At 46.3% G+C, this 142,242-nt stretch overlaps 2 protein-coding genes across 7 annotated transcripts; one reads left to right on the forward strand and one right to left on the reverse strand.

Moving 5' to 3' along the window:
- The first annotated feature begins 625 nt into the window (after window positions 1-625).
- RIPOR2 (RHO family interacting cell polarization regulator 2) lies at window positions 626-108,996 on the forward strand. Of its 5 annotated transcripts, none has more exons than XM_052787162.1 (23): window positions 626-783; window positions 74,287-74,413; window positions 75,656-75,811; window positions 76,436-76,514; window positions 76,733-76,756; window positions 77,931-77,984; window positions 80,873-81,022; window positions 81,960-82,023; window positions 86,229-86,272; window positions 87,170-87,295; window positions 88,303-88,451; window positions 89,491-89,620; window positions 90,179-90,325; window positions 91,688-92,377; window positions 95,525-95,595; window positions 97,025-97,193; window positions 98,702-98,837; window positions 99,779-99,940; window positions 100,717-100,875; window positions 101,916-102,118; window positions 103,647-103,730; window positions 105,805-105,895; window positions 107,358-108,996. In XM_052787162.1, exons 1-23 carry the CDS (start codon window positions 708-710, stop codon window positions 107,456-107,458), a joined length of 3,192 nt encoding a protein of 1,063 aa, XP_052643122.1. In that variant the 5' UTR covers window positions 626-707; the 3' UTR covers window positions 107,459-108,996. The 5 variants fall into 5 exon arrangements, with proteins under 5 accessions (XP_052643122.1, XP_052643119.1, XP_052643123.1 ...); XM_052787159.1 differs by lacking the exon at window positions 95,525-95,595 and adding an exon at window positions 94,980-95,164 and having other exon boundaries at window positions 629-783; XM_052787160.1 differs by lacking the exons at window positions 626-783; window positions 95,525-95,595 and adding exons at window positions 39,884-40,095; window positions 94,980-95,164.
- Window positions 108,997-115,034: 6,038 nt separating this feature from the next.
- GMNN (geminin DNA replication inhibitor) lies at window positions 115,035-120,916 on the reverse strand. Of its 2 annotated transcripts, none has more exons than XM_052788473.1 (7): window positions 120,833-120,916; window positions 120,474-120,537; window positions 118,661-118,759; window positions 118,140-118,275; window positions 117,361-117,443; window positions 117,172-117,282; window positions 115,035-115,535 (listed from the first exon to the last, which is right to left on the reverse strand). In XM_052788473.1, the coding sequence occupies exons 2-7, from the start codon at window positions 120,528-120,530 to the stop codon at window positions 115,332-115,334; spliced, it is 690 nt and encodes a 229-aa protein (XP_052644433.1). In that variant the 5' UTR covers window positions 120,531-120,537; window positions 120,833-120,916; the 3' UTR covers window positions 115,035-115,331. The 2 variants fall into 2 exon arrangements, with proteins under 2 accessions (XP_052644433.1, XP_052644432.1); XM_052788472.1 differs by having other exon boundaries at window positions 118,140-118,278.
- Between the last annotated feature and the right edge of the window lie 21,326 nt (window positions 120,917-142,242).

Genomic DNA, 142,242 nt, shown 5'->3' on the forward strand with positions numbered 1-142,242 from the left:
CAAAAGTGAAATTAGAATATAGAAACATAGAAGAAAGATATGTATGTGTATATATACATATATATATCTCTCTATATATGTAAGAGAAAGTAAGAAGTGCTGACCACCCCTACCAGTGCAGTACTGACATGGACACGCTAAAGCTTTATGGAGCTCACTCTTGGCACCCCTGCTTCCTCACATTGCCAGGGATGTGCAGCAGCGGGGTTGGGGTTTCAGACACAGACCATGGTTTTGTGACCAGAGGGCACATGGGTTTCTGTAGGGCATCCGAAAATCCGTGAATCTCCTCCCGCTCTGGGGTCCATGCAGAGCGCAGCACCTGTAGACCTGCAGATGGATGAACTTCAGGGGATACTGCAGAGGCTGAAAAAGGCCCCGTTTCTCCGATGGGCACCTTCCCCCACCCCGGGATTGCTCCACGCTCCTTGCCTCCCTCCGAGCTCTCTCTCCCCAGGGACCGATGCCGTGGCTCCTCCACGTTGCGGGAGCCCACGTACACACCGGGCGCGGAGAATCAGGATGAAATTACGCACCGTCACCTTCATGCATAAAACATGGCATGGCGACAGAGGGACGGCAGGGCCTCGGCAGCCACCCGCCGCATCTTCCCGGCGGCCTGGGGCTTGGCCGGGGGTTGCCACGGATTTGCCCAGCAGGGAGCGGGCCATCCCGGGTGGCCCCGGGGACGGGCAGCCCCTCGAGCCATGGACCTGTCCCCGTGCCTGCACTGGGTGCGGACGCGGCTCTGGCGACGCGTGGCCAGGCGACGGCGGTTCTGCAGTAAGTGTCGCGTCTGATTCCTCCCCCCCCGGCCCCTATCCCCCTTTCCCACCCCTGTTCCCTCGCCGGCTAGCACCCATCCCGCCACGCGGATGGGGCCAGCACGGAGCGGAGCTCCACGGCTCCCCAGAGCCCACGGGCATCCCCAGGTCCAGGGCTCTTTGCTTGGTCACTGAGGGCACGGCGAGAGGGCAGGGGCACCGCCACGGCTGTCTGTCCATCCCCTACAGCCCCGAGATGGGGGGGTCCCTGCTGAGCAAAGCCCTGTGGCTGGTGGACCACCTTTGGGAGAGGCTGGTTTGAAAGGGTCCCTTCCTAAGATGGCTAGGAGCTTTTTTGCATTTCTAAGAGAGTTTTAAGAGAGGATGGTTTGTGTGTTGGAAGAGGAATGCAGAATAATACCTACCCCACTTTTTTTGACCAGCAGCACGAAGCAAAAAAAGTTTGATTGAGAAGAACATAACCAGATCGGTGGCTTGTAAAATGTCACAGTGCACTGTCCTGAGCCTTCCCGCTTCTTCGGCTGGTAGGAGCCGTGCACATCACTGAGCTAATGTATATATAGCCTTGCTGCAAGTTGCTGGGGTACATTATTCACCATTTCACCCTGGTTTTACTGGAGGCAGTTTTCTTGCCTTCCATGGCAGACCTTATATACTGCAGCAGGTACTGCTGTACGGAGATCCAGCCACTTCTAGCCGATTTATTCAGGCTCGCTTTCAGCTGGCACCTTGGAGAGATATGCTACCAATGGTTCTGCAGACACTCAGCAAGGGTAATGCATCCGTGACAAGCTGGGGAAACGGAAGGGATTTCTTTGGTTCAGGCAGCTGTAGCGTCTAATCACTTCTAAGAAGGTGCAACGTAGTGGCTCAGGACGGTGGGCTGAGTTGGCTGGCAAACTGAAGCATCCTCTCCCCTATCAAGGGGGTGATATATTGTAAAAGGGATTTTGAAATTAAAATGCCATTCAGACTACACTGCAAAAGGATAAATATGATAAAATGAGCATGTTGTCTCTCAACACCTCTGCCCAGAGCTCACGTCACTTCACTATCCTAGTTTATCCATGGAGATACCAAGGTCTGTTTGAATTTTTCTAACTCATAGTGTTGCAGCATAGACACCCAGCTCTCACATTTACTTTCTTAAATATTGTTTTGTTATGAGTTCAACTCCAGTTTGCCTTTCAGATTCAAAATATTACTGGTAGATATCAGAAAGTCTGCTTTTCCTAGTTGTTGGTTGGCTGTGCTCAGTTGCTCACTGGTTTTTGACGCTTGCAGCTTTGTGAGTATTTTGGTTTGCCACAGCTTTATGATCAATTTTCTAGTTGTTAATGAAGTAGAAAAAAAAGCAATTCTGTTTAATATTTACTTAGGATTACATTTACCTTTTCCATTTGTAGATCCTTACTCTTTACAAATACGCATTTGGCAGATAGTTTGGGAATGTATATGGAAAATTCTTACCACAACATGCACTTTAGACGTTAATTATCCTATGAATACATATGTTCCTTACTCGAGCTGTCCTCTGAGTTGATAAGAACTACTGCCAAATGCATGCAGCAGCACTTAGCTCAAGCTGTAAGAATGGGAAATTTGAGAACGGCAGATAGATACTCTGAATAATTGAAGGAGGTTTCTTTGGTTGACAATGGTGCTATCTTTGCACATCTCTCCCACCCTGTCTTTTTATCTTGCCTCTGGCTTAGGGAAACATTGCAGCACTGAACAAAGAGAAAATGAGGGATAGAGATTTTTATTTTTTTTTTTATAATGAGTCTGAAAAATACTAATCGGCTAGAAGAGTGTTTGTTGGCTTTGTTACTAGAAATAACTTCTGGCATCTTGAATTAGATTGCTTTAGCCTGCGTTGGTGAAGGAGCACGGCTTTCTGTGACGTGGCGTGGCCGGTACTGAGACCAGCAGTGAGGGTCTGCTCCTTGCAAGTTTCTCATGTCCAGACTCAGCTTGTCCTCCCTAGCTGCCTTCTGCTGAGGTGCTGCAGCAAAACTGCTGCTATTACAGGAGACGTGCTACTCTTCTGTTTGGAAATGTGCAGTTTAGAATTAAAGAAAAAAAAAAGTCTAGTAAGGAAACTACTGCTGGCTGGTTTCCGAAGTCCCCGTGAGCACAGGCTGTCACTGTACCTCCTTGTTAAAGCAGTCATTCAAAGGAACAGCCAGGCGACTCTGCCGCCTTTCTGCACCAGCCCCTGCGGCCCCATTTTCCAGCCGGGTCCCTGAAGGAAGCTCCCTGCAGGCACGTGTGTGCTCATGGCAAAAACTGCTGCTTTGAACAAAGGCATGTTTTCAAATGGAGAGCAACCCTGTCCTCGCTGCCTCGCTGGATGTGGCCGTCCCTCCAGCCAAGGGAAAGAAACCGCAGCTCGCGCCTGAGAAGCCCTCCGAGAGGCTTTTGACCTTCACAAAATTGACTCTCCGTTCTCACCTCGCAGAGGGGGCTGGTTCCAATCCTGTGGGAGACATTGGCCAGAGAGCATAAGTTCATGATACTGCTGTAAAAACCGATACTAGAACTAATGAAATCTGCTTTCCTGCTGGATGCTCCAGTGTCCACGCAGATGAAAAATGTTGCAAAGCTTTCCCGGAGCTGGGCATCTGGAGCATCCCCCTCTCCCTGGGCTCTCTGAGGTCTCATACAGGTTGACTTGCTTTTTCTTTCATTTCCCTTGGCCCAGCCACATGTGGTTCATGAACCCTGTAGGAACTTGGGGTCTCCAAGACTGCTGCCTGGCTGCGAGGTTTGATTGAAGCTGGCCAGTGGGTTAAGAAATATTATTGATGAGCGTGTCATCACATGTACAGCGTTTCCTTAGGAAAGCAGGCTAAAAGGTCCTGCTCATGCCAGGGTTGGAAGCTGAGTTTGAATCATGCTTGTAATAACTGCGTGGAGCAAGTCTTAAAACTGTGTTGGGAAGAGTCTGAAAAGCAGCTGTTTGCTGCTACTCCCTAAAGTGTACTTGGCTTCTGGCCACCAACACATGTTAAAGCCCTGGGAATGTGTGGGGAGGAGGTTTCTCCGGGTTTTCCTGAAATTTAACAGAAGGGGTTTGCACAAAACCAGTAAGACTTCACACAGAGAAAAAGGATTGTACGTCCGTGATGCAGGATGGCAAATCAGGAAATTTTGCTGGCTGTGTGGCTGAGGAGCATTTTGGATGGCTTTTGCTGGCTTGCCGTGCCAGCCGGGTGCTCAGAGGTTGCGAGGTCCCCGGTCTTGGGTGGTCTCTGCAGCTATTCTGCTGGGTTGGACCCGTCCATACCACTTTGCATATCACTGTAAGCATTTGGTGAAAGGGAAGAGGTGGGAAAGCTACAGCAGAAATGTTAAGTAACTCGTTTAGAACCATAATCCCAGCTGGGGCTGGGAGGCAAGGCATGGGGGGCCCATCCGCGTGTTCATCCCACGAGCCCCAGCCACCCGCGGCACCGTGCTGGGTCTGGTTCTGGGTCGGAGTCCGGGTCCCGGTTCGGGTCCAGGTCTGGGTCCAGCCCTTGGCAGCACTGCCTGTCACCACCACAAACCCATCCTGGGGCATTGCCAGGTATCAGGGGTCCAGCCGCAGTGTTTGCCCAGCAAGAGTGGGCCTAAAAAGCTGTATCTTTCTGGTGCTAATGCAGCTTTCACAACCTGTAACCTTTAGGGCAAAGAATCGATGGCGAGCCTTGATCAAATCTCATTAGGTGTTCATTGTTAGGCACGTTTTCACCTCACCAGCAAGGCCTACTACAGTAATGTTGTGAACAGCCTTTTATTATTTCTGCTCCAAACTGGTTGTGCAGTTCAGACAGCAAAACATCTGCTGTGTATTTTGATTTGCTTCCAAGTGGAAAAAAAAAAAAACCAAACCAAACCAATTGCCACCAAAACTAAGAGAAAAGCAAGAAGCTAGGAGCAAAAATGTCATCCAGAAAAGAAAAACGGCAAACGCTCAATTGTACATGAACTGCATAGCCTCACACAATATCAAAACTTACCATATTTCGTGGTACATGTAATTTGTTCCTAGGAAAAAAAAGTATTTATACAAGTCACTGGTGTTAGGGAAAGCAGTACCGAAATACTGTTCATATTTGTAAATGGAAATAATCTTCTATAAGGTAATAGATAAGCCTGGCTTTAAACTACCCTTAAATGGCAATAAAAATAAAGTGCACTGTTTGTCCTGCTCGTTCTTGGTAATAATGTAATTTTAAATGGTGTTTTTGTTTTGGGAAGGGAGAAGGAGATTGCTTTCCTGCAGAGGAGTAGACTTTATGCAATATTGGATACAAGAGCTATATTTTGCCTCTTACCTCAGGGAAATGTTCTTTGGAAAACATACTGTAACATACCCGGCGGCACGACACCCTGTGCAGCGCTGTGGTACTTGCGTGGGCAAAAAGCCTTTCCACTCGGAGGGGTCCATTCAGGAACGACAGAGATTGATGGATTTCAAAACTGTCCAGGGCACGGCTCTTTGTCTCCTCAGACCTTCAACGTGTGGAAAGCAGAATACGCAAGTATGAGTAATGTTCACCCATTGCTGTGCAAAACCTCTTCCCACCGAGGCTTTGTTAGGGCTGTACCCATGCGATGCTTAGACTCCAGCCTTCAGTGACTGGAAAATCATAATGGGTTTCTAGGTATGTTTTGTATACAAATTAAAATACTGAGAATTTCACATCAATAAGTACTTGAGAACAACCTCAAGAACATTTGCGTGGTTTGTTTTGTTTTTCTTAATGTGACCCCCCCAACCATTCATTTTCAGGTGTGTTTCAGAGAAGCTGGAACTGCTTTGTCATTACTCCTTACAACCAGGGAAGCTGACAGCTTAATGGTAAGGCTGCAGCAGACCCCTGGCAGGGCAGCTGGTGTTGGAAATGTAGTAGATAACGTTTGTATGAGAGCCAATAACTCACAGGTGCGAATATTAAGAATTCCTAGAAAACGGGTGATAATTGCAGTTGCCTGAGCAAGACAGACAAAAACTTTTGTAACTTAAACCAGTAGCAATAGTTATTTTGTTTGTTGTGTTTTTACCCTTCCTTCGGAGGGCTATACTCTGCTTTATAGTTATAGACTTAGCATATAAAGCCCCCTCCATTTCATCCTTTTGGATACAACAAAACTTCAGCAATTCTCAGCTGAATTATCAGCAAATCTGATAACTCTTACACAGAACGATAGCGGTCTCGCGTTCAGCATCAGTTAAAAAGTATGGTGCTGATGCAATAGCTCCTGTTGTGAGGGCACTACTGCTCCTCACTCTTATCCAACGCAAGCTTACGGATGTCCAGTGAAGCCTCATCAAAGATGCCTTGACCTTAGAAGACAACTGCTGAACGAAAGGAAGGTGTTCAGCCACTAAACTTCTCCCACCACTTGTGGGACTTACTTACTTACAACAAATTTCATTGGGTCATGAAACAATACTTGCCAAAAACTAGGGGCAGTGTAAGGAAATAACTCTGTCCAACAGCCAAATGTTTTCCCCCCTTTTTTTTGGCATTAAAACTGTTATGTTCCTAAAGCAAGGACTTCACTGTTCTGCTGAACAACTGGAAAACCCACAAGCCCTACGTCTTCAGAGCAGGCTACATTACCTAATGCCTTGCACTAAATAGCTTTGGTGACTGCTTACATAAAATCCAAAGGAATTAAATCCCGGAGTGGGCCTAGGGCCAATCTCCCTTAAACCCCACTTAGACTGTACTTTGAGGAGGTGCGTGAGCCTTGTGCTATGCAGGGGAGATGGGAACTGCCCCACAGCATCTTCTGCCCAGCGGAGGGCACAGCGTGGCCTCCGGGTCTGAGTGTAACACCCTCAGCTCCTGCTCTGAAGACAAAGGGAACGGAGCAATCTAGACATTTTGTATTGCTATCTCACTCTCTCCTGCTGAATTACCCCACTGACGATCCTCAATTCCTCCCCTCTCCTCCCTGAGAACAGTACGGGCTTAAGCTAGTCCCAAAACTTTTAGATGGATAAAATTAGTCAAGAGAAATCCCACTCATAGTGATCCTCTAAAGAGGGTTTCAACCCTAACTTTTTTCAAAATAGGTAAGGATTTAGCAGTCAGCTGAAAAAAAAATAATGAGCTGGTCCAAAGCTGGTTATTTAAACAGAATGGTTACAGTGTCCGCAGCATAGGCACTAGCAAACCTGTGCCAAATATAATGACTGCTTTACTTAAGCTTTTTAGCTCTGTTAATCCTTTTGATCTGAGTAAGGAGTGACATGTTGGAAAACTAAGCTGGAAAGCAAAGAGAAAGTGATGAAAAGGAACAACAGATTATGCCTGTGCAGAGTGGAGGGCACCAGGGCTAAAGAAATGCAAAAGACACGCCAGAGCCTTAAAAGCACTAGTACAGTCACCAGGCATGGAGTGGTCACTGCCCTGAGCATCTGGTTTGGGAAGTCCAGATAAAAGCTTGTAACCTTTATTTTAAAAGATGAGAAAGAACCACACTTCGGTCTTATCAGATGGAGATTTAAACCCAAGCGGGATAAGTATGTCATCGGGGTAGATGCTATGGCACGGCGTTTATGATGAAATGGTTTTTAATCCCTTGTGGATTATGATCCTGTGCCAGAGGCAGCTGTTGCATTTCCCAAAGCTTCTGAGTGCTGGTGGCATCAAAGCCACCGGATCCTGAAGTCCTCTTTGCAAGTCACCTTCAAAAGCCAGCGTGGGCTGTAGTCGCCCACGGCTGAGCTCTAGTAGCTCTGCAAGAGCTGGGTGTTTCTCTTGAGGAGAAACCAAATAACAGAAGTATTTGTAAAGCATCTGTATTAAATAATGGAAAGCAGCTACTTTCTAAGTGATGGACAGCTATAGGGAATATCAGTATGCATCATGCAAATTCTGGAGTGAAATATTACCATTGCGCTATTAAAATTGAAAAATGTTTTTTGTTTAACTTAGAGTTGCCAAATATTTTCAAGTGAGCTCTTCGCTTTTAATTTTCTTATCAGTTATTCTCCAACATACACACCAAAAGGTGCTTTCATGTTTGTGACGAGCAAAACTCTCCACTTTCAGAAACGTTACACCACTTGCTCTGATGCAGAAGTCAAATTGCTGGGGTAAATTCTCTGGGTGCAAACTGGCATATTCGAAAACAACAAAGAAATTAAGCTCAAGTTTCCAATTTTGTTTTTAACATCCAGATTTTAGACCACTGAGACAAAAATGAAAAAAGATTAACATATTCCAGGCATTAAGGAAACAGTGTGCAGTAAAATAACAGCAATAAGCTTGTCACCAAGTTTGCAAAACTGCTTAGCAGGAGTACCCATTATATACTTTTGCCTAAGATGAACATGCTTTCACACAACCACGCTTCAGTGAAACTAGGCCCTTTTATTTAATATAAAATCTGAGATAAAACTTGAACCCTTATATTAAAATAACATCTGTTGCATTCACCAAATCTTGGCACAGTAGTGGATAGACCCACAGTTATGAAGGAGAGCTCTGCAATGCAGAAGTGTCTCCGTTTCCCACTCCTGATCATCCACAGAGCGCGAGGAGATTGACATCTCCCAGTAGGAGAAAACACAGCCAGGGACCTGAGACCCCGGCCAGGTCAGAGGCATCGTCTGATGGAAAATATGGAAGGTAAAGTAGCTCCCACAACCAGCTTTACCCTACTTATCCGTTCTATTTAAAACCTGTGCTGAAGGGAGTTCAGGTTCTGAGAGGGTTTAGTTTTGGGGAAGGGGTGGGCTGATGCATAATTGAATCGTTTCTTGTTTGGAGCAGCAACACAAAACCAGGCTCCCGCACTGAGTTCCTAAAGTCTAACCCAAAAATGTCAAATCACCTTGAAGTGGAAAAAAAACTTCTAAGAAGAAGGTAGACAGAGCAATTCAGTTTGCCTGTAATTGCTTGTATTTCCTTTGCTTTCCTAGTGCAAGATAAACCCAGTATGGTTTAAAACTTAAGTAATTAATATTTTACCTACACATGCATATGGGGTCTTTTTAATACACCCAGGTGCTCTTTAGAAACACCGAAGTATTTCTGCAAGTTTTTCAGCAGGAATTGAGAAACTGCAACATCTTCTTAATGCTGAGATGAGCGCTAGCTGATGATATCTCTGTAATGAAAGTCGGCATTATATTAGAAACCCACTCCTTTTTAAGCAGATGAGGTAAGCCCACAGCTCGTGAGTGAACTAATTATTGCTCATTAGCACTCTGCTTGCAGATAAGCTTGGTTAAGCCATTTCTGATCGCCCTGTGTGCAATTTCATGAACGTGTCTGCCTGCTAACAGGGACTAACTTGAAAGCTTGACTCAGGCACATACTTTTGTGGTGCTTCCTATGCACCTGTAATGGGAAAAAAAAAGAAATTATTGCAATCCCAAGATGCTGAATAATGCTGCCATGGCCCTAGCTGGAGGGACCTAAAGGGGGAATTGCACAAAAATGCCATTTCTGTGCAATATACAGGTGGGATGCAGAGCTAATCAGTCCAGCCCAGCAAGCCTGGGCTCCCTCTGACATGCAGCTGAAAAGCTGTAAGCTGTCAGGGCTAGAGGATAAGGAGAAAAGCTTCACAGCATTTTGCCAGCTACGTGGACCCCCTGCACAGTGATCGACAGCCACAGGGAAAGGCAGCAGATGTGCAGGGAGAAGTCCCCACAAGAGATGCTTGGTTCCCAATCCAGAGTGGTCCAACGTGAGCCTGCCATGCTGCCCTTCCCTCCCGGCTGATGGGCCAGCTGGTGGAGGGGAGGATGGACTTCTCCAGGAGGTGCCACTCCTCGCTCCAGAGTGAAATGCTGTCTGCTTAGGTCATTTGCTAGGAAATGGTTTTAGGTGCATGCGAAGTGATCCTCTCCCCTTCTTCACTATGTATTTTTGCAGGCCGTGGGGCAGGGGAGAGAGAACCACTTCATGCTCGCTGGGAACGTCTGTACTGACACCTCCTCAAGCAGCTCATAGCTTGGGCAGATGTTCCTTGGTTACACTCTGTGAATAATTTTCATAGTTTACATTACAGTCACAAGGGTAAGAGATTTTCAATACTTATATAAATAAGCTGAGATTGCAGAGAACAAGTTGGTAAATTTTGAGACAAACGAATGCGTATAAAACTGAGTCCCAGACGGCCTGAATAAGCCCCAACCATGATATCTGAAGAAACACTTCTAACTTGTTTAGTGAAATTTTCTGCAGTTGCAGGGTCTGATGGCACAGGTTGGGTGTGACAGTACAGCTGAGCTGATCAAAGCCAGCCACCACTGGAAGTTGTGAAGAGAAACCGCATTAGCAGGTTTAGACTCTCAAAAGATGTCAAAGTACTAAAGTCCCTTTGCAAATACCAGCAGAAGATACCTAAATACTTTTGATGAGCACGAGTTTGCACGCTTCCCCTTCTTGCAGCACTTAGTAATCAAGGCAGGTCCCACCAAGCACAAGTAAACCATGTATTTAAACGTCGTATCGGGGATGCCGGGAAGGAGAAAGGCTGCCTTCCCTCTCAAAACGGGGGCTGGGTTGTGTCTTGCTTACCCTGCTGAGCCCTCAACTGCCTCTGCAGAAGTCCATGTGCAAAATCCACATCAACCCCACAGCCCTGGCTCAGGACAGGGGCCCAGGGAAGCCAAGGAGCTTTCAAAAAGCCATAAGTTCATCAAGAAGACATTTCCTTCAGGGCAGGAGACAGCGTGATCCTCCTCCCATGGAGCGAGGGGCTCCTTCACAGCCACTGCCTGCCTCCTCTGCCGTCAGCACGTCAGTATTTCACATGATTACTCTGGAAGCACAATGAAATGGTTATTTCTAAGATCACGAGCCATGTTCAAGTGTTATCCTGCCAAAGGAAGGGCAGTAAAACTACCTTTCTTTGCAGCAGGTCTGCACGGCTTCTGAAAGTGCGTCTGAGCTGCAGTGGGAGCTTGCCCGAGCCAAGCCCAGAGGATCAAGCACTGACAAATAGTCCTTCTCATTTCTCATTTTGGTATTTCGTAACTGTATGTCTTCAGTGCAGCTATGACCTGCCCCCTAAACTCCAGCTGAGCAGCAGAAATTTCAGCCCATGTCACTAACATTTTTTACTTTGATTGGCGAAGTAAGGGCAGCTTAAGTTTAAGTAAGCACTGGTAACGTACATGCCCTTAGTTTGGTTTGCAAAGGCTGTATCAAATCCAGCTAAAACAGGAAACTGACTTGATGACCTCAAGAAAATCTCCTATTGTGATTTTATCTACCCTTTCTAATAGTCCTTATCGCCGTGTTTGTTATGCCTCAGCATTCGTTGTCTAAGGAGAACACAGTCACCTATTATTTGTCAATCAATCAGATCAGTTATCTGAGACCAGTCATTACTACTGACCTTAATGTTGTCACTATTTAAAAGATACATTTTTTAAAAATGCTTTGGTCTTTGGGGCATCTTTAACCTGTTGCAGTCAATTTGATGATACATTAAAATGACAGGAAAACTTCGCTTTAAATAATTTGGGTGCTATTGTCATACTGCCGTTTGTATTCAATTGTCCATTCAAGTACCGATCCACAGTGTCTCTGAAAAGGCCAGAGGGAGGTCTGGTAGACTAAAATCAATCATTTCCACGGTGCTACCCTGCTGAATTAATCAATTAGAAGTGTTTTCAAGGATCTTTTATGCCACTTCCAACACTTGTGTATTGCTAGACTATATATTCAAAGAGTCATGCTGCATGAATTAGCTTTTGTGGAGGATGTGCCTTTCTTTTATTCTTACAAAAAGACTATTTAGTTGGTTGCAGGAAATCAGTCTTGTCCAGTGAGTGTTCCCCTGAGCAAATGGCCAAAGATGTGTCCATATGAAGGCACTAGGCAAAGAAAATCCATACCAACAGAATCACAGATTATATTTTAACACGCAAAGAAGATTTGAAAAACAAAGTGAGGAATGTGAGAACACTCGAAGTTGATTCTTTGGCTAATTGTGTTGCAACTCTAAGAAAAGGGACTGTTGTGATCTCTCTCTGCATCTTTATGTGACAGGGTGTCCTGCACCATACATCAAAAGCTACACAGTTCTTCTCTCTCATATGCACATTGAATTAAGCCCTGTAAAAGTATTAGTAAAGCATTATCTCTTCTGGAACTATGACTGGAGGTCATAATCTTATTTTTTTGGCACAGAGAAATATGTGCATTAGTTTTGTACTATGACACAATTATTTTGGTATTGCTTTAATTAGCAACCATAATTGCTAATCAAAAGGAAAACAAGGTACTTTGTGTCTCAGATATTTTCATTAAATGTAGGTTACTTTAAAAAAAAAAAACCCAAACAGTAGCAACAACAGATTTCGTGTATCTTCTAAGCTCAAGTTTTCCTCCAGCATGGGCTCGGTGTGTACGTATGACAGTGACGTGAGGGAGGTGGACGTGCTGGCTGCAGGTGCTGTGGGAGGGGATGCTCTTGGGAGGGTGCAGTACCCCCCCACAGGAGAGGAACGGGAGATCTGCACTTCTGCACAGCCCCAAAGACCCCCTCTCCTGAAATTGCTCTCTACTCTAAAATAGCCCATCCTGCAGCGCACTCACCCGTGGAAGGCTTTCGCTCTGATTTTCCTTCTTTTGCGGGTTTTTCTTTTGCTGTTGTGGAAAAGCAGAAGCTTAAAACCCTGTTGCTGCGGTGGCAGATGGCATTTGGGGGGCATTTCTTCCTTGAAGGCAAAAATGTGTGTCCATTTTATGATTTCATTTGTATGGTAACCTTACAATGTGGCTGGAGCAGAGATGCTGAGTTGATTATGCCAGCCTCCTCTAATCAAGTTCTCTATAGAAAGAAAGTGCCAAAAATAAGGGGCAATTTTTTTTTTCTTCATGACGACTGTTCAGTCACATAGAAACAAAGTATGTCTGAACACAACTATTCGGGTTGGTATTGCAAAAATCCAATTGGAGGCAGGATAAGGCTCAATAAATGCAAATAAATTGTGTGCCTGGTAAATCTATACATGCTGCTAAATCCACTTGCATTACTAACAAAATATAGGGCAAGTCCACTGGTCACAGCTCTTTGGTGGCACATTTTTGATACAGCAAACACTTAATCAGGGGTTTGAGTGGTCTGTGCCCCCTGCCCTGTGAGATAAACCTGCCTTATTTTCCTTCCACACCCCGTGGGTCCCACCAGAGACTGTAACTGCTTATTTTCCCCAGGAAGGGGTGCAGAGCAAATATCTGCAGCCTGTCCTGCCCACTCTGCAGCCATGCAACCCCCTTATACAGGGACCACGTCTCCTCTCCCAGGTGCTGGGAGTGAGGACCACTGATGGACTTGCAATCAGCTCATCAAATGCAGCACAAAGTCCTAAAATCTCCCAAGGGAAAGTTTTCCACTAGATCACCTGAAGAGAAGAAGGTACTCTGGAGGCTGTGGCTTTCAGCATGATACATCTGATGTTCAGCTGTCCCCAAATTATGCAGAATTAGGTACAATTTGTCAGGCATTTATGTCCTTGAAAGTGAAAAAAACCCAAACCAAACAAACTACCCAGGTAAAATGGAGGAAGAGAGGTGTAATTCTCCCATCCCTGGTTTAGGTGAGACCATAAAAGGACTAAGGACTAAACCATCCTGCTCTGTCTGCCGAAGGTTAAGCTTGCTGTGACCTCCTTACTAACAATCATCACAGTCATCCCCTTTGAGGGACCCTGCTCATCGAGCCCACCAACAGGAGAACCAGATCTTCACGCAGACGAAGTCAGGCCCTGCTATCCTGTCTGCAGTCTGTTATTGCCAAGGTCTCTGCACTCCATTGGGTGTGCCTCCTGTGCAGCCACCCAAAATAAGACTTACATAGACTCTTCTATCAGCCACGGGTCTCTAAGAGAGATCACAAAAGTGTGGCTCCTACAGAGAGCACTTTCATTACAGGCTCACCCCGTGTTGGGCTCAAAACACATGCCCACCTCCTCACAGATGGCTTGTCCTCCCACCCGCTAATTCATAGGGATGAGTTTGTCTCTGTGATGCTCTTCCCGAGCTGTTATGTCTGGTCTAGAGGAACAGGTTTGGGGAAAACAAGCAGACAAGTCACCAGCAGCCTTACCAACAACGAGCCTCCAAGCACCTCTGCCCAGGCAGACCGACTCCAGCTCTCTCCACCCAAGTTTCCTGATTCTGCGGAGAAAAAAGTCCTGTCACATTCCCAATGCCTTCGTAATTTCTTGCTACAAGAAAGGCAGCTGGCCACCATCACAAAAGGATTTCCTCATAGTATTTATTCAACATTTCTGTAATACACATCATAATGCAACTGCTTTTTGCTCCTAAGCATTGTGTGGCTTAATTTAGATGGAAAAATTACCACAATTATCAGCTGAAGCTGAAAAAGCCGTGCTGAGATGCTGCAGCTCATAATATTAAAATGCAAGATAAGATAAATGAATACATTTTTATTCAGATAATGGGGCAGCCTGTAAGGAAGGCATTTCTCATCGCGTGTGAGATGTTTTTCCGAGAGCTGTGATTTTTATAAGATAACAGCTCCCCGCCAGAGCAGAAGCACAGCTACTGCTGGTAGCTCCAGTGCAGGTGCTCTGTGCTGGCCCATACTGGTGCAGGCAGCCGGGCAGCTACCCACCACCCAGGGACTGCTCATGTCCGAGCAACGCCCATTTTGAGATGGCAGAAAAGGAGAAAAAACACGAGGGAAGCAGAACAGATTGGTTGGAGCAGTGAACAGTACCGGGAACTGGGGAAGGGTCACTGTTCTCCTGTTAGCACTGGCCTGATCCTGCACAGGGAAGAGCTTTCTGCAAAGGTGGAAAGTACGTGCACCGGGGTATGCAGCTGGAGGGTTATTCGCACTAATGCTCCTCCACATTTGTTCAATTTGTGCCTCCTTATTACTGTGGTCAAGTTTTGGCATGATCTGGAGGAAGCTGACTTTGGTCTCATGACCTTCAGTTCCTGATTTCATGCGAATTAGCCACAATAGTTTCACGCAAGATTTAAATGGTCTGAACACCTCCCTTCCCTGTCTTTTTCTGTTATTAACTTACCACTGTAGTTGCTTTGTTAAATACCCAGAGATTCTGTAAATAGAGATGTTGATAGAACTTAATTCTTTAGCTTGTTTGAGTGATGCTAAGGACCTATGACATTCATTAACAGCCAGCTACATTTCCCTTTACAGACAGGGCTGCCGGTACCATCCAGCATTGTCTGCAGGCACCTATAGCTGTCTAGAAGCACTGAAAGTATTTTGAACATGTTGCTAATCAAAGCCCAGAGCTACAAGAGGATTTAGGCATGGCCAGCATCCCTGACAATCGTAAATGTTGAATAATAAAGTGACACAGCTGCTTTGCGCTGTGCCAAACCACACACTGCTGCGTATGTTAGGAGTACCACCAGCACACCCAGGAGACCCAGCTGCTCGGGGGAATTTTTTTGTAGGTTAGGTTTTCCTGACTGAGCTCCATTAAAAGGCTCATGGTGGGAGTAAATGAGTGCTGGTGTCAACAGCAGGGTGGATGGGACCACCACAAGACCCGCATAAATGGCTTTATCCTGTGAAGGAGCCTCCTCCTGCTGCCTGGGGACACCAGGCTGCTGAGCTGAAAATAGCCTTAGGTCTAAGAGGTGCTCGGATATTTGGTACCCTCTCTGGGGGTCAGTAGTGAAACTTCAGGTATGCCTGCTTACTTGTGAAAATTTTGATGCCTACCTTTGAGGAGCTTTGGCTAGTTTGGGTCTCAATGCCACTGGTGGACTGAGGTGGCCAGGTTCTACCAAAGTTGCACTGTGGGTGCAAGCATGCTTTGCTCTTCTTTGTTTGGGTTTTTTCTTTTTCTTAGCCTGTCCATTGTTCATAAGCACACAGGACCACACAACAGAGTAGGTGGAATTCTTGTTTCATAACACTTTCTGAGATCTTTGTGATAGGTTTCCTCTGCGCTTCACTCACTGCCTTTTAATGTGTCTAAATTTATGCTTGTAACAACTCTTGTAATTCTGAAAAATATTGCCCTTTCCCTTCGTTCTCTCTGCAATTAGCATTGCACCAATAGTCATGAGGGATTCAGGATTGGTAAAATTCTTTGGACCCTCTTTCTCTTTGGAGAATGATATTAAGACAGTATAACTGGTAACCTGTGTATTTTCTAGTGACCTAGTACAAGTAGATTAGTTATTGTTAAAAGACATTTTTAAGGTGTCAAGAATAAGACCAAAGATTTGTTTTGGATTGGAAGGCATCCTGCTGGAATATCATTTATATGTGAGTGGTTTTACTTGCTAACTGCTGACATTTAATATTTAGCAATAGGAATACTTAGGGAGGAGAACCTGGAAAAGCTATGAAGCTGCAGTACACTACTAGAGCCTGTGGGAGGACCGGATGCCAGATACAAACCACTAACTTTGTCATTATGTCTAATTATATAAACTGTATAATGGAGGGGTCAGTAATATAACCAAGTTGTTCTGAATTTCAGCATCTTCTAAGTCTGTTCTCTCACTGTGAGGTAGTTGCTCTGTCTGAAATAAGACTGCTCACAGGAGATACGGACACACACTCACTCACTGGTTTCCACGTTAAAACTGCTCAGAATTTTTTTCACCTTTGACCATTGACCCCTTTAAGATAACGAGAACATTTGTGCACCAGAGTGCCCTTCTTCAGGTTTTATTCATTGCCTGAGAGGACCACTAGAAGCAGTGGCAAAAATAATGGAGAGAAAACCCTTTTACAGCAGTGTTTGCCTCATTTTAACAACAGCAACATTAAAAAGGGAGACCGGGTCATTATTTCAGACATTTGTATACCCTTTGGGCCAGGTGCCCATCCCTTTATTTCATTCAGATGAGCAGGCAGTAGGGCTGACTGTCTTCCTAGTCCTCTGCCATATACCCTTTCACTTCTTGGCACAGAGACTGTGTTTGTTTTGCATGTCTATGCCAGTCAACAGGTTCAAAAATCTCTGACATTAGTGAGACAGAGTAATAAATTAATAGTTGCAGTGAGACAAGACCGAAGGGGACCGTCTGTTGTTCAACCTACAGATATAACTGAAAATGCAAAGACATGCTTTTGGGCACAGAAGCTCTTCTTCGGGTTGGAAGCAGCAGAGTTTAACACCAAGTCCCATGTACTGGGAGTGAAGTAATAGTTTCAGAAAACTGCAGGGTTTATCCTAACCATGCTAATCATTTAGATATCTCTGAAGAGAAGAGGGTGGCTTGTAACTGTGGAGTAATGGGGAATGCTAGACAGAAAAGGGGTGATGAAATCATTAGCCCCTGTCATACAGACAGCAAGAGAGAGGTAGCTATCACATTAAGGTATTAGTTGGGATAAGACATGGGAGAATTATTATGTGCCATGAAATCAATTTCTCTGTTGCATTTATTGTTTTTTAATATTAGTAGAGTTATGAATTTCAGTTCTCAGTCTAGTCTTTAGAAATATTTTGTGTGCCTACCTTAGTTTTTTAGGTTTAGGGTATGTCACGACATGCAGCAAGAAAGTCCCTGCATGATGAAAGCAGAACTCAAATGCAGAGAGTGATGATATTGCAGTGTTGGAAAGAATAACACACCACCTTCCTTCTGTGCCCTGGGCAGACACAAGGCCTTTGGGACACTTCTCTATTTTAGGTGATGTTGTGGGCACTCACGAGGAACTGATAGTGCTACTTAACACCCAGCAATCTGGTTTCAAGAACAAGCCAGCCCACAAAGCAAGAACAGTTCCTACTATGGCTGCATCTTAAACCTCAGCCTCAAATGTCTTCAACCCCAAAACTGCCAGAAGTGGATCATTAAAACCAAGTGGTCCTCTCCAAAATGTAAGAAAGAGGCCACTGCATGTCACTGTCTGAGAGCGTAGAGCAGTGAAAGGTGTGTGCTAAGTTAATGAGATTGACCAGGAATGAAGAAGAAAGAATTTGTATAAAAGCAAGGGAGGAAAGCCTGCTAGACTACTTAGATCCCAAAGAAATTGTCACTGGCTGCAACGGTTTTGGAGAGAAGTTTTTCTACTTGGCTATAACTGGGTTTCTGTAAACACAGAAAATGTCATTTGATGGGTTCAGGGAGGAAAATGGTGGTAAGGGAAGGAGTGCCTGCAAATGCCTTCTCCAAGCATTGAATTCTACTCTATGTATCTTTAAGCAATGGGAAGATTTCCTTTTTTTCTCCCTTTTTTTCCCTTTTCTTTTTTCTTTTTCTTTAACAAGAGTGTTGCCAAGGGGTGTGCTATGGCAGCAGCATCCTGCAGTACGTTATTTGCTTCCTTCCTAATCAAAATATTATGGAGTTGTTATTGCATATCCCTGCTGTAATTTTGGAAATTTAATCCCCAGCATTTGGGGGATCACACTCCTCCCTGCCATGCAATTTTCTAAGCAAATTCTCTGCCAAGTTCTCAAGTGTTCCAATTTCAAGTTATTTTGATCTTATCTCCATTGTGTTTCCTTAACGTATCTTGTCTTTAAAGATTCTATATCACAGTCAAAAATTACATACAATTACACTCAGGCTCTGCGAACACAGTCCATGCAGTCCAGAGCTCCCGTGTTTAATGAAGATAGAGCAAAAAGTTACCTGGGCTGCTCCAGTAACTCAGTTTGAGAAGAGGCGCAGGCTTTCTAGCTTCCGTTTGAACTGCTGGAATTTGACTCACCTGACTTCAACAGACCATGTGTTATACATCTAGATGCCCCCTCTAACTTCAGCTAGTTTGGAGTATAAATCTTACTAAAGATTGCTAGACTTTTCTAGCCTAAAAGCTGCAAAGTTCTGCCAATAGAGCCATGCTAGCACAGGTATAAAAATGAAGAAGTTCTGAGTTGTGACTAGTATCCCTGGAACAGGCTGCCCAGAGAGGTGGTAGATGCCCCATCCCTGGAAACATTCAAGGTCAGGTTGGATGGGGCTCTGAGCAACGTGATCTAGTTGAAGATGTCCCTGCTCATTGCAGGGGGATCGGACTAGATGACCTTTAAAGGTCCCTTCCAATCTAAGCTATTCTATGATTCTATGAATAACAGAAATAGGAAATAAATGTCCCTTCCTGATTCCTAAAAGCCTTCTGTAGAGGTAGGGTCTCCTGAGGGAATTCCCCCGGCAGCTGCTTTTCGGCAGTTGTTGAAATGCCTGCCATGCGTAGCAAGGGCACTGATGGTTTGAGCTCCCTTCACACCAACTTGCCGGTCAGTTGTCAGCTGCACTGCTAAAGATGGCTCCCGTTGGTGCCTCCCAGCCGCACGGCTTGGAAAAACCAGCAGCAGCTCTGGCACAGCTGCGCTGCCTTTGCTCCTCGCACACAGATTAGTCTGGAGCCAGAGAACAGCACGTAACATCTCGAATCTTTATGCTGATCCTGGAGCTGTTCTTCCTTAATGGGAAAGAACTTTGTGTACTTTTGAATGATTTCATATTCGATTATTTATTTTTTTAAAACATCTTTCTTGCACTGCCTCTGTTCTGGTTTCTTTCTTGGACATCCAAGCTCTCCCAGCCTGGTAGTCCTGCAGCAGCACAGAGCGTTGCGTGGCACTGGGAGGCACATTCGTCCCGGCGAGACTCAGGCGATGTAACCCAGGGATTCATTTGCACTCACACACTCGGAGACTTATTTTCGCAGCCTGTGTTAAATTCAGGGATTGGCATACTTGATAGGAAGCATACCTTCTGGTATGGCTGTTTGGAAACATCCATAGCATCTCTTGGGTCAATGAAACATGTCACGCACCAAAATGATGTATTATGCACAAAGTGCACTTGTGTAGATATGTTGAGGTAGATGGAGGCAGAGACTATAACCAAGAAACCTATGGAATGTGAGGTGCTAAGGTCCCACATAAAAGCAGAGGGCTTAATTTATCTGCCTCGGAAGCATTTGAGCTTGCCGCTCCAGAGTGCTGATGACACTTGGCCATGGCAAGGTGAGCACTGCATGCTCAGCCAGTCACTGAACAAGAGGCTAAAGAAAATACTCATACACAGTAGGACATCAGTAGCTCCACCATACCACATGCTAGTGAGGAATAACTATTCACATCTCCCACAAAAACTGCGTGGGCATCACACCCTCGTGAAGCAAGCAGCAGCAGAAACATCCACAAAGTCATTCTGAGTCCTGCCTCTTATTGCCACCTAGGAATGGCTTTTAAAAAGTTTTAACAAATGTTTTTTATCAGCCACAATCTTGATAATGCACAGAAAGACCCTGTGTCAAAACCTCCCTGTGATACTGAGGAGGCAAGCAAAACATTCATTTAGGAGAGTTTTTCTTCCCTGGGTGCTGCTGGGGTTGCTGGACCATGCTTTGCAATCTTGGGTGAGCGTTCCCTTGTTTACACCCCATCCTCCCTGGGATTTCAAACCTTGTGCAAAACAGCGTTCTCCTGCTGGGACAGTCATACAAATGAGCAACTCACTGCTATTTTATGGCTTTCCTTGATTTACTCAGTGAGACTTTTCTAAGCAGCAATTAATGAAAGCAATACCACATAGCATCATCTCTTTGCGCTGTTAGTTGGAGTGCTCTAGCATTTGCAGCTGGGCACTGCACATTCCCAAATGTGGGCTGACAGATATGAACCTCTCTGTCCTCCATTTTCATTATTACTGGTTTTAATAAGCCTTTACTTACGTAAAGTATTTCCTTTGCTTATGAAAACTACCAGTGACAGATGATGTGTGATGCTATTTAGAAAACTACCAGCAACAGATGATGCTAGTCAGCTGAATCAACCCATTCATTCCCCACCACAAGCAACACAGCTTTTGCCCCTCTTTGTCATGTACAAAAAGCATTTTCCCACCAAGACCAACTCAAAACTGCTTCACCCGGACACGGCTGCTCTCCACCTCGCCCTGTACCTCCCAGCAACTTGTATCCCTGTTACACCTCATGTGCAGGGCGGTATCAGATGCTCGCTAGCACGAACGGCCAGCAACGAGCAGAGCTTGAACCAGTGCCAAGCACGAGGGCTGCGGCAACGCTTAAGCATCCGAAACCTCCCCTCCTGGCAACAACAAGTATCAGGTGTGGTTCGGTTTTCTCCTGCAAAAACGCAGCTGTGAGGTCAGGGCAGGACAGTGCGGGAGGAATCCCTGGCAGGGCACGGAGAGGCACTGGGGACAGGGAGAGGTGCTGGTGGGATGCCAGGCCACAGCGGGCTGGGGGACCGGGAGCAGCTCTGCCTTGGTTTCAGCAAGGGGTCCGCTCACCCACAGCAGTCATCTTGCTGCCCACCCGGTTGGGGTCCCAGAGCCAGCCACTCCGCAGCGAGCCCGGTCGGTCAGCCCATTGCATCCACCCCTCGGCACAAGCCCAGGTGTTTCGGCTCTGCAGCCCATGACTATTGTAAAGTCGAGGGTATGACATGAAACCGCAGCATTCATTTCACTTCAGAAAGGGGATGTTAGACTCAAAACCGTAAGTCTTTTTGACACGTGAATATTTTTGTTTCCTGAAACAATCTTTGCTCTTGTGTCATTCCTTTGGCAAGTGACTGTCAAGAAGGAATTCAGGGGAGAGGCTTGAGATTATTGTGAATAAAGGCTTCCTAAATATCTTGCTCAAGAAAAGTAAGGAAAAAATCCCTAATCAAGATATTTCCTTTAAAATGTACATAAATTCCACATATTTGCTAAAAGGTAAATGTTGCATCGATGTTTGGTCTTAAACTGTAGCAGGACAGAGCAAGGTTGGACTTAAGGCAACCTTTTTTAAGGGTGGAGACCATGGAGCAGTGGGACAGGCTGCTGGGAAAGGCTCAGATCCCCCATCACGTGAAGTCTCAGGGAACGATTTAGCCAATATCTGTCTAGAGTGGACTTGCCTTGGGGCAGGAGAATTAACTTCTGCGGGTCTCTTCCAGCTCTATTTTAATTTTCTACACTTCTAGATTTTTCTCTCTGTACCTCTGTCCTTAACTGATGTCCCCGGTCAGCGTTGGGTGGCAGCCACCAGCAGCTCCTGGCCGGGTGCCGAGGGGGAAGGTGGGTGCCCTGTGGGGTACGGGGGGGGACCGGGGGGACAGAGGTCTCAGGCACTCACCTTGTCCCCAAGCCACAGGGATGGCGATGGATGCAGGAACACCATCTCCCGCCCGGGAGACGCAGCTGCTCCACGTCACACATCGCAGGCCGGGAGCCCATCGCAGCCGGCACCGAGCCGTGTCTTCACCGCCTGGCTGGGCTGCTTTTATAATCAGGCATTTGTTGTGCTAAAAAATTAACACAATTACCAAAACGTTGTCCTTTTAAATTATCCCACGAATAAGATGGTCAGCCTTTAGTGGCACTTTATTTTCCTTGGCTGTCAAAAATCCGCTGACAAGGAAAAGAGCTGAGGGTTTATTTTGCGACAAGAGGGCACAAGGTATAGAACACACCCTGGGATTTGCATAAGGCAACTGAGCACATGCTGCAATAATTTGTAATTATTTTGTTGTGTCATTTTCAACATTTTTTTCCTGCTCTTTAAAGACCGTCTTACTGTCAGGAGGAGTAAAGTCTTTTCCATGAGGCAGAGGGCTCGTTGTCGGGCAATGACCTCCTGGCAATTGCACTGCTATGCTCAGGTTCTGCCCTGAAAGGACATTTTGCCAAGTGGCTTCAGCAAGAAATCATTCTTTTCTATTTGCTGCCACGGATTTGTCTGATGACTGCGGATAAACATTTTGTTGGTCTGTGCCTGAGTTTTCTCAACTCTCAAATGTTCACGAGTGTTACGTGGCTGCTGAGTGTTTGGTGGTAAAGTGGGCCCTAGCAACTCCACACATGACCACGATTTTCAGAATAAGTGGAAATCATAACTGATGGCCATTTCTGCCTCTACCAGAAGTTGCCTAACTTCACTGAGATGGTTTTACAAGGTACAAAATGTCCTATCAGAAAGTTATTGGGGATTTTCTCCAGGAAAAAATTTTCAACTTCAAGTTAACTTTAACTTTCATTTAGGGTTTCAGCATCTCTTTCTGTCAGGAAGTGGCTCTCTGAGGTCTCCTAGCTAGCTGCTGAGTCTCAGCTGGGCCAGGGGCTTTATATTTAGCTGATGCTATGTGATGATTTCTCCAAATTCCTTCCTTCCTTGTCCCTTTTCTCTCCCACTTTTCCTTCAGGGGAAAAATCTGGCACAGATGTACCCATAGTTTAGCCGGGGTACCCCTGTGTCTTTCCCCCTCTGCTTCTTATAAATCGTCTTCTTGACAGCCCTGTTTCCAGCCCATAACCAGATAAGTGATTGCATAGCCAGTACAAGCTGGTGTTTGGCTAACGTAAGAAGCTCTGCTCATGCTTCTCCTCTGCTGAAGTGCTCCCCTTGCCCACGAGCCTGCCAGTGGTTGTGGATGCTGCAGTCGAGGGTGCGATGCTGTGGCTTTCCACAAGCTGCACTGGAAGCAGCTGAGGTGGATGGAGCCATCATCCTTCCCCAACCCTCGGCAGCCTCGCCTGCTCCTCACCGCCGTGGGTCGTGAGGCTTCCCACGGCGGCTGTCTCAGCTGTCACCACTGCTGGACTGTCCTGAGGAATGTCACTGGGACCTCTTGGAAAGCCTCCAGCCAAGGGGTTTATCTGCTGGCTGCATTCTGCACAGCATCTGCAAGCTCCATGATGGGCTCGGGGCAAAAGCTGAGGGTAGGAGACCAGGACTGCTTCCTTGCCCTCAGAAAACCCCAGGAGGCCAGCCCAAAACCAAAATGCTGACAACTGTGTGCATGGTGCGTTACTCTTGGTGGGACTAGTGTCGGCTCAAGCCTCAGTTTTGGTCTGCAGTGCTTTGCGTCTGATGGTTCCTTGGCCTGTCCACAGCTTGTGAGCAGAGGAGAGCCCCTAAACCCAGCAGCCAGCGTTGATTTTTGGTGCATCTGGCCATTAAAAGCAGGTCTTTTGTGCAGCTTGGGATGCCCAGCTTGGAGGCTCGCTAGCCTCCAGGGGACAACTGAATACAGGACATGTTATACCCCTGGACCTTCCCGTACCAACCCTTTCCTCAGCACTCAAATGCTCAGCAAAATAGCTGTGCAAGTAGTATTTTGAGAAACAAAGTGCAACAATTCATTGACGAGAACATGATGAACAGGATCAGAAGTGAAACCACGCAAGCGAAGCAGAGGAAAGCTCTAGGCAAAACCAACTACCGCTGAGTCCTTGCCCCGGGGAGCGCGTTTCTGCCGGGGCCGGTGACGGCGGGGCTGTGGGGTCTGGGCAGAGAGGTGTGCGGAGCGGAGGGAGAGCCCAGGGCTGAGCACAGCAGGGGCGAGCAAGCGGCGGAGGCACTCCGGGCATTTTCTAGCCAAGCATCCAGCATGGTCTTGTGCCCCGGGACACTGGCGTGTAACACCTCCAGTGTCTCCAAGGGCCGCTGCGACTGACTAGGGAATCACCATGAATGCATCGACCATCGGGAGAAGGACTGTCTTCTGCCTGAGTGTTACCCTCTCTTGGCTCCTTGGGGTCATGCCCATCTGACCGTTCCTCCCACCTCTGCAGCTTTGAGATACTGTGCAGGTCCTGGTGGTGCTCTGAGCATCACCATCTTTTTCGGTCTCTATTCCACGTCCAGACAAAACTCTCAGTACTGGCTGCAGGTACCTACGTCCTCCTTGCTGAAGAATACCGGTCCTATTATTACGTGTCTGTCCCCCTGCAGTTCCTGAATGCCACCCACATGCTTGCCTTCAGTAAGGACTGGCTGTTTTTTCAAGTGGCTGGGGTTTGTGGGTTTTTGCTTTGGGGTCTTTTGTACTAAGGGAAAGGTGAAACTGGAGGACTATAAAGAAACCAAAAAGATGTGTCTTCATTTATCCCCTTTTAAACCTGCATGAAACCTCTGACCATCTCACCTGGTCATTAAGGTCTGTACTTCTGTCACAGACAGAAACAAAACCCTGAGTGACAACATTCCCAACCCAGGTGATTTGGAACTCTATATTGCCTGTACCCAAACGTAATGTCTTCTAACACTTCATTTGGATTTGGGCAGTAAATAGAAGACAGGAAAAGAAGCCCTGGTCTTTAAAGTAAGGCTCACATTGGATCTTTCATTTTACACTCTGCAGATTTTATCTCCTAAATATTTGATGTTATCCCTTAAATGCCTACTTCCTGGCTCTTCGTTTTGCAAGTGATGAGAACAGATCTAGTCTAGCAACTGTGTATCTTCTGAACATATCACACTGTATGCTTGTGCTGGCAGTCATTGCATCCTTGATGAAGGAAATGAAAGAAATCAAGTTTTTCACCATCTCGGTGATAAGAGAAATTCAATACCTTCATTGCCTACGCAAGCAGAGAGTTCCTTTTTAATCACATCGTACTAAAAGCAAATGAGTCTACCTCCACATCTCCTACCATGGATTCATAACACCTCCCACATTCATCACATAGAATAATGAATAAATAATGTATGAAGAATGCCTCCTAGCTATGAGTGGCATCCTTATTACAGGAACACATAGCATTGCAGACTGGGGAAATCTGAGGAAACTCGCTGAAATGAGTTCTAAAACAGCTGCCATAAAAATTCACAGAAGGCTGGTATGAAATAGAGATGGCTTTTTCCCACCAGAAACATGGCCGGGCTATTAGCAACATGGAAAAAACCCTATTATGACTATCACAGAAACATCAGGAGTAAGAGCCAGCCGGTACTGCGAGAGCACCTCGGCTGCCGCTTTGCTCCCAGTGCTGCTGGTGGGTTCACTGGGCGATGGGTACAGGTTCACCCTGTTCTCGCAGCTGCTTCAGTCCTTGCTGCCAGGCAGCAACCCGGCTGCTGGCCATCAGTCACACAGGCGTTAGGCCTTTATTACTGCATTTTAATTACTGCATTCTCAGCAAAGGAGAACCTCCCTGTCTCTAATTTCCACACCTTCTGGATAAACTGGTGAGCGGATGCCAACGTAACGTGAAATCTTCCTGGCTTTAACCTCAACGTTGGCACCTGGCTTTTATTGGTGTTTTTAGGTTGTGGCCTGGGGGCTATACAGCCGTTGCAGCTTTCTTTTGCCTCTCTCAGCCCCTTAGATGACAAGTGGGTCTCCCTCTTGAACACACCGCTGACGGCTGGTCTGGTGGAGCAGAGCTGAGGACGAGTGGTACAAGGAGATGCTGCCTGTGCAAGGCAGGGCTGCCCCGTGGGCTGCCCCTGTCAACCCGCTGCTGAGCTACCGCCTCGGCAGGGTTTGCTGGGGATGACAATCAAAGTAACAGAGTGGAAGTAGTATAAAACCCAGTCGCAAAAGAAAACTACATTAATGCACTGCATAGGGTTAGTCATTTATCCGCTGTTGGGTTTTGAGCAGTGAAATTAATAAAGAAAGACAATAAATGAAGAGTAAATTTTAGTATAGGTGGTTTGTAAGTCAGTCAGCAAGAATCCTATACGCCTTTGTATGCAGAAAAGTACTCATAGTAACTAGCTTTGTAGCATTTTCCTTGTTCATTAAGGTTTTTTATGTCTTCAGCAAATCTCTCATCTTTTGTTAGTTCTTCTCTTAAACTAGCTATGCCATATAGGCATCTTCCTGACACAAGCGTAGCTGCCTTGCTGCCGTCTGCCACCCAAAGTGCTCGTCAAAAGCGTTATTTGTCCCAAGACTGAGTCCTTCATGAGCTTCTATTTGTATTTTGGTAATTCATCAAGGAATTATTTAGCTGCTCACAATACATGCGAAGTAGCAACAATATAATATATCAACCCTTCCTGCCTTAATACCCTTTAAATACTCAATTTCTGAACTACCAGTTGGCTGTATGTGAGACGGGAGTGACACCACAAATGAGCAAAGACCTCACTGCTGGTGGAAACGAGTGGGCTGACCCTCTGGGCTGCTGCAATTGTGGCACTTCGGAAGATCATTTCTAATTGCAAAATAAGAGGAAAGGACTGAAAAGGAATGTGCTGCTTGGTGGAGCCTGTACTTCTATTACTGAGAAATAGCACAGAAAATTGCATTTGCTCCCGAATGGAGTCAGGATGTCACTGCGTGGGGATCAGATCATGTTGACTGACTCTCTTTCACAACAGCCTTTGGATTGACTGTGAGAATCCAAAAGGCTTTTTATGTCATTCTGGTTGAAATAAAATCTTTTCCTTGCTGAAAATTAATTATTGAGTGTTCTGCTGCTTTATAATATATTTATGCGCTCTTGGGAACCTCTCTCTTTTAGAGCCCAGAAAGCATCATCTTAAACACAGCTCAGGCAAGAGAAGTGCCCAGCTCTGCTTTGTGATCCCTTTCCTGCAAGTAGTTCAGGAGGTAAGGCACGGACAGTGCTAATATGCCTGTTGCCAGACCTTCTGAGCACTGGCTATGAAATGGAAGATAACCCTGATATACAGGATGGGTCGCTACTCTTATGCAAAGCGCTTTGCTCAAAGGGCTTTCCTCAAATGCAAGCTAAGTGAGCACTGTGCAAGCCTGCCAGGAGCTGTATTCCATTTTTTGCCAAGGTTCACGGTTGGGCTCGTGCCTTCAGCAAGTGCACCCTTCCAGGGGCGTGCCAGGCAGCGTGACTGGCATCGGCCATAGCTCCCTTATTCTCTTTCCCTGTCCCCAAAGGGACAAGCGTGTGCAGTGGAGTGTTTTGGTTTGGTCACCTGTTTGCTTCTGGCTTTTGAGGGTTTTTTTAATGAACGTAATTATACCGCGGCGCATGTATTATGAAAGGCCAGCTAATGAAGGGCAGTTTGGGCTGGTGACTGGGTCAAGGGAGCTCACCAGCTCTTGCAGTAGTCCTCTCCGCCAGCGTGGGCCAGCCACTGAGGAACACGTGTCTGTCTCAGACGGTTTTGCTCCGCTCATTGAGCTGTGGAGCAAGCAACGGAGGGGTGAGACCTCACCCGCAGTCAGCTCTAAAAGGCGGAGGCTGTCCTGTGCAGCACAGCTTTGCTCTGCCTTCCCTGTTCTCAGAAAAGAGGGCTTGAGCAAGCAAGAGTTGCTCACCCTCGCTTGCTCAAGCTCGCCAGGGCCAGGCGGAGTCACTTGGCTGTGGCTGAGGGTGAGACTGAGATGAAGGAACAGGAGAGCATGGGCTAAAAGCTTGGTGTGTTGCTGTTCTGGTAGCTCCCGAGAGAGAGGGAAAAGCAATTAAGAAGGTAAAACTCGCAAATTCACGGGGCTGGGTCAGTCCTTCTGTTGCTGTTATGCCGTTAACATATTTTGTGATCCTCCCACACTCAGTTACTTTCTTCTTATACTTAACCTTGACCACTAAAGAAAAAAAAAATCTGGCAACTTCAAATTTGGTGATTCATTCCACAAGTTATTGCATCTTCTAAAATGCAATCTACTCTAAAGGCTTAATTGCAGGCTTATTGCCTGCCTCAGAAGTTTAGTTTTGGCCTTGAAAATGGAAAAAGCCTTATTCAGGCACACTTACAGAGCTAGGCCTGGAAGCACAGCGGCGATGGATTGCTGACCTAACTGCTAAAGTAAGTAAGTGGCAACTAGTGGGGATTTCATTAAAACCTTCAAGAGAAGACTGTTTGCCTTGCTTTAATCGATGACAAGTCCACAGCCTCGGTGCAGGGATAAGTGGGCACTCTGGGAAGAGGTGTTCGGATGAGTTGGCATTAAGCAGCGTCCCAGCCTTGTGGAGCAAGGAGAGAAGACAAAGAGGCAGGCTGTCAGTCAGACAAGGCACTCGGAGGGCAAATCTCAACAAATGTGAAGAAATGAAGAGAAAAACTCGATGGAGATTTCAGTTTCCTAAGCCCTTGTGTGAAGAGGCTCACAGGTGTTTCCTTCCCACCTCCAGCTTCCCTGCCACCCCTGACAACATCCTCCCTGCACGGCGATGCCTCATTTTGTCTGCTCCGTTCATCAGCTGTGGGTTGGAACAGTAAAGTTTTGGGGTGGAAATAACATTGCTTGGATGCTAAGAGGAAAAAAAAAAAACATCATCCTTTGCTCTCAGGAAGGAAAACACAGCAAAAGCAAAGGGCTTGGATTCATTCAATTCTTTATTCAAGATGCAAGCCCTGAATCTCAGCTCGTGAGCATAACCAGGTTCGGTTCGTGGCCGGCTACCTAGGCCTGGCTGTGTTTCAGCCGGGGGTCTTTGCCTGCTCACCCTGCACACAGGAGGTGCGCAGCGCTGGCGGAGATCACCCCACGCTTCCCACGGCAGCCTCCGGTTTCGCCAACAGCTTCCCAGGCACCGCTGGCCACACCTGGAAACACTGACATAGATTTGTCTGCCTAGCATCTTTCTTTAGCCTCTTCTAAGTCTTAAATTTACCGGAAAAGTTGCCAGCAAGATTCAGAGACCAGATTGAGATTAATTTAAAATTTGGCCGATGAAAGAAGGCTCAGACAGAGCCAGCGCTGCACTGAATATGTCACCAGCTGCCTTTCTTCTCTGCTCTGCTGTGCTCCAAAAGACAGTCTATCTATCTACTTCAAACGGGCAGCCTTCATTTTCTACCTTTTTCAGATGTTTTTTGAGCAACCTAGTTTCACTGGAGAGCAGTCCATGGGGGCTGGGGTTTTCTTACTTTGAAAATGTGAGACCTTCTGGGCATCAGCTACCAGGAAAGTGCCAGTCACCAAAAGCAGGTGGTTTTGGACAGTTACCAAAGCTGCTGCGGAGGCAATTCTCCACGGGGAGGAGAAAGGTTCAGAAATTGTTCTCAGCCAGCTTGGTCCACATGGCGAAACCCTTGCGAAAAGGAAACGGTCTTCCTACGTGTCAGTTTTGACATCGCCATCCTGTTTCTTGCCTGTATTTCAGCATGCTAATTGCTTGGAAAGGTGTGGGGGATAAAAGATTATACTTAGATCTTCGTGTAGGTGCTGTTGCTAAGCTGCATGACGGAAAAAAAAAAATTAACCTTTTTTCTTTTGCCTTTGTATCCTGGCCAGCCTCTGCAGAGGAGCAGGGAGGAGGGGTCCCATCCCCGTCCTCCACCAGCCCGGGGTCCGGCGGGACAGCAGGGTGCTGTGGCAGGGGGCAACCACCCGGTGAGAGGTGGGGAGAGGGTCTCCCCAGGGCTCTGCCTCACACCGCGGCACCGGCAAAGGTGAGCTGCTGCGTGCTGGGCAGTGCCCACCGCTGCCCACCGAGCCAACCCGTGCCTGGGCTCCTCCATCCCTGCTGCCCTCCCCGAGCGGTAGCGTCTCTCTGCCTATTTCCAGAACTGGGTGGGCACCATGAAGTCAAATTGAGATAAAAGATACTCATCCCCCCTCCCTTAAAGCTTTTTCACAGGCTGCAGCACTCTCCTTGCAGAGAGCATGAAGTAGGGCATGCCGGTGTGTCTTCCACATTAGCTGCTTCGTCACTCACTGCAGGTCACTACTTTGCTATCACCAATTTCTTGCCTCTTCTGCAATAGTGAAGCCTGTACCAAGACTGTTACATCAACCACAGCACCGTTCTGTACTAGAACAAAGAGTCTGCCCTCGGGGACACGCTAGTTTCTGGTCTTCCTTTTGGCCAGCGTATGTTATTTTCTATCAGTCATGACTGTTATTTCTGAACTGCCTGTTGTGCAAAACAGTAAAACTTATTAACACGTGTTTTTCAGACTGAGCCATTTGTTGTTTACTTTGAGAATTTAAAGCCATGGTCTACTGCTGTTTAGGAGAGCCTCTCACTAGCCTCTATACGTGTGTGCGGGGGGTGGTCTCTGCACAAGAGTTAAGCTTGCTAGAAAAAGAAAATTCAGGAGATGAAAACAGGAAAAAAAGTAATTGCATGGAGTGCCACATTTTGCTGAAACTCTTGTTGCTATTTTTACTTTTCTGTGTTGTACAGTTCTCTCAGAAGTAGCGCTCTCAGCAAACAAGGCCAGGATGAAAGACAGGCTGATTAACAAAATCAAGGCTGCTGAAGAAAAACTGATGCAGTGGGTGCTGATCTTTTCCTGAGCCCACTAAGTATTAGTGCAGCAATGCAGCAGGAGGGAACCAAAATCCTCCCCATGTACAGTCAGTGGAAGGTTTTAGGTACATTTTATGAGTGAAATTTGTTCAGGATACCACGGTCAACAGCAGCCGGTTTATGTACATCCATCATTTGAAGGTGGAAAGGCTGCTCTTCCCTTCTTAAACTACTATACCTTTGTGGGGTAGGGAATTGCAGATGCATGTAAATGTTTGCAGGGATTTCCTCATTCTAGGATACTCTACAAATATTATCATTATTTGTCCACCCAGATGCCAGAATTTCTTCCTGGAAGATACAGATGTGGCTTTTCACTTCTTTCTTTTGATGGGCCCCAAATCCACGTCCCTTCTTTTGACCCTCCGTGCTTTGCAGGGGAAGGAGAACTGTTACTCTTCAGTTAAAAGCAAACAAACCCACAAAGGCCAAATCGGTCTGCTCTAGTCATTACACTGTTTCTGAGCTGCTAGTCACCTCAACAAACTGCAAAAAGTGAGACACTGTGCTAAAAAAAATTAAAAATTGAACCCCCCCCTCTTTTCTGCCCTACTTCATAGGAGTAAAAATGAGGCAATTCCTCCAGGAGAGCTATTACCAGCCCTGTGCACATCCAGTCCCCGCGCATGCCCTGTACCGCTTGCTCAAGGAGGAAGACAAGCAGGGTGGGGATCCCTTGCGGTGAGATTTCCTTTACCACAGGTTCCGTTCTCAGCTATGCTTTTATTCTAGGGCTTTAAAAAAAGGAGAAGTAAATCCTGCTGTTGCAATTATTCAGAGAACTCCATCCCAGAGCGGTACCAATGTACCAAGAGGTTGCAAATACAAAGCGGGGACATTTTTCAGAAAAACTTCTCGAAAAGCTGCCTGAAAGCCAGAACAGAATAGGCCTGTCTCAACTTTACAACCTTTTTGTCTTTAACAAAAAAGTTCTCCTCTGCTGCCACATGCAAAACAGGCAATATAGGAGAGCTTTTCCATCCTTTGGAGCCAACTGTTTGTTTCTCTGAAACTGAGGTGCTCCTGTTTTGATACAACCCCACTACTAACTGTGCCATGGTCGCCTGCAGTGCATGGGTTGGAACAGGTAACTGGGGAAGGATCAAAACCTTGAGTGCTGGCATTGCCACCAAGTTTGGGCTTAAATGCTCACATTCCCTGAGACCTTGGTACCAGGTGTGAGTGACACCTGGCCTGGAAGAGAGCACCTAAGTCAGGACCAGTATCAGCAAAGGTTTCACAGAAACCAGACTGGGCTAGAACCCAAGCTTCCTCACTGGTGTCCCCAGCCTGTGGTGACACTGGTATCACACTGGCTTTGCAGTTACCTGTGTGAGCTAGACTGAAGCGATGCCTTCCTACAAAACGGAGGAGGTTCAAGGTTTTAGGGCTGTTCCAGCTCTTGCAAATATAGAGTCTGGCAGAGAAAACCCTCCCAGAGAGGATCTGTGGTGTTTGAAACCTCTCTGTAACACAGCTTGGAAACAAAGGCATGGCCTGATTTTCATACTTCTGCCTGGAACATTATTTGCAGCAGCAATTCTTTATGTCCACCAGACCCTGCTAAGTGGTGCTCTGCCAGAGAGCCACAGAATCATGTTAAACAGTGATTTATAGCATTTTAGGGACTGATGAAAAAAGAATGCATTGTGGGTGAGGGGGAAATGCTGAGACTTGACAGTGTCCTGGTGATGGAAGCGGCTAAGTCAGACTGCCTTAGAGAAATGCATGCATGCTCTTTTTGTAGCTGCCCCAGGCAGGGTGTCAGCCATCTCCCAACCGCAGCTGCCCATTTTGCCCATAGTTTGCGGGAATGTGGGAGAATGTCTTCAAAAATTCCTTTGGCGGAGAAAAAACCCCACATTGTCTTACAAAACGCCTGGAGTCAGTGCTGTCGAGAACCATCTCACAGCAGCAGAACAAACACTGTGCTGGTTGGAGCTGGAAGCAGCAGAGAAGACTGGGGGAGAAGGCCAACTCCTGAACTTCTTCCAGCAGCTGGAGAAACTGGAAACACAGTGTACACAATGAGGAGCAGTAAAGGCCCCAAAATTGAATGGTCTACAAGCAGAATTAATTTCATGTGAAGGAGAGGCATTCATCTACAGGCACCATTGGTTTGACAGTGTGACCTGGGAGTCTAAAATAAATGACCCAGGGCTTTCACTCTATTTCTAATAGTCTACCTAAAGGGAAAGAAAGGGAACTCGTATGTTTACGGAAATATTACTGAAATATTGCTGTGAATCAACTTGCAATATACTTTGCCTGGGATGGAAGACATACAGCTGAACAATGAGATCAGTTTCTTCCCTGTGTTTCCGCCAACACCCAAGAAAATTACTATTGAGGAAAAAATGTTTTATTAACAAATGCTATAGTAGAGAAAATTGGGAAGGCCTTGTGGCTTTGGCATACGGATTAGAATATCATATAGACCTCTTTGGTCAATTTGTTCAAATTGGTAAAAAGATTATGTAATTGATGCGTAACCCTTAGTAAAACATAAGGTTTTGATGCTTAGCAGGATTGAGCATGTATGTTGGTTATGCTGGGGATAGCATCAGCTAGTTTGCATGTTATTATGGTATGCAGACTGCTTCTCTTTAACAATTTATGGAAACAATCTGAAATACTTCTGAGAGAAACCCATGGGATTTAATCATCAAAGGATGAAAAATATCCATCATCTATTCTTTGCTGATGACAATGACCTCACTTGATCACAGAGGAATAGGTGTGAAAATAACTAGGAAGAAAGAACGAAGGCAAAAGTAACCAGACATAAAGAGTTCTTGCAGAAGGAGAAAGATAGTAGGGATACTGAAATTGGTTGAAGCAGCAAAGATATTCCCATCCCAGCCAAGAGCCACTGGAATGTGCTGGACCCCTCAAGCAGTGGGACAACTTAGCACTCAGCTAAGTGTCACCGAGAAATAAATCTAACAAGTAGAAAACCAGCATTACTCAATAGCTGCTCTAGCAAAACAGCATTGAGCCTAACCTCAAGAGATCCCCTACTCCCACTGCCTTTCCCTAAGGCAGAATCAACTATTCTTATATTATTCCCAATAGCTACTTGTCTACTCTGTTCTTCAAAAGCTTTACGGATGCTTTGTAAGTTAAAGCAGCACTCTGATTCACTCAGCACTGACTCACCCAAGCACTGCTTTTTCTGCTTCACTGTCTTGACTGTTGTTTTTTTTCCTAACTTGCTTCTTCCTAGTTTCTGCTAGTTTGCTTCCTAATTTGCTTCCTCCATTCTGCAGTCTAAGTCCGTGACTCCATGGGCACCACAGAGGTGGAGAAGAGGGCTTGAGGACTGCTCTTATCTCCTGTATTCATCTTCTCTCCCTCAAATGAAGTGGTTCCAGTTCCTCTTATCTTTCCCTTAATTTCCTGTTTTCTAGCCCTCTGAGCAGTCGGGTCGCTCCCCTCAGGACTGTCACCAAATGGTCTCTATCCTCCTTGAACTGAGATGCCTGAAAGCCGTGTCCTGCCTTGGCAGAGGTCTTGCTAACCCCAACCACAGTGACCGAATTACTTTGTGTCTCCGCCTTTGATCGCACCTGATGGCAAGTTGTCTGCTGTTTCCAGGAGATATTGCTGAATCCCGTTTGGGTGCCTCCAGCCTCCTTTCTGAAAATGTGCTACTTAAGCAGCCTCAGCTTGCATTTATGAGGTTGATTATTCTTTCTTGAGCATATTACTTCACAGCTCGCTCTCTTGCATTTAATTTTTTCCAGACCACTTCTCCAGTTTGTCAATATTAGCTTGAATTTTGATTCTGTCCTCTAGTGTATGTACCCTCCTGGGCAGCCTGGTATCTGCAGTTGTAATGAGTGTGATCATAACCATTCTATCATCTAGGATATTAAAGGATATATTGAATAATACCAGATCCAAGGCTGAGCCTAAAAAATCACACTTGACCATTTTCTTCTCTTTTGATAATGAACCACTGGGAACTACTTACTGAGTACAATTTTCAAGATTGTATTCATTCTGTAGGGGTTTCATCGAGGATGGTTTTCTTCCTCCCTTTGAATTGAAATAGTATTTTGCTATGAGGAGGTAATGATTTACTTTCACGGGCCAAGTGATACTGGAATGAAAAATGGCTCTCTTAGCAGAAGAAGAAAGCCAAAGTCACCTTTGATGGGCCTGGTGGGAGGTGCTGGGTGTTGTGGATTGCAGTGACACGCCTGAATGGACACACACACACACACAACTCACCTCCAGGGCATGTGATGGGTTCACTGCTCACAACATCGCGGAGAACGTGAAATGAGACAGTAGGGCACCAACACCACGTGCGTCGTGGTTCCCGCTCACTGCGATGTGCGTGTCCGCTGGGGTATTGAGTACAAGGCTGTGCGCAGACCTCCCCCCAAGCCCCCAAACCGAGGCGTCCAAGATGGACATGGACACCAGCTGGGCCAGGGGAGCCAGCCTGCCGTTCTTCAGCCACCTTGGCTTTTGCATAGCTCAAGTGCATCGAGCTACATCCCAAACTGGCACCATAACCTCCCTGGTGCAAGAGTGCAGTTTTCCCAGAGGCCAGCTCATACACCCAGCTCGTCTCCAGCGTCTAATGCATTACAGGGGTCCTCAGGACCCACTGTCCTCTCTGTTGGGTGAACGGTTCCTGGAGCCTGCCCTTTTTTCAGCTCTCTGAAATACACAGTGTGTATTTTATAGCCTCACGAAGATTCGTGCACAGGTCTGCTAAGGTCTGTGAAGTTGTGTGGAGTGAGTCATGTCTTCTGCCGTCCTGGCCTGCTGACTCTGTTCCAGACAGTAAGGGGGAGAATTTCTCCCAAGTTTTCTCTGGAACTGAATATCCCTATTTAAAAAAAGAATGAGCTTAGTTTGGGGGGGAAAAAAGTGCAAGAAGTTTTAAGAGTTGGCAAAGAAAAAATTATACTAAGCTCAGTCAGTCACTGACACAGACTGTCTAAATATAATACAAGTCCCTGGTGTCCCTGTAACTTGCAAATGAGTTAACAACTAGACGAGTTATTGTAACTCCATCCTTCAGGTTTCTGCAGAGGATGTTTACCAGGAGAACTGAAACTGCAGCAACATCCAGAGCAAAACTTTTACAAGTACTCTAAATCTGTGTGAACACTCCCTTTCCCAAACTGACCAGTAACTGGTGTCAACCCCCTTTTCCTATGTCCTCCTTCATACTGTCTCCACTTTAGGGTCATCTGCCCTTCCTTTATCTCTTTTTTTTTCCTCCTTGTTTTCCATGTTATCCCCCCAAATGCAATCTTCACCCCCAAAATAGCCCCAGAACAAAGCAGGGCACTAGCTAACCTTCTGACACACAACTTTCCGTGTCTTGGGAATCCTCCTTGCGCTAGAGCAGGAGGAGATGTGAATAGGGCAGAAGCTGTTTAAGACACCTCCCTTCTGCACCAGCATACCAGGGCAGAAAATAGCGAACTTGTCTCTCCTGCTGCTTGTGGAGGTGTTGGTAATTTAAGGTAGGGATGAATTAAAACAACCCCACCCAAACCTGCTAAATGGCACAATTTTTTACACTTCTTTTTCATTAAGAATATCTTGGCTTTTAGTCCTGTACCTGAAGATAAAACATCAGAACACTTAATATTTCTTCTGGGTCAGAAATTCTAATAAAGTTACAGAGGAAGAAGAGTAAGGTTGGGGTGATTTAAAGGAGCTGTTCTAAAAGCTGCCTCCTCTTGCTTGATCCGCCCTTGTTTTTGACATTTCCCCAGTCTCCCCTGCTTTTTGTTGACAGGTTCTTAGAGAATGGGTGGTGGCTTTTTCTGAGAGCAGCATCAGATGTGGTTACATGAAAAACACGCATGTGAGAGCTTTGCAGTGACTGCAAAATTGATTCGAGGGTTTTTTTGGTGTGGAGTGGGGCTTCATTAGCCAACAGGTGAAAAGAAAAGTTACCATATTTTGGAACAGCTCAACAAGAACGAGATAAAAGTACTTCTTGTGGGTACAGAGGGCAAAACAAAAGGCTGATACGAAATAAAGCAGGGAGGAAGCCGCTTTGTTAGGCTGGATGGCTGAGATCGGTAAACAGCAAAGATACGGGCACGCAAACTGGCAGGGCAAAATTATGCTGCCCCAAATGCAAAGCTGCAGCAGGGAGAAGGGGGGGCCCGGGCATCCATGGGAAGCGGCCTGGTTTTGTCCGTGTTAACTTATCCTGTCTGGAGGGAAAGAACACGGCGTTCCCCTGGGGGACAGGTTTCCAGAGGAACGTGGCATGCTGCGAGCGATGTAGGTGAGGCTGCCGTCAAGGGACAATGTGGCAAACGGGAACGAATCAAAGCGACTCCTCTTTGTGCATCTGCAATGTTAGGCTGAGTCATTACCATTCATCACCAGCCCGGCTGGTGTGTTCACACTGGTGACAGTTGTTTTCGGGAGAGAGGACAGCTTTTGATGCCTTTTAATTCCTGAAAATAAAAGAAAAAAGGGCTGTCAAGGTAACCGGCATCCGGAGAGGCTGACTGAAAACAGTGGGTAAGGAAATAACTTTAAGTCCCAGGGAAATGCAGCACAAAAAGGAGCTGCCACAATAACCAGGACAGCGTGGCTTGCTCCTTCGTGTTTCTGAAGGAAGCGGTAAATGGCTAAAACTTCCCATGCTTGATTTACAAATGAGCTCCAATTGCAGGACAGCACAGAAAAGTTAGCATTGTTGTTGCAGGGTATTTTCTCTGCATTTCTTCCTGCTAGGCTGTCTGAGTCATTCACATCTGTATGTGTAGCATCGCTCATCTTGCAACTTACTCGAAACAAGCCCCCAAAACCTCCTCAGCAGGAATAGCGAAGCCTCTTCTGGCCCATGCTGGTTCTCATCGGAGACGGATGTGCTCCACAGCACCCTTGGGCAGTTTAGCCATTGACTTTACAGAGGCTCAAGATTTCTCCCATCCACCTCCTGCTGTTTCAAGGATAGGATGCTGGGAGCAGCTCTTGCCGGGAAGTTTTAAGGCAAGGTACACCCTGTGACTGCCTTTCCTTCAGCACTTCTCCTTTCCCTCACCCCGGTTGGCCCCACCAGGCTCTGCAAGCTCAGCAGTTTCCAGCTCTGACCCTGGGAGGCTGTGCCCAGAGAGGTGCCGTCGCCCTGCATCGGCGTCCCCTCCCTCAGATCCATGCTTTTCCTCTGCAGCTTTCCCGTCTCCATCTTGTTATTCCTCTTCTCACACCTCTCTCCTTTTTCTTACTGATCCCCTCTCCTGCTCTGCGTCCCCGCATCACCCTGTCATAGTGTTTCTCTCTTTATACCACTGTCTTCATCTACTCACCGCCACGGCAGGAGAGCCTTACTGAGGCAGAGGGATGCTCCTGTTGAGCGCAATAAGGTGTAGCTACCACCTAAACGGAGATGGTCCTTGCCTGAAGAAATCACTTCAAATAAGCAGGGCAGGAAAAAGGGTGAGGGAGAGGTCTAGAAAGGAGAAGTGACTTCCCCAAGCCTGTCCAGCGGGGCCAGAAACAAGTCCTCTGTCTTACCCATTGGGCCAAACTGCCATCTTTACTCCGCAGGGACTTAAACAAGTGTAATTTTAAAGCAAACCAAAGCACGAGAGGGGCCTCCTAGGAACAGAGCTCCTCAAGGAGTATTGCCACTGGGGCGGAGGAACAACCAGGCAGTCAAGCCACACCGCCCCGCCAACAACCAGTCCTAGGAGGCTCTTGGCTTCGGCCGCGTCCACCTAGGAAAACACCGCTTCCCAGCCCCGGCAAGGCAGCAGCCCCCAGGTTGTGCAGCCAAAAGACGCCCAACGTGACAGCGAGGGAGAGGCACGAGCTCCGCGGGATGCGGTGCCACTTTCCAGGGACCGGGAGCCACCTTACCCTGCGCCCAGGGGAAGGCTGTGCTAGAGCTGGGGAGGGGATTTTTCACTTTCCTACGATGACCAAAGTGCTGCCACGGGACTTGCTACAGGAGATAATGAAGACGGCTCTAAGGTCTGGGCTGGGGTTAGGTCAGGCACTCCAAAGGGACCTGTCCTGTCTTCTGTCTTGTCTTCTCCATCTGGGCTAGTTCAAGTTGTGCACTGCCTAGGAGACCAGCTGTCTCCCTCTTCAGCCCTGCAGAAACCCACTGCTAGACCTTTAAAAAACACAACATAATAATTAGAGACGAGCTCATTATATCGGCTCGTGACTCATCTACCGGAAGCTGTAGCGAACACCGCTGCTGTGCTGGGAGTCTCGCTTTCAAGGGTGTGGCGACACATGCAATTACTAGACTGAGTAATCAAAACTTGGTATGGGTTTACTGTCATTACACGCTAACTTCTGACAGCAGAGTTGTGAGGGACTACCGGTGTTAGGCCCCACACCTGTATGTGCACACACATGCCCGTGAATATCCCTGAGCGGTCCAATAAAGTCAGCAGGACTGTGCGAGGCTGAGACGCTACCTGAAGCCCAAACGTATTTTTGTGCAAGTTTAGAGTAAGTTAGTTTGTAGGCAAGGTCCCCTCCTAAACTGAGAGGCCTGGCAGGAAGGAGTCAACTTGCTTTATAAAGTTCAGGAAACACAGCAACTGAATGGACCGGTGTGATGCAGAATCAGTAGTGACGCAGATACTCAAATAATATGCCTATTATTGACAGACCGCAAGTTTGCTTTGATATTCTTCTGTTGTTCACCTCATCATCAGAAAGGTCCTTAGGTTTGGTAACGCATCAAAGACGGTGACTCGGGAAAGCCTAACTGCAAGAATCACGTCCCTGCTAGTGCATCTGCCCGTGGGACAACCGGCGTCACCTATGGCTTTCCTCCTTGTCAACATATCCATTGCTGTGGGTCACCCCAGCGTGGTTGAGAACGTGCTGTCACTGCTGCCGTGCTAAATAAAAAAATAAAATCCCGTGAACACATGGCACTGAGAGAGCCTGGGAGAGTTACTCTGGTCAAACTGTTCCTGGGGTGAAAGTGAGCTGCTCTGCAGCCCGAGCAGGGTGAGCTGTTCCCTGGCTCTACCTCTGCCACCAGAAAGGATTTACATTCATATGCAAAACCCCTACACCTGGGGCTGGCAGGGCTGCCGCTGCGCAGTGGCATTCACAGCGACGGGGCAGGGTGCATTTTGAACCCGTCCTGCCTGCCTCTGCTCTCAAAATCAACTTCTCTCTCAGCAGCGAGGACACCCCACCTCAAAACCCATCTCAAAGGCTGTCTGTAAAAACAAGAAGCGTTCTTCATATGAATGAGACTATTAATGTAAGTGCAGATGCGGAAGCTGTTACCACCAAAATGTTTAGGAAACTGGTGAAAGGAAATAGTTGAGCTGTAGCGTAGGAACCAGTTCAAGCACTCGGCTCTGGCTGCTCCCCGAGCCGCGTCCTCGCCACGATGCAGCACGCCCAAGAAGATCTGACTGCACCCGGAGAAGAAGATGATGCCTTTGGGGAAGGTAAAGTCATCTTTTATTAAACTAATCCCTCTCCTACTCAGACTAGAGACCGGTTTCTAGCTTGGGTGGTATTTCTTGGGTAAATCTGAAGTTGTCTATGGGATCCAAGGTCACAGGGTGACCAGGCTTTCTTTTTCTCCTAAGAGAATGGAGAACAAAAGCACCCCAGATACAATAAAAATAACTTTCACACTGGTTCGGCAGCTTGCTTCCTCAGCAAGGAGGTTGCTGCAGAAGAAGAAAGCTGGGGGGACACCAAGTGTGTTTTCTACAGTGGCTGCCCTATGCAAAGTAACGCGTTGTGCATTCAACACCGCAGGTGCAGCTGTCGTTAAAGTAGTAGGGGCTCTTTACAGGGGCTAAAGGCGACTCGCTACTTAAATCGTCTGAGCAGAATTAGCCCCCTCCTCTCCGACTGCCACAACCCAGGGCACAAAGCCAGTGCCATAGCTTCTTATCGCTAAAACTGCTTCTGCTGGAGCTCGATCCCTCGCTGCTTGCATCCTGTGCCGCCGTTTACGTGTGTACCGAGTGCTACCAGGTCAAAATAGCAGAGACGCAGATAACAGGACCCAGAGGAGGGGGAAGAATCTGGCCCACAGTGTCTAATTTCTGCCGCTGCTCGCTGCTTCCCTTTGCACTCGAGCGGGGGCCCGGGGGAGAACTTGCTCATGCAAATCTTCTCCCGGCCCCCGGCCCTCTGCAGTTTCCAAGGGAGTTGAAGGCACAAAGAGCTGCCTGGATCCGCTCCAAAGACTGTGAACCTTTAAACTCACTTTCAGCACAGCTTCGGCAAACTTCATTTAAACAAAGCTCAGCTGCGGTTGGTATGGAAAACTTAGCATTGAATAGGGCCAAATCAAGTTATCTGAGCCCCAGTGAAAGGCATCAACGCAGAAAAGAAAGGAGTTTCAATGATGTACTGTCTGTACTCAAATATATTTCTCACGTATATATGCCCCCACTCCTCACCCTGTGTCCCAGTTCGGGCTCAGAAGAGCAATGGATTTGCAGAAAGGAGAGGTCAGAGCATTTGCATTCAGAAAAAAATCCTGATAGTCCAGGGAAGACCTGATGCCACTGGGCAAATCAACTGGCATCGAAAGTATCCTGTTGCATTCCCTGCATCCTGCCCTCATGCAGGTGGATGCTGTTTCCCAGGATAACCAGCCACGTGCTCCCACTCTATACGGACATTTCCAAGTAAGTGCTCTGAAGAGCCAGTGGGATTTAGGCTTCATTGCTGTTTCTGAAACCTCTAGCCTATGTTCTTAATCAGAAACGTAGGAGAGGAGGAGAGGAATGTGTGGAGGTTATTCGACATTTATATTGTGTTATCTGAAGGGAAAGATACAGCGCTTAAGAAATCCTTTCCAGCCTCGCAGCTAAGTTGTTTCTGGCAGGGCTGATCCAGCAACAGCTAGAGGAGGCTGGCTTTTCAAAGGCAGGAACACTTTAAAAATCTCTCCATGACCTTGCTTGGAGCAGGAGGTTGGACTAGATGACCTCCTGAGGTCCATTCCCACCTGGGTTATCCTACGAGCCTATAAGTTGGTGACAGCCTCTTCAAGTCTTCTACGTGTAACTGGGAGCAAATCTACCCCAGCTGCTCTCTCGGCCAGAGGGTCTGTCGGCTCCCAAACCTGCCAGCTGGAAAGCCCAAATAACACAGGCGCAGGGCTAGCCTTCCCCTCCAGCCCCTTCTCCTCTCTCTCAAATGGGTTAGCAGAGAAACATTAACTTTTTCACCGCTATTTCTGGAGCGCCGTTGACCCTGGACAAGCCAGCACGCTCCCCTGGGCTGGGTGGGATCCGAGCGTGGAGGAGCCGTGCCTGTTTCGGTCACAGGGCAGCCCCCACCCCGCTCACGCTGCAGAGACCTAGGCACCAGCCAAAACTCAGTCGCAGATTTTCAGGCCAGATGGAAGCGTTTGTCAGGTGCTGAACTCCGACTCCCAGCTCAGCACAGACCACAGCTCTTAGGGCGTGGGCTATTTTTTTTATTTTCCACATCCGGCTTGATTTGGAAAGCGGTGATGGCAGGTCTCCCATCTACCTTTTTAACTTGTCCCAGTGCTCAGCTACTGTCACAGTTAAAGATAATCACAGCTTATTTCTTCTAGTCTTGATTTGTCGAGTTTTTTGGAGTTTGTTGCCCTTTTGTCCAGGAGAGCAAAGGACTTGCTATTGCTTGTACATATAAATGTCTCATATAGCTATCCACAGACTGTATTCAGACTGCTCTTACCCTTTGCCAAGCAGACTGTTATCAATGACTGTGTCTTTATAAAATGCAAGTTTTAACCTTTTAAGCAATTTCATGGTTCTTCTTGGGACCATCCCCTTGGAGACGTGGACACCAGCATGGAGCCCACAACTCCAAAACTGTTACATCAGGGACAAATCCAGAAGTTACATGATCTGTTCACTCATACTTTATAAATATGTATATATATATATACACACACATATTGGTATATGTATATATATGAGATAGATATATATAGAGAGAGAGATATATATATCAGGATCAGTGTGAGGATCAGCTAATATGTACAAGGACTGCTTCAGTCCTTTTGGGTCCCAGCATCACATGAGGGTCTCCTCTTCATCAGATTTTCTTTTATAATCCTCAAGTCTTTCAGCATCAAAATTTCTCAGGACAGGGTCAACACTATCCCATAATTATGGCTTATGCCCTTTGCTCCCAGCTATGCCCACACTAAAATCGGATGAATCAGCCCACTTTCTCAAGTAGCCTGGTCTCGGAATGATTTACCACTTCCTCACTGTGCCATCTGCATATTCAGTCAGTCACTGTTTAAAGTTCTCTTTCAGGTCACTGACATAAAAAGTGTTAAATCCCATAGGGATGGAACCAATCTGTGCAGGTCCTCGCTAGAAACTGGCATCCCCGATGATTCCTCAGCTGGGTTATATCTGTCATTTGGACTTGTTTTGGATCCATTCAGCATGTCCCAAATTGATCTACTCTATTTTAAGTTTCTTAGTCAAGATCTCATGCAGTACCAAGTCTTAATTCTTACAACAGTCTAAGTACACTATCAACAATTATTTTCTGTAAAACTACTCAGTGCCGCTGATTGTATTCCATTTCCTTTAATTTTGCTTATGTGACTCCTACATCAGCTATTCCGTAACGAGGCCAGGACCACTGCCAGGCTATCGCACCATTAGTGACACAACATTAACTCATAGCTCTCTGGAAATCCTCTGGTGTTTCATGTTTTTTGAAAAAATCAACAAAGAGCTCCTCGGATAGCTCTTATCAAAGCTACAGTTTAAAATCCTCCTTTGGCAAAGATAAAGGGAAAAAAATTTTCTCATTGATATAGACCGTAAGCTGTCACTGATATTTTCCCACATGCACACAAAAACATTTGTGAAAAACTTCTGCATTTTCTGCAGCATTATTGATAATTCTGCCATTTTCATCTACTTATGCTCCAATAGCATCGTTTTTCCTTATTGTACATTGAAAACCCAAGTCACAGAGCTGGGTGTGACAAGCTATAGTATATACATCTTCACAAAAAATCAGGCTGCTCTTGCAATAGGCATTCAAAGCTTGAAAATGTTCATCCTCAAAGAAAATCTGTTAGCTAATTTTCTTGTTTTCTAATAACAACCTTGCACTTACATTGTGCTATCTCCTTCAAAGGATTGGCGGAGACTTTGCGAATGACTGTGCTTAGGTTCAGTGAAGCGCAACTCCCTCTCCTCTGCAACACGGCCATCGTTTAACAGGGCACAGCTGTAGTATGCAAAAGTTTTGAGAAGGAGCTATTTTAGCCTCTTGAAAGTACAGGCAGTGATATGTTTCATTTCTTTTATGGCCCGACGCACTATATTAATTCAAGGCAAGTGACTTCAGTTAGTCCTACATACAGTCAAAACACCTACTTTGGGGAAAATGCTTTTTAATTTTTAGTGACTCTAAATGCCTGAGATTCCGAAGTTGTATTTCATTAAAAAGAAATCACTTCTACTAGCACAAGTCTTCCCCTCATCACTGCAGCCAAACAGGCATGGGTTTTCCTTGGGTCTGTCTAAGCTGAGGAGCCAGGAAGGCTCCCGCAGCTCCCAAGCCCAGGGAGGGAGGGAGATTTGGGCACGAGTCAGCTCTCTTGGCAGACCCTCGTTTTCCCGGGAGGTGAGCTGACGGCTCACACGGAGGCATGGTGTCACTGTGCCAGGACAGCCTCTGACCAGGGCCAGGGGCTTGGCACGGCAGGAGCTCCTAGATTAACGCAGACACATCCACCAACAGAGTTTGCAAGCACTCAGCAAACACGGCAAGCATATGGGTCTGGGCATTTCGCTAGCAGTGATCAACATATCCAGACTGAGAATGCACAGGAGAAATAGAAATTAGACTGCGATTTATTGCAGATCTTTTCATGCAGCTGCTCCACACCGATGTCTCCTCACGTCTCCACTTCCCACCTCCTGTACGTGCCCTCCGGTTGTACCCGCAGTAACCACGACCTGCCTCTCAGGCCAGAGCCGAGACAAAATCCCACCGTGTTTCCAAAGCATGGGGAAAAAACCCAAAGCTGTCTTTTTCGTAATGTTCAGTAAGTCAGTGTGTGCTCCAGTTCAGCAGACCAGAGCCCCAGTTAGACGGTGCACGGCACGGTGTCAGAGTCCCAGGGCCCTCTCCTCGCCCAGGACCGACGTGCTGCTACGGCACGCAGGCACGCTCCAGCACTGCCGCCCACCAAGGCTCCCAGCAGAACACTAACTGCATCAAACTTTCAAGGTATGCTTCAAAAATGTACCAGATGCCTTTACATCCTTGTAAAGCCTGCCTGCCCTTTTTAAGAGAGAAAAGAGTTTTAGCTCTGGGGTTTGGGATCAGCTTTGAAGCTTAGCTGAAATGAAAGGTAGCTGCTGTTCATGGTTATGTGCACCGCCTGGTGTATTGTAACGTCGCTGCTGATGTTAGAGAAAACGAGGATAAAGTCTTGGATGTTAACTTAAAGTTGAGACATGTTCTTGATTCAGCAACAATTCGGGTTAAGCAATCTTTCTCTTCCCCTAAAGCAATACAAGACACCATGCTTTCTGTGGACGTACAGCTGCAGTGACTTGTCTAAAAGTCACGCAGGCAGATCAATGTCACGGCTTGTCCGTGACCCACTGGGCCAGGCTTCCTTCCATGCCGTAGCTAGCCAGCCCCGCTTTGGTGAGAGCCAGCTCAGGTACATCCCCTCCCCACAGAGCGCATCAAACTGATGCAACTTTAAGCAAATTATATCTTTTAAGGATATTCATGTGTACGGTATTCCAGCAGATGTCTACCTCAGAGATAGACGGAGATACTGTTTTTCCTATGTTTTCACCCCAAACACAGTTTGTCTACTTTTTCCAGCATACGAGGGCCCAATATCTGAGAAGGCTGTAGTAAAGATGAGCAGCCTTGCAATGTATTAAGCATGGCAGCTTCTCCTCACTGACTGCTGGGAGACTACAGAGCATTGTTCTGAAAACGTTTACAGGTCCCACCAGCCCTACCTGTCCTTTCGGCTTATCTCGCATTCCCAGAGATGGAGAACCGTGTGCCGTACTCACCGCAGCCCAGAGGAAGAGAAGTCCCATCGCTTCATTGCCAAGGCAACAGTGTCTGCTTCAACCAGATAGATAGATGGTAGTAAGAGATGTTTGGCCTATAAACTCAGACTGAAGCACCTTTCTCCAGGAGCATGGGCAGACCTACTTAACGTGCAGGACAAGGATGGCGTGAGAAAGCGGGTGCTCTCTTAGGGAGCATTTTTATTTATTCCTGTTTACACTAAATGCTTTGCTCACCTGCTTCTCGCAGCTGCTTCTTTTTGGTTGTGGTCCATGGGCAGATACAGAGTTACGCAGATGGGTGAGAGAGCTTTTTGTGGTCGGAGGAATCGGTGCGAGGCGCCCGTCCCCACCCTGGGTGCCCCCGCACCGACCCACCCGCAGCGCTCCGGCCCCCCGGCGCTTCCAGCTGTCCTGGGCAGCTGGAGGGCTATTTTTAACAGGGCATCGCACTCCATATCTGAAGCAGAAACGCTTGAGTCCATGAGGCTCGAAGTTAAAAAAAGATTGAAATGAGAGACACTTTCTGCTTTGTTGTCTCCCTGTTTTTTAATTAAAGATCTTTGATCTTGTTATTTCCTTCTCCGTGTCTTGAAGGCAACTTGTTTGGTTCGTATTTGTCGACAATATTTCTAGATCACTAATAATAACAACGGTGAGGGGAAAAAACAGGTCAAATAAACAAGTGGCATTTAACCAGCTCTCAGAGAAAAGAGGAAGGTATGTACAAGTCAGAGAGAAACCACTTATTAGGTGTTCTCGGGGCACCCTCTAAGCTTTTAAAACAAGTGTCTCACCAAAGACTGAAGCAAAATTGCCTTCCTTTTCACCCATTTTTTCCCCTTCTGTTTTTAGATAGTGTCTTTACAAAGCTCCGTGCAACACAAGCTATTTGTCGCCCAGCCCCATCATTAAAGTCACAAAATAAATGTGGCTTGGCTAGCATGAGCTGGTGGTGTAAACAATTTCACCCCTTTAACAATTCGAGGCACAGCTCAGCTGCCTCTGAAATGAGTTCCGCCTGCCTGGATGCTAAAACCAAAGCCTTGTGGTTGGTGTACCGAGGGTGTGACAGTCAAAAAACAACCAGGTCAGGAAGTGCAGAGTTAAAAGGCGAGGAGTGAAAACAGTCTGAGAACATGAATTAGAGAGAGGACAGAGTAGTCAAGCACTTGACAATGTCACAGAGGCACTATAAAGTTGATGGTGGGATGATTTCCCGATGGTAGGATTTCTCATATATCTCAGCATTGCCTGGGGGGGTGAGGGGTGTTGTCAGGCCCCACAGAATTTTAAGCAATATTGTCTTGATCTGGCATCTAAGAGCAGGGAAATGACTTGACGAGGGGTCCCACTGTGGCTGCCTCCTAAGCAATCCTTCCTCGCTGCTCAAATTCACAGCTCAACCTACAGACCTTCTGCCAAGGGGGGTGGGTGTACCTGTGTGCATTTGCACACCCCAGAGAAGGTTGGGTAGGGATGGTGCAGGAAACATTTAGACCGTGAAGAGCCACTGATATCCCTCTGTCTTTGGCAACTGGAAAACAGGTGAAGAAAACCGCTATGGAAATCCTGAGCACAATAGGCTTAATGCTGCATAACTTATGGGGGCTGACATTGGCTTACTCCGGTTTAATTGCAGGTAATTTGGGAATTGGAAAGTTCAGAGACCCAGAGCTTGGAAATGATGCCTAGAGTTCAAATAGTTGGCAAAAAGATGGAAAGACAAAAAGTGAGGTGCAAAGAAAGGAAGCCACAGAGAGAGAAAGAGAGAGAGAGAAAATAAGGTGGGATTTGGGGGAAGGTCCCACTGCGACCCAGCCCCTGCCTGAACAAATGGCAGGGGATAAACACATCTGGCTGCACCCAAATTGGGGCAGTTCAAATCACCTCTATTCCAACCTTCTCAGACATTTAGGGTCCTAACTCCTCAGACTGGTTACCTTAAGTTCCCCTTATAGTCAATAGTGAGTGTGTGTTGTGTGTGGGAGGAGAAGGGAGGGCAGGGATGGAAACAAGAAGCCCCTCCAGGTGCCAATCCAGAGCATGGAGATGGGGATCCTTCACTGCTGGAAGACCCCGGCTCTTTCCCTGCCCGTGGCAGTCCCCTGCTGCCAGCCTGGCAGAGGTGGGCACAAGCGTGGCTGGTGCCCATAGGGCAGCGTGCATGTCCATCGGGGTGTCTGGTCCCCAGGCAGGGTGACGATGGGCAGATCCACTGCACGAACCAGGTAGACTCAGCTTTGTGATAGCGGGTCCCAGCTTGGAAGCCCTGCAGCAACCGCTTACCACTAAAGTGATATTCTACTTTTATTTTGCCTCTAAACGGGACTCAGTAGCTAACGTACTACCCACACAGGCCTGGGGTTAGGTTCCCCGGGTGCACAGCGGTGCTTTTAGTTATGCCCCACTGGGAAACCTGCCTGCCTTTGGTGCTGCCCTGTTGCACCGTGATGGGGGAGCTCAGCACCCGGGCGGCTCCTGCAGCATCACTCACCAGACCCGTGCCAGGACAACGCCTGGCCTTTACTGCCCAAGTCATCGCATTGCATGAGCCTGCCTATAATTAATAACGATCCACCCCGTAGAGAAGCAAAGACACTGAAAATAGCCCAGCCCCACAAATATTCAAGCCCATAATCCCAGGTGAAATGACCGCTCTGGGAAGCAAAACCCCAAACTGCCCCAAAAACTCAGACAGAACTGTCTGAGGTGCGTGTAGCATCGCACACAAGGGCTTGCAAGACCTCCCCTTTCATCATGCCAGGCTGCTCCCGGGGCCCTGCCCAAGGGGAAGTCACCCGCGGTGACAAACTTTTGTGCAAGTAATCCTCTCTTCACACTGTGCAATACCAGAGTGGAAAGCCCCCCAGGCTCCCCCGAGGAGTGTGCCTGTGGTTTGGGAACGGCAGCGGCCAAGCGGCGATCCGGGAGCTTCCCTGGAGGGGTGTCAGAGCCACCTGAGGCAGAAGAGAAAGGGACAGCCACTCTGAGGGGCTTGACGGGATGGCTAAAAGCTCTGTGAATATATTGTCATTACCATAGACATGCAGTTTTCAAGGACTCCTGCAGGACCCTCTTGGAGATGAGCTTATAAAATCTTACATCTTTGCCCTACGGCTCTCTGAAGTGTGAGATTAAGGTGCCGGTGGCTAACGAGGTTGGCCGACATTCAGGCTCCACGGCATAAATGGAGCTTCGTTCGCACTCTTCTCGCTTCATGGTAGCTCAGGGCAGTGGAAAAGCTCTGCTGTGAACATGGATGCGACCTACAAGGCACTGCGTTCATTTTAGTAGGGTGGTTGTGACTGTGTAGAAGTGCAGTTTGCCAACTGAGAGCTCCCTGTAAGTTTTGGAGTCCCGCTCGTTGCGTTTTCTCACTCGAGAAGGAAGAAGAAAGAGATAGGACAGGGCCCAGGTAATGTCACGGAGCTAACAGAGGTAGCACCGAGCAAATGAGATATTTTTCTGTCTCCAACATCACCAGCAGATCAGAGGTTGCTGCAGTTTCTTAATGGTGGTCATGTAAAGAGCAGAGCAAGCACAGCCTGCTTTCTCTAGGGAAGTTCTGGGGTGGCATCTGGAGAATCTGTGTGATTTATAAATTGAATGATTTGGGGAGTTTGGGTTACATCAGGACTGAAGGATTAGGTCATAACGTGCAGCCTTCACATTGAACTAACAGCTTTCCTTCTCTTGAGCGTCTTGGAGAAAAGAGAGATTTTATAGATGTAGATAGATTTGAAGCTAGATAGCATCTCTGAGATCCTCCTACAAACACATGGGAGGAGCGCTATACTAGCAATACTAGCACACATTTAACAATTGAGGCACTTTTTTTATTGAGAGGGGTGGGAATGTTGAAAAGGGTCCATATAAAAATATTCTCAAAGCGAAATGAAGCCACAGGAGGAGCAGTGCCCTCCAGCACTGCTGAGCTCAGCACCGGAGTTGGACGGCTATAGCTTTTTTTTAATGTTCCCGTGGAAAAGCAGGCAGCTCGGGAGGTCCTGATCTGCTCTGCCTCTTCTGTCGCTCTGGGGAGCTTCCTGCCCTTTCTATTCCTGATGCCTGTTGTGAGCCAAGGAAGAGTTAGCTTAATCAGCAACACCAGCCACTGATTAGTGCCAAGCTGTTGTCATTAATCACTTCAAAAATCACCGCGCTGAAAATAGTACTCAGGGTCAGATGTTCAAAAACTGGTGTGGTTTAACTGATGTCATTTAACCTCAGCCACAAAGCCAGACCACACCCCTAAAGAAACACCATTTCTTTGCTTTACATTACATATTATTTGTAATTTTTTAATTCAAATCCACTCACAGCCCCAGTGACATGGCACAAAAAGCTGCTCTTCACCTTTCCTAGAGGAAATGACTGCTGTGAGTGGTTAAACACCTCCAGGGGAAGGCAGGCTGGACCAACAAGCAACCTGTATCGCCCCAAAAGATGCATAGGGCTACTGGCCTGAGGGTTTGGTCGTGAGCTTCTCCGTGCTGTGGACCCCCCCTCTCCTTTAGAATCTCAGCCCAAATACTTGGCAGATGCACTTGGGGCTCATTACATTACAGAGGCAGCGTGTTCGTTGCGCTCCCCCGAATGGCATTTCATGTGCGCTGCACTTGTTTTGTATTTGCTATATTTAAGCCACAGAAATATGCGCTGATGAGGAAAAGAGGGCCGTGGTGGTATCTTGGAGGCTGGAAGGGAATGAAAATCATTTCTGAAACTTGCAATCCTCTGTGCAGAACTGTGGCCCAGGAGAAGGAAAGAGGAGCGCGGTCAGCTTGGGTCGCTGGCCGCACTGAGGACCCGGCTGGGTCACCCATACCACTGTCCATCTGGAAATGATTTCAGGGCAACTCTGGTTTTATACTAGCGTAACTGAGGATGGAAATTGCTCGGAGCCTTTGCCCCAGAGGACTCTTCCTGGGTTTCTATTATGAAACTGCCACGTTAGGAACATGCAGGAATACAGGTGTGCAGCTCTGCAGGATTTTTACATGGCACTTGATTTTGAAACTTGTCTGGCATTATTTGCTCCTTTGTCTCCAGCCTAGCTAGCCTTTGCATGCCTCTCCTACCTGACCATCGTTTTCCCCAGACCATGGTCTTCATCCCTGTAGCTCCTTCCCTTCTTGCCGTGACCTGTGGGACACGCTGAGCAGGAGGAAGGCAGAGGCTGTCTCGATGCTGCTGCTGGAGGGCACAGCAAGGCAGGCCAAAGCCCTGGGTTCTCCCGACCCGCTCTTTCAATCATGGACCTAGGATACCTTTGGTGGTTGCTAACACGTCCCACAGTCTCTCGCCCCATATAATAACTATCCTTTGTGATCCTTGGTCCTTCCAGGCCAATTGCCTGCTTCATAGAGTGGAGTGGATGAGGATGGGGCTGGCCCAGCCATGCCTGGGACTGCTAACCAGAGTGTGCTTTGGCACGTACAAAGAAAGGCTTTCTTCCTCTGTGCTTCAGAGCATGACCAAAATTTGCCTCTCAAGTGCAGGTGAGGCTGCAAGGGGAGTCTGGAGGCAAACGTGGGCTGGGTCCTCATTTTAACTGCAGTCCTGATGTAGCCAGCAGGTTTCAGCAGCAGGTATTACTGCCTGGTGACTTGGGTAGAGATGGCATCAATCCCTAAGACACCCCCAAACATAGTGGGGAGGTCGGCCTGCTGTTGTGATGGAAGATGAAGTTTGTGATAAGGAGCCAGGTCTGGGCACATGAGAGCCCAGAATCAGGAAAGAGCCAAGAGATTACCTAAAGATTGAAGAGGATCCCAACGAGGAAGCTGGGATCAGATCGACTTTCTGTCTACAAAGTCAAATCCTTTCCTGGACATGGTCTAGCAGGGCCTTCTTGATCTTATACATGGTGGTTGTACTGGGAAAGGCAGCCCCAAGCAGGTATCTATCTATCTCATGTACTGCAGACCTGTGGGAAGCACTGCGTCCCACCCTCCGCACTCTTCCAGGCAAGGTGGGAGAGAGGGTTTTGAGGCTGTCCAGCAGCGGGACTTCAAGCCAGCCCATCGCCAACAGAATGGAAGAGGTTGTCTGACAGCCACGCTCCCAAAAAGCAGGCCAACAGCACCATACCTGTCGCTTCGGATCTCTGATCACTACCATAGCTTTGATCATCGCATTGCGTAGCTGACTTCCAGCTGTCCAGGAAAGCAAAAATAAGTTTCCAGCAGTTTTTCATGTGCCTTAATTAGAAAACAAGGAATGCTTTTCAAAAACAAGAGAGGGGAAAAAAATAAGGCTAGAGCTGCAGTACTAGACATGCCATCCACACACTTGGCTTGCACTTAAGAGCCACTCAGCCGGCCCTGGTTGCTAAGCAGTCTGAGAAACGGGAATGTGCTGCTCCCTCCAACCCTCCATGAACATTGCCACTCAAAACCTGCCCAGAAGAGGCAGCGGGGCTGATTTTTAAATGGGGACACTTCTGGGGGAAAAATATGCAATCGGTGGCTCCTTCATCCTGCTCCCCCCGAGTTATATTTGTGAGGGCAGGTAGGGTGTATGCTTGTGCATCTGCCTCCCACAGTTAAGTTGCTATCTTCAAATGCTGCCAGAGGCACAGGCCGTCAGTGGGATGTGTTCTTGCTCTGAAGGCAACTATCTCAGACCACCACAAAGGCAGCAAGGTGGGACAAAGAAGAGATAAAAGAAGGATTACCTATGGAAAGCGTTATCTCTTGCGGTACTTTAAAAGCTAAAGGCAACTCCCCTTTCTGTCCCTAGCCCTCTGCCTCCGCACCCATAGCTGTTCCTTGCTATATCAAGTGTGTCCTGACCACCGTGCCACAGGCTACAACCACCGCATTATACTTTGGTCATTCCCAAAGATTCAGCCGTGCTGAGCATCTGGCCAGAAGTCCCAGAGAATTGAATCCGTGTCTGAATCACTGCAGAAGATCAGCTCAAGTAACTTTTTCCCACAAAGTGCCCCAAGAGCTTCAGGTGGAAAGCTTTGCAAAAGCAACATCAAAAGAAATGAGGAACTTGAGGGTGGAGCAGCAATGCAGCAATGGGAAGTAAAAGGGGGGAAATGGTTGCACAGTGGTTAGAGGATGTCAGCAGTGAAAAACAAGTGGGTATCAAACTCTTTTAGAAGGAGAGCAAAAAGTGTTATGGGATGACAGTGAGCGCAAGCCAAATGTACTGGGCAGGCTCAGCTGACAGAGAAGGTATAAATATGGCAACGGAGTCAACCCAAAGAGCAGCATGGGCAGGGTGTAGTACAGAGAGTAGGAGAGTTGTGGCAACACTCTAGTATGTTTAGCTGGAAAGGGTAGTGGTGAACTTGCGTATGGACAGCAAGTTAAAGCTTGCGTCTTGTCCAGATTGCTTATGGCAGGGGTCAGGCTCTTGTCTTTTACCCCTCCCCTAAAAGCCTTTTCGAGTGATGGTTCTGGCACCTGCCATGCTCCCCACTCTCAAATATGATCATTCACCTCTTTTCTGGACCAAGGTCCCCAGGTAAGAGCACTCAGGTTTGCTACCGATGTTCCCACAGAAGGCTTAGCCTGGGTGTGATACCTGCTGGACATGTCCTGTGGGGTGTCCGTCAGCCATATGAAGATGCCGTGTGCTTCCACAAACCCCCGTCTGAGCAAGGGAGTTACACAGAAACACAGCAAAGGGGAGTTAGAACAGAAAAAGCCCATGTACAAATTGTCTTCCTTAAAGGCTAGGGCAGGCCTGATCTACCTCAGATATCCAAAGCTCAAAGCCATGGTCTGCTCACCCGTCCCTCCGCCTCCTTTGGCCTCTCACTGATCCACACATGCTAACGAGAGACCTCCATGCAAATTGCTATCTGCATGGTCTGCTGAGCACTGCCACCCACCACCAACCCTGGCTTTCAGGTGAACGAAGTCACCCAGGACTGGGCTAAGTCTTTGTATCTGCATAACAGACATACATCCCCACAGTAAGCAGGGCAATTGCAGCAATACCCCACATTTTCACGAGGGTCCTCACAGAGTCTTCCTGCAGAACGTCTTATGGGGGAAAGAGGGTTTCCCCCAGACCTCTGTCCAGACTACCAGGTCCTGCTCCCCCTTTCCAGGTTTCTCTAGACACCTCTGCAATGGACCTAAAAGCCAGGGGGTCCTCCTGCTCTGCCGATTCAGGGGATTTAGTGGGTTGGAGCCTGTGGGGCAATGGGAAAAGTGGAGTACTTCTCATTATATCCACCCCCCAGAGTGATGTGTAACTGATGCTTATCAGCCAGAAAATCCTGCTCAGCCCTTGCGAGAAGCCTTCCAGGTGCCTGGGAGGAGGAGAGCATTTAGGTATTCTAAGACTATAATCTCTTCTCTGATAATCCTGATTTACTCTTTGGCCCGGGAGCAAAGGCTAATAGAAAGCAAAGTGCTCCGACAAAGCCTAGCAGGTCATTTAGGAACTCTGGCTTAGTTGTCTCAAGTATAAAGTGGGGTTACCATTGCTGGGAATTAGTGTTTGTGAAGGTGCACTGGAGCTGGCGGGGAGATGGAAGTGCAGCATAATTGTCAATTACTGGTTTGGAAAGGTCACTGTTTTCTGGAGACAAAGCTACAATCAGCTGTTGTCACTTAGAAATTTCTCTAGGGACATTCATGCTGACCTATTTTTAACATAACAGCAGATTACACTGCAATACAGTGAATAATTTATAGGAGTAGTAGCATGATCACAGTCACAATACAATGGCAACTTTGGTTCCTGCCTAATTATGGAGGGAGGCAGAGCTCTCTGGCATTTTCCACTGAATTAGCAAAACAAGGCACACGTGGAACAAGTGACCCGAGCCTTTCAAAAGCATGTGTGTCAGCATGAATACATGTCCAGAAGGACTAAGTGGGGCAAAGATTTTATCTAGAGCATCCGTAAACCTACTCAGTCTCCCAGCAGTTTCATCAAGCTACAGCACTGGGAGCAGGGAAGTGGGAATGTGTGTAGGGTTGGGGGTGATGGAGAGGAAGAAATTAGTTTTTTGCGTTTGCTATGCAAAACTATATTGAGGAATCAAGAGAAACAGCTCATACCTCCCTAGCACGTGTATTTGCATAGGATAGAGAATGTTTCCTTGAAAGAGGAGGCTGCAAATGAATGAGGTTATTTGCATCTGCAACCTTAAGTTGAAAAAATCTTCTGCAAGATAAGACCAAAAGGGCCAGAGGGAATTTGTAACATGGGTTACACATAGAGTCATTGCCAAGAACTACTGTGGGAGGCTCAAGGTTGAAGTAAGATGCTGCAATTAGTATATGGCACTGAAAACCTTTAACAAATTAACCAGGCTTCCACAGTGAGAGCTGCCACCCCCTAAAAGGCTGAAATGGACTCAAAAGCATATTAAGTATGCATGATGAGACATTTATAGCTTTCAGCATTGCCACAAATATTCCCTCTCCTCTTCCCCTGGCATTCCACAGCCTGAAGCGCACAGCTGCTTTTTCCAGAAAGCAAATTCTCCGCCTTGGCCTCAGAGTTGACGTCCTACGTGAAACGGGGGCATAGTCGATTCAGAGAGACAGAAAGGTCACCCCCAAAATTTCACCTTGGAGCTACAGCAGTAGCATGGCGTTGGCAGCAGCCCCTACACTTTTTCCAGTGGAGAAGTGGGTGCCTCTGGAAATGCCACCGCTGTAGAGCCCATCTGAACTCAGAAACCTTGGAAACAGCCGGTAGGCCCCAGAGGTCTACACACCAGTATGAAGAGCATCCTTTTCTGCTTTTACTGAATCTGGAGTCGCTTTCTCTCATCTCTACTTCTTAAGGCTACAGGGTGCTGTTTATTTTCAGCATACAATATAAATAACACATGTTCATTATTCCTGCTGAAAATTACTTAAGACGATAGGTCAGCTGGAATTGGCAGCCTGGATTTTTTATTCAGTGAAGTTTTTTTCCCATGCATAACGCTCTGTGAAACCCCAACTCTTCTTCTTTCTTGTAATTTCCTAAATTTCTCCATACAGTATCATCTTCTGTGTGACAGGTCTGTGTGCGCCACGAAAAACATTTGCATTTGAAAGGGTGAGTCTACCTATCCTGACCCAAATGGGGAAAGATACAGGCATATGGGGAGGGTATCAGTATTGCCTCCTCAAGCCACCTTCCAAATTGTGTCTATTTACCAACCCCACAGACTTGCCAGGTATTCCCTTTGCCCCCCCCCCCAAAAAAAAAACCCCAAACACTTCCAGCTGCCTAAGAGGCACAAGGGAGAGTTTGTTGAAGGACTCTGCAACAGCTTTAAATGTTGGAACAGCAAATCATATAGAAAATATGACATGGGTGTTTGGTACTGCTGTTGGGTGATGGCTGATGTAAAGTCCAGTATGAAAAAAAGCTGCAGAAGAGAAATGGAGAAGTCCTAAGAGCAGCAATAAATATATGCAGAATCCTTACCTCTCTAGAGAGATGCGTTTATAGAAAATAGGACCATACATTTTGGAAGGAAGACTGGATTTGAAGAAAATACCCCACAATACAGCATTCCTGCCTTTTTTTCTTTCTTGGGCTAATAGAGAAAAGATGCTCAAAGAAAGAAACGGAAGGTCCATTCATTGCAACGTTCTTTCCTTCATAGTCACCTTTCAACTGCTGTCTTCAGCCCTCCCAATACCCAAACGTAGAGCCTGCTCCCGCCGAAGGCAACGGCGAGGAGCCCACCGCCCACGGGGAAGGGGGCCGGCGGCGGCAGCCCGTTCCCAGCACCATTCCCCCGGGGAAGGACCGGAGGTCTTTTGCGGCTCTCCCATCTTTTGGCCGAACCGCCCGAGAGGCGACAAGCGTCGAAGGAAAAAATGGAAGAGTCGGGGCGAACCGGGGGGGGGGGGGGGGGGGTCCGCACCCCCCCACCCTCCCCGGGGGGGCGGGCCGCGGCCGCGCAGCAGCAGCACCGCCTCCTCCTCTTCCTCCTCCTCCTCCTCCTCCTCCTCCTCTTCCTCCTCTTTTTCCTCCTCCTCCTCCTCCTCCCTCTCCCTCCCGCAGCTCGGCAAGGAAAAGCCGGCAGCGGCTACGCTGGCTGCCAGAGCGGCGGTGCGCTGCGATCGGAGACGGGCTGCCCCCGCTCCTCCTCCTTTTTTTTTTTTTTATTTTTTTTTATTTTTTAAATTTTTCATTTTTAATTTTTTTGTTTTTATTTTAATTTTTTATTTTAATTTTATTATTATTTTTAATTATGGGGATGGGTCGCCGGCGTGCCCGAGGAGCGCTGGGCGGCGACGGGGGGCGAGCGGCGTCCCGGGGCGGGCTGTGAGCGGCCCCGCCGGCAGCAACAGGTACCCGGCCGGGCTCGGGGGGGGGGGGACACGGGGGGGGCCAGAAACCCGCGTGGGAAGGAAGCTGGAGGGGGGGACACACTTCTTGCTGCCGAGGCTGGACGTGAGCGAGCTGAGGTCGCGGGGGGTGAGGCGGCGACGGGGTTTTGAGGAGGGGAAAAGGGGCTTCTGGGGGGCTTCTTGAGTGTGGGTTTTAGGCTGGGAATGGGAGAAAAAAATCTTGGTTGTGGGTGTTCGGTGAGGGATGTGAAAAGCTGTGCGGGGGAACTGGTTTAATGTTTTCTCGCAGCGCGTGGAAGTGCTTAGCCTGGTTTCCATGAAAAAAAAAAAAAAAAAAAAGTCTCAGCGTTTCCTTAGGTCTTGTCTTTCTATTTCCAGTGAGCTTTTATGGTATTACTGGTTGGAGGAAAGCTTAGACCCTCTTAAGTTCTCCTTTCAGTCTCTGGCTCGTTCCCAAGAACTGATGCAAACATATTACACACTGGCATTGCACTTCAGTTTACCTTTGAATGCCCTGGTTACAAAAGGTCATCCTAATCCTATGACTGGTCTTTCTATTGCTGTGTTAACCGAGCATTTTGCTGTCTCTCATTCAAAGTTTCAAAAAGCTTTCTGGAAACTCTGTGCGTGCGTTTGCGTGCGTGTGGCCATTCTGCCTTTGCACCCTTTCGTACATCTCCCTGGGAAGAGCTGACTCTATTTTCAGCGTAATTTCTGTATTCATTAATCTGGCCGTGCATTCTGCCACGCTCATCTTAATTACCGTGTTTGAGGCTGCTGTCACGCAGCTGGAGCCCGGGGCAGGGAACACACTCCCCAACAGAAACATTATCTTCATCTTCCCCAGTGGCTAATTAGGTTTCACAAGCATCCTTCTCCTCTGAATAAACAAAAAAATGAGAGCGTACCCAAACAGGGGGCTTGAGGAAGGAGGCAAGGGGAAGGTGTCTTTCCTGGAAGATTCCTGTGCTCGCTGCCCAGCCGTCTCTGAGATCTTCACATTCTGGGAAGAGATTTAATGGGATCTGGTTTTATTGTGGCCAGACTCGAGGAAGGTATCCACTGGGACGGGTTAGAAACAGTGCTTTATAACCGTAACGGGCAAACATGACAAGAGTGCTCCACACTTAAGTGTGGGTGGGCATATATTACACGATGGCAGCAAAATCTCTCTTTTCTTCCGTAAATTCAGCATTTTCTCAGCCAGTAACTAAATCACTAGGACAATCACTTAAGATGGTGTCTGTGCTGCTTGCAAGGGCAGATAAGCGCTTGTGCAATGTGGACTTTTAAAATCCCAGCATCCATAACCTGCTGCTGGTTTAACTTTTGACATCCAAGCAGCATTTCCTGGACAAGGTGTGGGCTTTGGGTTTTTGTTTGTTTGTTTTGCTTTTTAAGGAGCAACAGGTTGAATTTCTTTCCAGGCTCCTGCCTAAGCAACAGAGCAATTAGCTTTTCTGTGTCTCTCTACTCCTCTCAAGAATGACAGTACAGTTACATCTTAGAGGCATTTCTGTAGCAGAATTAATATTTCTTAAACACTTGGGAATGTGTAAGGGGAGAAGTCTGGTTTGTGAAGGAGCATCTCTAAGTGAGAAGGTTGCTTTACCTCCTTGAGGTCTCAAGGCACATGACCATTTTATTCACCTGTATCACAGAGCAAATACTCAGGGTGACGGTGGTGCAAAACACGGCCTCAACACTCACAGCAGCGCGTTCACACACCACACAGCATTACCTTTTGCTGTTTGATATTTTTAAACCTGAGCAAGAAGAAAGGTAACTTCCAGACAAAGCAGGCGGCTGGAAAAGGTCCGGTTCCAGGGGGAAGGCGCTTTGCTTCCCTGCTAGGAAGAAGTGGGAGTGAGAACTAAAAGCAGCATTGGCTTTTTCCAAAAAAGGGATAGCTGGTCTGACTTTTTCTTTTTTTTTTTTTTTTTCTCGTGCTATACGTGTGGCAGTGACAAGCTGCTCGCGGACAACCCACTTACTGGGGTATTTTCATCAGTCAAGCTAAGCCGCAAGCGGTGGGGAGATAGGCAGCTTGTGTCTGTGGCCATTCAACCAGCACAGAGCATCAGCTGAAAGCAGACAGGGAAGGAAGCGAGGGGAGCGATGCCTGAACGCACGCTCCTGGCACGGGCTTGTTAAAGAGGACCGGGACATGAATTAGTATCGGATAGGGGCCTGTCGCATCACTTCCAAGCTATGTGGTTCCTGGATGACTCTATTAACAAAAGGGAAAGAGACCTGGTTATTTTCCTACTTAGCAGGAGCTTGGAGGTCCCTGTTTTGTTCGCTCAGCTTCCAGTGCTCGTTGCTCTTCTGGCAGGGAGGTTGTTAAAGAAGTTTCTCAGTAAAAGATTTTCAGAATTAATCAGCAAGAGCATGCACTGACTGTTTTTCTTCCCTGCCAGTTTTGCACAGATTGTGTCACAGACTGCAGGAAGTGCTTGCCCTTTTAGAAGGCAGAGAGAAAGAATTGGGCCCTCTGTGAATTTAAAATCAAATTTAAAGTCTTTTGACAGCAGAAGCAATTTTGCTCCGGGGGACTTCACAAACCGTGGTGGCTCCACTTTGGATGTGCACCAGTGTAAACGAGAATTTAATTTCCTCCCTGTAGCAGAGTTGCCAACATCTTTGTTTCCTTCGCTGTCCATCAGACAATTTAGTTTTACCAGAGCAAAGCAGGAGGGCAGTCTGGGCGGCTGGAGAAGGAACGGCAGGATGGGCTTTGCCAACTCGCCGTGAGAGGTCTAGAAAGAGAGCAGCAGCAGGAGCCAACCCTGGATGCAATAAACCGGATCATATTATGAGTCTCTGTCTAATGTCAGGAATGGCTTAGCTAAGGCTGGGCAGCCAGCTCACTTTGAGCAGACTGTCCTTCCCTGCATATCCCAAATCAAAGCAGAAACTGCATATTTTTCTGGCCACAGCTGCTCAGCAGCTGTATTTCTGCTCCTCAGTGCAAACGCTGCTCTTGCCCTCACTTACCTGCACCCAGGTGGGCTGCATGGCTGGGCTAGGGCTGGCTCACTCCAGTCCTGTCCCGTCCCGCAAAGCTGGTGCCTCTGGCTCCTGCTCCAGGCAGGTATTCCAAAGGGAAAGCAGCGGGTACCAGGTTAATACTCTCCGGGAGCTGGTTTTACCCCCATTTGGCAATCTAGAGACAGCTGCCATGACAAAACCTGGTCAAGCATCCTCCTGCGGGCGAGCACTGCTTGTTTGCTTCCCGGAGCACCTTGAGCTTTTGTTTTACTGCAAGTGGGCAGCAGTTTTGTCTCAACTTTCACAGAATCATAGAATGGTTTGGGTTGGAAGGGACCTTTAAAGGTGATCCAGTCCAACCCTCCAGCAATGAGCAGGGACATCTTCAACCAGATCAGGTTGCTCAGAGCCCCGTCCAACCTGACTCTGAATGTTTCCAGGGATGGGGCATCTACCACCTCTCTGGGCAACCTGCGCCAGTGTTTTACCACCCTCATCATAAAAAATTTCTTCCTTATATCTAGTCTGAATCTGCCCTCTTTTAGTTTAAAACCATTACCCCTTCTGCTTCGCTACACGTCTGCATTCAGGGGATTTGGATTCAATCCCCTGAGTTTTGGCTCTCCCACTCTAGCTTTGAAGTATTTTGCTGCTGGGTCTGGTGCTGTTGGGAAGAAAGAGGATTCCCCCCGCCCTGATGACATCCATGTTTATTAGGGAGCAGCAGAGAGGGTCCAGGAGCCGTCTGTATCCGAGCTGTGGTCCAAAAGCAGGTCCCAGTACGCGCTGCCCCACTCACTGGAAGGTGTGGAGAAGAGCAGGTTCCTTGGTGCTCTTGAATTGCTTTTTGGCAGCCGCAAGCACAGACCTTGCCTTGGTCTTTGCATCCAGGCTCTGCACCCAGTGACCTCCATAAGAAGCGAGTCCTCTAAGCGTGACGCAAGGACTAACTCATTTTGTTTCCTAAAGTTATCTTTTTCTGCCATGTTTTTTATGTTACAAGGGTATCCTGTAATTTTTATTCCCCAACCAGCACAAAAGAAATGACGGATTAGCACAGAAGTATGCGAGCATCTTTCTTCTTTTCAACGGGAGGAACAAATTGAAGCTGACAGTTCCCTGGAACCAGTGCAACACATGAAGTAGTCACAATAATACATTTTATCTTCCAGCCCTTTTAAAGCATGAGAAGCTCTCCGGTCTCTGGTGCCTCCAGTAAGCTGACCTTGGCTGGCAGAGCCAGCCACCTCATTACTGCTGTCCCACTGCTCGCAGCCTGCCCTCTCTCTTGGCCCTCAAACAGCCCGATTAGCTGCAGCAGCTAGAGCTTCCCAGGTCAGGCAGCCTGCTGGTAACCCTTCAGTGACACCAGATCTCTTTCAAATACTCCCTTCTGCAAGAAACCACTTTTCTGGATTAAAAAAAAAAAAAAAAAAAAACAAACCATTTAGCTGCAACACCCAGAGATTTGTCAGACTTGATTTTGTCCTGAAAACATCACCAACAGGAAAACTTCAAGCCACCCATCGACTCCAAAAAGCAGTTGCAGCAGAGAAAATCTATCTAGTCATCACTGAGGTTCTGGTTTTAGTTTGTGCCTTCACCTCTGCAAAAGACCAAGCTAGACAGACCCTATCTATTACTATTTAAATCTTTCTATTCGAGCTGACCAAAGGGAGGAACTAATTTACAGTGAAATCTGTTGGAGGTAGGCAAATAAGCACCCGCAAATAGCTGCAGGAGGTTTATGTTTCAACAGAAGGGGCAAGGTTGAGCACCGCAGCTTCCTTTCTCTTTCCCCAAATTACCATCACACTGTCTGAGCAGCCAAAACAGCTTGATTTGTCCCTCAGTGAGGCATCTGTCTTCTTTGTCGAATTTATCTTGCATCTGCTAGAAGACTGAGGCAAAACAGAGGAAAAAAAAATGTGGTTTGTAGTGAACGAACCCCTTGAAGATGCCTCAGAAGTCTTGGGGAGCAGGGCTTGTGCTTGGGGCTGAGATGGTGGCACTGGTCTGTGGTACTACCGCAGGCAGGCAAGTAGGTAGGGCAGTTCATGTAATTCTGTATTCAAAGTCTGACGGGCGTTTTCTAATCGTATAACATGAGGGAAAGGGCCTCTTCCATAATTAAGCAACTTGATGTCCTCTCTTGGAACTTAATTTAAAAATGTTTGGTTTTAAAACTTTGATTGTGGTACAGAAGTAGGGGCATATGTTACAGCTTTCTGCAATAACATCCCCACAAGTAGTCTTTGGCCAGGGATTCTCCCCGGGTATGGAGACACCTTTTTCTCTTCTCATCCTTGCAAGCATCGCTGGATCATAGTAGCAAGAGCTATCCCTGTGCACTTTCCCAACCAGACAGGCACGTCAGTGGGTGATGATGCTGTTGAAAAAATGCCACTGCTCAATTAAGTGTGTAATGTGTCAAGTCTTGCATGACTGACTGCACTTTCCTGGTCTTGTTCAGTACATCTGCAAAATACTGTTTTGTTAGTTCAAAGAAGGACTTGGATTTTGGCTAGAGATGATTGTGGGATAGGAAGCAATTGGCTGTGAGGTGCTCTTTGAACCATGAGGCTTTTTCCTGAATTCAGTGTAACACTTGCAGGCCGCATCTACTTAGATATACACAAAATCTTATGAATAAGAATAGACATCTGCTAAAGTAAACAGAGATGAATGTTTAGTTTATTAGATGTTCAGATTAATAAAGCCAAGAGCTGGAAGTGCTAAGTCATCTGTGCTACACAAAACCAAACCAAAGCCATATTAAAAATGCTAAGACTTCAACTGAGGCTGGAGAATAATCAGCTTAAAATTCTGCCTGCGTATACTAAGGTTTTGCTTTCTTTGAAATCAGAGGGAGACGTTGCCATCATCTCCCCAGATGGCAGCTGGACCACAAAGCCTTTTTTCCATGCATGCAGATGCTGGACTGGACGTGCTTGCAACATACTTGATTTCCATGCCCTACGCTGACAGCAGAAGCTCGCTGAAGGTTAGATGGCTTTTCATCTGCAGTTATCCAGCAAGAGGTTGCTTTTTCCCCATTCTTTCCTGGCTCTACCCTTAAAAAGAAAATAATCCTCCTTCTTCCTGGTAGAGAAGGTGGCACCGGTGGATCCAGCGTAACAGCTCCTATGTGAGCATAAACCGAACGCTGTTTGCGTGATTTCTCCAGCCACTATTTCTTGTGGGCATGTCGTGCTGCCACCAGGTGAAGGCAGCAATTGCTTCCATTGGCAAAAGGAGAGAATAGTTTTCCATCATCATATAAAACCATTATATCCTCCTTTTCCTATACCCAGAATGATGGTCCATTACTATGATATGAATTGGAAAATGCAGAAATCTCAACAGAGAAGGAAAGGAGAAAAGAGTGGGAGGGCACCGGAGGACAAGCTGTGGGGTCACTCCTATAAGCTTGTCATTAGCCTGCGATGGCCCCGGTGGGTTTTTCCTTTAAATGGCAGACTGTGGAAAAGCAGGGCTGTGCTGAGGTGCTGCTGCCTTAATTTGTGCAATGAAAAGTTACGCAAGATAATTACCTTGTAGTTCAGCGACAATAAACTCTGTCAGATCTGTTTAATCCACGCTCAGTTTATCCGTAATGTCTCTGTGTCTAAAAGACTCGAATGGTAACTAATCCTATAGCACAGCTGGAGCGTATGATGTTTTAAAATCAAGATTTCTTTTTTAAATGTTCACTACAGATTAAATTTACCAACTGAACCTGACTAGATCTACTTACCTTATATTTAAGGTTTTCATCAGGTTAGCATTGGCTGTGTCCGTGACAGTAAACTACGGGCATTTGGGATTGTTCTCAGGTACTAATGGGAACAGGAACAGACCAGCCTGTATCGATGGCATTGAACTCCCCTGTCCTCCAAAAGAGGGAAGCACCTGAAGACTGTTTTGGGAATGGTCCTTGGCCCACACGGCTTCCCAGACCATGCCTAGTAATTGTGTAGGGGAGTGCTAACCGGCCCAAGCCAAATCTGTGCCAGTGATCACTCAAACAGTGTAACCTCCTTTGCCCCAAGGAGCAGAAAGCCCTTGCAGATTCAAGAGGGAACAGCTTTTCTATACTGAGAAACTTGATAGCTACTGAAATGGAATGTGGTTTCAGAAAGCAGTGGCAAGGACAACAGTTCTCCATAAAATTCTATGTATTTTTTCAAGCTGTTTCTGTAAACACTTGTGTATCTATGAAGCTGTCCTGCTTTTTGCGCTGGTGGGCTGTGACTATTCCACGTAAAACAGTACCGTGGGGGCAGAGACCTGTCCCTCCAGCCATCTGCACATAGCAATGAGGTTCCTGGTTTTGCTCAGCTGCGTCCCGTTGGTCATCAGATCTCTTCTCCAGTACCAGCATCTTTAACACAAGCTTTTCCAGCAGGGACTCTTTACCTAGCACAGAGCCCCCTTACCCCTTTATCCTGCATCAAATCTCTTCCAGTTACTTTTTACAGCTCCATTAATGATCCTGACTAGAGAAGATGGTGGTGGTCTGAGGGAAGTTTAGGCTATTGGTGGTATTAGATGTGCACTGTTGTCTCCTATGCCCTTGGGAGTTTTTAAAATTGAAAAGATTTTAGCCAGAAGAATAATAACCTCTGCCATTAATTTTAAATAAAAGTTTTAGAGGTCATTTACATAAGATCTTCTCTAGCACAAGATTCAAGTTTTTAATTTAAATTAACTGAAGCCAAGAGACAGCCTCTCTCAGTTGTGCATGGACAGTGCTCAACCACTTGATGTACTAGAAGAAAGCTTCAGACACATGCTATAGCCAAATATAAATGAAGTTAACGCAGGACTTTTATGGCAATGCTCTTGAAATGGCCACACTTGTGAGGTGTCAAAAAGATTAAATAAATCCGTTGGTGCAATACACATATCTGGGACAAGAACGTCCAGCTTTAAAGATGTTCTGTCCTAAACATACAGCGACGCATCTTCAACAACATTTTAGTGAGCGATGTGCCATTAAGACACGCCTTGAAGTAGGACGATCATATAAACATCCAAGGCATTTTAAGTCACCCTAATCCCACGTATTTAAAGAGGAGAAGCAAAGTGTTTGTATCTCATTAGCGACTGAAAGGATTTGACAACAATGATGTTTTACTTTCCTTTCAGGGATGAAATGCCTGTCCTATTTGTTTAATTTAGCTCACTTATGCTTATATTAGGGCGTACCTGGAGTGGATACCGAGTACAGCTAGTGTTTGTCTGTCTTGGCTGAAGCAAAACAACTAATTTCTAGAGTAGCCCACTGGTTACCTAAACCATCCTACATGTGTTTACTTGATGCCTTTACTTTCCTGCAGATGCAAAGATGTAGTAGTCTCGGCTTGCTGTCCTTGCCCATGCTGCTGCCGTCTGCATTAAATGAGGGTTGTAAACAGCAGAAGTACTGGTGCAAAGTATTAAAAGAAAGCAGCACTCTTAAGGGTGATTTTATATTAAACACTGCTGGGTCATTGCTTTTCTCTCCTGCCAGCGAGGTTTTTATGTTCATTGCTTACACAGTCTGAGAAAGTGAAGCCACTCTGCTGCTTACACTTGACACACAAATTTAGGTCAGTGCTCACAGTCATCACGGATTTTGCCAAAAGTCTCCCACCAGAGTTGCATGTATGGACATCAGGGCTGACTTACCTCACTTATTCTCAGATCTTACTCATGGGCTCGTCCAAATGTTGGTCAGTAAGGGACACGGGAGACCACCAGCACCACTCATGGTTTCCCAGGCCTCCCCTACTGCTAATGCTTGCAAAAGTGCAGAATAGGTTGATTGCTTTTTATGACCTGAGAAATTGAAATTCCACCCAATGCGTGTCGTCAGTGGGGCAGTGTTCAGTGGCATATGCCAAAAGAGGTAGAGAAGTAGCCAGGCTGTTGCTGGAGTAATTCCCACAGCCTGTTTTCCATCCTGCTAGTCTAACTGCTTCTCACAAGATAGCTCTTCGTAGTTTATCTCCTAAAATAGGGATAGATGACAGAGCAGGACAAAGCCTTCCACCTTTACTATTGTGTAGTGCTGCCGAAATGACAGCGTGATTCATTACATGGACAGGTCACTCACGCTGAACCTCTTGTTACGGATTTGGTGCAAGGTGGGTTGAAAGCATGAGAAGATCATTTTCAGTTGATTTTCAGAAATGCTTTTTCTTTAGATTATTTGCTGGTACTTGAACAGCGGGGGGCTTTGTTTTTAATTAAATCTTTAATTGACATAAAGAATAATCAATGATGAGTAGAATTGGAGCTGACTTCTAATCAAAGATAATTCTGCATACCAGGGTGGGTTTGAAATGAATGAACATCAAATCTAATTAGACGGCCGGATTCTGATCCCTCAGCCACACTCATACGTACTGTTACAGACCAAATATCGCTTATCGACGCTAATGCCAGCTGAATATAATTGCTCTGTGTTTCTAGCGCTGTAAGGGAACGGCATTAGGGAGGGCACCGCATGGGCTCGTGCGCACGGTCACTCCAGCTGCCAGCGCAAAACAAATGTTGGAACTGAAAAAAAGGAGGTCAGCTACCACGAACCCATCTGTCGTGGGCGGGAGCCATTTAGGATCAAATTTATTTTCCTTGGGTTTATTACGGTGAAATAACTCATTTGCGTTTCCCTCGCCTTATGTTTTCGGTAGGTGCTATGCCAAGGGTAAGGAGCGGTGCTGTAGGTGTTTCTCTGAGGGGAAGTTAAGCAGAGGAAAGGGCAGTTTGTGGCTCGCCGGCGGGGGAAACGAGGCATGTACCGAGAGCTCTGGTGAAAGAGCAGCTACGAAAAGGGCAGGAAGAAAGCTAATCGTGGTACAAGACAGAAGAGGGGTGCTGCTTTTACCTTAGCCACTGCCAGTCATTATTTCTGTGCTAGTGAGGTGATGAGAGTTAGAGCCAAAGGCATGTTTTACAGTAAAAATAAAAGATGAAGTTAAAAGTCCCCACGCCAACTTTGGCACCTAGACTGGTGTGAAAAATGACCGATGCTTACAGAATTCATGGAGCTATGTTGCGGTGGGAGCATCAGGTATCAGGACCTATACATTATAGCCACATATACTTTACCATTTTGCTATTGACCTGGATTGTTAGCTTTTTTCTTACTATTACTATTGCTTTTTGGTTTATGTACTTCATCCAGTTTGGGTAGGAGGAGCAGAACAAACAGCATGAGCTATTCCAGATGGTAGACAATTTGTGTTTCTGCTCAGGGCGTCTAGTGATGAGCTAGCAAATACTGTAGCATTTGAGTTGAAAATGTCCTTACATACAACATAAAAAATGTTCTTAAGGAAATGAGACCATAAAGTACAAGTCTTGCGATTAGTATCAAGTCTTGGGAAAAATATTATTTGAAACAAAAGCTGAAATTTGGTACCGAAATACCCAAAGCTAACGTTTTCGTTTATTAGAAACAGGTAACGGCACCTTGTGCTCACTTGCAGGGATTTCTGCATGACAAAGTAAAGCTCCCAGCTATGGGCTTAAGTAGAGCTGTAAGAGATGCACGAGTTGCGTAAACACTTCTTTGTGCATTGTAAAAACGGAATCCGCCCAAACTGAAGATATTGAAATACAACTAATAAAAGAAAGAATCACTGCAGGCGTCACTGACGCAGATGAAAAGCTATCAGTGAAAAGTGAGCACAAGCCTTCAGAGAGATCCTGCTGGATAGTCAGTGGCGAGGCTTGGATGTCCATGGTGGGGGAAGAGACCCAGCTCAGGCTGCCAGCGAGGGCAGGACGAGCTGCGGTGGGTTAAACTAAGATTCTTGTTGCTGCAAGAGATGGGGCAGAAGTTTGCTTCCTTGCGCTGGGGCAGGAATACGTGGCTACCGACGGCTTTGATGCCCATCTAAGCGTGACCCTGGTGCTCCCACATCTCCCATTGGAAGGAGAGGGAGCCATCTCGGCTATAGCTCTCTCTCTGTGCAATGCTGCTCTCCACAGCCATGCTGGTAAGCTCACGTGGCTCTTTTTTCTGTATGCTAAAATTAACGTTTGAAGCTCACAGATCTGCTGGCCTTTCACCGGCTGATGTAGGCTTGGGAAGTGTGCTTGTCAGTATAGCCATATGCTGCTATTTAGGAATATCTCATAGCCTTGGACTTTGATGGAACAAATGCACGTGATTTTGTTCTGGCAACCAAGAATAGTTCTTCAGATGGAGCTCACATGTCTGTACAACCCTGGCAAATGCCACCCTGCACAAGGGAGGAGTAGCCCAATCACTGGGAGCATAAAATATGTTATGAAAGTTGTAATGCATGTAATCTAATGAGCAACAGAAGACACCCTTCTAAAGGTGCTTCCAGGAGATCCCATCCCACAGAAATGTTCCTGACACATCCAGGAATTATGAGCCTGTGCGCTAATGCCTAAAATTTTTTGTCCTAAAAGTGTAAAGGCACTTGTGCAAGAATTAAATTTCTTGTGAAAGTTTTTATAATGCTCCTGAGTGCTCTTACCCATATATTATTGTCAAATTTTTATATTAAAAAATCATCCACAAGAATGTCTACGTTCTCATCCAAGATGCATACCTCTGTGCCTTCTAGGAGTCTAGGGAACATGGAAACCATAAATTCCAGGTGCTTATTTGGGCTACTGGCCATGCTGGCCTCATATTGCCAGGGTGATTCAATTAAGTCAGAAGGAAGAAGTTGGAAAATAAATGCTAAAAATGACTAGACTTTAGGCTACAAAAGCAAGCGACACCAGCCGAAGGTGTACTGAATGAGCTCAGCATTGAACTGAGCCTGAGTAAGTTTAGAATTGAATTGTGCTCTTTGGGTTTATGAATGCAAAGCAGAAAGAATTGGCTGGCTGGGGGGAGGAGGACACAACTTCTAGGGTATAATCAGTTTCTTCCCTTATTGGATTTATTCTTTTGGAGATGCACACTTCTAAATGTGATCTTATTGCAATTAAAAGTTTTTACGTTTGTAAGCTAGTCTGATAAGCAGAACACAGACCTTGACATAAATGAGAGAGGAACATATTCTTTTCTTTCATTATTCAAGAAGATACCCGTTCATTTGTTAGACATACCCCAGGTTTGCAGGTAAGAAATGTTCCTGGCACGCAAAACAAAGTCAGTTGACTTCTGCAGCCATCCAGTTGCATCAGTTTAGTGGACCCCTTCAGCTTACCTTAACCTAAATAATTACCGCCAATTTTTAACGGGCAGCCTGCAGACCACAGATCAGCAGAAGGAACAACATACAAACCATCTCACTGTAGGGATTGCAGCTCCTTAGATCCAGAATGGGCCTTGAAACATGTGTCGCACAAAAAAATAAGATAGGAACAGGATTATCAAGGGTCCTTTCTGTCATTGAGTCCAACCCCACATTCCCATTTAATCAAGGATTATACATAACCCCAAAGTATCCTCGAAGCCTCTATTCCACAAACCCTCAGCTGCAGACAGCTGTCTAACACCCTACAGCAAACCCTAGACCCAGAGCCATAACCGTAGCTGCTACAAAGAGAGAGCAGGAGGAATCAAGGGCACCATCACCACTCGTGGATTTGTTGCAGCTTTACATGGCTGCTAGCACATGAGTAGCAAAACCAACTTCCACTCATCAATGTGGTGAACAAAAAATACCATCTCCGGATCGGTCATGGGGAAGAAGTGAACAAAAAGGGACTGTGTGAAAGTCAGTCTAGATTTAGCAAATGTGTTTCTGACTGAACTTCCCCGCTCTTAGCTTGGATCGAAGTCCACACTGTTTATCAAATATTTCAGCATTACGGGAGGTGGAGGTCCATGCTGAGGGTGATGAAGAGAGGGCAGCAGCCCTGTGGAAGTGATGGGCTCAATGGTCCCTTCCCTTCTCATTAGCTCAGGCTCAGCTGTTTCCCTGTTTCCAGACTGAAAGGAGAGCTGGGAGAGGGGACTTTTATTTCCCCAGGGACAGAGACATCGTCAATTATATGCCATTCCCTGCTGCAAGCTATTAGTGAATAGGGCAGAGAAAGAGTACTGATAGGATTTCACCTTATCCCTTGACTCACTGATGGGCTCATCGTTCAACTGCCGTGCACTTAGCATGGGCAGTACTAATTATATTAATTATGCTCCTACACAGTGCATGCTTATATTAGCAGTAAGCAGACTGGTGACTTTTTAAAATGAAACATCAGTGGTTCATTAGCTGTATAGATTTAAAAATGTAAGCATACTCATTGCATCCACTGCTGAGGTGGATCTCTTCAATCTCAAAAGCATTTAATACCATTTTAAATGTGCAATATGCTTTATATTGAGAGCAAAATGTATACTGTATCTAGGAGACAGTAGCATTATATCACATAACTACTAAATGCAGACTTAGAAACTTGATCACTACATTGGACTAGCACCAAAATCCCCCTAGTAGTGTTCATCTGTAGGGATACCGGTCAGGTCAGCCAGAGATCTGGGTAAGTCCTTGTGGGCTGAGCCTTACTGAAATTATACTAGTGACTACATCTATGAGTATAATCAGAGGACAACTGTATTATTACATTCAGAGGTAGGTTTATTTAGTTGATAGCACAGAGGCCTGTGAGTGGTTTAAGAGGCATAAAAATATAATCCTTCTCTACAAAGTATATTACAACAATGTGACAAATACTCATCACTCAAAGTGTCTTTGCTAGATGTAGGTATCATAAATAATCTATCCACGTGGTGCCCATATGCAGCCACTGTCTATGTGAATCTAGGCTAAGGGGCTGCTGCTGCTGCTAGGCAGAGTCAGTGCGATTTTGTGAGGTCAGTTGGAAGTATCTAAGATGTCAGCAATATAAGTTTAAATCTTAAAAACAGATTGTGTTTGTACAATAGAGTCAACCTCTAACCTGACAAACTGAAAAGTAACTGAACAGAACTGGGAGATTTCATCAGTTCTGACTCTGTTACCTCCTTTTATCACAGTTTTCTTCTGTACAGAAATTAAACATACATTAATCACCAAGATTATATATTATATAGAGAGAGAGCACAAGCCTATCTGGGCACTGAGTTCTGACCATTTTAAGCAAAAGCAAAGCAAAAGTAGCTCCAGGCAGGTCTTCAATTTGCATTTCAATTGCACTTTTTCCACACTTCCTTCTGCTATCTTGAGGAAAGTCTTAGCTACTAAAGCATTGCAAAGCCATCCGAGTGCTTGAGCAAAATAAAGAAAATAAATAAGTACATCCTTTTTCCAAAATTATTAATTTTTTAAGTTTCCCCAAAGGAAAAGAAAACCGAAACGCTTCCAGTGTATCTGGATATGGTCACACATGGACACAAAGATTTTGTTCAGAGCAAAACCCATTCATCTTTCATTCACGTTAATTCAGAAGATATTCATCATGTGGAAGATGTTAGCATTTTGACAAGAGTTTTGAATCTAAAGTAATTATATTTTTATAGCCAACGTGGTCATGATTAGCACCCAACTTCAAGTTTGGTTTTATTCCTGTTATTTTTTGAGGAATGGCTGATGTTTATGCAGTTAAATCACCTCTGACTGTCAGCATTGTTTAGCTTCTACCCTCAGAGGTCTCCAGATGCTGTCGGGGGGTGTGTTAATCATCCTGTCAAACGATGCAAGCGCTGAACACTTGCAAGGGATTTTCTGCTCCTTGGCACTCTGGACCCAACTTTTAATGCAAATCCTTGTACACAAATAGAAGCATAGATCATGCAGCCTAACTGTCTTAAGGTTATTTGCAAAACCAAAGGGAACTTGCTGCGCAGACCCCCAGAGTACTGTGATCGGGTGGTTTCTGCTTTGTCTCTCGGGAGCTGGTTCTCGGTGGGGTTTGAGCTGTTAGATGTCAGCTGGCGCGGGTAGACGCTGTACCGTCTACAGGGATGCAAGGTTTGACCTTGAAAGCTGCAAAGTAGCTTCTGCCAAGTGCCGGGTGTCAGCAAGCCGGAGCAGAGCTCAGCCCTGCAGAGGTGTGCTGAGAGCCTTAAGGAGCCAGGGGTGAGTGTAGGGCCAAATTTGGGCTCTCATTGACCAAAGACTCAAGTATCTCCGGCTGTGGCTGGAGCATGTTTATCCCTGTATGAGTAAGCCGAAGCTTGTGCTCACTGCGGTTTCTCCTGAGCCTACGAGGAGCAGCTGCTCCCAAGACCCTCCTGCTCCTACCCTCTCCCTTTCTTCCTTCTCTCCTGGCCGTGGGTTTATCCCCAGCGTGGGTGCTCACGGCCCTGGTCTGCCCGAGAGCGACTTCTCTATCCCAAGGGTTTATCCTCGCTGTGGTTAAACTGGCTCAGCGCTGCGTCCGGGCTCAGCCGGGGACACAAATGGTGGAGCAGCGTTATCTGCTGACCACGGCGGAGGAGAAAACTTGCCCTAAGTGCAGCCCAGGTGGTATCTCTGAGGGCCGTCAAGTCACAGGGGGCAACCCTTGCTTCCAAAGCATACAGATTTACGCTGGTTTGGTTGTGCAATAGAGAAAACTTTACGTTACCAGTAGCGCTGGCAGTGCTGGGACTGGAAGAAGTGTTTCTGGCAGAGCTCTTGCAGAAACATTCCTGACAAAGCAGCTCCTGGGGCAATGCGGTCCTCTCCACGGAGAAGCAGTAGCTTGCCACGGCGCCTACTGCCACCTCAAAGAGTATTTGGCCAGCTTAGCACTACAAATTAAACATAACTGGATGGCGCGCAACGTTTCCTCATGTATTTGCTTTCTCCAGTGAGTGTTTGCCGTGCAGGCACCACGTAGCTCTGGTGCTTATCTTTAATAAGTACGTTCAGCTGCGAAGGCTTATGTTGCAAATCTCTGGCCTTCACAAGTGGCTGCTTTTTTGGATGCTCGTGATCCTTGCTGGTGTGTGGGGATGAGAGGGTGGTTTAAACTCGGTCACCCCCTCAGCCCCGTAGGTCGTGGTTTCGCAGAGCATCAGCTCCATTGCCTGCAGGCAGCTCCAGCCCTTGCCATGCCATCCTGCCTCCGCACCAAACTCACCCCTCGGCCCAGCTGTTGGAGTGAAATGGACTGGGGGTGTGGGGCATACCGGGTCCAACTTTTAAAATAAATGAAAAAAAAAAATTTTAAAAATTTCTTTTTTCATTATTTGTCAGGTTATTTTTAAGCTGGCCTAGTTTCTCAATCCGTTTCACAGTGGAACGGCGTTAGCAGCCGTGCTGGTACCCCGGGAAAGGAGGAGGCAGTGAGAGGATGGATCCTGCGGGACAGAGGAGCTGGTCCCTGGCAGCACCTGAGGACCAGTTCCCTCTTCTCCAGCATTCCCCTTCCCCACACGCTCCCTGCTCTGCTGCCTGGCCTCAGCTGGCCGTAATGCTCCTCAGACGGCTCGGTGAGGCCATTCGTCTCACCAGAGCAGCACAAAACTAAGGCAGCGTAAAAGTCTGCTTTGTTGTCTGCCGAGGGCAGCGAGTGCCGGGGCCGGGACGTGGAAAACGGTGGAGCAAGGAGTAAAGGAAGAGGGAGATGTCTCTCTCTCCCCTTGTGGCAGCAGCAAGCTGATGGAGCTATTGTGAACCACGGCACTTGTTTGCTATTTCTTTACGGGTGGATTGAAACCACTTTAGTTTGGTGCAGATGCCGAGCTGGGCGTTGGAAATGAGCACACACAGAGCAAGTGTTTCCTCCCGGGGTGCTGAGCTCTCCTGAACGCATGAAACGCAGAGCATACGGTGCCTGGAGCTTGTTTACTTGCCTCTCGTCGTGGCGGAGAGCATCCATCTCTCATCACAGCACGCCGTGGCTGCGCGTACACCCACCGCGTCTTCCTTCTCAGCAGTCAGGCGGGAACAGCCACGGGGAAAACGAGCAAGGATCAAAGGGGAGCTGCAGGACTCGATTCATGCTAAATGAACCCTGGGTTTTTTGCTTTAATGTATGTAATAACACTTCACGGTGATGGCGAGAGCCCCCTAAGAGCTCTGCACACTCCCAAAATAATCTCCAGGGCGCCCTGATGTGGCAGATGGGGACACCAGGGCTGGGGGAGAAGCATGCCAGGCATGGAAGAAATTGGGGATGGCGTTGGGATTATCACACTGAAGCATCTGGTTTCTAGTCCCACATCCAGACCCTCTTTGTGCCTCTGGCACATTTTCAGTAGACCATGGGCCATAAGTCAGAAGTGAAAAGAGGACCATTTTGGTTTTGAGGCAGGACAATTTGGCAATGCAAACAGATTCGTGCCCTGGCTCGTGGCCCCTCATGGGGTTCAGTTGCCCCTTACCGTGACCGATGGACACCAGGCAGTCCCGGCCTCACTGCCTGCCTCCCACCCTCCATCGTCGCTGACCTGCTTTCTGTTGTTTTTCAGGAATATCTTCCAGGCTTCCCGAAATCATGTCAATAGGATCACATTCATTCTCTCCAGGAGGTCCTAATGGGATTATTAGAAGCCAGTCCTTCGCTGGCTTCAGCGGGCTTCAGGAGAGACGCTCCAGGCAAGTGCTGTGCTTTCTAAGGGGAATTTCCAAATCAGGCCCTAAGGAGCCCCTGGGGTTTAGGGGGTGAAGGTGGAAAAGAAGCGAGAGAGGACTGCCTTCTCTCTGACTTGCCAAAGAAAGCCTTCTAGGCTAAAATCTCTCTACGTATTGTTTGTATAACTAAGCTGTTACCCTCTGCCTTAGCTACCACGTGCCTGTTTGCCTCTCCCCCATTAACGCAGGGCTTCCTCACATGTCTCAGAGCTGTGAGAGAATTTCGGAGAATCATTTTAATTTACTAACTTGCACAATGATCTTTTCAGCATGCGAAATGTGCAGGAGCACGATATGCTTCCCACCGCCCCCGATTTAAGACCGTTGCTACCTAAGAGACAGTTTTCTCATTGCCATGCTGCTATGAATTAAAAAGAACTCTGTTTCCTTTGCGGGGCTGCCTTCATGTCCTGCTGGAAACAGGGCAGAGCTTGGCTGCAGAACCTTTTCTTGCACCGCCCTTTAGCTAGACAAGACTTTGAGTCAGGCGCTTACCAAGTCATCCAGTCCCCGATGCCCCCAGAGGCTACTTTACAATTAATTTTAACTTGTGTAAAGTCTCCGAGCGCCCGACCACCAGTTAGCAATTGAGGAGGAATGGCAGGCAAAGGGTCACTTCCCATCGTCAGCTCAAGTCAGGGATGGTGGGTAGATGCTGACCTACCCCCAGCAGACTCACCAGAGGCACCTATATGCAGCACAACCGTCCTCCCTTTGCCATACAGAACCACCTATGGTCCATGCTCCAGACCAGCAGCGTGATGCTGTCCTCCAGACACGCTCTTAACCAAGCCCCAATCTTCCTTAGGAGCCCCCAGGCTTTACACCTGAGATTATCTGGGCTCCCCTTTGTTTTTAGGACCTGGATGTAGCTCAGCCCTTTTACGGCTGTGGCTGAGCAACGTGAGGCAGGACAGGCATGGTATAAGACAGAGAAATGTCTGATGAGCCTCAGGCTCAGCCCGGTGTTTCCAGACCAGCATTCGTATCTCGGCAAGGCAACTGGCACATCAAAAGCTGACAGCGCATGTCCCAGGCTGCTCAGACCTCTTAACCTGTAAACAAATGCAGTCCTTTAACTGGCAGGCACAGAAGCAGATTCGTTTCTGCTAGCAAAGATAATATCAGAAGATTTCTTCAAGCTACGCTCCTTTGAGATCATTATGATTTATAGGGGTTTCCTCCTCTTTAATGTTCATTTTGCAGGTGTAACTCCTTTATTGAAAATTCCTCTGCACTCAAGAAGCCCCAAGCAAAGGTGAAGAAAACGCATAATTTGGGCCATAAGAACAGCACCACGCCCAAAGAGCCCCAGCCTAAAAGGATGGAAGAGGTCTACCGAGCCCTGAAGCATGGCCTGGAGTAAGAGCCTTTATTCTGCTTGCTGATTGAAGCTTTCTCTCACATTTTAGAGCCTAGAGAAACATATCACAGGAACAGGGATCCTTAATCAAAGGAGAGGAAAATATACCTCTTGGAGTCTGGATTGTAAGACTTAGGATCTGAAATATTTGTATGGGAAACGGGGCAGAATCCCACTTCCACTCCAGTTGCTGGGAAAGCTCCCAAAGGCTGGGATTTCAACATTTTTTTCCTCCAAATTTCCTAGATCCCTATCAGAGGCTTGTATTGCCCTTAAGATAACATCCCAGACGATAACGGGGCTTTTACCAGCCAGATACAAGAGCAGCGATTGGAAGGCACCAGCCCCTAAATTAAGCAGCAGATTAGCTTACTTGAAACTGGTTGTTCAGCGTAAGGAGAACACCGAGCTCTTATATACAGCTAAATAAGTGGCTCCTATTTATTCCCAAACAGGCAGCAGGGAGCTGCTTTTAGGACACATCAACGTAAATGAGTTTTTGTCTGAAAATACATCCAGTGAGGAAAGCCATTTGTTGGGCAGATTTTCTTTCAGGATGGTCAGCAGCCAGCTTGATATGTGCTGCAGAGCTCATGCATCCCTTCTCTGGTTTGTGTTTACAGTGAGTATCTGGAAGTTCACCAGACAGAGCTGGATAAGTTGACTACTCAGTTAAAAGACATGAAAAGAAACTCACGCCTGGTACGTGTCACGCTTTTTCATCGTGTGGATGCACAGGAACCTTCTCGAGGTGCTGGAGCAGCCAGGGGGTGGGAGCGGGATATAGGGAGTTTGCATTGATGCTCTTCTTCCCTTCCAGCCCTGGTCTCGTTTGTGATTTCTATTGACTGACAAACATTGCTTTCTCATGGTGCTGTTCTGTTGCAAAATTAATCACAGTTTCGTGTTTTCTGTTGCAGGGAGTCCTGTACGATTTAGATAAGGTACGTTATTCCCTTTGACACTGGTTTTGCAAGGAAGTGTTAGTATCCGTACAGTGTACGTAGCTGGCACGGGAAGCCTCTCACAGCCAGGTCTACTACCCAGGCCAACACCACTGAGGGAGAAGTTACCTGACAATTTGCATTTGCGAAGGAAGAAGTCCCGCTCCCTTCCTCTTCCCAAGGGCTCTGGTACTTGCCGGGCACCTCCGCCAGCCAGCTATGCTCACTAACCCGGCATCAAACTTACCCCACCAGCCCTTTCCCGGGGTCTGTCGAGTTAAACTGGCTCAGGGACAGGCACAGAGAAGGAGGCAGACCCCTGCCAGGGGAGGAGGGAGGTGGAGGAGCGAGACCTCCTATTTCCATCAGCTGCCAGCCATTAAATCCATCGCCTTATGCAACTTTGCCCTGCCACGGGTGACTGTGGGAGCCGGGTCAAGCCCCAGCTTATCCCTGCTCCCGCCAGTTCTGGGGAAGGAAAAATTGCAAATATTTTTCCCCACAGGAAAATTTGAGTGCAACAAAAGGAAAGCTTTCAAAAATGTTTCTTGAACCAGTCTGGCTTTTTTTCAGTCAGAATGCCAAGCTTGGTTTTGCTGTCAAAAACAGTTTGCTGAGGTAGAGAATGGATTTTGAAATGCAAACCCCAATCAATTTTAATACAGGTTTTCAAAGTACTGAAAATACCATATGTCGTGGTTTAACCCCAGCCAGCAACTAAGCACCACGCAGCCGCACGCTCACTTCCCCCTCACCCAGTGGGATGGGGGAGAGAATTGGGAAAAAAGGTAAAACTCATGTGTTGAGATAACTACATACTAGAAAGAAAATTAACTCTATCCCAGCGAAAACCAGGACACTATATTTTGAGCTACAAAACCTCTGATCTTTTTTTTTTCCTTTTTTAAGAGTTCAAAAAACTAGGGAAATCCCATCAAAGAAAAACTCATCTTTGTTCAAAAATATATTAGGTACAGACGTCAGTGAGCTCCATTTTCAGCAGCAGATTAATGGTAGTAAGGTGGGACAGCTAATTCCAGATTCATGGGCAACGAAACCCTGTGTGTTTTAAGGAGGAGTTTCTCAGATTCATGGGGACTAGCAGAGCTAGCGTGGCGGTGTCTTACTGATTTATTTAAATGTGCCTCACCCTCTGCCTCTTCCTTTCCTTCAGCAAATCAAAGCGGTCGAAAGATACATGAGAAGGCTGGAGTTCCACATTAGCAAGGTAATGAGCGCTCCTATCATCTTTCTTCTGCATCTGCTCCTGTGTTATTAGAAAAACAAACCCTTGGCCTCCTGCTACCCCTCTGCTCCGGGGAGGCTGCCTTGACGATGCCTCTCCCAGATTCAGTATTTTATGGGCTGGTGGTTGGAGCCAAAGAAAGGGTTTCCACGTGGTTTGTAGCCCCTGAGGTCCAGCCGTGCCCTGAGACACTCCCACCCGCTTTTAGGCACAGAGAGAACATAGGGTCAGGCACTTGCTGGGAAAAATCTATCTCATTGCATGCTTATTGTTAAACAATAGGTAGAAAGAGAGTTGCAACTGACAGTAATTTAATTCAGCAGTTGTCTCCACCGTATGCAGCAGCTAGATTGGATTTATTCCTGGATTTCACTGCTAATACTTTTGCTGCTTGGTTTGGGGCCCACATCCACTTGATTACATCGGTGACAATATTCAGTAGAGGTACTTGTGATTTGTACTAATACATTTTAGAGCTGGACAAAATCCACAGCGTGTGTTCTCTTAGTTTTAAACATATCTGCTAGCGATTAGTTGCTTTTCTGAGCCTGACAAAAGAATGAATTATTTTTGATGGATTAAATGTCTTTTGAGAGTCATTTGAAAAGTGTTCGCACAGCTTGAAGTGCTCCAATTATGACAACTCATCCAAACCTTTTAATTTCAGACTTCTCTTACTCTTGGAGCCAAAAAAAAAAACAAACCATAAGGCGATAGACTGAAATTTTGTTCCCCAAACCACCTTCTCTCTTGCTGGCAACATGAATGGCAAAATTAGTGCTTAAGGAACATTTCCATTCAAGTCCTTCCCACTCCAGCCTGCTCAGAGCTAATGGTTTCTGGGATTATAATAGGACTGAAAAGCACCAAAAGCAAGAGGTAACGCTGGTCAGTATTACTCAAGCTTGCCGAGTACATTAGTTCATTTTCTGTAACCCACAGCAACAGAAACAAAAGGAACCGAGCTGTGCTGCGTTAAAGCTTACAGGCTTGGGCAGGTAAAGAAACATCTTTGTTTCTAACGATAGAGAAGGTCTTTTTCAGCAGTACCGAATCAGGGCCGCAGCGATGCCTTCTGCCATCTACCCGCCGCTGCTCCGTGCGGGAAGCAGAGCGAGGAAAACGGGATGTGCAGCAGCAGACCCCACGGATTTAGGGGGGCGGATGAGCGTGCCCTAGCCGCACTCACATGGGCAGGGGCAGGACATCAACCCCGGCTTAACGCTCCACCCTGATGGCAGAAGTAAATACTAAGTGACAGCTATTTATAGTAGCTGTCTTTAGCTTGCTGACTTGCAAGAGAAATAGGAGTGGATATGACTCCAAGAAGCTTTTTTTGTAACTTTGAAATGGCAAAATGCTACCTGTGCCTCCATTTCTCTTCGCTGAACTCTTTCACTTTGCAAAGCAGTCCCTGTTTTGGTTAGAGATCCCTCAAGTCAGGGGCTTCGGCCATCGGGAGTCCAAGCTGGCCTTGTAAAAGTCGACCTAAGGCTTTGAAGCTGTCAGGAAGACCAGTCCCATTCCAAACAAATAAGCAACAGTGCTTTTTGTTAGAGGTTAAGCAGGCTTGGAAAATGGGATTTGGAACATGCCTGGATTGTCACATCAGGCTTATCTCTAATGCAGCAACACAAAGTCGTAGACTGAAGAAGCCAAGGTGCTGGATGCTTTCACAGAAGGAAATTCTGCTGTGAAAATCCACTACTGAGCAACAACAAACATAGGGCACAGGGTGATCGCTTGATGTCAGAGATAACAAAGGAAAAATGTTATTCTAGGTAAAAACCAAATATCATCCTATCTTAGCAGGGACATTAGAAGTAGAAAGAAAAGACAGCTTCCACTGTTCCTTTCCTTCTCCTCACCCTGACAAAGTCAGATTAGAAAACCTACATCTCCTGTATCTGCAGATTACATTTATATAAATATATACCACTATATATACCGCTATATATAGCTGATATATATGTATATACACACACCAGCTATACCACTCCCAGCGACTCCCAGCTAACAGCTCAGATGGAGTAAATGTATACATTCAGTGCAGGAATCAGAGGGAAAAGGGAAACCAAAGCATAAGACACATGCAAATCCATTGTACTCTGAAGCTAGATCCAGGTGAGACTTCAAACTGTGTGTGAGTAGGCTTTGCAAAACTGCCAGAGTGCTTACGAAATGTTGGGTGCTTAAGTCATGCCAAAGGAGTTTAAGAAGATGACTAGGAAATTATGTGAATGCCTGGGGGGCTGAAGTTCCAAATACTTTCTTAATTTGACATCAGCTGTTTCTAAGCCCTTCACTTGTGCTGATTCTGACTATGACTCCCAGTTTCTGGAGGATGGGCAGCAAGAATTCAAAAAATCACTGCCTGCTTCCAATACTACCTATTAGTCAAGTATTGCAACAGCCTCGATCCACGCCTGACGTTAGCGATACAGAAGACATTGCTGGCCCTGTTAATTGTGCCATTTAATGCATCCAGTCCCATTTGGCAGTGTAGACGTTGCAGTTGCCTTTGAAAGAGCTCTTCCACACCAATACATTGGAGAAGCCTGCTACATGCCTGCCTTACTGTTACGATTGTACGTAGCCCAGACGGGGGAAAGGGAGTAGCAATGGTTAAAGGCATGCAGGGTGAGCAGGTGAATTGCTGGCAGCACCTGGTGTTGCTCTAATGAGATTTTTACAGTGGAAGTTATTTTTATCTTGTGTTTCTTTTTCATAGACTGTGACAGTATCACGGCTTCATTTGCTCAGCCCCCATTGGATCTAAGAATTTGGCTGAGTTTCCTTGTAATGCAAATGACTTCATTGTTTGTTGGTTTTATTTTGTTGGGTCAATACACCCTCGTTGTTCCCTCTAGGTGGATGAGCTTTATGAAGCCTATTGTATCCAAAGACGTCTCTGTGATGGTGCCAGCAAAATGAAGCAAGCCTTTGCAATGTCTCCTGCCAGCAAAGCAGCTCGAGAGAGTTTAACCGAAATCAACAGGAGTTACAAGGAGTACACAGAGGTACATCCTCATCTGTTTAGTCTTTTGCTCTCACACTGTTTGAAGGCCGTGGGAACTTTGCCATTGATTTCATGGAGAATTTCATCCAGATAAAAGAATTACAAGCAAAATCAGCAAAGAGGAATTATTGTTTCTTTGTTCACCTTCAGGTGAATACCTGATGACTTACAGAGATGGGTGACATGGGCTCAAAGAGTTCCTTGAAATAATAATGTTTATGCTCTATGAGGGCAGGGTTATACCCAGGAACTGCTGCATAAGAAAAAACCGTAAATCTGCCCCAAACCTACATAAATGCTAACTCTGTCCTTCCCACCCTGCAGATTTTGGGATAGCAGGTTGGCTGGAACCCATGTGTATACAGATATCTGCTGCATCCTATCCTGTTTTACTTGCTGTGATCAGCAGCTGTTTTATTAAACAGGCAGTAGATGAAGAAGGGTCTAATAATGTCACAAACATCCCAGCGCACAAGCTGTGACAGCCTTCCAAAATCTGAAGGAAGAACTGGAGAGGGTCCGGTACCCATCTCCCACAGTCTGTTTTTTTCTTAAGGTAGTCCCCGTTTCTTGAGAGATTAAAACCATGCTGGGAGCCACTCTGGCATGGAGCTGCTGCCGCTGGCACATGTCCTGGCTGGAGAGGACTGGGGCAGTGACCAGGTTACGTTTCAAGGGCCACAACTGCCTTCTGCCCACGGGAGGATTAGAACACAACAGAAGAAGAGCACAGGGTTACATTCAGCTCCGGCACGAGCAGGCGTAGCTGCCATTTTTAGGGCCAGACCTTGGTAAACAGCAAGGATGGCTCTGGCAGATTAACTTTATTGCAAAGTATCTTTCAACTGTCTAGCAGCAGCTTCTCTTTCCAAATAGACCTTAAAAAAAAAGGCAGAAAGAGGGTTTGTCTGACCCCACTATTCTCTTTTCCAACACAGAACATGTGTACCATAGAAGCAGAGCTGGAAAACCTATTGGGGGAGTTTTGCATCAAGATGAAAGGTAATTGCCTTTTCACCTTTCCCTTCTTTCCCCCTGAACAGTAGTGGTCTCTGTGCACGTTAATGAGGGCATCGAGACATGCTAGCGTGACGTGTATTTATGATAGGTGTGGTTTTCCCCCACTGCACCCATTGCTGAGCCTTCAAACCCCCAACTTAGACCTCTGCCCAGCGGAAAGGATCACAGAGCTAGGAACATCAAAGCTTACAGAGAGATTTCCTGAGATGCTTCTTGTTTTCAAGGCTAATTACCTCCCACAAACACTCCTCCCAACAGCCAAAGCAATTCAATTTCTAAGGCTGCTGTACCTTTTGCCTCTATTTCCATAATCCTTTAAGAAGATGACTGGGAAATTACGTGAATGCCCGTGGAGCTGAAGTTTTAAATACTTTCTTAATTTGACATCAGCTGTTTCTAAGTCCCTTACTTTTGCTGATTCTGACTACTATTTTTGAACAAATGGAAAAAAGCAAAGACCTGGGCGTAGTTTATCATTTAAACACGTAGATAATTCAGTGGTGGCATTCACCTTTCAGTTTTATTCCTTGTCTTTATGACAGGGGACTTTATGGGTTTGAATACAATAGAATCGGTTTTACCTGAAGCCTCGATGAATCACTAGGTATTGTTCATGCTGTGATTGCTTTAAGACTAAATGTCTTGAAGAGATTGTGGAGGCATATCTGTTTTGGATCTTCAATCACTGGCATGAAAGTAGTTCTATAAAACAAAATCAGCATCTAAACATTTGTGCAGTCTTAATTCTTTACTTGAAATCTCACCCATTTAAAAAACCCACGGTGTTGCTGGTGGAGTTTTTAGAGTTCACAGATCTCATACAGGGTTTTGCTTTTGCCTGTTCTGTCACAGTTGCGAGTTAGTTGTGTCCAGGGGTTGCAGTGCATGAGACATGATCTAGCTTAGATCAAGTTAAAACAGTTACTCCAGGCTTCCATACTAGAGAAGACAAGTGGAGCAGCTATCAATCATAGTTCTAGCTCCACCCCACAACACCAAACCTCACGTTTTAAAGCCCCCACTCTTAGGTACTGGAAAGGCAGTCAAAGATGCATAGATGTAAAGTTACAAGATGGACACACAGAGCCTGAACCAGATATTTCTATACAAAAACCCACAGCAGAACTGCAGCGTGGACATGCTGAAAGAAACACGAGGTCACGCAGTGTGGAAAGGGAATTGCATCAGGCCAGGCCCCTCGGAGCGTTTCCTTACTTGCTGTAAAAGCAGGGCAACACACAGTTCCTGACAGCAGGACATGTTGCAGAAGGCGTCATGGCATCGCAAACGGCTGGGCTGAAAAGGTCTGGCCCCTTCCCTTTTGAATGCCCAAATCCTCCAGCAAAGCTCAAGGGTGCTCAAGGAGCCAGATGCTGCACTCACATGCAGGAGCAGAACACGAACCACAAACAACTGCTACTTCTGAACACAGTTCTCATAACATAAAGAAGCCCAAATTAGAAATGAACAAAGAGAAATGCCGTATCATTAAGTATGCTCTAATTAGGACATCTCAGATTTCTATCTAGATAGTTTTCCTTAGGAATAGGAATCCAATAGGACAATCCAGCCATTGCTATTGCTAAAGCTCACAACAGCTCTAGCACAAAAGCCTGCAGATCACGCAGCAAGCTTCCCCCTTAAGTTATACTGCATGCAGCGTATCCAGCTAACTTTAGGATCTAATTTAAAATCAAAGCATTCCTCTCCCCAACGCTTATCCGTTCCTAGCCATTCCAGTGAAAGTTATTTTTATTTTCTGCCCTCTGTCACTTACACGGAAAGCAAGCCAACCTACACAGTGCTGTCAGGAAGCAGGGGACCCACACTGTGTTTTTATGACTGATATTTAAAAAAAAAGCCTAACCATTTTTCAAAATAAAGATAATAAACTTGCCAGCAGGCTTAGATTAGTGCTCAGGATTAATCAGCTGTTGAAATTAAACAGGGAAACCCAGCAAGGAAATTTAGAAGTTCCTGTGTGGAATCTGCATGTCCTGTTATGATGTATAGGGAAGTGCCCCTATACCTGTTGGAAGTGCCAGGACAGCGGGAGATGAAATGCCCGGCCGTTTCACACAGGGAGAGCAATACTCTGGCCAGGGGCTTTGCAGCATGGAGCCCAGCACCAGCAACCACAGTCCACGTGTCCAGCATCCTGCACACGAGCGGGGCTGTACATGCTGCGTGAGCTTCAGGTGGCCCTGCCACCTTACCACAGCCACGTACTGACCCTATCCCCTAATTACTTACGTAATGACCCTATCCCCTAATTACTTATGCTGACACCCCAGGAGCAATCTCCAATTCCATCTGCATTACAAGCCCAGTGCTTTTACAAAGGCGTGACATTTGAAATGGTACGATAGAGCCATTGACTCTTGCCAGGCATTTAGTCCCCAAAAGCCACTCAGTTACCAAAAAGTTGTTTCCTATGAAAGTACTTATTCCCTGTGATCAAGCGCTTAGCCCCCTCTTCATCAGGCTGAAGAGACTCGGCCAGCCTGGTTGTGCCAGTCACCGCTCACAGACCTCGGCCTCGGACAATGTCCATGTGGAGTTTTAAGCTGTGTTTCCTCGCCCTCCCACCCCATCCACTGAGCAAAGAAAGGACCTTTTATTTTCCTCAGATACTTTCAGTGATGTGTCCCAGCAGAGATCAAATTCACTTATAAAAGCATGCCTGGGGAGAGAGAAGCAGCGGTGGAGTGCTAGTAAGCTTAAATTATTTATAAACAGTAAATAAATTAGAAAGGAATTGGTAATATGAGCTCTGTGCAAGGGCCTCTCTGTTCTGCTACACAGTAAGATGAGCGAAGAAAACTCTTTTCTCGTCAAAGAAATGGAAGAGGAGGATCAGCAGATCATGGGGACAGGCCATGACTGCGTGCAGGGATCTAGTTGCTCCTACAGTCCAGCTAGCAAGACTAATTCAGCCCGGTAGATAAAGCCAACACTAGGGTTCATCATCCTTGCCTTGATTTTAACACACCCATATATGTTCAGTCGTGGCGTTTTAGGATAAATGCAGCCCAAAGACCCCAGCGAGTTTGTTTTCATCCCTTTCTCTGCCACAGCCTTTGTGTGTGTCCTCAAGATGGTTTCTTTGGGCATTGCAATGCTAGAGGCATAGTTTTAGGCTTACCCAGGCAAAGATGGGTAAATTTTTATACCACAGCAAGTGCAATAGCTACCTACTGAGGAGATCTGTGACAAAGGAGAGGTTCCCTCTGTGGAGGGAGATGGTTAGGTTAATGAAAAACAACCAGCTGAATCCTCTAGAAGAGCAGGTCGCAAGGCCAGGAGAGGGACAGTAACTTCTCTGGGATTTCAGCATAGTCCCTCGGGAAACTTTCATTTCATATGCACAGTGCCAATATAGAAATAGCATCATCGTGTCCTACCTTTAAAAATAAAATAAAAAAAAAAAAAAATTAAGCAAACATATACCACAAGTGCTTTGCTGCGCTACTTCTGCCCCTCTGGGGAAAGATGGGATAAATCTTGTGTTACAGATGTCAGTCATGTTTTGTGATGTACTTACTATTGAAAGATACTCAGCTAGTATGGGAATGATAACGTTATGGAAATGCCAAGCAGAAGGAGCCCCTCACTTGCTGTGTCTCTATTAAGATGTACTAAAACGGAATGTGTTAAAATGTATAGCTCGCTCTGATTAGTGTTAAGCAGCAAGCACTACACGTTAAGCAGCTCGCCTACACTTCATGATAGTAAGGGTGTTAAGCTGAGTTTCTGAAGCCAGATGACATCAGGAAGCTGTTTCTTCTTTTTCTATAATTATTATAGAAAAGGAAACTTTGAGCTCTTGTAGGAAAACAAAAGTTGGAAAGCGCAAATCTTCCGTATGCAAGAAACCACAACCCAATGAATTTTCTACAAAAAAAAGAAAAAAGAAAGAAAATTAAGATGGGGGGGGTGGCTGCTGGGATTAGTGTTGGTTCGGAGGGTGCGGAGGCAGCAGTAAGAGGGGGGGTTACAAACACCTCCCGGCAGAGCGGCTGTGCGGGCTGAGGTGGGGGGGCTGCCATGCCACCCGCTCCTGTCCAAGCGCGCGGCCCCAGGCCCCCCACTGCACCCCACTGCATCCCACTGCATCCCACTGCCGGGAACCGCTGCGCTCGGCAGCCCATGCCCTCCCACAGCCCCTCTGTGTCTTTCCTTCTCAGGTCTGGCTGGCTTTGCTCGGCTCTGCCCGGGAGATCAGTACGAGGTACGTCTGCGTCGGTTTATGGTTTGTTTAATAGCGAAAGAATGGCAGATTTCTGCTGGTTTTTACATCGTGGTGAATAAGGCCTTCTCGCATCAGCACCCTGAGAAACAGTTATTATTTTTCCTGTATATGCTCTGAAAAACCTTGGAGTTCTCTTCATGTCTGTCTAGGTCAGGACATCTGTCAGAAGACCTGAAAATTATATTCAAAGCACTGGATGATGGCTATTCGAAGAACTACATGCCCTTTTTTTTTTTTTACTTTTAAAAAATTAAATTTAAAAAAAAACCCAGACCCACAGGCAAAGCCCTCATATTTTTTAAGTGTCTCCCAGAATGAGGGCATGCTTCTTGTGTCTTATTCGTGACAAACTTTTCTAATTCCCCTGGAAAAAAGCGTATGCCCCATCCCATGCATGCAGAGCAAATTGAACAAGTCCTTGCAAGCATCCTTTACTGAATGTTTAGACTTTACTTCATCGTAAAGCAGAGTAGCAGAAAGACACAGAATAACCATTTCTTGAGACCCAGGTGTTACCTCCTGGGAGGCTGCGTCAGGACCTCCGGTCACTGCAGCGTTCCAGAGAACATCAAGAGCCGTTTAATTAGAGATGGATTAAAATAAAAGCCTCCAGCTCTATCCAGAACAGGGCTAACCCTGCAAGAAATTTGCAGCGGCTTGATAACAGATCCCCCCAGCTTGTACTTCCCAGCTGTCTTGATCATCGATTCATTTGTTCCCACTCTCGTTCCCCGTGACAAATCTCTCCCGCTGCTGTCACGCCTGCAAGCAGCGTGCGCTTTCCTACTTCAGACCCTTTCCCCAGTTCTGTTTCTGATATTTGTGCATCCTGAGAGCAGATTTCTCAAGAAAATAAGAGGATTTACCTTTTTTCAGATTTTCATGCGTTACGGTCGCCAGCGGTGGAAACTGAAAGGCAAAATAGAAGTGAATGGCAAGCAAAGCTGGGACGGAGAAGAAATGGTTTTCCTCCCTCTCATCGTTGGACTGATCTCCATTAAGGTACGCCTGCTAACTCCTTTGCCTGCAAGCAAGGCAGGAGTCAAGAAGCTGCCTTCTCATGCACCATCAGCAGATCATTAAACTCTTTGGAAATGAGCCGTCATTAGTATTTCCAACACGCCTACTAGAATGAAGTGCTATAGTATTGTTCGATCTAGAGAGCAGCATCTGCTCATCTGGAGAAATACAGAGGGCTCTCATCTGAACACACACAGGGCCAGCTGGGCATAAGCTGGAACAGCCCTGAGGTCCAGTCCCATCACCCTGTGCAGAACAACAGTGCTACACCGTGAGGTAGCAGCGCTGCGAGGTTTTTGCTTGCAGTGAGATGGAGGCACGTAGAAAAGCCACTCTGGCTTTTTGGCAGCTTCCTAGAGCACAGCAGTTCCCAAAATTTCTTTATGAAAGTCCCTCTGATTCCATGGCCTGTCCCCCAGGGAAAGAACAATTTTTGCAACTCCTAGCAATCGGCAGCGACTTTTCCTCCTAAACTGGAGTCTTTCCATCACTGCTCCATCCCCTTGTCGCCCCAGAGTTACAGGAGACAAATACATAGAATAGGGCTCCCTTGGGAATTACTAAGTAGGCCAGCTACATCCAGAGATTGCGTGACATGAAAATTGGCAGTTGCTGAGAGAATATTAGACAGGAAAACATCCAATATGCTCTCCCTGTTCCTACTCTTCCCTTGGGCTCTGCTTATGGTCACTGCAAAAGACCAAATACAAGGTCAGGTAGCCCCTTGGTCTGAGCCAGCATGGTTGTTCTCTTCTGACGCCTGTAAAAACATAAAGAAAACATTGAAGCGTGATCATATGCAACTATGTATTTATTAAAAAAATAACAAATCTGAATTTTCCCCTAAGTTATGAAGATGCAACAAACATGGTCATATTTTAAGAGCCTTTTAGGAAGGGGTCCAGGCCAGAAAATCAAACCCATTGCCTTGTAATTACGGATTGCAATGCCTTGTGTGGTCCTAGATATCCTGTTCTTGTCTCTTACAGGTCACGGAAGTCAAAGGACTTGCTACTCATATCCTTGTGGGCAGTGTTACCTGTGAAACAAAAGACCTGTTTGCGGCTCGGCCTCAGGTGGTTGCGGTAGACATTAACGACCTTGGCACAATAAAGCTGAACCTTGAAATCACCTGGTAGTAAGTAGAGTTGGTTGGTTGGTCACTGGGTCAAGCAGCCGTAAAAATTCAGCTAAAGAGAAAAGGTCCATCCATGTAGTCTCTTCTCTCCATCTTGCTCCCTGCTGAGGCAGTTGGGAAAGGAATTGCAGCCCAAGTTTGGGAGATGAGAAATGACTCATGGTCACCCACAGGTTCCCTGTGTTACCTGTGGCAAATGGGGTTGTGCCTAGTTTCAGCTGTTAAATTAGTTTTGGTAAGTACTGACATTACGAGACATGTGAAACAGATAGTGATGAGAGATCACAGAATTGCCTAAAGCGTATGCTTCTTCCCCAAGCCCAAAAAAGGGACATAACGGAGTGCTCATATATTCATTAAAATTTTTTAATATTAGTGTAAAGTTCAGTGGAGTCGCCCTGGGTTTATGCTAGCATAGCCAAGTACAGAAGTTGGCCCATCTATAGAAGCTGGCTTTTAAGGGCTTCATACCCCGTGAGGGTGGTGGGAAATCTCTAGAGTTGTCTGTCTGCATTGGTCAGCATAGGTAAGCTGATGGTGTTGGGATTCAAACCCAATTCTCACTATATTTTCATGAAATAGGTAAATGTCACTTCTGAAGAACCATTGATGCATTTAACTTTTACAGTCACGTATGCTGTTTCTTGTAATGCAATGAACATGAAGACAGCAGTAACAGCTACTGGTTTCCTTTATAACGCAACAGCTCTATTAATAGCAGAGCACCTTTCTCATTAGTATGTGTGACACTTGGCAACTCAAATCCAAGAATACTTTTCATGTGAGAAGAATAACATCAGACTACACTACACAAATGATTTCTGAGAGCAGAACACTTTTATCAGAACTGAAAACCACATTTGTGAGCCTGCTGCCTAATTAACAACATTTTCTTTTAAACCCTTCTGCTAAAAAACTTGCTACCTCTGGGTTTTGATGTGCTAATAAACCACCTTTTCAAAAATCCTTTCCATGGACCTGAAAGTCCTTCTCGCTCAGCCTAACAACCTTTTTTTTTTCTCTACTTGTGTGTCCATAGCCCCTTTGATGTTGAAGACTTGACCCCGTCCACAGGAAACGTGAGCAAGGCATCTGCTCTCCAGAGAAGAATGTCCATGTACAGCCAAGGCACTCCTGAAACACCAACCTTCAAGGACCACTCGTTCTTTGTAAGCTCTGTTCAGCTTCATGTTTATGTAATGAGAAGCCCTAGAGCAGTTCAAACACTGCAAACACTTCATTGCTTTACACGTCTAAGCTTTTTTTCCCCAGTTCGAGCAGGTTACCCTTACAAATACTTATAAAGCAAGTGCATTCCTAGCTGCTAATCCTAAAAGAAGGTGACTATGATCCTGGCATCTTTGAATCTATGTGGCCAATTATTGCATACCTATTCTTCTTGCCCGACTGCTGTAATACTTGAATAATCTTTATAAAATGTGTCTTCATTTGGTAACAGTAGTTGAACAACCATTATACCACTAGTATTTTTAACATATCCCATGATAAAATTTGCCCCTATACTGAAGATATTCACAGGGTGCTCCTACATTTTGCATGTATCAAATTCTGAATGCTTAATCAGGACTGTGTATAATCTGAGCAAGCCATCTGTACAGATACGAATTTTACAAGTGCTACATCCCCTGCCTGTAATTTAGTACTCTGCTACAAAGCATTCATTTAACTTGCCCTTCCTCACACCCTCTTTGCTTCAACTGTTGAAGAAATGGCTGCATCCCCTGCAAGACAGGCCAAAGTTGACAATCTTAGATGCTCTGCAAGACACTTTCTTTGACAAGCTTCGTCGCAGTCGCTCTTTTAGTGACCTGCCATCGCTCAGGCTAAGCCCAAAAGCAGGGCTAGAGCTATATGTGAGTCCTGGTTTTTGTTTGGTGAAGGATTTTTTCGGTCCCCATGTGGCATCTCCATTCCCACGCATGCTTCACGTGTTGCTCTCTGTTGCAACTCACTCATTTTGCTGACTGATTAGAGGGGAGAACATGACTGTGAGCCCATGCTGCTTGCGTTAAATCAAAATTCCTTTTGGTTTCTACAGGGATAATGATCAGAAGCCTGATCTGTGGGCAGAGAGCAGGGCAGGAATACAAGCCAACACGGTATTCTTAAAAATAGCCTGTCGCCTGCTGCACTGATTGATGTTATACATTTGCCTAGTAACATGACTTTCAGATGCTAAAAGCATACCCATGTTGAGGGAAAGAAGAAATAAACCTTTGAGTATAATTATTTGTAGGCAAAAAAGCTGCTAATAGCGCTGGGAAAAAAGATGCAAGTTTTGGACACTTTAACCTTATGCACCTTACCAACATGTGAATGCCTACAGTTCTTTCCAGAAAATTGTCAGCAAAATAGTAGTTGCCTTTCATCTGTGCTGTGCATATCCCTGAGCGGGCCACATAACAAAGCAAGATTTGTAGGTCAGGTAGGCCGGTTGTGACTTTTATAGTGATTTTTCCCCATAGGTCAGTCAGAGAGATGAACATTTCTGTATGCTGCGATCATTTTGGGGTCTGTATATGCTGGTTTTGCTTCTTAAATGATCAATGTCCTGGTCAATACACCACCACGCAATTCTTCTGTTTCATTTCAGCAGAAACTCATGTTGAACAGGACTCCTATGTAACTCACGTTCAACAGTTATTAGAGATCCATGCCACATGCAGAACATACTTTCAACAGAGAATAAATAGCATAGTAATATCACCATTAAAATGCCATGACACTAGAGAAACTTTTGGAGCAAACTGTATTAAATTTTAGGGGTTGCTACTGTAGAAGTCAGAAAATAAATACAACAGAAATCTGTAACAGGTAGGAAAATGCAGACAAGGTGGCTTAAGTACAACCCCATTAAAAAGAGACATGCTGCAGGAACTAGAGCAGTGCACTGGAAATGCTGTCTGATGGAATCTGGTAGGACGAGCGAATTTCGGGTCTGTGTTCTGGGACTCGCTCCCTAGAGCTCTCTGCTTACCAGAGAGGTGCTAAGCCCAAGTTTTCCAGCAGTTTTCCTGCTGAAATCAGGAGCCATGCCAGATGAAAGCAGAAGTTGGATTTGAAATATTTTTCCTGTCTCTTAAGTCTTGGATGCTTCTTTAATCTTTTTCCTTTCATTTTTCTTTCCTGGGCACACACTGGTGGTTGGTTGGGTTTTTTTCTCTTTCCAGTGCTGCGTGAAAAACATTTTCTCTCTTTCTCTCTTACCTTTTCAGTCGAATTTGCCAGATGACGTCTTTGAAAATGGAACGGCGACCACCGAGAAGCGGCCTCTTTCTTTCACTTTTGGCGACCTGCCTTACGAAGACCGCGTGCCCCCTGCCAACTCAGCAGAGTCCTCTTCTGCCCACATCAGCTCCAGCCCCGACATCACTGCGACCCCCACCCAGCACCGAGCTCTCAAGTCCTCCAAGAGCTCGAGCCTGGACTGTAGCGGCAGCGACTCCCGCAGAGACTCTGTCGCTGAGCCCAGGGACCTGCCGTCCCAGGGAGAAGGAGCGGTGGTTGAGAGCAAGACCGGCCCAAGGGCAGCTCCTGAAGTTTGCCAAAAACCCTCTGATGCCGGGAGCGATCACGTCTTTATAGAAACAAGCGTCCCGGTGTCTCTCCTGCAGGACACGGATGAAGGTTCGGAGCTCAAGCCTGTGGAGCTGGATACCTATGAGGGCAACATCACGAAGCAGCTGGTAAAAAGGCTTACGTCAGCAGAGGCACCCATGACCCCAGAGAGGCTGCCGTGTGAGGGATCGATTAGTGGGGAATCAGAAGGATATAAGTCTTATCTCGATGGAAGCATTGAAGAAGCCTTGCAAGGGCTTCTCTTAGCTCTTGAGCCACACAAAGAGCAGTATAAAGAGTTTCAGGACCTGGACCAAGAAGTGATGCATCTAGATGACATCCTAAAAGTGAGTACGTTTCCGAAAAATGAGCGGGTAGAATCTCCTCCCCTTCCTCGCAAACATCAAAGTAGGGTTTTTGGAGATCAGTAAAATTCCTCAGTAGCAGTAGATTTGCTCCTGCTTGGAGCACCCTTTCACAGTGTTGCATTTTGAAACTTCTGCCGGCAATGTGCTTAGCGTAGCCTTGTATCCTCAAGCGATGGATCTTTTAATCTGCTTGAAACCTGGGGGAAAGAGAAAAAGGTGCAATGGCAGAGGGGTAATTAAATTATACCCTTCTCTGAAGAAACTACTTATGAACCCGTTGCTTGTGCCATACTGGAGATCAGATTATAGCCAACCTTCTGCCTTTGAAATCTATGGGTCACGTCCTCAGTGGCTGTACTTTAGCATGCTACCCCTGAACTCTGTGGAGCTGTGCAAAACTACACCAGCTGAGGATCAGGCCTTGTAGCCATAGAAGCTGAATTTTCTAAATTGCCAAGAGGATTTAGAAGCACAAGTATCACTGAAGGTTGCCATCCCCACATCACCTAGGCTTCTTCCAAGCCTTTTCCTTTTTCCCCCATCCATTTTTAAAATGAGAGACATCCTGTCATTACACCAGGATGGACAGAAAGTGTTGAAAATTAGAAAGAAGAAAAGGGGGTTGCATGTATGTTGTTAATACATTTACTGCTGATCACTGTGACTCGTATCTTGCCTGTGGATAATAACTCATGACGCATTACTGTGCAAAGAGTATTATATGGGAAATAATCATTTCAAATGCTTCATATTCATATGCATGTTGCTCTGCTAGTCATTTAAGCCTCACCATTCAGAAACATGGCTGAGGAGAAAGGAGGGAAGCATTTGTCCTTCAGCATTATCTTTTTACGAAGAAACTTTGTTAACATCCTTGTTTCCATTGGTGTAGTTAAGTACTTTTTTGACAGCCTGCAGCCCCTGTTTCTTGCACTATTTCCCAAGGAGGTTCAAGCAGGCAAAGCTACCATTACTATTATTTTTTAACTTTGTGGCTGCTCTGCAGCTTGCATAAAGAGGTCAACTATCCAAACAGCAGAAGGACAACGGAGACTGGTTATTTACACTCCTTCCATCAGAAGTTACAAAGGGACAGACATGGGAAGGGGGAGAGAGAGGACAGACACGTGCAGACAGGATTCCTGCACGCTGGAGAAGGAGACCTCTTCCAGATCTCCTTATGTCTGCGCGTCGCCTATTGATCAGCTTGCAGACCGACACTCAGCATCGCCAGCAGCCGTGCGGGGCTCCCCAGGGAAAAAGGTTGAGCTGTAATCCAGCTCTGGCTGAAGAAATCTCTCTTGGCCATATTAGATGGGCAGAGAAAAGGAGAAGCCCACATGTTGCTGTTTGCTTTTGCCTGATGAAGCTGCACTACCAGTCCTGAAAGAAATGGTAGCTAAAACCATCGGTGCTGCAGAAGCAGTGGGATGCAGCACCCACCTGTGTCACAGATGTGTTGGGAAGTGTGTTCAATCAGCTTATGCCTGTACGGTCGGTTTAAGGAATCAAGCATCGTAAGTGCTAACATATGACCATTATAGCATTAATATTGTGTGCAAATGCATTGGAAACAGAACTCCAAGCCCCCTCGGCTCTATAGGAGCCAGTGCCGAGTCTGAACACGGAGGCATTTCTTTCTACAAGCTGAGACAAAGTCCTGGCTCCTGCCTGGGACTGGAAGATGCGGCTTGTGTAACAACACCAGTGGCTCCTGCCTGTTTCTGATCAAATAATCACGTAGTGCTAAAGGTGTTGAAGTCATTGCACAAACCAGCGGAGGTGATCCCTCAAGTTACTTCTGATCCCGCAAGGTGACCCGGGAAGCAGCTCTGTGGGCATGTCTGGATGAATCACCACGTGAGACCAGGGACTTTGATACTTCCTACAGCAGCAGCAAGGTTTCTGTCACATTTCTTCCCAGCAGCAAGATGGGATGGCTTCCCCCCTCTCTACCACTGTTAATTTCTGAGTTACAACACTGACTTTCTCTGTCATCTAGGAATCTGATACCTGATTAGCTTTTCCTTGATAAGCCATGTGGCTTCGAAGGCCACAAAAGTCCTCTCATCCCATGAATAAATCTGCAGATATGGGACCAAATTCATTACTCGTCAAGGTCCGTTGGAGTTACATCTGGAATAAATCCGATAGTGCCATTGGATATGTATAAATTGGCTTCTGTAGCTAGAACAGCAATTATGGAACATGCCTTCCCCTTTCAACTTCCAGTGCGTTAACTGCTGTCTCTCCCTTTGGAGGATGCCGAAAGCTGCGTCGCTTGGATTCAAGACGTTCTTCTCATTTCTATAAAACACATCAAATTTTGCCTTTGAGGGTTTTCCTTTGGGGAAGAGAGGGGGTAGGATGGGGAGGGGAGGAGGAATGGAAGGGGTTTTCCACTTCTCAGGCTTTGCTTGTATATGCTATGAATATGAAGGTTTGAAATGAAACACCCAATAAAATGAAGTTTTAAAAATAAAATGAAGAATTTGAAAGTTTTAAGCTTTATCCTTTTTTTTCTTTTCTTTCAGTAGTAGCTAATATCTGGGGTTTTCATTGGTTCGTTCTGCCTTTGCAGTGCAAGCCAGCAGTAAGCCGAAGCAGGTCCTCCAGTTTAAGTCTAACAGTTGAAAGTGCTTTAGAAAGCTTTGATTTCCTGAACACCTCTGACTTTGATGATGAGGATGGTGGTGGTGTGGAGGTTTGTAATGGTGGAGGAGGTGCAGACTCAGTATTTTCAGATACTGAGATTGAGAAGAATAGGTAAGTTTGTAGTAACTGCCAGCTGTGCTTATGCCAAACTGATACCCTAGCTCTTTGTCGCTAACAGGGGATCCCGGTGCACACATTATTCAAGGAAGACTGACTAATCCTCGATGAGTGTATAGGGTCAGAGGGTTCCCTGTGGCTGCTGCATACAAAATCTTTAGCTTCCAGGATCATTTTTTTTCCCTGTTCAAATATACGCAATCTGTCCTCCAAAGGAGAAGGGTAAATTAAATTAAGCTGACATCAATACTGGCAGAGCCTCTTCCTTGACATAGGTTTGGACCTGGCTTTCCTTGGATGTAATTACTAATTCCTCTGTGGTTTTTCCCCCCTCCCTTTGTCTTTTCTCTCTAGCCGAATGAGTCTTTGCAGTGGATTAAGCTTGTCAGTAACAGTAACACAGGGCCAGATTTAAGCAGCATGGTGTAGGTTTCCTTTGGAATGTAAGAGTGATGACTGGTACTCTGTTCATGGCCCTGCGTGTTACCTGCCCTTCTTTCATCACTTTTGGTCTTTCTGAGAAAAAAAAAAAATGCAAAAAAAAAGAAAAAAAAAAAAAGCTGTGGTGTTTGTGCTGTGGTCTGCCATTGTCGTGTGACCTTAAGATGCTGTGTTTCATTCAATCCTAAAAGCATGTTTGCATCCTCGGAGCTGACACGATGCCCAGCAGGCATGTAAGTGGCACTAGAGCCGGAAAAAAAGAAAAGAACATGGTTCCCTTGTACCTTACGCTTTCCAACCAGGGAGCTATACTTCTTGCAGATTATCGTGGCCTGTTTAGAACGATTTTGAATGCAAACAAGCAACCACCATGCAGTTCCCATCATCTCACTGCATATCCTCTTTCCGGAATAAGACTTGGTGGGAAGAAGAACTTGGAAAATCATGTTTCTTGCTTGCTAAACTGGTGCTCTGAGCTCAGTTCAGTCTGTGTTGACTTAAAGATCTGGCTTTAACCAGGCACTTCAGCATAAATTTAACGTTAGCAGCAAAAATTTAAGTTAGTTATAAGCTAACTTTGAAAGCAACTAAAATCATTTAAGTTAAAGTAGAAGTTAAAATTTCTTTTTTTCCCCTCTGGCTCATCCCCAGACAGTGAGACAGTGTAGATTCCCGCTTCCATTTTTAGATGTGCGTGTGACTCAGTGTGAAGGCTGCAAGTGTTGAAACTTCTGAACCTGCAGCCAAATACACTTGCAACCTGAGGACTGACCTCGGGCTTTGCATTTAAAGACAGGCAGGACCATTTGTGCAACATGGCAATGTTGGAAATAACAACGATTTAAATCACAGTGAGACTAGCTTTACGCTCTTACAGAAACAAAGCAAGCTGCACACATTGTGCCTAAAACAGCGTGTGAAAACATCATGTCTCTTACTGCAGCGGTGGTTTTCCTTTCCTTCTGCAACGAGCATTAGATTTGGCAGCAGGAGGACACGGAAAGCACAGAGCTCTTCTTAGCAGCTCGGTGCTTGGGACGGCACAAATTGTAACGGTGCTTAATCCGGAGCGGTGGGGGAGACGATTTTCACCAAGAGACGGGAGAAAACTGCCACCGCCAAGCGACGGTAGCCGCCGGTTGAAAAGGCTTGCCGTTGAGGGCGTTGGGTCGCTCAAGGCAAACCGGTCGGCAGGCAGCGAGCCGTCCCCTCGGCGGGCACGGCCCTTCCGCGCCCGGCCGGGGCAGCGCTGCTCCTTTGCGATATGATGTGTTCATCGCGAGGTTTCTGGCCGCTTTTTTCCGCTCTTCTGCCGTGCTCGTTGCTCGTCGCCCTGCGTGAGCGTGTGTGTGTCTGCGGCGGCAGCGGTCGGTGTGTCCCCCCCCCCAGCTCACCTCCCTCATCCCTCCCCAGTTACAGGACGGAGCACCCAGAAGCCAGAGGCCACCTGAGCGAAGCTCTCACCGAGGACACGGGTGTGGGCACCAGCGTGGCCGGCAGCCCCCTGCCCCTGACCACCGGGAACGACAGCCTCGATATAACCGTAGTTAAGCACTTGCAGTATTGCACGCAGCTCGTTCAGGTACTGGGGCCCAGCTCGTTTAGGGCGTCCATTTTAAAAAGAAATCTTCCCCGTGGGCACCGGTGGGCACGCAACGTGGGGTCCGAGCAGGCTGGCGAGGTCGGCGCTCCTTGTGGGAGCGCAGGGCCGGGACAGCCACCATGCTGGGGCGAAGATGATGCCGGAAAAGCCTCCATCGTTTCCGTCCTGGCCTGTCTCGGAGCAGAGCTGGTGTACAAACTATACGGGGCATTTTGCATCCCAGCGAGGCTGCCGGGCGGCAGACGGCAGGGGCAGCCCCTGCTCTGGGTTACAAATATCCGCTGGCTTTGCCGGGAGGTCGTCAATGAGATCGGTCCCCGGTTAAGGCAGCCCACGTCTTCCGAGGTAAAACAGAAGCCCGTGGCCCCACTGTTTAACCGAGCCCCAGACGGGGCTGCGATGTTCGAGAGCAGAAACGAATTTCTGCGCGTGAGCTGGAGAGATTGTCTGCGACACACGCAGCGAAGGCAGCGCATGGCAGGCCCCTCGGGACGTCAAAATGGTCTGTTCGTGCTCACAACTAACTAGCACAACCTTTTAGAGGGTTTTTTCAGACCCCAAGCACAGCCGATGTGATTTTAAACCGCCAGCAAGCCACTTTAGCAAGAAAGGGCATCGGGGGTTTCCTGATGAATCAAAACATACTGCGGCTTCCTCTTTGCAATTATTTGATTCTTCCACCTTACATACAATTCACTTTATTTTCCCAAAGGCCCACTGAAGCAATGCAGAGTGATCCTGATTCCGGCACCCTTAGTGCTGAGCTGGACACTCTGCTGACTCACAAGTATGAGAAAAAGGGAGGGTTTTGGCTTTTAAAAGCCAAACAAAAAAAAAAAAGCTTTTTTTTTTTTCTTTGTACAAGAGTACACAGTATATATGCAGCTGGGGGAGGCAAGCTTGAACTATGTCCACACACTGAGCAGATTTGATATGAACAATATTTACACGGACTGCTGAAGAAAATGCAGGTGTCAGCAGCAGGGAGTATTAGCAAGACAAAAGCACCAAATTAATAAAGGCACCTGGGTAGTTGATCAGAGCTGAAAGGGAGTGGAGAAAAAGCGACCTGTGGTCTGCCTCCAGGCAGGTATGGCCTGAAAGTCCACAGCCTATGTTATGCAAAAGTCAGACTAATATTCTTTTCTGGCTTTTCTTTTAAGGCTTATGATGATGGATTCTTTTAGCTTTGCGGAGTGTATAAATCAGAAATTACTTATGCAAATGGCTGCTTGGATACTCAAGTGCCTATATCTGGATGTAGCCGTTAAAGATATAAGCAGCAATGCCTATCAACCAGGACCATAAAATATCCCAGAGACAAAAAACTTTTGAAGTTAAGGAGATCGCATTGTTCCCGGCAATGAATTTGCCACTGTATTTCTTCAGGTGCCAGGTGTTTTAGAGGTTTTTGTTTTCTTCTGAGGTTGTTTTTTTTTTTTTGGTTCAATGACTCCTTTTCCTCCCTTCCCATTTGTCTTCACCAGCAAATTGTGTTCTCCAGTAAAACACCATTTGTGGCAAGAGACCTCCTGGATAAGCTGTCCAGGCAGATCCTCGTGATGGAGAATATCGCAGAGATCAGCACTGAGAATGTGGGAAACATCACTTCCCTTACTGATGGTAAGAGACAGGTTAGGGGGTTTCCTTCTGAAAAGGGTTTGTTTGGGCATGCGTGCCTGCTGAAATAATCGCTGTGCAGAGCTCACCATCACTGCAGGAGAGGCCACCGTAATAAGGTCAACTCACAGTTACCAGCAGACGTAGCAGTCACCAGAACTGGTCAGGGGCCTTATTCTGTCTTCAGCGCTGGTATCCAGAAATAAGCAGGTGAGAAGAGAAAGGACTTATCCTTACCCTGCTTGATGTGCAGAAGATGCATGGAGGTCGTTGCTGCCATGGGGTGGGGATGCTGCCACCTCTGAAGAGCCAAATTCTTCCTCCACCTCTCTTTCCTGAGGAAAGGCAAGATCTGCCTTAGACTATCAGAGGCATAATACAACCCCTTGAACATTTAATCCGTTTTATTTTTAGTCATCTCTATGGAGAATTATTTAGCTATTTTTCTTGTTGTTGCATCTATTTTAATACGTTGGAAGACTTTGACAAACAGGTAGTTACTCACCCTTGTGAGCACTCTGGCAGGATAGGTAAATACAACATGGTATATTTACTTTGTTTATCAGAAAACTGAGGCAAAATTGAGTGACTTACCCAAGGCCACAGAGCAGTGCTAGGACAGGGACCAGTCTTGTGCAGACCATTTGCAGTATTCCCCTACTATTTCATGGTATTTAAAAGGATGAGACATCAGTGCCCAGAACTGGATCAGGAGCAAATTTTCTCACATCCTACCATGGGAAATGGAAAAAACACGTTACAAACTTGGGGTGAGCACATGATCACGCTCTGTGAAGGTACTGGCACAGGGTGACCCACCAAACAGTAATTGTCCATCAATGGGCTGGGGTGAGATTTCCTCCACTCTTACCATCTTTTTTCTTCTGGAAGTCAATGCTTCCAGCACGGCTTTGTTTCATCGTTCATTTTGTCTTCCCCGCCAGCAATTCCAGAGTTCCACAAGAAGCTGTCACTGCTGGCTTTCTGGATGAAGTGTACTGGCCCTTCAGGAGTGTATCACACATCTGCAGACAAGATGATGAAGCAGTTGGATATCAATTTTGCCACCACTGTGAATGAGGAGTGTCCAGGACTTGCAGAAACAGGTACCAACTGCTGCAAAAAAATTGTGTTGGTCATCAAAATGGAGAACAGCTGTGTACTGGGCTTTACTCAACCTTCATTGCTTTGTTTTCCAACCCCTTGGAGGTCTGTTTAGCCACGGCTCCAAGATCTCATTTGAAAACTAACGCTACAACTCTTGAAACAGTTTTGGCCCAAAATAATCAGATGAGAATAGGAAAAAAAGGTGAGGTCAGCAGAAGAGAAAATAGTGTTTTAAGGTTTATGAGCTAATAGGAAAGTAAGTCTATTCCCAAATACAGGTTTGTAAGTGATTCAGTGGAGTAGGAATCCTCTCACTTAATTTTATGTGTCTGTATAATGTCCATACCCCATTACAGTTCGCTGGGTTGGAATTAATATGCATCCAAGTGAGACTATCTGAATATGGGTTCCTACTTGGAGTGAGATGTACCACATCAACTAGCTCTCCCTGGGCTAGAACGGGGATGTAGGGTGACTTGCTTCGGGATATCGTTTGGGTAGAAAGGATGCTGTATTGATCGGATAAGAAGCTGCACTAGCCATCTGTAAACTGGCAGGGGTTCATCCTTACAAAGATACCCTCTGGTGATGAGAGCTAGACCTAGGGAGAAGGTCTGTTTAGCTTCTAACCTAACCACAGTTGAGGTTGGAAACGTTGGGAAGTATCTGGCTTTGCAGGTATGGTTCTTTCTTTCTGGCTTGGAAGTGGACTGCGGCATTTTGCCCACAGCTTTTGCTCTCACTAACGTGTCCCTTTGTCCACGGCTGCCTGCAGTCTTCAGGATCCTGGTATCTCAGATTTTGGACCGGACGGAGCCTGTCCTCTACTCCAGCATGTCCTCCGAGATCATTACCGTCTTTCAGTATTACAACTATTTTGCCAGCCACAGTGTTAATGACCTTGGAAGCTATTTGCTGCAGCTCGCAAAAGAAGGTAGGGTATATAAATTCTAGTGGCTAACAGGGGAGTACATCTGTGTACCTCTGAGCTCGGCACAAAACATTCAGCCCTGAGGCTGATTTAACAAAAGAAAGGGGGAAAGGAGACAAAGAAGTGCCTTGGATACTAAGTCTGAATGCACCTGAACAGTTATACATATCAAGGGAAAGGAGCTGATGCAGATACACCCTCAGTCATTTCTATTTCCATATTCGAATGGGAAAAAAGAGTTAGTTTTTAGGAAATGGCTGATGGTGGCAGGCCAGGCCCAAGGTCTGGGAAGTTTTCTGTACCTGCAGCTTGGATGATGTTCCGGTCTTTCACCATCCTTTATGGAGAGACCTTCTGAAGTACTGAGCAATTCTCAGGAGCCAAGGGATCACAGCACGTCAGTGTTTGGCAGGCTCTGCCACCGAGAGCTAAAGGGGGAAGCAGACGCTCAACAGAGCGTGCTAGACTGCAATCCCTGGCAAGCCAAATTTTCTTCTCTATTTGAGAGGGAGTCTGAGGAACCTTGCCCAGTTTTTGTTTTTATTTGGACATACTGGGGAGCTTTTGCTCAAAAACCTGGAAGGCAAAAAGCATTTCAGTCCACCTCTGAAACACATCAGCCCTGGCTCTTGGTAGTGGACATCAATCTGCCTAGGAAAAACTCTCATAAAGATGCTCTGGAAGTCAATGCACTGACAGGGATATTGGGTTTCACTTGGTATGGGGAGGATTTACATCTTCCAGCAGAAAGTGAAGATTTGACAGGTAGGCCCTTAGCTCTGGGTAGGTGTAAGTGCTGCAGTGTCCCACTTAGCCCATCCACTCATCTCCTCCTTTGGAAGAACGTCTGAGAAACTGGCCCAGCTTAAAGCCCAGACAATTCCCCATGCAGACACACTGCAGTGCTACAATTGCACGGATGGGGATTTTTTCATGTCCTTTGTGTGTACAGTATGAATTGAGGATTGCTAGTGGGGAAAGGAGCAATCTGAAATATTGAGAGGATAAAATAAGTAACAAGAATCTTTCTCTTGCACTTGTAGCCTCTGTGGTTCAGGTGCTGCAGTCAGTGAAAGACGGAAAACTGCAGCAAAACGTGGCCAAAATAAACTCCAATAACCTTCCACCACAGCAAGAAGTTTTGAGAGCTTTGGCTTTACTTCTCAATGAAAATAAAAATGAAGTCAGTGAGACCGTGGCATCACTTCTGACAGCTACCGCAGAAAACAGGCACTTCAGGGAGAAGGTAAGTGGCAGAAAATCACCTATTGCATGAGAGACCTGTATCATCATGACATTTTTTCTGCCTGTGTGTCTCAAATGTCTATGTGCATAAAATAATTGCTCTAAGCTTGACTTAAACTGATCCAGAGGGATTTCCTGTCTAATTTTTCTGCAGATATGCAGCTCTGTTTCTGTTGTTATGCCAGTCTGCTTCTACCTGTCATTACACTAAACAGGTACTAACCAAAACTCTGCAAATCCTTACTGAGTGCTGTGCTCTCCAGCTATCTTCCACACTTCAGCATTTCTGCTGGCCTGCCTCAGACTTGGCTTCAGTCCAAGGCTTCAAGGCAACAGTCCCCAGCATCACCAACACGCAAAGACATAGGGCTGCGATTTTTGGGGTTTTTTCCCAAAGGAGACTGGCATCTATGGGACCTCCCACCATTTCGGGGGGGGGGGGGGTGGACTGCCTTGGGCAAACACAGCTCAGCTGTGAGATCTAAGATTTGAGTCTATCATCACAGATACCAAAGGCAACAAGGAGGGCCAGATTAAACACAGAAATGAAAGAGAAGGGAGAAGAGGAATAAGAAGAAATCAGGGGTTGGCTTCTACCCTTACATGGCAGGCCTTTCTCTACTATCCTTCTTGTTCTCTGTCAGGACAGAGTGAAAGAAAAGGCAGTTGGAAGAGGAAGAATGGTGGAAGGAAGGCAGAGGGAGGAGAAAAAGGAGCTCACTCTTCACTGCTCTTCTCTGTCAATCCAGCCCCCTCTTTGCTTGCCCTCCCACTTCATCTTCCATTTTTGCAGCCTCTTGGTATCTCATACCATCCTTCTCCAGCCCCAGCTTCATGGAGGCAGCATCTCAGGGAAAATACAACCTTCTCCTGGAACAGGCGTGTGTAGCCCATACCTGGTTCACTGCCTGCAGGAAGGACCACAAGGTGCTTTGTGCGAGGACATTATGCGGCCTTATGCTGCAGATGAGCTCATGGCGCAGCTGACCGCCGCTGAGGTTTGCTGCTCACACTGGTTTTGTTTGCTCAGCAGCAGCTACTAATTTCTAGGGCCAAGCAATAAACTGGTCTAGCAGCTCTTGCTATCCTTGCAATGGTAATTTGCAGTGCCCCTAGGGTCCATCCCAGTCTGTTCATTACTATCCCTACATTAGAGAGACCATCTCAAGGGTCAGCTCTTGAGCTATTTAGACTCCAAGGCCCATTTAAAGCTCTTTGGCAATTTATGCGGAAAGGCCCTCAAGGGTGCCAGATTGGGCTTCTCACTTTAACGTGAACTTTTCCTCACCAAAAGCTGGCCTAAGACTACTAAGCTGTAACTCGTGGCCTGGCCTGGATCTGCTGTAGGGAATTATCCCACCACGTTACCTGTAGCAGGGACCGTGCCTCTCCATCCCACGGGCTCACTGTCCAGGAGGCGGGCTGCAATCCCTCTCCCTGTAGTAGGGTAGCAATGCCTCCACGCTCCACCCTTCTGCTCCACACAGGCACAGACATTTTCATCGCTACTCTTCTTTATCTGTTTTCAGGCCTTGATTTATTACTGTGAAGCACTAACCCAGCCCAACCTCCAGCTGCAGAAAGCAGCTTGCTTGGCTCTAAGATACCTCAAGGTAAGAGGCAAGGAATTCACTGTGGTACTTGGCTTTGCTCTAAAGAAAGGACATCTGATAGGTACAAACAACAAAATAGAAACTGCAATAGCAGCAGCAGTAGTGTTTTTGTTTTGCCTTGCTGCACTGCATCCTTTTACAGGTATCGTGCTGTTTGGGAACGGTTTAGAAGCTTCACTGCAAAAACAGCTGGGCTCTGTGACGATGACAAAGTTTATCTTTGGCATGTCATCTTTTCCTCCCTCTCATATTGACTTTAGGGGGCTTACTTCCACATCACAGAGGAAAAAAAAAATTCATCCAGGAGTACTGACTGAGAGGGCGAAAAGACATCCTTTCTCAGGATAAAATTGGCTGTAATGCATGTACGTTGCAGCAGTAGAAGAGAAAGGGAGAGACAGGCCACAGCTCATTTTATGACAAATAACTGGTACATCTGGGCACTACAGCTTCAGCTAGCATCTGGTACCATTTCTGCACTCCCTCTCATGACGGGAAGGAAGAATGCACTTTTATTTTGGCTGTATAGAGCCATGGGAAACAGCAGCCACCCAAGCCCGACTGATGCAGAACGTTGGGGCAAAAAAAGGTGTTCTGTGAGACAGACCCGCCGCGGGCTGACTATTTCTCCCTCAAAACTGTCCCCTGGAGAAGACAGCTCTAAAATGTAACTTCATCCCAGCCAGAACCGATACCATCCAATACATAATCCAATAGTTTAAATATGAAAAAACTGTTTTCCCTTAAATGAGATGCTAGCAGGCATCCCTGAGAGGCAATGGAGAGGGGCATTACACCTCTGCTGCATGCAGGGCACAGTGGGGTTTTTGATCTCTCAGGAAAAGCCAGACAGTGGTGGGAACTGGAGCTAGACACATTTAACTTGAGCAGTGTGGCTCCGATGCATCTTGAATAGTGAGAATGGCAATAGCTGGGGAAAAAAAACCTACTGAGGGGAAGTGTCCTCATTTGGGATCTTCAAATAAAAAGCTAAAGCCTTTCTGGAAGATGTTATTTCAGAGATGGGAATGCCACAATGGATAGGTGACTGTGGATGAGCTAATCCAATGGCAGTCTCATCCACATCAAACCACGTTGGCTGCACAAAGTCCCACTGTGAATCTCATGAGAGGTTTCACAGGTCGCAGCAAGCTCTGTGTGGCTGTGGCCCCATCACTCATAAGCATTCGAGCTGTAGTCACCAGTACGCACCCAGCACAGACTTGCCCCGAGTCAAGCACAGGCGACCACGTTGCAGATGGGGTGGTGAGATGTAATGGCTCTGGTAGCTAAGCCCTCATGCAGAGCATCGTAGACCAGACCTGTGCCCCTCAGATGAACAGGGTTCGTACAAGTACTGACTCTGTGGCTCAGCGCCTCTTCCATGTGTCGCACCGGGGCTGTACCTGCCCTTCCTTTCACTCGCCTCTCTTCTTGTCGTATTAAATAGCCTGCCAGAGGCACTATGACAGCTGCTCTCCCCAAAGGCTTGACATTTTTGTAGCAGAGAACAGGATGATTCCTTGCTTTCTTCCCAAAATAGCAGAGGCAAGGCAAAAATGTGGAAATGTTGGTGACTGCAGGTGTCGGTGAGGAGCCTGCGGTGAAGTGACTGGGCTGGCCAGCCAACGTGCCCCTGTAGAGACAGTTAGGCTGGCGAGAACAGCCTTCTCAGACCTACCAGGTTTGACGTGCTCAGTGTGAAACTCATTCCCTTGACGCCTGTCTCCCGTTCGTCTCCCTGCCGTACCTGTGCCTTGGCACTTTTACGGCCTTGGACCATGGCCCATCACCCAGCCTAGAGTCAGAAGGGGCACACATAGCTGGTCAGCCAGATTTATGCATGTAGCGCATAGGGTAGGAAATTTAGAAAGAGTCCACACCGACAGCAGAAAATATGCCTTCTCCTAGATGCTCCCTCTCAGGGAAACCCCGTTCCTCATGTCTCCACCAAGGCTCTTCCCTTGGTGTAGGAAGGGCAACATAGAGGATAGTGACTATTTCCACGCAAGGTTGTGAAATAAAACCACAGTGTACTACGCAGTGCTAATGCGGTTCTTTTCGCGCTTCCCAGGCTACTGAGAGTATTAAAATGCTGGTCACACTCTGCCAGTCTGACAACGAAGAGATCAGAAAAGTGGCGTCCGAAACCCTGCTCTCCCTTGGTGAGTTGCCTGTTTTAGAGCAGTAGTTCATTTTCTAACAGAGCAGCATGTAAGACACTCGAGTTATACAAACATGAGACTCTAAATTGACACAAAACTTTACCTAGAGACTCAAACAGGTTAGAAAATATAGATTCTTAAAAATCATTCGGTTTGAAAATCATGAAAATGAGCCAAAAAGAGAGAAATTGAATTGTGTGAGTCTGGAGGGGGAAGTAGAAAAGGAAAAATAGCAAAGGAGAAGTTGACAGAAATAATTCATAACGAATTTGAAAACCAAGCAGCATTTAAAGTGTCAGGACCAGCACACTGCCTGCTGCGTCTCATACACCCTCCTCTTGGGGATCCCCTCCTATCACTCCTGGAGTGCCATTATCACACTCTCAAGTGCCATTAGCACTGCCAAGTGCTTGTTTAATCTAAATTATCTCTATATGCTTATTTGGACAGACCCTAGCCTGCAAGTCCTCCTTCACACAGTACCTCAGGCACCTTGCATTGACCCTCATTTGTCCTTGAGACAACAGATACCCTGTTCATTAACCTGTAATCTAGCTCTGTAGCAGTGTGTGAATGCAAGTGTGGCTGCACAGTTTCAGGGCACCGGTACTTCAGTGGCACAGAAAAATTGCATTTTTCTGGCCTTTAGGCTAGGCATGAATTTCTGCTCCATGGGCGTATGTCCATCTGTGATTTTAGTTATGCAAACTCTTCAAACACACACTTCTTCATTCACCAGTTCAGCAGGAATTCACTCTGCTGCTGGACATGTTATTGCTCAGGTTATAAAACAACTAGCCCGGGGACACTTTTGTAAACTCTGGGAGATTGTACTGGCATTCTTCTCGATGACATACAGTGACCAATTTGGTTCCTAATGGTCAATTCAACACACTAGGCTCAATGCTATCTGCAGGTACATATAGATGACAGTACCTAAGAGGAAAAGGTTTGAGACACACAAATAGTTAAATTTAGCAAATACACTGCTTTTTCTTTTTCAGCGGTATATAAGATGTGGCTAGACTCACTTCTTTAAAGCACCAGGAGTGAGAAGTGAGTAAAATTTACATTGTCCAAAGTAGAAGTGGATAAACATCATCTGTCTCAAGTATATCCCAGCTGCAGCTGAGACCTTGACAAGCACCATAGGTCATTTAGTAAGACAAGTGTACAGATACTGTCATCTAATCATACAAGCCATGTCTGCTTCTGTTTTGCTCTAGGTAGAACCAGCAAATTACATGAGGAAATAAAAAAATAATTTGAATATTCAGAGCATGCTTAATTTTTCCAAGTAATTTCTGAAGTTGCCTTCAACAAGATAAATTTTAAGATAAATTTTAAGAAGGGGAAGAAGATACTGGCAGATCAGTGCTTTCTAACAGCAGAGAATCCAGTATTTTAAATGTTGTAGGGCAATGATATAATACATTATTATGCTTTAACATTTTGCATTCAGGTGAAGATGGGAGACTGGCATACGAACAGCTGGACAAATTTCCCCGGGAATTTGTTAAAGTTGGAAGCCGCCGTGGAACTGAAGCTGCCACAGCTTTTTAGGTGGAAAAGAAACTGCCTACATTTAACAGGCATTAAAGTAGGATGGAGCTGCGCTTCAGTGTGGGGAGCAGAAGGAAGACTTGGAAGAATTCTATGAGATTGTCCCAAAATGTAGCAATTTACAGACTTCTTAAGGAAAAGCAAAATCTAAAATCCAGCTTCGGGGTTCCTATTGGCTCTTCTTTGCAGCTTATGATGGAGCAGTTGGATGTTGAGGAACAATGCTTTCTTGACTGATTCGTAACAAATAATGTAATTGCAGTTACTCAGCCTCAGCAAACTTCTGTGAGTTTTTAGAATTTGGCATCTTCATATATTTTACTGAGTATTACATTTACTTCCTTGAAGTTGTCGTGAAAGCTTGAGACGTGCAATACTGTATCTAACAAGGACAAGTAGGAGGCCACCTGAGCAGGACTGCAAAGCAGCTTTCTCTTCAGCCCCGGGCTAAGCGTCTGCTGCCATGTAGTGACCCCAGCAACGCTCCAGCAGCAGAGAACACCACTCGGCTTTCTCAATTTTGTCTCAGTAATAAAATACAGAGCAAGTTTCTTCAAGTTTTGCCTCCAGAAACAGCATGATGTAAACCCTGGGAGGTGTCACTTTGGTGACTCATTCTAAATGCCTCCTCTGGTCTTTTATTTCCTTTCTCTTGCCCTCCAGCAACAAGCCATCATTAATCCAGAGATTTGTGAGGGGGATCAAACAATCACGTAGGCTTCTGAAAACTAAATGAAAAGGTAAAGTGCATTTATTTATTCCGAGAAGAAGGAGTGAATACAGCTAATTGCACGAGTCCCCAAAGCCATTTGGTCCCCTAAGTTGCAGGCAGAATTAGATTTCATACACTCTAATTAGTGGATCATAGCTTCTATAGAATGATTTCAATATAAAGAACTAGAACAAACTAAAGTGGACCTCGGAGGCAGTAATAAACAGAGGGTGAAGTGAATGCATTTCCTTCCCCCCCTCACTGCAAGGATGAAAGACAGCAAGTGCTTCAAAATGTTGATTACGAGCCTTAAGTTAACAGAGGAGGTGAATAGAATTTAACAGAAGAGTGTTCCTGTACTGTGTTCATTATGCATGAAATGCTATTTAGATGTCAATTAAAGTATCCAAATTTGCATAGACTACATAGAAAAGATTGCAAACAATTCACATCAAAAGGAAGCCTTGTGCGCCAAACATTGGCAGGCAGGGGTCATTTTGTTTTGGGTTTTTTACTGTGAATGTTACAAAAATGTACATATCTGTATATTTATAAATATATATATTCTTCCTTTAATTAAAAGTACATTTTGTACAGTTCAAAATGCTTGTTTACTGAGGGATATAGACTCTTTTTGCAGAAGGTGAAATAACCATGTTATGGTTTTTATACCACGCCTATCCCATCAGCTGAATTCTTCCAAGGTGTCCTTTTGTACTGACTTCTGCTTTTTTTTTTTTTTGCTTTTAGTTTTGTGGCATTTGTACTCACCATATTTCCTATCACATTTAAGTTATAATAAAGATTATTTTTTAATTACTAAGCACATCAGTCCATATGTATAGTCACTCTTTCTATCAGCAGCCTCTCCGCTGTGAGGCTCATACAACCTTCAAACATCATGCGAGTCAGCTCCCAGTACCATAGGTGGCTCAGTAAAAGCCACCTACTTGCAGCTGGATTTCGGGCAAACTGTTAGGGAGTTGTTTAATCATATTAAGGGAAAAGGCTTCTAGGGAATATTTGTCTTTTCAAGCCTGGTCACCAGGACAAGACTTTATGACAGTCTCAAAACAGTTTAGCTAAATTAATGAAGTCATCTGCTAGATTTCTGACAGCGTAGAAATAATTTCATATCACATAAACTTTGTTAAGACTTAGAAGAACATTTTACAAAAATATCTAAATTGGAGCAAGTGAACAATACACGTAGCAAGGACTACTGCCTGAGGGTGGACAGAGAACTGCAACTTCTTGTGCAGGGGGAGAAATGGTGCAATACTAACTTGTGTTTTAATATGCACAACTCCTGCATTTTCATCTTTCTGCTGGCCAAGGGGGGATAAGTGGCAAACTATTTTAGTAATTGAAATAAACACACAAACCACAAAAGTAGGAAAAGTAGAGAAAGGATGAAACTATAGTGAAAACAACTACTCTTAGTTGTACCTCTGTGAGGTGAACCAAAGCACATTTTTAAAAAGCCAGTTTTAAACTAAAATGCTATTTTGGAAGCAAGGGGAGGACTGTGCCCTCTCAGTGTTCCTTCTCTGGTTGCTTCAATGTGCGTGTGCAGGCCCTTGCTCCCATCCCAGAGCATCAATCAGCAAGAGGCATACGCTATTTAAAAAGCAGATGAGAATATTCTTATTGTTCCCATATCTGTCAAAAGCTCCTGCGTGTAATACATACTGTCAAAAGCTCGCTTGTAGTTTGCGTATCACTGTGTGCAACACGACTTTGTTAAAGCAAAAGCTATGATGTCATCGGGTTGCAGGTGCCTCTTTCTGAGCTGTTGCTTAGGAACGAGTGAAATAAGTTTACTTTCAAGCAAGCACTAGTGCCTTACGTTTCTAGCTACTCCTAGTTTAAGTTCAGAGCAAACCAGCTTTGCGTATCATTCAAGATACTTACCAAGAAAGGCTCCACAAGGACTAGCAGAAAATATGCTGAAGAGGCTCCAGGACTGTTCCCAAACTTCTGCTGATTATGTCTTCCCTTTTGTGAAGACAGACTCGTCTCAGACAGAAGACGCTCCTTTTCCTCTTGCAAATATTCAGGCTTAGGGCGCAGACCTGGGGAGCACAGAACTGCCTATGGAGCAGAGAGCCAAAGCTGCAGAGAGCACAGGGCTGCTCACATGTACAGGTACCATGCCAAATGGAGCTTATATCTACTTACTTTCATCTTATTGTAGTTTTAAATCCACCCTTTGAGAAGTTTATTAACCTAAAGCTGATCTGCCACACCATTATGACCATTAAAAACCACGTATCCAGCTCATACGAACCAGATAGGAGCAAATCCTGCTCTCAACAAAGTCAATGAGGAAATTCACAGGAATTTTAGTGGGAATAGTTAGACCAAATTTAGTACCTGTTGTGGTATCCGAGACTGACAAGCTTGAACCTGGCATATAGACGTATAGAGGCTAAATTTCACTTTAAGCATTTATACTGTTTTAGAAATCTAAGTAAAACAGAGAGTCACATTCTAACATGATTCATGACAACATATGAAACCCCCACACACACTCAATTTAAGAACAAAACCAAGCAAAGTCCCATGAGTTTCTGCCCTCAGGGTAACAAACCCTTGAAAAAGGGAACAAACCTTAAAGCTTCCAAAATGAGAAGGCAAATTAAAAGGAACAAACTATATATTTGTCTCGTAACTTACGCATTTTTATGCTCGCAGAGCTGACAATGCTGCCCTTTCCTACCACGTTAATGCAAGAGCTCTCCTTTGTGTAGTAGGAAAAAACAGACGCACAGAGGTGAATGTAACAAGACAGATGCTTACCGACTAGCAAAGAAGGAACCAGAAGGCAGTAATTATAAAACTTTTCTTAGGGCTGCAGCAGGTTGTTGACTCAAGCAAATTTCAAGGTGTGGGCCACAGCAGAAAAGTATGTTAGGAAAAAGTTCCTGTACCAAAATAACTCGGCAGCAGTGCAGACTGAAGAAATAGGGAGCTTGCCAGGAAAAGCGTACTTGGGAAAGGGGTTTGCCTGGTGGTTTTGTTGGTGGCTTATTCTTACCTTATGCTTTTCATGAGCTATGGTAGTTTTCACTACCACTGCCATGCTATTGTCTCTCCGCGTTGTGCCCAGTAGCTATAAACGTGTAGTGCCTTCACACTGCTATCGGTAAGACTCCTCCTCTACCCAGTATACCTTCAGAGAAGGTATCTACTATAGCTTTACCCTGTGCTGCAGTCTGATATATACAGATTATTGCTGAGTTTAAGCATTCAAAATTACAAGTCAATACGACTGCCAGACTGTGTATCTCAAGTATGGAACCCTGCTTTGCTGATTTGCAATGGAATTATCCTGATGACAGGATCCACGGCACCTCCCTTCAAATGGCTGTGGTGCCCCTGGGGGTACGGCAGAGGTATCATCATACCCAAGGGTTTCACCTTGAACACGGCCGTCCACGTTTCATTACAGGCGGTTTTTGGCAGATTGACAAAGCAGCAGCAAATTCAAGTTTCTCAGAACACCACTATCATTTGCTGAACTACTTTGTGTAGTTACAAGAATGGAAAGAGACATTAACAATACACAATAAACATTTTCTGCTGAAGAAAATGTTAACATTGCAATTCAGTCTCAAGAACAGCAGAGCACTGGAAACACGCTGTCTTGGCAGATTTGCAAACCTTCTGCCCAAAATCTCAAATGCAGTCCTGAAAACAACCTCACATGGCCCTTAAGGAAAAGTAAACGGATATGCATCATGCTTCCTTGCAAAAGTCAATTACCAACTTCATTACTTATTCACAGGCTGCAACATCAGCTGCAACACATGACAATGCTGTAGGCCCTCACGTAAGCGATGCAATGCCAAGCACCAAGTGAGCTTCAGTTGCCTAGCCAAGTAGTTATTATAGTCTAATTCACCTCTCCACACATTGTCTTAAATACAATGGGTGTTTACACTAAAATTGTTGTTTTTGCCAAACCAATTAGAAGCTCTTCCTCACACAAACCATCCAGCCGCCCCACAGTTTGCCTGCCTTTGCTAGCCCTGCACAGCTGTTCCTTCTTGAAACATCTGACACCTGCAAATGGCCTGTCTCCCCACACTTCAGTCTTACATATCTGAAATTCTGTCCTGTTAGGACACGCACATTTTATGGGAGAAGTGCTAGGACACAGTAGATGCATCCCACTTCTGAGCAGCCTTAGGATACTTCAGTGAAAGACGGGATTATGGCCATAGGCTCTGCAATGAAAAGGAGTCGGCATGCTGGTCAAGTTGGTGCACAAAAGCATTTATGACTTCTTGGAAAGAATCACATTCTGCAGTTAGCTTCCAGAACTGGTAGTTTTATTCTGCTAGACAGAATGTTCTCTGTAATTTAGCTGGATATGAAATTTGTCTTTGGTGATTTTCAGCTGTTACATAGCTATGTGTCAGTGGTAAATGAGAGTTTCCCTATATACTTAAACAAAAATAAAAGGTCAGATGGTTGTTAGAGAACCAATTACACAAATCTCTGTATAATTTCTGCACATTTGACAAACCTTTCACACAAGCATACAAAGTTCCTAGATTTACTATATAGTTCTACTGCATTCATGTTTTAAAAAACACTCAGGAATTTTCAGGACAATGAATGAAACTTGATCCTTTTAGATTACTTTTAAGCAGCAATTAATGCAGCATCATAAAACTTCTGACATTACTTTCATACATTAATATTTCTGATATAGTAGGCATAGGGAGATTGTTTGGTCAAGGTCCAATACATCCATGACAGACAGAGCATGTATATGGGTTTTATTCCTATGCCACAAATCAGCTCTCATGCCTGGTCTTCTCCTGCAGCATGTTTTTTCCAAGAGTTTATACAGCAAACTATCCTCTATGCTAATGAATTAAAAGTTAATAAAACCATAGTAGCCTTGGTTTGAAGACTTTACGTTCAAGTGTACATATTACTAAGTAGCACATGTCTTTTTGATATAAAAAGTTCTTCTATTACAGGTGGGCCAAATGCTCCAATACATCCATCAGCCTATGTGAAGAACTTGCATGATGTATTTTGTACACAACCCACTTCAGCAGAAGTAAGGATCCAGCTACTCAAGGGACTGTCTTGTCTGTTATTTAAATAAAATCAATCAAGAAAAAGCACAAGATTTAAATCAAATAAGCATTCTTCTTTACCATCTTGATGAAAATAAGGAAGAGCCAGATGCAGATAATGTATGCAAATTCTGGATTTGTTGCTTTCTGGCAGTTCTTTGTTCTAACAACAGCACCTGTATTATAGCAGTTCACAGAGCAGAAGGTAAAATGGTGGAAAAGAAGTTGCACTTGCTGTCTCAGTTGGATTGGTCTGCCTGGCCAGCTAACTATGCAACAGTGCTTTCTTCCCTTCTACAGTCTGCAAATGCAAAATATTCCTGATGTTTAAAAATAAAGCCACCTCAATAATGACTGTTAATATGAATAAACTAAAGTGCACTGCATAAAGACTATTATAACAAGTTAAATTTTGTGTTTCCTTATTTTCTATTGTTGAGGAACTACTTTGATGTGAAAACTGCTCAGAATCTGAGACAGGAGGAGAGGTTTAAGTCACTTGACGGTATTATCTATTTCTTTTGATCAGAAAACAAAGGTTACTCTACAGAGCAGTTATCCAGCATCCAGTTGTTTTTTCTCAAACATAGCATCAGCACAAATTGAAGGACACACCTTTGTCACCATTTCTGCACTGTGATGGAAAGGATTATGTCTAAGCACGCTCTAGAGCACAAATTAGAAGGTATAATCTTTTGTTTACAAAGTTCCCAGGAAAATGTGATGCCTCACCTTCTGGTTACCAGATTCAAGGTGAAATGGAAGCCAGAAGGAACATTACTTCCTACAACAGTTGGGACATTCACAACTGAAATCAGTTGTGAAACATCTATTAAGTGATACCCACAGGGAGACAATAAGATGGAAGGAATCTAAAGGTGCCAATCTGATAGCTCCACAGAGGTATTCACACACAGCCTGAAGCACCCATTTTGGCAAAGCCTGATAGATCCATAAACCAGAATCCCTCCAATTATCTCCCCCTCGTGAAAGCCACTCAGCTTTAAGCTCTTCACAAGATATTGCAATGGCCACCATCTTTTAAAGCCTATACTTGGAAGGCTTTGTTACAGAACTGCTGAGTTCACTCAGGACTGGAAAACCTGTATTCAACTTACACTCCCCTTCTACCTCAGTCACTTTCAACAGCAAGCATTTTCCCCCCTACCATATGGATGCCAGATAAGGTGCTCAAAGTTTTAAAAAAAGAGTTCTTTTTATTTCTGTAAGCCCTTCAGAATATCACTGTCTTGGTAAAAAGGTGCCTTATCTTTTGGTAAATACCAGAGCAGTACTTTGAAAACATACCTTGAGTTTCCTTTCAGAATAGCTCTGCTGTGTAGGTTGCTTTGTCTCAATCTAATTTTCAGTACAACTGCAATTAGGAGCAAGAACACCCCACCTTTTCTTTACATGCCAATAAATGTATTTCTAAAATAGACTGTCTAATACTTTCTACTTACATAAGCTCTCATCTATACATCTTGGGCAAAGCTCTTTTAAAAAAGACAGAGGCAATTATTAAAAAAAAAAAAAACCACAACCCTGACTCTCATTACCCATTCTTGACTTTCTGAACCTCACCAACAGCACACAAGTTTTGCCTCCCCTATCCACCAAAACCACTCTGTTCTCCAGAATTCTGGAAACCTAAGGAGTTAAAAACTGTCCAGGCACTCGCTACAAAATTTGAAAGCTTCCATCTACAGTAGTCACAATTGACTTAAACCTAGAACTAGCCATTCCCCACTCAAACAAGAGGCTATTTTGGTAAGGCAAAGATTTATTTATCAATTTGCATATATCATGTCAGACCAACTGATAAGATATTTACACAACAGTTTGAAATACACAGTATTTGCATTTTATACAAACAACTAAGAGCAGCCTGTAGTAAGTTTTCTACGCAGTATCCAGATACTCCCACTGCTAGATAATTCCAGTTAAAAACCAACATCTGTAATGCTTCCACAAAAGTTTCTATACCTGAGAAGTTTTAGTATATCCTTTCAAGAGGAAGGCTGCAATTAAAAGCCACATACATAAGCCTATTTAAAGGTTGTCATTCCAGTTGCAAGTGACTTGCTTCCTTTGAAGCAAGATCCAATATACTCTCCCTTAAGCCACATGATACTTGCGATGGCCCTTCTTCAGAAGTGCTGTCTGCATCATCTCCACAGTTAAGCTCTTCATTTTCTTGTTTGGATTCCTCTAGAGCCAGACTCTTCAGTGTCTCAAGATCATCAGGTGCTTGCCCAGTTAGCCGCTAGAAAGAAACAGAAGACAATGAACTTAATACTTTTTCTACTTAATTAGCCAGTGAAATAAGATTGTGCATATTGAATTAAGCAAACTAGTTATCTTCATTTGGAGGTTGTTGGTATAATTAAAACACTCCTCAGTCACAAAAATCTTAGACACTTAAGTTCAACTCAAATTGCTACCTCTAACTCACAGACCACATCTGCTTTGTTGACTGTTAAGTCTTCCTTAGGTTCTTCAGTAGGACAGGTTTTATCTTAGGCAACCTAAAATATGGGAAACAGCTCCCAAGTTAAATATTACTGTAGTACTATATAGGTTTAATTTTAGAAAAATCACTATACAACAGGTTGGGTTCATAATATTTAGTCAGATATAATGAAGCTACATTAAGTCAAGAAGACCCAGCAGTTTCTAGCACTTGATGACCAAACTAAAAGTTCCTCACCTAACCTGATCTAAGGAAGAAAAACAGGACTGTAAGAGGCTACTTTTGAGGCTTCTGGTTGTTTGATATATCACTTAAGGCTCATTAAAGCCTCAGAAGTAAGCAGCTTACAACTAATAAGTGAACTCGACTGTTGAGGAACTGCAGAGAGGTTTCCAACTACACTAGTTCTTTAAGTCCTTAAGCCATTTATTTTCTGCCTGTGGGCTTATCACTAACAAAAGCACACCCTGAACACACACACACAAATAAATTCAAGTGTAGCAGATTAGTGGAGTCTTTCAAGACTGATCTAAATAATTGCACTAACTGAAAATTAACTTGATCAAGTTTACTTCTTGATTAACCAAGTTGCTTGCAATAATCTTCCATTTTGTTTCCACCTCCCCAGTCTAATGAGAGAATCAAAATATTTACCAGGCATACAGCTTCATATTCCAGTTGAGAGCTCAATCCCTACAAAACAACCTAGCTGATAATTTTAGTATCAAGGTTCCATGGCTATGTATTTATCACAGCTTCAGAAACTGTTACAGACAATCCATTCCCAGTAGAAGAGTCATGGAATCAGTGACACAACTACCCATCCCCAAGGGATTATCAGAGGAAATGGTTTTGAAATTTACAAGTTTATGAACCCTACAGACTCTGTGCATTAGCTCTTTTTGGGCCATGAAACTGGCAATTCCTCAGTGAAACCTTGACTTTAAAGAGCATAGGTGCTCCTTTCTCCCTCTCACTGCTCCACTTCATGTCCCTGTTTCAAGTTTAGTTCCTCAAAGGACAGAGCCGGTACAAACACTTCATTTAGCCAGCAGCCTCACACAACCTATTAAGCATTTGAATTTAAGTCATCTCAGAAAAGTGGAAATGAACACTTCCTTCCCTTGTCACAATATCTAACATGCAAAGCCTGTTCTGTCAAGACAACAGGTTGAATCTCCCCCTCAGAAAACATCACTCTTAGTACTTTCTCATTATTCCTGTGGGTTCTAAGGTGGAAAAACTCATCCCCTGGAAGGGGCTTTATGCCCCTGGGATTAGAGCAATCCCACAGGAAACAAGTCAGACAGTAATTTAATTTTAAGAATTGTGTAAGCACACAAAACAGAAGTCATGATTCATTAAAAATACCTTTGCTGGTTTCTCACTTTTTCATTCTACAACATCAACTGAAAATTCCTTTAAGTACCTCAATCATGCTGGTCATATAATGCACATGTTCAGCAAGGGACATGAGCTCTTCATTTTCTTCTTTTAGGCGGGCAATTTCACCATCTTTCTGTTCAATTTCTTTGTGCAACTGAGTTCAAATAACAAAATGTTAAAACAGGAAGACAATGGCCAGTGGTAAACAAGTTAGTTATCTTTCACTAGCTACCTTTTCATTTTCTTGAAGCACTTCATACAGAGCCTTCCTCCTTTCTTCAGCCACTTCTTTCCAATACTGAGATGAAGGACTTCCTGAAGTAAGAAGCTACAGTAAGTCTGTGCTAAGACTGGATTCTTGAGAGCACCTTAAGATATCCAACTTGTATACAAGTGTTCTATAAACTGTGATAATAAGAACTCACCCTATATAGTTTTCCCAGATTAGTTCTAAACTTACAACTAGAGATATAAGCTTACAGAAAACAGAGTTCCTACACTGTATTAATGGCTATACAGGTAGAGTCAAGAAGCTGCCTCAAGCATGGCAGCAGGCTTTGCAAGATGGTCACATTTGCAAATGTCAGTCTTAATGTGTACTTTGTGGAAGACAGAAGTCTTACTCCCAAGTCACTGTCCATACTGGGCTTAATGGTTCTGAGAAACTGCACACACAGCACACTATGCCAAAACAGGGCTTCATTTCAACTTAATTATCAGTCACTCAAAAGCTCGTAGCCAAGGCAAAGTAACAAACTACAGGACTTCTTAACACTGCTTGCACACAGTGGTTCTCAGCTACTGGTTATGATACACTCATTCTTAAACATTAGATATCTATACTGTATTTACTATACTATAGAGGATAAGTATTAATTCCTGCTAAGAATTACAAAAAAACCCACAAAGCCCTTATCTAACTGACAAAGAAAGGAACCATGTTTCAAGTTATGTTCCAATGCGAGCATAGCATTTTAAGTGCAAGAAAACACTTCAGGAATTACCATATACCTTTTATCATGAGATCTACAGCTTGAACAACATCATTCATATTCCCATTTTCTTGCTCCTTGTCCACAGACACCTCAGCTTTACAAGCCTTTGAGGTGAACTTGTTATTCCAGAGTTTCCTTTTGACTGAAGATTTCTTCTGCATAAAACACAAGCAGGTTTAACTTCAGAGCAACATTTCAGCTTTTTTAGAAATACATACTTGTAAGTCTGCTCACTCATGACTGCAAATAAGTCTTATAAGCTCCACTTTCTTCACGTTATAGTTCTAGTTTGCAGACATCTTCCTTGATACCCATAGGTTTAACAAAAGAAAAATCTCAAACATTTTCCTGAAGTACTCAGAAATTGCTAGTTTTTAATATTGTTTATTACTAAAACAATAGTAAGCTTAAGTTATGTCACACATCTGTTAGCAGATTATGTTTTTTCAAATATATTAGTTTTCAGTTAAAAGCTCAAAAGCATTTCACTACGAGTAGAAATAATTACACATCTACAGGTTATCTTTTAATTCATACCTCATTATGTCTGCCAACCAGGCAACCTGTTGCTGAAGGCTGAATCATTTTAAGAGTCTGTCTTGGGGCAGCACTGCATGTGGTGTCTGTGAGGTACTTCTGAAAACACAAACATGGCTTCAGATGATTGCCAATCTTCTCCATATGAACTGAAACTTAGGAATTTGTCATGCTTCCATTAAGGTAACCCATGGTTCATCTTCTCAAGACAAAAGATGATACTTTAGACTATGTTAAGCCTTGTGTAAAGAACGGGATCTAGTTATTTGCAGCAGGGATGGTTCTTAGTCACATGAAGTTATGCTCAGTCCCTCTTAGAAAACTCTTACACCCTTCATAAAGGAACCTGAACAGGTCTTACAGCAGAAATATTCTGACTAGATTTCAAGGCCAGTTACAGCGCAGTGACGCATGTAAACTTTAGCTGAAGCTCTCAAAGTTATATTTTTGACAACAGCAGTATTAGATTTTGGTGGACAGAGACAAAAGTGACTGCAATTGCAAGGCCATATGGTAAAAAAATTACACACATCACTTCAGGCAGTACCTGGTTTTTGTTACCTGTGAACACACCCTCAAGTGGTGCTCATTTAAATAGATGTGTTGCTTCAATTATCCATTAAAATGGATCTAAAGCTTTCTTGCTTCGATCCAGACAGGCTATTGTTTTGTATAAACAGTATGTTTATCACCTTTCCTGTCATGCATAAGTACCCATTTCCTGCATTAAACCTTTCTGATTGGGTTGGTTACACTGCCACCATGGGATAGCAAACAGTGGCAGACAACCAAGCAAGAAGAGCCAGAATACAATGCCACACCAGCGTGAGAAAGTTACCGATTCACACTGTACTTCCTATGACAAGAGTTCGCCTTTCCCACGGTAGTTTCTGCCACCAATTATCCTACTGTTGAACTAAAGGACAAACACTAACTGCTGTGGGAACAAGAATCACCCTGTGTCAGACACTGCTTGCTGCTATTAAAGGTTAGATTTAAGTATACTCTGCCAAGAAATTATTGACTAATACTCGAGTTAACCCACTGAAAGTGCAAAAAGCCATGATAAAGGGCTACTAGCCTCTATTTTATATGGTATTTGTACAATTCCGGTTAGGGCCTACATTAAACAGTTTAACAAAAGTCTTGTAACAAGACTGGAATAGGTATAAACTTCAGTAACTTCTTACCAGTCACCTCCTAAAAACTTTACTCCTTTACACATTCCCACCAATTCCAAGGCAACTATGGTTCATGGGGGTGACTGCAGGAACAGAACTGCCTACATAAATACTTCAGTTAAACCATGCTCAAGTTAAGACAGATTTAAGTCTTAGCAAGTTCATCCCTATAAAGGGCAGGCTACAGAACCTACTCTACAACCCGTTAGTAGCCAGACTGATCCAGTAATCAAACTAAGGCAGGTAGCCAGCACATAAAAAAAAGTATCACATGGAAAGACAGCAAGCTCAGTGTCAAAGTAAAACAGACTTGCTGAGCAGTAAGAAAAAAAGTAGTCATAAGCACATATGCCCAAGCAGGACAGATTGTTCCCAAGCCACGCTGCCTGCCAGGAGGTTACTCAAGCCAACAGGACATAAGCCAGGTGGAAGCACATTGCAACAGATCCCTTTGTATTCTGTCAGTGGATGTAAAACTTGTGTCGGACAGAGGGACCATTTCCTAGAGAACTGAGTGCAAGCCTCACAACAAAGCAAAGTCTGCGTTTGAGATACTCTTGATAAATGTCATCTTCGATTTTCTGTCCCTTATCGGCTCCCATATTCTAGTTTCAAGACTTTAAAGGCTATACCTGCAAAGATCCTGATGATTTCTCCGCGTTCAGTTTCTGTCTCATTTTGGAATTCATTGGATCACTGCAAAAAAAGGTAAAAAAAAAAATAATAACAGCCGGCTGCAACTGAAGTTCAGGCTCACTCCTGACAGAATATTGCAATTTCAGTTTATCAACTTCTATGACAGTGGTGGTGGCGGGGGGGGGGGGGGGGGGTTAACCACACGCGCACACCCAAGATGGCGGGGGGGGGGGGAAGCACCCTCCCGCTCCCGCCAGCCGCGCGCCCGCAGCACCCCTCCTCGCTCGCCGGCGCGGCCAATGGGGAAGCGAGGCAGGAGCCCGCCAAGACCCAAACGCGCGAGCCCCCCGCTCACCGCCAGCCGCTGCCGTTCGCCTCCCGCCAGCGCGCGCACCCAGCCAACCCCCTTCGACCCGCCCGCCCTGCGGCTATAAAGAGCGCGGAGGGCGGGGGGGGCGGTCACGTGATCCGCCGGCCGCTCTCCCAGCCAATCGCAGGGCCGCGCCTCTGCCATCCCGCCGGCGGAGCCACGCCCCGAGGGTCGCTGGCGGGAGGACGGGGGCCGGAGGGGAGGGGCGGGGAGGGCGGCCTGAGGGGGCTGTGGAGGGTCCGTGGGGGGCCTGAGGGGTCCAAGACCCGCAGGAGGTGGGGCAGAGTAAGTGCTTCTGTAGGTGGTCCGGGGAGAGCTTTTCATCTTGAGGAAGGTGAGAGGAAAACTCAAGACTACAGCACTGGGATATGAGACACCTTCAGCCATGAACTACCCATCCTGGCCCTGCCAGTGCCACGGGGGGGGTGGGGGGGCACAGGCCTGTGTGGTGCACTCTGCCCCGTGGCTGGCGTCGTCGGAACGGAAGCTGTAGGAAATGAAACACCCGAGCATTGCCTGGGGCTCATCTTGGCTATTGCAGCGTTGGGTGGGAAGTCTACTGCTTCCACATTCAAAATCTCCCTGGAGCTTGAAACTAGGTACAAAGTGTCTCTGGCTGCTTCCTCAATCCCATTATTTGTTGTAGTTTATAAAGACGTTGTACCAAACCAAATTTAATCACGTATCCACTTTATTGTTATCACTCCTATCTAAATACGGTGCAATCTGCAAAACTGGGGAAGAAAACTAACACGCTTAAGCCACAAAACCTGATACACAACAACAATTTTACATGTGATACAGACTGCAACTCGCCATTAATTATGCATAAGGTATGCTGTTAAGTTTGTTAGAGGCCACTTTACAATTATGTTCCTGCAAATATTTTCATGTTTATCTTTTATTTATGCTAATGGTATCTTCTGTGGACTTGTGAGGAAATGTTTGTAGAGTTAAGGACACATTCCTTGCAATAAAGGTCTCAGCTAGCTTAGAGCAGCTATCAGCATTTATTCCAGGTGACACGATGGAGATATTAGAATTAGGATAATTACAGAGACAAGTATTTATTTACTGTGCCCATCTGTCAGTTTTCTGTTTGGAAATAAACTGTATGGCACTTATGAGAATGTCTTAAGGGGAATGTCATGGTCCAATGAAAGAAAGGCAGAACATAAAAAATGATGAATTAGGAAATCTTTAAACAAGGATAAGGAAATAAAGCTGATCTCTCTTGCATGAACTTGTTCAGTCTCCCATTGACCCATTTAAACTTTCATTGTCCACAATATCCTTTGGCAAGTACTTCTACAGCTCAAATAGCCATTGTCTGAAGAACCCCCTCCTTTTCTTTTTTAATTTTGAACCCCATTCCGATAGCTTCATTTGACGGCCCCAGTCCTTGCACAGGAAGAGACAGATTACCCTCCAGTTCTCTCTTTCAAGACTACTTAGCCATCCCTTACATGAAAGCTGTTCCATCTTTCTGCTCTTTTGTGAACTGTATGCTGTTTTGTTTGCCATTTTAACCACTGCTGAACATCAGGCTGAGATTCTTGTGGAAATGTCTGTCATAAGTCTGAGATCTGAGTCAAGGGCACCCTCAGTAAGTTTGCAGACAACACCAAGTTGGGAGGCAGGGTCGATCTGCTCGAGGGTAGGAAGGTTCTACAGAGGGATCTGGACAGGCTGGATTGATGGGCCGAGGCCAACTGTATGAGGTTCAACAAGGCTCAGTGCTGTCGGGTCCTGCACTTGGGTCACAACAACCCCATGCAGCACGACAGGCTTGGGGAAGAGTGGCTGGAAAGCTGCCCGGCAGAGAAAGACGTGGGGGTGCTGGTCAACAGCCGGATGAATATGAGCCGGCAGTGTGTCCACATGGACAAGGCGGCCAACGGCATCCTGGCCTGTATCAGAAACAGTGTGGCCAGCAGGAGCAGGGAAGTGATTGTCCCCTGTACTCGGCACTGGTGAGGCCGCACCTCAAGTACTGTGTTTAGTTTTGGGCCCCTCACTACAGGAAAGACATTGAGCTGCTGGAGCGTGTCCAGAGAAGGGCAACAAAGCTGGTGAGGGGCCTGGAGCACAAGTCTTATGAGGAGCGGCTGAGGGAACTGGGGTTGTTTAGCCTGGAGAAGAGGAGGCTCAGGGGAGACTTTATCGCTCTCTACAACTACCTGAAAGGAGGTTGTAGTGAGGTGGGTGCTGGTCTCTTCTGTCAGGTGGCTGGAGATAGGACAAGGAAATGGCCTCAAGTTGTGCCAGGGGATGTTTAGATTGGATATTAGGAAAAATTTCTTTACTGAAAGGATTGTGAGGCATTGGAACAGGCTGCCCAGGGAAGTGGTAGAGTCACCACCCCTGGAGCTGTTCAAAAACCATGTAGACGTGGCACTTCAGGACATGGTTTAGTGGGCATGGGGGTGTTGGGTTGATGATTGGACTTGGATGATCTTAGAGGTCTTTTCCAAACTTAATGATTTGATTTGATCTTATTCTTGAATGATGGTCAGTTCAAAGTCTGTTGTTCAATATGTGAAATTAAGATTTTTTTTTTCCTATGTATGTTCTTTTACATTTATCTACATTGAATTTCATCGACTGCTGTATTTGCCAGTTAGTTACTCAATTCCATAATGCCCTTCTGCAGTTTTTCAGTCAGCTGTTCCTATTATCTTGAATAATATAGTGTCATAAGTAAGCTGTAACCTCAGTAAGCTTTGTCTTCTATCAAGAAAATAACACATGCAGAAATGTCTATCTAAATCACTAAGGTTCTGTTACAGTACTAAAAAAAAAGTTCATGCTCTTAAGTTAATTTAATTCTTGTTGATTCTAGAAGAAAATTTGAAATTTCCGTATTCCAAAACACTAGCTGATATGCTGAACTCTGGTCAAACATACATATGAAGCATTAAGTGTCCTTTCAGAAGGATCGGGATACAGGTAATGTGTACATAAACACAGTATCAAAACCCTCCTATTTTTATGTTTTATGTATTGTTATATAGCAATATAAATATGCAATATAAAAATACATTATACAAAAATATTTAAATTATATGCACGCATAGATTTATATACATAAAAGGCAATGTGTGTATGTCTGTGTCCTGATCCAATGTCAGGGAAGGTTTCGATATGATCCCAAGAGCCGGATTAAGACACAAATGAGGTCAAATGCCATATAGCCAAACCAGCTTTTATTATCAAAATTATCAAAAGTAGAAAATAATAGCGATAGGATAGAATGGAAGAAAAAGGCAGAAATCAAGCAAGCACTTGGGATAGGGTTGCAAGAATAGTGACCACCATGGATCCAGCAGCGTCCTGTTGGTCCTCAGCCTTCAGTTCTTCAGCGGTGGGTGCACCCCACAGCTTGTCTCCATGGTTTTTTATAGGGCACGGTCCCATGCGTGCACATACGTACTGTTCACGCACTGTAGGTTTCGTCTACCACACAACCTTCACATGATCAACACCAGAAACCAGTACGTTATCTCAAGGACCACGGTTTCCATGAAAATGGCAGCCTCCGCATTCCTGCATGCTTCGGGCGGCTCCAGCCCCGCTCCTCCCTGGTAGTCCTCCCTGGTAGTCGTCCTTATCGCATTCAGCAGCCAGAGGAGTGTCCTGCTTAAACAAGCCATCCTCGAGACAAATGGCTCGAGGTAAATAGTTCACCACTCCATGGTTCAAAGATTGCTTCAGGTCCCATGGTGGTTTTGAGAAAAGATAGTTATGTAGAAAAGGCCAGAAAAGAGCATGTCATACAATCCATACTACCAATGGCATGGTTTGACGCACAGCGCGAATTTGTTTAACACCGTCAGGTGAAACAGTAGTTACAAATTGCATATTAGTTACAACAGGTTGAGTCAATTGTATAAAACATGGAATGATACATGGTAAAAACAACAACATGGCAAAACCACATAACAAGTAGAATAGGATTCGCTTAACCCGTGGACCACCAGGGAGCCAGGAAAACATATCAACGTACCAGCCTTTCCATGCCTGGACAGGAACATGGGCCAGCTTTTGTATTCCCACGGTAATTTGTTTAACAATTTTCCCGCTGACATCAATTTTTAAGCAACAGTTAGAATCATTTAGTTTACCACAAACAACTCCTTCTTTGGCTAGCAGGTAATCGGGAACCATGCGATGCTGTAATATTGCTGTTTGCATTTGTGTGGCTTGATCCACCAATAGATCAAGGGCATGGGCTGTCTCATTAGTAATGATCTCTAGAATGGCTTGTAACCAAATAATGCAATTTAAATTATAGATAGGTTCTCGAGCACCGCTAACCCACTCGTTGGGGTTCCAGGTGGCAGGTCCATAATGTTGTACAATACGTTGAGGGGTCCGCTCGTCTTTGCCCCAGGTTTGACCACTTCCACCTGCTATGGAAGTATCAATGGACCGCCGATATCGACTGAGATCGTCATATACCTTAACACCCAGTCTGTCACCTTCATCCTCCGGGAGCAGAAAAAACAAGGGGTGAGTTTTACCCCCACATAACACACTCTGGTCCAATTTGCTGGTAACAGTTTGTAGGCATGTTGGCCACACACCCAATAGTGGCCCTTTAAGGCTAGGGTACCATTTTCAAACAAACCGGTGGGCGTCCGTGGTGACTGGAAATATGTTGTATTACCTACTCCTAGAGGATGATGTGACGGACCGTTCATCAACAACCTGTCCATGGTTTTTCCTACCTCCTCCGTGGTGCCCCAACAGATAGGAAGTCCATCCGGACCTATGCTCAAATGTCCGTGACAGTGGTCTTTATTATCACTTGACCACCAAATTTGAGTCCCGTCAGGGAGCCGAGAATATGTTTTATCAGTGAATTTGCATTTCCAGGCACCGGAACTGCGGTGCCAAAAGCAGGTAACATAAGACAGTTATTAGACTGATCAGTGGAAGACCAAAAATTGGCAAACTGTTTTCTGTGCCCTGTTTGATTCACCCAAGCCCATTTGGGCCAGCAAGGTACAAAATTTGGAGGACTGGAGCTCAAGAGGCAACAATATGCTTGGTCATCCCTTTCTGGCAATGACGTGGTTGCCCCGTGGTTTGAACAATCAACTGGTCTACAACCATCAGTGAGGCAATGGTTGCTGTAAGTATAGGTCCAGTTGCACTTGCTATTTCCTACAGGGACACCATCTTTCTGTGTTCAGTTCAAGCAATATTTGCCTTGGACTGTGTATTGTATTGTCCAGGGCTGTGTGTCTTCACCCCAGTAAGAATCCTTTTTGACCTCACTGTAATTACTCACTAACCATTTCGGGGAAATAGGGACAGCAGTCCGTGGCCAGCTTTCCAAACCTACGGGCCCACCACATACCCAACAGTTAGTCAGATTAAAAGTGTTGGCCCCTTGCTGGCCTAAAACAATAAATTCATTTTGCCACGACAAGTCAAAATGGGGGGGCGCAAGGGTTCCCCAAATATTAAAGCCAGCGACAAGGGTTGACCAAAACAACGTCTGCGGTGGTATGCCAAACATCCTATAAATATTAACAAAACAATCACCGACAAAACCACACAGACAATCAACAGCTTCACATGTTCCTTCAGGCAGGCTCCAGAGTCTTCACCTGAAAGAGAAAAGAAAACAGACTCGGTTCGTTCTAAGGAACCGGAAACAAGTTGTTATTAGAAGGATGGAATAATCCACCTGGTGTTGATCTTATGTTCTTTTCCATGAGAATCTTTTGCTTTCCAAGCATATTTATTCATCGGGGTTTCCAGTACCAGGGGTACAGCCCCCCACCATGGGGAGTTCAGCTAAGACTGGTTGGCCTGGGAAATGTGATGGATTTCTGGGATGACCCAGGCCATCTGGGGCTGGTATAATGCTTGGGGCCTTCGGGCAGAATGCTGTAATTTTCGGGCACCCGTTTACTCCCCAATGACTGTTAACAGTAGTCACTTTATCCCATAGCCGTTCGGCCCATCCTGGCTTATGTGGTTTGAGGAAGCGTTTCAGTAGGCCATTCGTTCTTTCCACAATTCCGTTTGCCTGTGGATAATACGGAGTATGGCGTACCCATGAGATTCCTTCCTGGGTTGCCCAATCTTGGGACTATTTTAGCAGTAAAGTGGGAACCATTATCTGACTGAATCGACCGCTGTTTGGGGAAGGTGCCAAACCACTCTTTCAAAGCTTTCACCGTGTTTTCCCCGGTAGCTCTGGCAAATGCTTTGGCTTGGACTAACCCTGACACTATCTCTACTCCAACTAACACATAATGCTTTCCTTCTGATTTTCGGAAAGGGCCAATGTAGTCCACTTGCCAAGCTTCCCACAGCCCTTTCCCCTCCCTTGAGTGTAGGGGGTCACCTTCCCGGGGGTGTCTCTCTAAGCAGGTACGGCATTGTTCACAGGCGGACACACAAGTTTTACATTCTTCCCTGGTAACTGGCCAACCTCAAGCATGGGCCTCACAGTAGAGATCTTTGACCCCTGAGTGTTTCCTCTTTACACGCAGCCATTCTAACAATCACTCCCAGTCTTCTGCTATTGGGGTGTTCTGGAGGGGAGCTAATTGCGCTAATTTGTCAGCTTTGCCATTCCACTGGCTAACGGGTGTTATCCTGTTGGTGGGAAGCCATCCAGGCTACTGCAAACTTTCCTTGTCTAGCAATGGTTAGAATATCTTGCCACCTTTCTTTCTGCCATACAGGTATCCTGTTGACCTCCCACTCATTCTGTTCCCAGAACAGAAGTCATTCAGTACAGCCTTTAAATACAGCATAGGAGTCAGTATAGATATAGACAGGAGAGGTAGATTGGGCTTCATGCTGGAAAACACTCCATACCGCAACTAATTCCCCTACTTGAGCACTACCTTCCCCTTCAGTGATTATTTGTTCATCGGTGTCTACGCAGAGTGCTACAGCTCGATATTTCCAAGTTTTTCCTTCTCGCTTAGAGGAAGCATTGGTAAACCAAACATCCTGCAACCGCTCGGAAAACAGAGGGGCCACTTGTATTACAGGAGGGAGTTCAGGTGTTTCTCTATCTGGGCTCATCTCTTCTTGAATGGTTAACATCTTGGCAGCTCCCTCAGACACTGTAAAAATGTCACAATAATGCTCTATCTGGGCATACCATTTCCACACAGAGGCTCTCCGAGCCACCCCGTCAGGGGCTGGAGTTCCTGCTAAAACCATTTTGGTTACCTTAAATGGGCCTCTAAGCACTATAGGCTGTTGCTGAATAGTCTGTTCAGCCTCTCTCAAGGCTAAACTGACTGCAAACAAACCCTTCTCCCAAGCAGTATGTCTTTTTTCCGCATCCTTAAAACTGCGAGAATAGAACCCAATAGGTCGAGTGGGTCCTTCGGGGCCTTTTTGCCATAAATGTATTGATAGCCCGCTCTTGGCAAATCCCCATTCAATATGGATGGGGTCTGTGGGGTGAATGGGACCAAAAGCTTGATGGGCAGTCGCTTCAAACACTAGCAACTGCAATGCTTCTTCGTGGGGCTTAGTCCATTCCCACTGAGCCCGTTTTCGCAACAAGTCATACAGGGCTCTTGCAATAGTTGAAAAATCAGGGATATGTTTTCTCCAAAACACAGGTAAACCTAGTACGTGCTCCAAATCCTTTTTTGAATCTGGCATTTTAATCTGATCTAATGAGGAAAGGGTGTCTGGTGGAATACATGTCATTCCTTCCTTCCACCAAACTCCTAAAAACTTTACTTTGCTCGAGGGTGTTTGTATGTTCTCTGGTGGAATTTTCAGCCCCAAGCTTTATAAGTGGGAAATTATATTATCCTGAGTTATCTGAACTTTTTCTGTCTCATCCCCTCCCACAAGAATGTCGTCGATATATTGGTAAACACTGACCTCCTTCTCTGTCTGAACTACTTCTAGCTCCTGCGCTAACGCATGATGGGCTAGAGTGGGGGAATGCTTATATCCTTGTGGGAGTTGGGTGAAAGTAAATTGCTGACCCTCCCAAGTGAATGCAAAGCGGTCTTGGTCCTCTGGTTGCAGAGGGACCATAAAAACCGTATCTTCAACATCCACTGTTGCCATAATCGGGTGGGCTCATTCCTGGGTTGTGGTTATAAGCTCAGCAATATTAGGTACCGCAGCTGTCAACGGACCAGTATTTGCATTAAGTCTGCAATAATCTATAGTCAATCTCCACTTGCCATTAGGTTTTTGTACTGGCCACACCGGGGAGTTAAAAGGAGAGTGGGTCTGCCACCCTGTAACCAACTTTTCTAATTTGTCCGTTGGCAGCCCGTCCATTATGTCACGCGGGATCCCCTTCTGCTGTCCCTCTGCCCACAGTCTATTACATTTGTTCGGGATGTCTCTCCCTCCCAGCCGTTTGGTGAGGGGTGTTCTCTTGTCACTCCCAGGGCGCGGAACTGTTTTTACTTCCGCTTGCCTCAAGCCCCTGGAGTCCGTTTTGGTGGCTGGAAGGTTAACGGGAACATACTTGTGCCCGTAATTAATCAATTCCTGGGCCATTTCTCCCCAAGTCCACATTTTCCTACCTGGGGGTCGGCGGTGCCCATCGGGCGTGAATCCTTCTAAAGCAGCCATGACTCTCTCACCCTGGGGCATCGCCTGTATCCTTCCTTGTAATTGTATACCAACGGGCTTCAAAGAATCGGGGAGCCCCCTTATAAGGGGAGTCATTCGCTCGGGATCTACCGGCATCATCATCGGGGACTCCTGTCTAGGCTCTAATTTTCGGTCATACATCATCTGCAGACAAGCCGCCTTCTGCACACTCTCCACTAATTGATCAACAGTCCCCGTAATTGTGAGGGGATCCCCCCTCTCCACGGGGTTCAAACCCCCCGCCCAATAGGCTGCCCGTTGGGTTAAAGACCAAGGGGCACGGTGATTCCCAGTAGTTAAAACCACTCCTGGTCCCCAATACCCTTCTGCCTCCTTTTCACTTAACGGAATGTGGTGTCCCCCCGACAACGATACTCTCCACACATACTCCGTTTCTGACTCCTTAGGGGTTCGGCCAAATTCCTTTTTTAGTTTCGCCAACTCGGTGGCGGTATAGGGAACCTCTTTAGTCGTAACTTGGGTGGACTGGTCCTGCTCATCATCGTAAATATACTCAGTCTTGACTAAGGGTTGCGACGAAGGCAGTTCTAACTTCTTTACTCTCTCCTTCGCTGCCTGCAGGTCGTAAAGTGGGTAGCCGATTTCTGATCTCGGGGGAAATTCCTCGCGGACAGTATCCGCAAGGAGCCGCTCCTTAAGAGCAGTCTGCAAACGTTTCACTCGGTTCTTTTCTGCTTCGAGCTGTTCTTTTAATTCCGCCACTTGTCCCTGAAGGGACCGAGCGAGGTTTTGGAGGGATTCAGTAAGCTGAGATTCTGCAGCGAGGCGGCAATCCCTAGCCTCTACTGCTGCGGCCAGACTGGCACCGAGCACGGCGCAGACAACCGCTTTTCCTTTCCCCGACCGCACTCCGGCGGCTTGCTGCAAAGCCACCACCCGATCAACAACGCTCTGCAGGTTATACCAGTTTCCCCGAGCCCAGTCTACCCCGGGCACAGAGGGTCGCGCTTTGTGTTTTTCTAAAAAATCAAACAAAACTTTTTTCTCCGCAGGGGCAATTTTACTGTCGCTCATCTCGTCTAAAGCGGGGAAGCGGTCGTCTCGGAAGGCAGCTCGTAGATTTTTACACAAACACAACCCAAGCTCGCCCCCTCACGTTCCTGAGAGGTCTCACGTATGTGGGAAACAGGACGGCACTCTCGTCTTAAGGGATCCTCACCGTGACGCCAATTTAATGTCCCGATCCAACGTCGGGGAAGGTTTCGATATGATCCCAAGAGCGAGATTAAGACGCAAACCAGGTCAGATGCCGTATACCCCAAACAGCTTGTATTATCGAAAGAAGAAAACAGCAGCGACAGGATAGGATGGAAGAAAAAGGCAGAAATCAAGCAAGCACCCGGGACAGGGTCGCAAGAATAGTCACCACCGTGGATCCAGCGGCGTCCCGTTGGCCCTCAGCCTTCAGCTCTTCGGCGGCGGTGGGTGCACCCCACGGCTTGTCTCCCCGTTTTGTAGGGCACGGTCCCATGCGTGCACATACGGACTGTTCGCGCAAGCGCTGATCAACCCCAGAAACCAGTACGTTTTCTCAAGGACCACGGTTTCCATGACAATGGCAGCCTCCGCATTCCTGCATGCTTCGGGCGGCTCCAGCCCCGCTCCTCCCCGGATCCCTCGGTGGCCTGGTAGTCGTCCTTATCGCATTCAGCGGCCGCAGGAGTGTCCTGCTTAAACAAGCCATCCCAGAGACAAATGGCTCAAGATAAATAGTTCACAGTTCAGCCTCTCACAGCCTGTGATACAATTTTTGTCGTACTAATGTTTTCAAGTGAAACTTTCTCAAGGACTGCCTTTTCAAAATTCAGGTTTCATTCATAAAAAGCTTTCGGGTAGATACACGGTTCAGAATTGGAATAGCTGCTTTCGGAAATGTTGATAATGGGAAAGGACCGAGGTAACAGGAGATGGTTCTGATATGACAGATTTGTTTGGTTTTCCTTTTAATTTGTTCCTTGCTGGAGGTTTATGACAAAGGTGCTGCTCCTTCAATTTGTCCAGCTGAAGTACATGTCCTGTTATGAACCACTGTGGCTCCGAGTTTTCCTTCCGTTCGGTTTCTTCAGTTTGAAAGGTTTCTCAGGAGGCCCTTCACCATATCAGAAAGAACTCAGAGCTTATTATTAGAAGCTTATTCATAGTTTTAACTGTGGGAAAACCGTAAAATTACATAAAAATATAATGAAAACGTTTCAGGTTACTTTATTGTAGTAATTCTCATTTTTGTGGCTGAAAGTTAAATTTAATGACGAGTTATGGCATTTTTAGGGAACTACAGACACAGGGGCAGAGGAAGAGACACACGCACCCTGGCCATGGGGGCATGGGGGTGGGGGCAGACAACCCCCACGGACACGGGGGGCAGGGGGAGGCACACACACACACACACACCCCCCACCGCCCCCCCCGGACACGGAGGCGTAGGATCCAGGCAGAGACACGGCCAGGGCAGTCTGCCACCTGCCCTCCTTATGGCTCTCCCCTCACCATCTCCCTTTGGCATCTGGCTCCCCACTGTGCATCTGCAGCAACAAAATAAAGCAAAGCCAACCAGATGCTGACAACTACCCCAACCAACAGTAAACCGTCCATGTTTTGACGTCTTCACCAACCTTGTTGATCTGTGCTTTGCTCCAGTCTGCCGTGCTGAGCCAGTTACCTCAGCAAGTTCAAGAAAAACAGTAATACCCGCGAGAAGCATGCACCCATCCCTCTTCTTACCCCCACCGCAACAGCCACCTCCCGGACTCCCCCTTTGCCCCAGCAGCCTAACATCACTCTGCTCTCCTCCAGTTAAATCTGACCTCCAGGGTCAGTGGCCGCATCAGGTGCCCGCGTGTCTAGTCAGGCCGGCTCTGATGTCTCGGGAACCACAACCTCCGATGCCAGGCCCGCCTCGGGAAAACGCAGAGAGGCACACGCAGATGTTATATACCACTTCCCAAAAGAGAGAGCCTGCTGTACAAATCAGACTAGCAACTCCTTTTGACTGACTTAAATACTCGGGCAGCACAGAGACCCCAAAAGAACAAAACCCAAGCAATCGACCTCACTCCCCATCACAGCACACAACACTGTCCGCTTGCCTTTGCTGTTGTGCCTTGCTTAACTGTCCTGCTGTTACTAACTAACTGTTACTGCCGGCTGATTCAAATAAAGGTAGAGGCTGAGAGAGCTCAAGAACTCACAACAGACAGGAAATAATTAAAAAATAGCAATAGGCAGCTTCATCAAAGTAGACATAGCATCATGGTTTAACCCTGGCTAGCAACTAAGCACCATACAGCTGCTCACTCACTCCCTCACAGTGGGATGGGGGGGAGAATCAGAAGGGTAAATGTGAGAAACTCACTCATGGGTTGATATAAAAACAGTTTAATAATTAAAAATATATTTTAAAAAACAGTTGTAAGAGAGAAAAAAAAACTAGCAACAAAGCAATTGAAAAATAAAACCCAAGAAAAACAAGCAATGCAAATGAAAACAATTGCTTACCACCAACTGACTGATACCCAGCCAGACCTAAGCAACTGGCTACAGGACAGAGGAAGGAATAAAAAAACAGGATCAGGGAAACAGATAGGGGAAGACGTAGAAATTAAATTTAAAAAGTAATGGTGTACCAGGCAGCATGGAAAAAATAAACAGGGAAAGGAAGCTCGTAAGAGAGAGACATATTAAAAATTTAAAAGGCAATGGGGTACTGGGCAGATTTGGCAGGAGAATAACAAAAGTTTTGGGAAGCCATACATGTAGGTGGGCAGGCAGAGAGGGAGACGGAGGAAGGGGCAGGCAGAGAGAGAGAGATGAAGGGAGGCAGGCAGGCATCTGAAGAACGGTGGCAGGGATAGGCCAGGACATAGAGGAGAGGACTTGCAACTCGCCACATCTCCTGGCACCAGGCAGGAGACCTTCACCTCTTGGATGTTTCTCTCTCTGCCTCTGCCCCTTCCTCCTCCGCAGTGCCGCCTGCCCGACCCTCGCCCTCAATGCTCCTCATCCGCAAGGCTTCCTCAGTCCATGGTGGCTCACGCATGTACCTGATGGAGGCCAGGGACAGCTGATACATTGTACATTGAGATAAAGACAGTTTAATAGGACAGAAAAGGAAGGAATAATAATAGAATTTACAAAACAAGTGCTCACCACCTGCTGACCGATGCCCAGCCAATCCCTGAGCCGCAGTGCTCCCTGGCCCACTCCCCCCCAGTTTATATACTGGGCATGACGTCACATGGTATGGAATATCCCTTTGGCCAGTTTGGGTCAGCTGTCCTGGCTGCGTCCCCTCCCAGTTTCTTGTGCGCTCCCAGCCTCCACTGGCAGGGCAGTAGGAGAAGCTGAAAAGTCCTTGACTTGGTATAAACACTGCTTGGCAGCAACTAAAATGTCAGTGTGTTATCAACATTCATCTCATACTAAATCCAAACCACAGCACTATACCAGCTACTAGGAAGAAAATTAACTTTATTCCAGCCAAAACCAGGACAAATGGCCAGCTTGCTGCTATGAGGACAGGGTTTGGAGGCAGTCGGTGGCCATGGGACAGGCTTCAGGGGAGGTGCTGGAGCTGGGGGTGACTGCATGGGGTGAGCAGGGCTGGAGGAGTTCTGTTGAGTCGGAGAGGCACCCAGCACCTTTTCCAGGGAGTGGGAAGGCCTCCAGGTACCCAGAGGGATGGGGGCAGCCATCTCCTGGCCCTCTTCCTGCTTTCTCTCCACCAGCTCTCAGAAAATCCCTGGGAGCTGCCCTGATGGGGTCCGACTCCAACTGACCATCAACCTGCTGCACTGGTGTCGTGGTTTAACCCCAGCCGGCAACTAGGCACCACAGAGCCACTTGCTCACTCCCCTCACAGTGGGATGGGGAGAGAATTGGAAGGGTGAAAGTGAGAAAACTCGTGGGTTGAGATAAAGACAGTTTAATAGGTAAAGCAAAAGCCGCGCGCACAAGCAAAGCAAAACAAGGAATTCCTTCCCCACTTCCCACGGGCAGGCAGGTGTTCAGCCATCTCCAGGAAAGCAGGGCTCCATCACGCCTAACGGTGACTCGGGAAGACAAACACCATCACTCCGAACATCCCCCCTTCCTTCTTCTTCACCCAGCTTTATATGCTGACATGATGTTACATGGCATGGAATATCATATACATGGTCAGTTGGGGTCAGCTGTCCCGGCTGTGTCCCCTCCCAACTCCTTGTGCCCCCCCAGCCTCCTCGCTGGTGGGGTGGGGTGAGAAGCAGAACAGCCCTTGGCTCTGGGTAAGGACTGCTCAGCAACAGCGAACACATCCCTGTGTCATCAGCACTGTTCTCAGCACAAATCCAAACCATAGCCCCATACCAGCTACTAGGAAGAAAATTAACTCTATCCCAGCCAAAACCAGCACAACTGGTCAGCTAGAAACACCTTAGCAGCCCGCTGGCACTCTCAGGCAGGCATCCCCCCCTCCCGGCAGCTCCATCCCCTGGGGCTGCAGCCCTTTTACCCAGAGGGGCCACGGCCATCAGCCTCACTGGCCCTGCCTGGGGCTCCTCCAGCCCCAGCCCACAGCTGCAGCCATGGCCCCTTAAACCCACTATTTAACCTGCTCCCCTGGACTCTCTGACAGCCACTCACCAAGTGCAAAGGGCTACAAACACAGCCATGAGTGCAAAGGAAACAGCAAGTGTTTATTTGTTAATGCATGGAAGTCCCAGGAGTGAGTCTGCTACGGGGCTTGGTGCCTGTACACTTGCCCTTCCCCTGGGACAACTTGGCAGTTGTTACTGGAGCAGCAGATACAGAAAACGAAAATACAGCAGTGGGGAGCAGGACAGGAACAGAAAGACAAAAATAAAATGAGGGAGAAGGACTGAGGAGCGGAGAAAGAAAGGTACAGGGAAAAGCACAGTGAGTTGGAGAAATCAATAAAAAAGGGATGAGAAGCCCTGCAGGAACATAGTGGAAGAAAAACAGGGTCAGGGAGCAGGACGGTTGTAAAGAGAGAGAAAATGATGAGTGGGGAGCAGAACAGATGGATCGAGAGAAAATGGATGACAGGAATAAGGAATGAAGGAGAGAGAGAAAAAGAGATAGGAAACAAGCCAGAGGGATTGCAGAAAAAAGAGGGAGAGAGAGATTATCAGGACAAAGATATCGAGAAAGAAAAAACAGTGATCATAGAATAGCTTTTCATCCACCAGTACCCCCAAGTCCTTCTCGGCAGGGCTCCTCAATCCCTTCATCCCCCAGCCTGTATTGATGCCAGGGGTTGCCCCAATCCAGGTGCAGGACCTTGCACTTGGCCTTGTTGAACCTCATGAGGTTCACATGGGCCCACTTCTCAAGCTTGTCCAGGTCCTTCTGAATGGCATCCCATCCCTCAGGCATGTCAACCACACCACTCAGCTTGGTGTTGTCTGCAAATTTGCTGAGGGTGCACTCGATCCCACTGTCTATGTCACTGATGAAGATATTAAACAGTACTGGTCCCAATACGGACCCCTGAGGGACACCACTCATCACTGATTTCCATCTGGACATCGAGCCGTTGACCATTACTCTCTGGATGCGACCATCCAACCAATTCCTCATCCACCAAACAGTCCACCCATCAAATCCATATCTCTCCAGTTTAGAGAGAAGGATGTTGTGGGGCACCATGTTAAAGGCCTTACAGAAGTCCAGCTAGACGACATCCGTAGTTCTTCCCGTGTCCACTGATGTAGTCACTCCACCATAGAAAGCCACGAGTTTGGTCAGGCAGGACTTGCCCTCGGTGAAGCCATGCTGGCTGTCTCAAAATCACCTCCCTGTCCTCAGCTTAGCTTCTAGGAAGATCTGTACCATGGTCTTCCCAGGCACAGAGGTGAGGCTGACAGGTCGGTAGTTCCCAGGGTCCTCCTTTCCACCCTTTTTAAAAATGGGTGTAATGTTTCCCTTTTTCCAGCCACCAGGGTCTTCACCTGACTGCCATGACTTTTCAAATATTGTGGAGAGTGGCTTGGCAACTACATCAGCTAATTCCCTCAGGACTCTAGGATGCATCTCATCAGGTCCCATAGACTTACGTATGTTCAGGTTCCTCAGGTGGTCACAAACCTGATCTTCTTTTGCAGTGGGAGGGACTTTGCTCCCCCAGTCCCTGTCTTGCAGTCCATCCACTCAAGAGGTGTGGGAAGAGAGCTTGCCAGTGAAGACTGAGGAAAAAGAGTTGTTGAGTACATCAGCCTTCTCCTCGTCCGTTGTTACCTGTCCTGGTTTCAGCTGGGATAGAGTTAACTGTCTTCCTAGTAGCTGGTACAGTGCTATGTTTTGAGTTCAGTATGAGAAGAATGTTGATAACACTGATGTTTTCAGTTGTTGCTCAGTAGTGTTTAGACTAATGTCAAGGATTTTTCAGCTTCTCATGCCCAGCCAGTGAGAAAGCTGGAGGGGCACAAGAAGTTGGCACAGGACACAGCCAGGGCACCTGACCCAAACTGGCCAACGGTGTATTCCATACCATGGGACGTCCCATCCAGTACAGAAACGGGGAAGTGGGGGGCAGGGATTCGCCGCTCGGGGGACTGGCTGGGTGTCAGTCGGCGGGTGGTGAGCAATTGCACTGCGCATCATTTGTACATTCCAATCCTTTCATTATTGCTGTTGTCATTTTATGAGTGTTATCATTATCATTATTAGTTTCTTCTTTTCTGTTCTATTAAACCGTTCTTATCTCAACCCACGGGTTTTGCTTCTTTTCCCGATTTTCTCCCCCATCCCACTGGGTGGGGGGGAGTGAGTGAGCAGCTGCGTGGTGTTTAGTTGCTGGCTGGGGTTAAACCACGACATTACCAGTTTGCCAGCCAAGTTCATCGGGGGGTACACTTTCTTTGACATCCTTTTCTGGATTACATACCTATGGAAGCCCTTCTTATTATTCTTTGCATCCCTTGCCAAGTTCAGCTCCAGCCACGCCTTGGCCTTCCTGACCCCATCCCTACACAAGTGGGCAGCATTCCTATACTCTTCCCAGGATACCTGTCCCTGCTTCTACTGCCTGTGCGTTTCCTTCTTGCCCTTCAGTTTGACCAGCAGGTCTCAACTCATCCATGAAGTCTCTTGCCTTCCTTTCCTGATTTCTTACACCTGGGCATTGAGAGCTCTTGCATTCTATAGAAAGCGTCCTTAAAGATCTACCCGCTCTGTTCCCTTGTCCCTAAGGAGAGTTTCCTAGAGCATCCTGTTGACTAAATCCTTAAACAGCTGGAATTTTGCTTTCCTAAAATTCAGGGTCCTGACTTTACTCTTCACCTGTCCCATATCCCTCAGGACTGCAAACTCCAGCCCAGGCTGCCTCCAATCTTGATGTCACTGATTAGCTCACTTGCGTTGGTGACCATTGGGTCCAGTATCGCGTACCCTCTGGTAGGGCTGTCTATTACCTGGCTTAAAAATTTATCCTCCATGCACTCCAGGAGTCTCCTGGATTGCCCACAGCTCACCATGCTACTTTTCTAGCAGATGTCGGGATGATTGAAGTCCCCCAGCAGAATGACAGCCTGCGAGCATGATGCCTCCTGTAGCTGGAGTAAGTAGGCTTCGTCAATAGGCTCCCCTTGATCAGGCGGCCTGTAGTGAACACCAACTACAGGGTTCCCTTTGTTGCCTCAGTCTCTAATTCTTACCCATAAGCTTTCAACCTGCTCGTGGCTATTATTCAGACAGCTCTTCACAATCTATCCATTTCTTGACATAGAGGGCAACCCCTCTGCCCCTCCTTCCTCACCTGTCCCTTCTCAACAGCCTGTAGCCATCGATAGCTGCACTCCAGTCATGGGATTCATCCCACCAAGTTTCAGTAATGGCAACTAAGCCGTAGCTTTCTAGCAGCATGGTGGCTTCCAACTCCACCTGTTTGTTGCCCATGCTGCGTGCACTGGTGTAGAGGCACTTCAGCTGGGCTGTTGGCCATGTCACCTTCTTAGAGGAACACACCTCAGTTCCTTTGAGGTACTTCACCAGTGTTTCCCTGTTGGCTCTTCTTACCTCAGGAGCCCCTGGCTTATCTCCATAAGACTTCAAGTGTGCTCCAGTGTACCCAGCACGTCTCAGAGCAACAGGCTGAGGGCCCTTACTAGCACCCTGTCCCTCTAACCTTGGTGTGTCATCCCACAGCTTGTCATGGGCAAGCCTGTTATTATCCCCCTTCAAGTCTAGTTTAAAGCTCTGTCAATAAGCCCCACTAGCTCATGAGCAAAGACGGTCTTCCCCCTTTGAGAAAGGTGAATCCCATCTAACGCCAGCAGGCCTGGTGCCACGTAGACCATCCAGTTATTGAAGATGGTCTGATGGACTGCAGGATGAGAAAAAAGGCCAGGGAACAGGACAAAGGGGAATAATGGGACAGCGAGCTTGGCAGGCGGACACAGCGAGAAACGATGGGATAGGCAGTAGTATGGAGATATACAGACAAAAAGTTAGGGGGAAGACAGAATAAGAGAAAAGGGACAGGGAGCAGGGCAGAGATCAAGAAAGAAACATTAGAGATGAGAGAGGAGGAGAGTGACAGGACTGAGGCAGAGAGATGGAGAAGGGAAAAAAAGGCAGTGATGCGTAGCAGGCCAGAGGGACGAGGAAGGACAGAGGGATATAGAAAACAGGTGAGGGACAGGGAGCCAGAAAGCAGGATACTGTGAAAGAGAGAGGGATGGGGAGCAGGACACTGGGATAGAGAGCCAATGAGAGCAACAGAGAGAATGACAGAGACATGGAGCAAGAGAAAACACAGCAACAGAGAGCAGGACGGAGAGGTGAAGAAATAAATAATAGGGACAGGGAGCAGCACAAAGGGTCAGAGAGAGTAAGAGATGAACAGGAAAGAGGATGGGGACAGTGAGATGCAGAATGGAAAATACCAGCGACAATGAGCAATACAAAGGGAGAGAGGGAGAAAGAAAAGGAAGGAAGGAGAAAGATTGGAAGGCAGGGACACAGAGGAGCACATACCGGCGCAGAGGGGAAAAGAACACCAGGGAACAAGCCAGAGAAATCGTGGGGGAAAAAAGAGGCAGATGCAGATCAGGACAAAAAGATGGAAAAGGGAAAAACAGCGACTGGCTGCAGGACAGAGATGGAGGATGAAAAAAGGAGGGAGAGGGAGCAGGACAAAAGCACAGAGAGACAAAGAAAAGGGAGTGGTAGAACAAGAGGGAGGAAGAAGGAGCAGGATGGAAGAATAGGGAGGAAAGGTACAGGGAAGCAACAAAAATAATCACAGCAGCATGGGAAAGAGAAGGGGCCAGGAAAGGGGCAGGGAGGGCCTGGGACGCACAAGAGGGGCGACAGGGCCTCAAGGGCCCTGGGCTCATCACAGCTCTCCCACGGCCAGGAGCCCCCAGCCCCCAGCATCGCCTTGCCACTACGGCAGCAGCCTGTTAATTAGTCTTTTCTGAACGTTCAGGAGGGTGAGAAATGACTTAACAGCCCAGTTTACACCATCCAAAGGTGGTAACTGCTTGCTGGGGGGTACAGGGTTTACATTTCCCTGCCCTTTTCCCACTCGCAGCCCAGGCAGTTATCTTCATTGCCTCCGTACCAAAAAGCACCCAAGTGGCTGGAGCATTTCAGTCCTTTGCATTTGACTGCTTTAAAAATCTGACGGTTGCTTCTGTCCGTGCCTCCCACACCATTACCCACGGAGGAGAAGGAGCACAGGGAACCTGTGGAACAGGGTGGTGGGGGGGGTCCCCCGGAGTGAGCCCCAGGGATTGCTGTATGGGTCTGCACCTCACATCGGGGTTGTGGGAGTGACAGTGTTGTGAGGTGAACTTAACAATTCATTAAACGACAGTAAATAACATTGATAGCTCAAGGATGCTTGTGAATAGGCTTCCTGGTTAACCAGAGATAACTGGAAGGAAAGAATGCTTACGTCTAGATAAGCGCCGAAGAACCAGTTGAAACTCACCGCTCTTGCAACAATCCGAGACCAGATGGTTGATGGGCCAACTCGTGACCATAAAGAGGAACCCAGGGTTCACGGGAAGGACACTAAGAAGTGCCCTTTCACAAGCACTAGGGACCACCAGACATCTATAAAGACCCCCATGGAAGCCCCTCAGAGACCCAGGCTGCCTGCGTAATGACTATGTAAATATGATAATTAGTCCCAGGAAATAGATTGAATAAGTATAATCATTCTGGGAACTTAATGCATATGTATGTAACAGGGTAATACAAGCTTTGACTGATGCAACGTACGGCATGCACGATAGGCCGAGCGATCCCCCGTGCATCCGGCGCTGCAATAAAGAATGCCTGCTGCTTAATACTACATTGGTGTTAATAAGTTCATTTCCCGATTTCGGTGACAACGGCAGCGAGTCAACACACGCTGGCGAGAGATTTAAAAAAAATAAGGCAACACAGATGACGTCCTGAAGGCAGGCCAGAAGAGACCGAAAGCTGCTTTGGGTGAGAGGGGCAGCTATGCTTAGCAGGAACAGCGCGTCTGAGCAGACCAGATGCAAGCGGCTGATCTGCAGATGAGCGATACGCTGGTGATCCTTGGGCTTTTTTGCGGAGGTTGCACCTTTCCTCACCTCTGTGCTATCAGCACTCTGCTCTCCTAATCCTGCATACACACAAGGCTTCCTGTGGAGGCTTTGTCACTTAGGTAAGAAACACCGCACGATGTTACTTACCACCCTGCCCTCCAGCCTGCAAAGTAATTAGATGTGAAGCAAGGAAAGCAAAAAGGGGCACATCAGTATATTAGATGTCCTTAGCAGATGACTGCAGAGCCCCGGAGGTTCCATCTTTGCTCGGTACAGGAGCGTGGCTCAGCACTCCGTGCCGCTCCTGCCAGCAAGCGTCGCAGTGGCACTTTGCTGGCTGCAGCACGCAATACTTAGTGGGCTGGATGGGCTGCTCTGCCAACGTGTCGGCTGAGCAGCTCAGTTCCTTTGGCTGCCTAATTCGCCTCCTTAAAACAAACACTCGCTTTCTTTAATTCACACCCCTCTCAATCTCTCCTGGCCTGCAAGCCATTTTCAGCTAGCAACACAGCTGAAATACAGTGCTGGTAGAAATCTAGCTGTCGTCTTGCTCTGATGGCAAAAGGCTTTTGTAACTTGAACCCCTGATTGTTTTGGCATCAAGACCGCAGGGCAAGAAATACGCCTCTACTTGAACAAGCGAGAGACACCTGCCAAACAGCTGGGCACAGTGATACATGGCTGCCTGTGACCGACACCTTTTTCTGCTAAAAGCAGAGCACGGCTCCCTTGTGACGAGCCATTAGCAGTGCAGAAAGGACCTCAGCTTTTCCTGCACCGGGTCCCCAGAGAACGGCGTCTTAGTCTGACTGGAGCGTGCAGCAGCCTGTTGTCATCCCAGCCCTTTGCCCTTGAGAAAGCGGCTGCCTGTAGCAGAACCGCTGCTGCCCAAGGGGAAAGGAATGACCGGGTGTAAAGCTCGCCAGGGTGCCGGTGTCCCGTGCAGAGTCGGTGACCTCGGCAGCCTGTACACAGTGCCAACCTGACAACCCGAGAAGGAGGCACGGGGGGTGGCAGTTTCTGCAACAACCGTACTTTCCAGACGAGCTGGACAGAGTAAAAGGTGAGAGAAAGGGGCCTGCTGGGTCCCTTGAGAGGCAGAATCACTGTAGGTTGTGCCACGGCCGTTTCGCTCTTTGCCTTTGGCAGAGTTTACTTCCCAGCGGTTGGGAGACGGCTATGCTCGCACGGCCCGAGTACTGCTGCCTATGGAGCAAAAGGCACTATAAAGCAGCAATGAAG

This window comes from Harpia harpyja, chromosome 5 (genome assembly GCF_026419915.1).
Source record: "Harpia harpyja isolate bHarHar1 chromosome 5, bHarHar1 primary haplotype, whole genome shotgun sequence".
Taxonomy (NCBI): domain Eukaryota; kingdom Metazoa; phylum Chordata; class Aves; order Accipitriformes; family Accipitridae; genus Harpia; species Harpia harpyja.

What these genes read in the sequence shown, in the direction of transcription:
- RIPOR2 (XM_052787159.1), top strand. Translation starts at nt 708, where the DNA reads ATGGACCTGTCCCCGTGCCTGCACTGGGTGCGGACGCGGCTCTGGCGA. An exon ending in GCCCTGAAGCATGGCCTGGA is followed by an intron (nt 75,812 to 76,435) that starts GTAAGAGCCTTT and finishes TTGTGTTTACAG; the next exon opens with TGAGTATCTGGAAGTTCACC. An exon ending in TGGAGTTCCACATTAGCAAG is followed by an intron (nt 77,985 to 80,872) that starts GTAATGAGCGCT and finishes TGTTCCCTCTAG; the next exon opens with GTGGATGAGCTTTATGAAGC.
- GMNN (XM_052788472.1), bottom strand. Translation starts at nt 120,530, where the DNA reads ATGAATTCCAAAATGAGACAGAAACTGAACGCGGAGAAATCATCAGGA. An exon ending in TGGTTGGCAGACATAATGAG is followed by an intron (nt 118,279 to 118,660) that starts GTATGAATTAAA and finishes TGTTTTATGCAG; the next exon opens with AAGAAATCTTCAGTCAAAAG. An exon ending in TGCTTCAAGAAAATGAAAAG is followed by an intron (nt 117,283 to 117,360) that starts GTAGCTAGTGAA and finishes ATTTGAACTCAG; the next exon opens with TTGCACAAAGAAATTGAACA.